Genomic DNA, 137,465 nt, shown 5'->3' on the forward strand with positions numbered 1-137,465 from the left:
TCTGCTTCACCAAGCAGGGGATAAAGTCCTTGGTCGTCGTGGTGCTTTTATAGATGTGCTGTGGGTGGCAGGAAATAGCTATCAGGGGCACAAAAAGGTCGATTGCCATTCAAGGTGTTTTTAAGAAAGGCGTAAAATGACAGGGAGCCTCAGCTAACATTTGGGAGGAGTTTTCGAAGCAATGGAGAGCCGAGAGGTTTAATTATATTTTTGGCGGCAGTGTTTCAGTTCTTCTAGGAGCGTTGTGGGTGGCTCTGAAAAGAGCCTTTGGGTCTGGGTATTTTGTCAGCGGCCCTGGTCCGGGCTATTGGCCTTTTGGCCTCACTACACTGCAACGGGCGCGGTGCTGGCCTTGAGGGCCACTTTGGTGCCTTTGGCGGCCTTGGTCAGGGGTTTGGGAGCAGCCTTAGCGCTGGCCGCGCTATGCAGAGCTTCGGTCTTCTTGGGCAGCAAGACGGCGTGGATGTTGGGCAAGACTCCGCCCTGCGCTATGGTCACTCCGCCCAGCAGTTTGTTCAACTCCTCGTCGTTGCGCACCGCCAGCTGCAAGTGGCGCGGGATGATGCGGCTCTTCTTGTTGTCCCTGGCTGCGTTGCCGGCCAGCTCTAGGATCTCTGCGCTGAGGTACTCGAGCACAGCGGCCAAATAAACGGGAGCTCCGCCGCCGATGCGCTCGGCGTAGTTTCCCTTGCGCAGCAGCCGATGGACTCTGCCCACGGGAAACTGCAGGCCGGCCCTGGAAGAGCGGGACTTGGCCTTGGCCCGCGCCTTGCCACCTGTCTTGCCGCGACCAGACATCTTCAAAACCTCCTGACTTCTATCTCGACCAAAGAACGAAAGGAATGCAGGTGCTTGGAGTGCTTTGAGCCTTTTATACGTTTCTTGAGCTAGCTGCGATTGGTCGAAGACATACAGGCCAATAGAAAAAAGGATTCTATTTCTAAACCAATGGGCGACGAGTGCGCGCGGGTGTGGTTCTGGGAGAGGGGAACGGAATATATTAATTGTAGAAGAAAGGACAAATATTGTCTCTCTCTGCTTTCTGTTCACCCGACCCTTCCCGTACAGTTTTCTAATGGAAATACTGATGCTCGTGGGTTGTTGTGCCCCCCCCCCCATACGATGTTTTGTGAGAGCTGGGGATATTTTGCAAGTTTCTCCCGCCTATACAGTTCCTAGCAGATTCCTTTGCTTCTACATTTCCAGCGCGTCGGCCAAGAAACCTGTTACGCAGTTTACGTTAGACATTCCCTGCGATACTTCGTAAAAGTGCCCTTCTGGACTCCAAGGCTAAATAGGTGCAGGCTGCGGTGGAGAAAGCAGAGGGAAGAGTTTGGATTTGGATTTGATATCCCGCTTTATCACTACCCGAAGGAGTCTCAAAGCAGCTAACAGTCTCCTTTCCCCTCCTCCCCCACAACAGACACCCTGTGAGGGGGGCGGGGCTTGACGTTTCTGTGCACTTGGGAAAAATGGCAACCAAGCGCTTCAACGGGTTGAAAGGATTAGACACATGCGAGTTCTCTCTGTACTAGGAGAGCGGAAATAATGTAAATGCTGCACAAAAGTAAAATAAAAATAAAAACATTAGGAGATCAGGATTCTGTTGAGTAGGGTTGAGAGATGGAGTCTTCAAAGCAGTGTGATGAGTGTGAGGCGTCCCTTTCCTGAAGCTGGAGGGAACAGGGGAGAGGGAAGGATTTGGCCTCTTTCAATGCTGGGCTTTGCCAGTACTTGAAAGCAGCAATAATCCCTCTTCCTGCTTCCTAGTGCCTTCAAAGCATGGGGTGGAGAATCATAGAATCTTAAGAGAATGAAGTGACCCCCATGGGTCATCTAGTCCAACCCCCTGCAATGCAGGAATCTCAGCTAAAGCATCCATGACAGATTGCCATCCAACAGAAGGCTGACCTTTCTGCCTACCTGCAGATCTTTTGCATGTGCCTAAGAAACTAATGGCTGGCTATTGGAGTCACTCAGAGTGTGTGGGCACTTGGACTTGTGTGGAAGGGGTGTATGTCATAGATTAGAAGATGGTTCTGTTACCAGAATCTTTAGAGAGCCCGAAATCCACTAGATGAGATAATTAGCTCTTTTGCTCAGCGTTACTCTGGATTGCTGCCAATATCTTCTCTTGCAGGTTTGCAGAAAAGTCCCACTGGCCATGGCTTGAACAATGAAGATTTCTCAAAAACTATTGAGGGCAAGCAAGCTAAGGAACAAGAGTGCCCTGCAACAGGCTCATAAACATACTTCTAGCCTTCACAAAGCCAGGCTGCGTAATCTGAGATGGGTTGATGAGCTTCTGATCTTGAAGAAAGTGCGGGTGTTTTCCCCCCATGAAGAAGTGACCCACTGTGATAGTCTGAAAAGGAAACATCCCCGTGTTTCGTACTGGAGAGCAACCGTTACCACTCCAGGGTCAAGGCTCATGGGCAGAAAAGTCTTAGTGGAGCTGTGCACCCAGTAATCGCCACCATTAAAGGAGATGGCCCAGATCCCCTCACTGGGCACATGCGATTCGGCCCCTTCTCTATTGTAAACAACCTACGTAGCTTCTTGCAGTTTCTGGAAATCTCACACAGATTAATATACACAAGCTGTTTCTGTAAATGAATGATCTTTATACAACATGTGCCTCATTGCTACAAAAGGGAACACAGGATTTAGGAAGGTGTGGGTGGTTCCCCCGCAGAGGGCACCAAGCCAAGGGGTTGAAAAAAACAATAAGGCATTATTGTGGAAATAAGAAATACTTAGTGGGTGGCATCAAATGTTATTCTTGTTCAGGGTGCCATATTACCAAAGTCCATCCCTGGACAGACCCTGGTTAGCGCGCCTGCAACCCCATGAATTGCACACCACTCACGCAGATTCGGGTGACGTGTAACAATACATTGAAAGTAATATACATAAGATACTTAAAACAATACAAAATAGTGACAGTAGCCTAAAAGATATATAATATTCCACTAGACGTTTCGTAGCACTCTTCCATTTTGCAGCTTGGTCAACTGCCCAATATTCAAAATAATAAAACTTTTCTTTTTTAAGTGGGAGGGACAGGAGATTGGGGCGTCACACAAAATACCTGGGGGTCAGGACGCTGGGCCAGGCCTAGGCAAACTCTGCCCTCCAGTTGTTTTGGGATTACAACTCCCATCATCCCTAGCTAACAGGACCAGTGGTCAGGAATGATGGGAGTTGTAGTCCCAAAACATCTGGAGGCCCGAGTTTGCCTATGCCTGTGGGCCTGGGCTAACCCCAAACAATACTCCACCTTAAACACATGTATCTTAAAACAAAATATTGGCACCAACATTGCACAATGTTAAAGTGTTCCTTTACTCACAGGCATTTCAGGGGACAGGATGGGATGGTTTTAAACATAGCCCTAGTTAATTGGTAAGACTAGTTTTGTTATTTTGCTGGAGTGGTGGTTTTTTTTTAAAAAAAAAATAATTCTTACACTATGAACATTATCTGTATGTATCATTTTTGTTCAGTATGGTACTTAAAAAAAAGCTTTTAGGTTGCCTTCAATCTTTAAAGAAAAGCAACAGAACAAACTAAAATTATCCTAACAGAAGTGCAGCATAAAAATTAGTTGAGTCAAAACGAAGGTTAAAGGATTTTTTTAAAAAAAACTTTATTAAAGTTTAAAAAAACTTTATTAAGATTAATGAAATGATTGAAAGACTGCAATGGCTACATCAAATCACAGGTTTATTAAAAGTAAAATCCTACAGTTCTACGCTAACAAACAGTACAGTTAATATAGGGGAAGACTAAGGGTCAAAAATAGACAATATTTGTTTTAGCATTCAAAATGCAGGTTTGTAAAGCTGCAAAATGCTGAGAGGAGAAGCTAATGATTACTGTATTAGAATCCCAAAAAAGGTGGTGGGGGATTTAACCCTTTCCTCCTTTGCTTTGGTCCTGAGTATAATCCCTCCTCTGAAGCTTCTATTTGCATTGGGAGGAAATCCCCCATTGGCACCACTAAGAGGGTGCAACAGTAAAGGAACATTATTTGCAATATTATAGTGCTTCTTTGCTGTACTGAATTATAAAGCAATCATCTGCAGAGTCAACCCAAAACACCTTGGTCCTTTGTTGAAGGAGAATGTGGGACAGCAGCCTGGGATGGAAACTGCAGCCTATGCAGACTTTCAAAGACAATGTGCACAGAAATGATATCCGCTGCTCTATGGGACTAACATCTGGACTCGTCTGAGCACCCAGGAAAGGCAAAGCAAAGGTCAAGGACCATGTGCTTTAGTAGCACAGCTGGAGGCAAGCTGATGGATCTACAATCCGGAAAAAGGGGAAAACTTCCTCCTCTTCAAAATCAATTGACTCGAAAATAAAGAGGCGGGTCTTATCTTCAGCATCATAAAAAGCCACAGTCCCTGCTTCGTAGTTCAACGAAACTTGGATTTGTGTTGGGCCCTCTTCTGGGTCCAAATAGGTAGGTGGTGAAGTCAGAGCTTTGAACTGATCATTGCGGCGAAAGCCCACTGCCCAGATCCCTTCATCAGGTTCAAAATTAATTTCTCTATCCCTCTCCACAGACTCTCTGGCTACGCCCACAGCCCAATGATTGACACCCTCAACATCCACTGTCCAATAATGTTTCCCTGAGCTGAATCCCCGCATTCCAAGTAGACAGCGGGCGTATTCAAACCTAATTGAACTGTAGGGGTAGTCCTGGCGTACATTTCCCCACCATACTGATTTTCCATCTGAAGACACAATATATCGGGGATGGGCTGTTTCCGGATCAAACACCACGTTTTCTGAAACACAACAGGAAGCAGAGTGGTAAAACACAGCAAACAAGACAAGCGCTTAACAGAATCCGTAACTTCCGTAAGGTAGTGCTCGCAAATTGCACATATTCTTTAGGAGGAGAGGAATGGAGAACCAAAGTAGGCCAATTCATACAATCAAATTTGCATGGCGAGGATACAGGGTGAGAGTTGCAAGCTGGAGACTGTGTGTGCAGAAACAAAGATGAAATTTACATTCGCTGCTTCACCCACTTCTGCCTCTGTCCCCACCATGGCATGTGGCCCTTGGAAGGCTGCTTAGAAGAGAATGTGGCCCTTGAGCTGGAAAATGGTTAATGTAACCCTTTCCACAACACTATTTCCCCCCTTGAGCTATTTACTTGCTGGGGTGGTGGTGGTTTAGACTTGAGTGACAGCGCAGGGACTAACTTGCTTCCTCCGCCCCTCAGCACTGCTGCCAGGGCCTCAGTCCAGTTGGATCTCCCCCTGCAGCAACTTTTATCTCAAGAGAGAAACATCAGGACATCAAATGCGGAAACTCTCCAACACCTGGCCTGTTTTCGCTCTCCGGAAATAGCAGCTTACTTCTTTTCCATTTTGATTTCACCGTGTTGGCATGAACATAGTCTAGGAGTAGAAAAGAGAATAGGGTAAAACGTCCACTGTAAGGCTAACAAAAGAGACCTTGCAGCCTGCTTAATCATGCACCAATAAATTTTGTTGCTAATTAAACTACAGTCATACCTCTAGCTATGTATGCTTCAGGTTGTGTACAACATGGGGTACGTACGCGCCGAACCCGAAAGTAACTGAACGGGTTACTCCCGGGTTCGGCGATTCGCGCATGCGCAGACACGCCAAATGAAGTCACGTGTGTGCGCAGAAGCGCCAAATCGCGTGGGGAGCATGCACAGATTCGGCACTTCAGGGTAAGTACTGCTCTGGATGCATACCGGGCTGTACAAGAATCATTCACAATAATTATTGACTAATGCATGAATCATGTTCTTAAGGCTAACTGTCAGATGAACAACTGTTGTTTCTTTGCCTCCTTTCCAGGGGGCAGGAGAGGCATGGCATGCATTTGTTTAATTCGCCCCATTTGACGACCCAGTGTTGTTAGACCTGCAAACTTATCATCAAAAACTATCATCAACGGTCAGGGAAAGACCCCTAGGCTCTGGCAAAAGAAAAAGAGGAGCCATAAATGAGGACAAGAGTTACGCTCAGGGCAAGAATGTACGTTACTCGTATGTAGGTCATTGGGTTAACTGCCCAAAGGTAGTAGTAAAGCAGGCAGTTTGTCATGGGATGGGCCAAGCGAGGGGACAGTCTCATTTTGTTGAATAGCTTGGAACTCGGGGATGGGACACCTGGAGCCTTCCGGAAGTTGCTAGATTCCCATCACCACTGGCCACCCAAATATTTATCCCCATGCTCTCCCAATTTCCCTCCGTCTGAAAGCAGGCACCTGCGGCTCAGAAGCAGTGCCCAACCATGCCAGCCACTGGGGCCTGGCTTTCATATCCCACGGAAGGTTCTAGACCAGGCACCCCCAAACTGCGGCCCTCCAGATGTTTTGGGACTACAACTCCCATCATCCCTAGCTAACAGGACCAGTGGTCAGGGATGATGGGAATTGTAGTCCCAAAACAGCTGGAGGGGCGAGTTCAGGGATGCCTGATCTAGACCAAATGCTTCTCTCCCATTCCGGGATGGATGCAAACTCACCTGCTCTCAGACTGGCCGGTTTTGGATGTTCTGGGGAGAGAAAGGTGAAAGGGAAACTCAGACAAAGTTTCAGATACCATATATGTTAAAAGAGTTCACTACTGTATATACCGGTGTGTGTGAATGCTCTTCATTTTTGGAGGGAGAAACCAGAAAAGCTGCAATATTTAACCGCGGTCCCAATCATGCAGGTAAGATTTTAGCTAGTCATGCTGGGAGTTAAGGGGATACTTGTTTAATATTTACTGCTTCGTTCCCTATGACGGAAAGCAGTCTCGGAAAGAAAGTTTGAGTCTCCCAATACTGAGTAGTAGCTTTGGTTAAGCTGTCTTGTTATTGTGACTCACTACTCTGAATAACTCTACAGACTTTTTATACGGATCTGCTCTAATTACTTGAGGGTTAACCACAAACACATATCAAGACCTGGCTTTGTGAACTGCCAATGTTGACTCCCATATATATAACTCTGCAGTGTCCCTTTTGAGCCTGAGCCTGACTGTCTCATGTCATTGTTATTATCCTAGGTAAAACATAATCTGTTACCTGAAAGCTGACGCTGCACCAGCTGTAGTTTTTCATTAAGCAACTCAACTTTCTTATTCAGATCAGCTTTGGGTTTCCCAGATATTTCTATGTTGCATCTGGAAAGAACATATGACTTAAAATAAAGCATTGCCCTGTATTGCTCCCCGATTCCTTTCCTGTTGAATGAACTAGCAATTGCTTCACTTTCATGGCATAATCTAGGGGTGCCCAAACTTTTTTCAAAGAGGGCCAGATTTGCTGAAGGCCGACCAAAAATTAAAGTTGTTGAGCTTTTTTTAAAAAAAAATTGCCGCAAGACATATACTACCACGGGGGCCGAATTAGGCCCCCAAAATAGACCTTGGGCAAACCTGGCATAATCAGCTGCCCGAGATGGCGGCCTCGATCTGCCTAATGGCAGGACTGTCCCAATCTTCCAAATAGCTCAGTTGGTTAGAGCATGGTGCTGATAACCTCAAGGTTGTCAGTTCAATCCCCATATGACACAGTTGCATATTCCTGCATTGCAAGGGGTGGATCCTTTCCAACTCTACAATTCTACGATTCTGTAAACAGGGTCTTACCTGCTCAGCAAGGGATCCATATCCTGGGGAAAAAGATAAATCGATCAGATCCACTTTTCAAAGTTCATTACAGTTCATTAAGTACTAACTCTTAATGCATTTTGCACATTTACAGCCCACCTTCCTTTCAAGACGGAACAATGAAAACGGGACAGACCATCAACACTATAGGAAAAAAAGAAGAGCAATATTATGGGTTGTATTCAAATAGTCTACCAAGAGTAGACCCATTGAAATTAACGAACAAGTTGACCATGTTCATGAGCTCCAGTGGGTCTACTCTGAGTAGGATTTAGCACGGACTACCACCCTATGGCTCCTCCAGTGTCAAAAAGGGGGGTGAGGGGAAGAGAACAAGATTCAAAAACATGAAAGTCTCTCTCTCTCTTTTGCATTATCGCTATCAGTTTCTGCTTCTTCGTATTTGCCATCAAATTTATCATGGGCTTCTAAAAAAATGAAGGTTAGACTGGACTGAAACAAATCTGCTGTACCCTTTTCACATATCATAGTCCAACAATTTTTTAAAATTTTTCCCCATTTTTTGTTTGTTTGTTGGGGAGGGGAACAACAACAAAAAAGGCTTCGGGAGAGGAATGTCCACCCACCCCTAATTTCCCTGGGCTTTCACATCTACTAGTACGATCCTACCTGCAGGAGTTCAAAGGCAGACTTCAGGCACTTCTCCTCTACCTCTTTAATCAGTTTGGCGAGATGAGAGCTGCGCTCTGAGAATTCACTGGCTATTTTGTCGATTGACTGCATGAGCTCTGCACAGTTTCCCACAACTTGTAGTTCCCAGTTTCCCGCAACTTGATCCCTGATGCTTCCCAGACGATTCTGCAAAGAGCAGAGGACAAGAGAGACCAAATTGAGTGTGCTGTTGTGATTCCATCCCCGGGGGGCAGTTGTGCTTAATTTCACCAGGGCTTAATTCACTCCACCATAACAAGTAGGAGGTGTAACCTAATGCAAAGGTCCAGAGAAGAACATTACTTCCTCCTGTTTTTCAATCCACATATTTCCAACGTTGTCCCACTATCTTATCTGATACCTTCAGTTAAGCTATACTAGTAATAATAAAGGTAAAGGTAATAAAGGTAAAAAGTGGAAGGGCGTGTGGATCCAGAATTGGCCTCCACAGTCACTTACGGACCCATTGTTAAAACCGTGTTTATGGAAGACAATCTTACTTGGATACGAGTGATCGCCAAAGAAGAAGAAAAAGAAGACTAGTAATAATCCTATATAATAATGTGCAAGTGTCTCTGCGTCCAGATTCCCTGTTTCCCTGTGTCCGCGCTACTGCGCATGTGCCCCACGGACACAGGGATTGGACGCAGAGACAATATCTCGGTCGCCACGCCCAGGACACTCTCATGCGGTGCCGGAGGCTGTGCTAGCGGGCCGCTCCAACGCCGGCCTCCATGGGCGCCTAGAGGATCCCCGCCCCCTGCCGCCACTGTCCCGGCTTTGGCCCCGAGACAGCCATGGGCGCCCCCAGAGCCACCTTCGTCACCAGCCTCCGTTGTTCTGGCGAAGGAAGGAGGCGGAGGCGGTAGCAGCAGCAGCGGGAGCAGCCCGGCCCGAGCGTGCCTCACCTTCCCTCTGCCCGTCCTGAGCTCCTCGCCCTCAGGGGGCCGGCGTCCATGGGCGCCTAGAGGATGTGGAGCAGCGACGGAGGAGCCCGTGAGAGGAGCGGCGAGGCCGCGGCCTTCCCTCCCTCTCTGCGCTCGGCCACGGGGCACAACACGAGAGCGAGCACAGAGAGAGAGGTAAGGCCACATATCTTCTAGCGCCTGAAACACACTAGTAATAATAATAAAAAAAATTATATCCCGCCCATCTGGCTGGGTTTCCCTAGACACTCTGGCCATAGCTGCCAAGTTTTCCCTTTTCTCGCGAGGAAGCCTATTCAGCATATGGGAAAATCCCTTAACAAAAGGGATAACTTAGCAGCTATGACTCTGGCCGGCTCCCAATCGAATATTAAAAACACAATACCTAGGAGGTGTCAACTCCTAGGGGTTTTCACCCCCCAAGAAAGGATTTCAGGGGGCTGCCCCCACCCCAAAGTTGATGGGCATTGCCATTCAAATGTGTGTGTGTGTACTGCGTCATGTGATCAATTATGCAGGGCGAGGCTTACCTGTCCCCCCTCCAATGTTTTGTTCAAGTTGGCACCCCCACCAGTGAAAGGTCTTTAGCTACACATTTTGCTCCAGAAATCTATAATGTAACCATATTCACTACTGAAATCCTGTGTTCATCCATCTCTATATCTTAAATGTTACGAAAGCATTTTGTAGGTGCCTTGATTCACTTCAGCTTATGTTGTACAGACCTATCTGCATTTAGCTGTGATTTGCTGTTAGTCCCATGCATCCATTGCCCATATAACCTTGAACATTTTTTATTTTCCCTTAGCCGCACAATGATTTATCAACTATACGCCTATATGAATATACACAGGTTATTTTAGTCATTTTAGTCCCATGAGAGCACACAGATATCCAGGGCTCCTGAACTTGATGCCCTCCACATGTTTGGGATGGCAACTTCCTGTGAATCTCAGATGAAGATCGGTTTATACATTTAAAAAACAACAACAACAACACCTACTCCTCTAACTGGCCTGAGAGGAGCTGCAGTCCAGAATAATAATACTACCTTTATTGTCAATGTACAACCTGTGTACAATAAAATTAAGTGAGCACAAAAAGGAGGCAGCTACGTTCAGTGGATGGCAAACCAGGAGCCTGCCTACCTTCATTTCCTGAATTTCTCTCTGACTGCACACTTCAATCCCCTTCAAAATTTCATCTCTCTCCTCCTTCAAGGTTGTTAGGCAACTTTGGAGCTGATCCTTAAAGATAAAAATTGGCATTCAGCGCTTATACCATTAATTAAAAGATTTAGAAACCACTCTTTCACTAAAGAGCTCTCACAGTAGTATACAAGTAAAACTGTAAATAAAATCCTGGGGATGGTGGCACCTGAAGACCAGCATTATCTGGAGCAGACATAAGCAAACTCGGCACTCCAGATGTTTTGGGACTACAACTCCCTCCCCCCCCCCATGTTTTTAATTAATTTTATAAACATCTATTAGAAACAAAACACTACATCCACAAATACAAAACAGGAAAAAACAGAAACAAATAAACAACAACAACAAAAATGCAAAATTTCATAAACTTAACCTCTTTTCTAATCATTTTAAGGTGACATCCTCAAGCCACCCTTACTGCGATTCACTGCAAATCCTCTTTAGCAATTTCTATTTCTTAATCTATTATCATATTTTCTATCTATACTTATTTTTAATTCTAAACCATTATCTATCATTTTATCATATTTTCCTTGATCCTAAAAGAAATTCCTAAACTACAGCATTATATGTATTTTGAGATCCCTTTCATACTAATTAATATTACAATACTTCTTCAAATAAACTTTAAAACTCTTCCAATCTTCTTCCACCTACAATTCCCATCATCCCTGACCAATGGTCCTGTTAGCTCGGAATGATGGGAGTTGTAGTCCCAAAAACATCTGGAAGGCCGAGTTTGCCTATGCCTGATCAGGAGGGTCACCCTTTCCCCAACCCCTTCGTGCTCCAAATTCTCCCCAAACGAAGGGCGATATCGCTTACGGTACCTTAGCATCCTGGGAAGCCTCGTTGATGGGGAGGGTGGCGTGCGCTTTGTGCGCCCGGGATTCCCTGCAGACCAGGCAGATGAAGGCGCGGTCCTCTTGGCAGAAGAGCCGGAGGGCTTCGTAGTGCTTCCCGCACAACTTCGGCGCTTTCTTCTTGGACTCCCCTTGGGCTAGGCTTAGGCGCTGCTGGCGGAGGCGCTGTATCGCTTCGGCCATATTCGCCAAGTGCCTGTTGGGCCGGAGGTTGCCCCGGGGAAAAGCTATCCTGCACTGGGGGCAAGAGGAGAGGTCGCGGCCCGGCCCCTCCGGGCACTGGGCGATGCAGGGTCGGCAAAAGCTGTGCCCGCAGTCGATGATCATCACCGGGTCGCGGAAGTAATCCAAGCAGATGGAGCAAGTCGCTTCGTCCTGGAGAGTTATGGAGGGGTCTCCGGCAGCGGCCATGGGTGTGCCTCCTTGCGCGCAAAATGCGCGGTCTGGGCAACGCGGGAGAAAGAGAGTCCCGCCCCGCAGCGGCAGAGGTAAATATGGGGTCCAAAGACGGAGGATCCCTACTGTCTTCGCAGCCTGGATCCCTGCAAACCGAGGAGAAACGGAAAGGAGGACACGGGCGAAAGCGTAGACGCGGCACAACACCGAGACGAGCAAGACGCCAATCGGTCTGAAGGGGGCGTGGCGCTGAAGAGAATTGGGGCGAGGGGACAAAAAAAACAGAATACAGTAATGCACTTTTCAGGAAACGACTCACACCCATGAAGATATGCTAATGGTAGTGCTTAAATGCCCTTTGATTGCACCACTTGTCTTTCTTACATTTGCAAGGTGGCATGTATCCGCCCTTCATCCGAAGATTTTACAATATAAAACCATGGGCGTGGGGGGAAATAGCATAGTAACGACTAAACGCAATGACCCGCCCACCCAAAGTTTGAAAGGTCAAAGGTTGTATTTGTATTTATTGTTTAGCAGAGGACATGCCAGTTATTAAACTGGTAAGAGCAGATCCTACGTTTGATCTTGGCCAAAAAGCAGAAAATCTTCTCCCTTTAACCCTCACAACAATGGCAACACTCTGCCACGTGGGGATGGGAACCCAACCGTGTCCAAATTTTAAGAAGTGGTACCTGTGTTTGCCTTTTTCCTGCTCTCTGCTTCCTCTTTCTTAATCAGTTTGGGATCCAGTTGACTAGAGGACCAGGAGTGATGGGTGTCTGGGATCTTGTTAGGATATGTTTTATTTATATACTGCTTTTCACCCCCAAAACTCCCAAAAGTAGTGAACAACATTAAAACATGCTAATACAAAAGAAATATACTGTTTTGAATTGGGGGAGGGAGGAGCAGACTCCCCATAATTCCTTGATTTAGGAAAAGTTTATCAGGGGTGTCCAAACTTTTTCAAAGAGAGCCAGATTTGATGAAGTGAACGTGTGATGGCTGACCAAAGTTGTTGACCTTTTTTTAGGATTGAAGTTGAGCTCTCTTTTTTAGGATTTTACCCCAGGAAATAAACTGCCACAGGGGCTGGATTAGGCCAGTGAGCTGGATTAGACCCCCGAAACGGACTTGGGACATGTCTGGTTAAAATTATCACGATTTGATTAAACATTGTGAAATACATGGAGGAGACCGTCTGGATTTAATTATGCTAATGAGCTATTAAGTAAAGGTAAAGGGACCCCTGACCATGAGGTCCAGTCATGACCAACTCTGGGGTTGCGGCGCTCATCTCGTGTTATTGGCCGAGGGAGCCGGCGTACAGCTTCCAGGTCATGTGGCCAGCATGACAAAGCTGCTTCTGGCGAACCAGAGCAGCACACGGAAACGCCATTTACCTTCCCGCTGTAGCGGTACCTATTTATCTACTTACACTTTGACGTGCTTTCGAACTGCTAGGTTGGAAGGAGCAGGGACCGAGCAACCTGCAGATTTAAACCTCCGCCCTTCTGATTGGCAAGCCCTAGGCTCTGGCTAATGGGCCATTAGCGCTAATGTGCCATTTGCAGGGGACAAAGGGATGTTTCATCTGATCTTTGCTCTCTTATAGTGTGAAATGCTCTGGCAGCTTTTAGCCTGGAGCAGTTTGAACTGAAGGGATCTGATAGATTATTTTAGTTTTAGTTACAGGTAGGTAGCCGTGTTGGTCTGAGTCGAAACAAAATTAAATTACAAAATTAAAAAATTCCTTCAGTAGCACCTTAAAGACCAACTAAGTTTTTATTTTGGTATGAGCTTTCGTGTGTGTGTGCGTGTGCATGCACACGAAAGCTCATACCAAAATAAAAACTTAGTTGGTCTTTAAGGTGCTACTGAAGGAATTTTTTATTATGATTTTAGTTAGTAACCATTACGCTCAAGAATGACAGTAAAGGACTTCTTTCTGTATTGAATTGTTTCCTGTGATTTATTACTTCTGTCTGTATTGAATTGTCTGTCTGACCAAACTGTGGGAGGCAGTGGAAGACAGGAGTGCCTGGCGTGCTCTGGTCCATGGGGTCACGAAGAGTCAGACATGACTAAACAACAACTGTATTAAATTGTTTCCTGTGATTTATTTTTACACTCCTTCGCCAGACATGGGACTCCTATGCTACCGGTATTGGAAGCTGTGTGATACTCTGGTACAAAGGGGCCTGATACTTGGAAACCTGGTACTGAACCCAAGGGAATAGGAGTTTTGGTTGGCTAGGGAAACAGGTCTTTGGGGCTCTGACAATCCCCAACAGGTTCTGATTGAACCCAACACAGACGATTCAGGTTACAGACTCCGCTAACTCAGAAGTAGTACCTCGGGTTCAGAACTTTGCTTCAGAATGAGAACAGAAATTGCGCGGCGGCAGCGGGAGGCCCCATTAGCTAAAGTGGTACCTCAGGTTAAGAACAGTTTCAGGTTAAGAACGGACCTACAGAACGAATTAAGTTCTTAACCCGAGGTACCACTGTAATTGAGATCTATGGGGGGCACCAAATTTTGGCCCTGCTCAAGGTGCCAGATTACCAAGGTCCTCCCATGATGCTAGTCCTCATTGTCTCAAAAGGGTACCCAGACCACTGCCCAATTTAGGGGGCGCAATATGTTTCCCCACCCAGGGCACCAAGCTGAGGGGGTGCAAAATAGTAATAAATAAATAAGGAATTATTGTGGAAATAAATATTTAGGGGGCTGGTACCAAATTTTGTCCTCACTCAGGGCGCCAAAGCCAACATGAAAAAAATATGGTATTCCACTAGCAGTATCCCAGCACTCCTCCATATCCAGCAGGGGTCGAACTGGGGTTGCACTTAGCAGCATGCTCAACTGCCCAATGTTCAAATAATAAAACATTTCTTAAAAAGAGGGAAGGGCGAGACAATGGACAAGAGGTGGGGCCTCACACAAAATACAATACTCCATCTTGAAAACATGTACCTTAAAACAAAATATTGGCACCAACATTGTCATTTTTCTGGCACAATGGTAAGATGTTCCTGTAGTTGCAAGCATTTCATGGGATGTGAGGTGATGATAGGCCTGGTTAATTGGCTAGCCTGGTTTTGTTATTTTTCTGGGGTGGTGGGTTTCATAGTTAATTCTTACACTATGACTATGAATGTTCAGTGTGGTTCTTTTTTAAAAAAGAAAAAGGGTTAGGATGGGATGGCTTTCAACATAGGCCTGGTTAATTGGTTAGTGTACTTTTGGGGGGGATGGTAGTTTTTTAAAAAAATAATTCTTACGCTATGAACATTATCTGTATAATTTTTGTTCAGTATGGAATTTTTAAAAAGTTTTTAGGATGCCTTTAATCTGTTAAGAAAAGCAATTTAATAAACTAAACATATAACAGAACTGCAGCATAAAAAATTAGTTGAGTCAAAACAAAGGTTAAAAGGAATTTTTTATAACTTTATTGACAGATTAATGAAATTAGTGAAAGACTGCAACGGTGACATCAAATCACAGGTTTATTAAACGTAAAAAGCTAAAGAAAGAAACCTGAGGAGTTACATGCTAATAAATAGTAAAGTTAATATAAACTAAGGATCAAAACCAGACAAAATATGGCCTTGCATTTAGCATGGAGGATTTTAAAACTGCAAAATGCTGAGTGAGGGAAGAAGCTGATGATTATGAGAATCACAAAATTCGGTGGAGGATTTAACCCTTTCCTCCTTTGCTATGGTCCCAAGGAAAATCCCTCTGAAGCTGCTACTTGCATTGGCAAGAAATTCCCCATCGGCACCACCAAGAGGGTGCAAAATTAAAGAAACATTATATGCAATATTATTGTGCTCCTTTGCTGTACTGAATTATAAAGTAATCGTCTGCACAGTCAAACCAAAACACCTTTGTCTTATGCTGAAGGGAGAAGCAGGGACTGGAGCATGGGATGGAAACTGTAGCCTGTACAGCAGAGCTTTCCAGAATTTCCATATTGGTGACATGCTTTTAGACATGCATCATTTCACGACACAATAATTCAGTTTTACTAGCAAAGCACAGGTTAAACCGCTTCCCAGTCCCGGGAGGAGCGCGGGGAGCGTTTGCGCGACACACCTGCACACTGCAGCTGACACACTAATGTGCCACTACACAGTTTGGAAAGCTCTTCTGTACAGACTTCCAAAGACAATGTGCATAGAATGGATATTTTCGGCACTAACATCAAGCACCCAGAAAAGGCAAAGCACAGGCCAAGGACCATGTGCTTTAAGAGTACAGCTGGAGGCAAGTTGATGAATTGACGATCCGGAAAAAAGGAAAAACTACCTCCCCTTCAAAATCAATTGACCGGAAAATAAAGAGGCGGGTCTTATCTTCAGCATCATAAAAAGCCACAGACCCTGCTTCATAGTTCAACTTAACTTGGATCTGTGTTGGGACATCTTCTGTTTCCAAAGGGGTAGGAGGTGAAGTCAGAGCCTTCAACTGATCATTGCTAAACCCCACTGCCCAGATCCCCTCATCAGGTTCAAGATCAATTTTTCTATCCCTCTCCACAGACTCTTTGGCTACGCCCACAGCCCAATGGTCGACATCCTCAACATCCACCGTCCAATAATGTTTCCCAGAGTAGAATCCTCGCATTCCTAGTACACAGCGAGTGTATTCAAACCTATTTGAACTGTAGGGGTAGTCCTGACGGACCTTTCCCCACCATACTGATTTTCTATCTGAAGACACAATATATCGGGGATGGGCTGTTTCCGGATCAAACACCACGTTTTCTGAAACACAACAGGAAGCAGGATGGTAAAGCAAACAAGACAAACACTTAACAGAATCAGTTACTTCCATAAGGTAGCCTACCGAGCTCGCAAATTGCATGCATTCTTTAGAAGGGGAGAAATGCAGAACCAATTAGGCCAATTCATACAGCCAAATTTGCATGGCGAGAATACAAGCCACATGCAGGGTGAGAGTTGCAAGCTGGAGACTGCGTGTGCAGAAACAAAGATGAAATTTACATTCCCTGCTTCACCCACTTTTCCTTCTGGCCCCACACACCATGGCATGTGGCCCTTGGAAGGCTGTTTAGAAGAGAATGTGGCCCTTGAGCTGGAAAATGATTAATTTAACCCTTTCCACACACCATGTCCCCCAATCTAAGTCCCCCCTCAGCTATTTACTTGCTGGGGTGGCGGCGGCCTGTTTTTGCTCTCCAGAAAAGAAGCTTACCCTTTATCCATTTCGCCGTGTTGGAATGAGAACGGTCTAGGAGTGAAAGAGAGAAAAAGGTAAAATATCCGCTGTAAGGCTAACAGAAGAGACCTTGCAGCATGTTTAATCATATACGAATGAAGCTTTGTTGTTAATTAAACTACAAAGAGCGAACACCCTTTCCCCCTCATTCAAGGTGCACGAGTTGCACAAGGAGGACTCCATAGAAATGGATAAGAATGTCCCCACTATTAGAGATTGGCAAGAGAAATTAATTAGCTATATTGATCTGGCCAAATTGACAAATTCGATAAGGGGTGGTTCAAATAAAAAGTTTAATAATAATTGGGAAAAATTCGGAATATATTTGAAAGAACTTGGGTTTAAAACGAATATCTCGTAGAATTCCAAGAGGAAAATAAATGGAAGCAGTAGGAAAGTTAAAAACTTTGAAGCCAGGGAGGAAGTGAAGGGGAAGTCGATCTGGAAAAGAAGATGTGAATATTGATATTGAAATGAAGACGTAGAAGTTAGGCTGACAAATAAGGTAGAAGATAGGGTAAGTTTTATTTGAATGTCTTTGGTTGTTTATTTGTGTATTTCTTTTGTTGTTGTGTATTTTTGTTGGTATTTTAGTTGAATATGTTTTGTTTTATATTTATTTTAAATTCAATAAAGGCTATTTTAAAATTTTTAAAAAGAAGAAGAAAAGAAATGGATAAGAATGAGGAACTGGCCAGATTGACAATCCACTGATGTGATAATGATCTCAGGTGACCCTTCTCACCCCCACTTCATGAGTCTAACAGAAAGCTTTGCAAGGGGAATCACAAGGCTAGACTCACAGCTAATCACCAGGCCTTGCAAGGTGCTCAGTATGTCATATATAATTTGAAAGGTGTCAGTCCTGCACGAAAAATTATCTTACTTCGTTACAATCCAAACTCTGGGGAAGGGTTATATAGTTCAGTGACAGATCATTTGCCCTGCATGCAGGAAAGTCTTGGAATCTGGGAGAGACTCCTCCCTGAAACCCCAGAGCTGCTGCCAGCCAGTGCAGACAATATTGAGCTAGATCAGGCACGTCCAACAGGTAGACAGTGATCTACCAGTAGGTTACTGGTAGATCACTGGCTCCCCCCCCAAGAAGCTCTTTTTTAATGTTTAAAAATAGCTTTATTGAAGTTAAAATGCATATACAAAATAGAACGTTAAACTAAACAACAATAACAAACATTAATGGTAAATAATATCAGTTAACCAAATAGCAAAATAGCAAAATAATGATTACAAAATATAAACAAAAAATTAAAGAGACAAAAATGAAACCCAAATATATATGAATCATAGTAAATCATAATAAATCATAAATAAATTATAAATAAATCATATATAAATGTGTATATATATATATATATATATATATATATATATATATATACACATACATCATATATAAATCATAATTTAACAAAACTTTGGCTCCCCTAAAAAAAGTTCAACATCTTTGCCCCTCACCCCCCAAAATGGGGCTTTCCTCCTTCCTAACAAATTCTGTGAGTAGATCTGTCTCTTGGGAGTTGGCCACCCCTGAGCTAGATGGACTAATGGTCCAAGTCAGTAGAAGGCAGCTTCTGATGTTTTCTACACATCTTCTCAGAAGAATGCCCTGTCTAGTTCATTGGGCCTACTCCGAGGTATTAAGAGTTAGACTACAGTCTAACTCTCTCCTGTTGAAAATCTCCTCTCGGTCAGTCCTAAATATACATTTTCGCTGTTTCTTTGCCTCCTTTCCAGGGGGCAGGAGAGGCATGGCATGCATTCGTTTATTTCACCCCATTTGATGACCCAGTGTTGTTAGACCCGCAAACTTATCGTCAAAAAACAAATGTCAATGGTCAGGAAAAGACCCCTAAGCTCTTTGCCGACTGAGGTGCTGTGGTACACCACCAGCATTCAAAAACACAACAGTCACCCCATTCCTCTTTGATCAGTTAATTTCAGTCTAACACGCACGTCTCAACATGCACATGAGGCCAAACACCTCCCAGTTTCCCTCCATCTGAAAACAGTCTTAGCAGCAGTGCCCAAGCATGCCAGCCACTGGGGCCCAGCTTTCATATCTCATGGAAGGTTCTAGACCAAATGCTTGTTTCCCATTCCAGGATGGATGCAAATTCACCTGGTCAGTTTTGGAGGTGGGGAGAGAAAGGTGGAGAGGAAACTCAGACAAAGTTTCAGATACCATCTATGTTAGAAGAGTTCACATTTGATGTATACTCTATATACCGGTGTGTGTGTGTGTGTGTGTGTGTGTGTGTGTGTGTGTGAATACTTTTCATTTTTGGAGGGAGAAACCAGAAAGGCTGCAATATTTAACTGTGGTCCCAATAGTGCAGGTAAGATTTTAGCTGGTCATGCTGGGAGTTAAGGGGATACTTGTTTAATATTTACTGCTTCGTTCCCTATGAGGGAAAGCAGTCTCGGAAAGAAAGTCTGAGTCTCCCAATACTGAGTAGTAGCTTCGGTTGAGCTCTCCTGTTATTGCAACTCAGTACTCTGAATAATTCTACAGACTTTTTATAAGGTTCTGCTCTAATTACTTCAGGATTAACCACAGACACAGATCAAGACCTGGCTTTGTGAACTGCCAATACTGATATGCACTGTGTGAGGTGGGGAAGGACTCCCATATATATACGGTAACTCTGCTGTGGAAAATTCTGTCTCTTGGGGGGGGGGGCGAGCCTGACTGACTCATATGATTGTTATTATCCTAGTTAAAACATAATCTGTTACCTGAAAGCTGACGCAACTTGGTCTGCACCAGCTGTAGTTTTTCATCACGCAACTTAACTTTCTTATTCAGATCAGCTTTGGGTTCCCCAGATATTTCTATGTCGCATCTGGAAAGAACATATGACTTAAAATAAAGCATTGTCTTATACTTCTCCTTGATTCCTTTCCTGTTGAATACAGTAATTGGTAATTGCTTCACATTCATGCCATAATCAGATGCCTGAGATGGCGGCCTTAATCTGCCTAATGGCAGGACTGTCCCAATCTTGCAAAATAGCTCAGCTGGTCAGAGGATGGGGCTGATAATCCCAAGGTTGCATGTTCATTCCCCATATGACACAGCTAGGGTTGCCAGACTCAATAGAGGACAGGACTTGTGTGCCTTTAATTGCCCTGCTCTCTTTTGAGTCTGGATACCTTAAAGAGAAACCAGCAGACCCTTCGCTTGGAAATTAAACAAAGGGTCTGCTGGGTCCTCTTAAGGTTTCCAGACACAAAAGAGAGCAGGGCAATTAAAGGCACAGAAGTCCTGTCCTCTATTGAGTCTGGCAACCCTAGACACAGCTGCATATTCCTGCATTGCAGCGGGTGGGTCCTTTCCAACTCTACAATTCTACGATTCTGTAAACAGGGGCTTACCTGCTCAGCAAGGGATCCATATCCTGGGGGAAAAGATAAATCGATCAGCCCCACTTTTCAAAGTTGATTACAGTTCATTAAGTACCAACTCTTAATGCATTTTGCACATTTACAGCCCACCTTCCTTTCAAGACGGAACAATGAAAACAGGACAGACCATCAACACCCTAGTAAAAAAGAAGACCATTATTATGGGTTGTATTCAAATAGCGTCTACCAAGAGTAGACCTATTGAAATTAACAAACCTAAGTTGACCATATTCATTAACTCTAGTGGGTCTACTCTGAGTAGGATTAGGACTGACTATGACCCTATGGCTCCTCCAGTGTCAAAAGGGGAGGGGGGGAGAGAACACAAAAGTCTCATTTTTTTGTGTTATCGCTATCAGATTCTGCTTCTTCATATTTGCCATCACACCTGTAAAAAAACACACACAAAGGTTTGTCTGGACTGAAACAAATCTACAGTATGCTTTTCACATGTCGAAGTCCAACATTTTTTTGTTGCGGAGGGGTACACAAAAAAATAATAATGAGAGGAATGTCGATCCACCCAATTTCCCCCGGGCTTTCACATCTAGTAGTACAATCTCACCTGCAGGAGTTCAAAGGCAGACTGCAGACACTTCTCCTCTACCTCTTTAATCAGCTCGGCGAGATGAGAACTGCGGTTTGAGAATTCTCTGGCTATTTTGTCGATTTCTTCAAGTGCTTCTAGCAGTTCCCGCTTTCCCACAATTTGATTCCTGATGTTTTCCACACCTTTCTGCCAAGAACAGAGGACGAAAGACACCGAATTCAGTATGCTGTTGTGATTCCATCCTCAGGGAAACAGAGGCAGTTGTGCTTAGTTTCACCAGGCCTTAGTCATTCCACCATAACAGAAAGTGTCACCTAACAAAACGGTCGGTGAGGTCGGCATTTTTCCAGTGGTTTTTTTTTTAGGGGGGCTTTCCCAAAGGCATCTGTTCGGTCACTGTGAGAATAGAATGCGCACTCCCAGCAGCCAGCTTGGGGTCATCTCTTTCTGATTCATTCCCAACCCCCCCCCCCATTAGTCTCCTGGCGATAACCTTTCACCCACTTCTTTGCTCTTACTTTTTTAAAAATATATATATATTTTTATTGAGAATTTTTTTATAAAGAAAAAGAACAATGACATATCTTCCCATAATCAAACATTCAAATCATCCACACAAGAAAAAAGAAAACAAAAAATATGTACAAATCAAGATGATAATCAATTCTAACTTAATTTCACTCATGGACTTCCTCGTGCCCCCTGTTTAGCGGTTCATTGCATATCCTTTCACGCAGGTTCTATTCATATTTTATATCTATAATTACCATTACCCCATTTTCTTTAATCTTTAACATCCATTATATAATTCTAATCTATATTTTAAAAACCTCTCCCTTAATTCTCAACCTGCAACATACACAATTGCTTATATTTCTCTTCATATATCAATTTTACAATATTTTTTTATAATACACTCAAAATTTCTTCCATTCTTCTTCCGTCTTCTCCTCTCCCCGGTCGCGTAGTCTTCCAGTCAGGTCATCAAGTTCCATATAGTCCAACATTTTCATTTGCCATTCCTCTACTGTAGGTATCTTCGGTGTCTTACAGTATTTTGCTAACAATATTCTAGCTGCAGTTGTGGCATATAGAAACAGATTGGTATCTTTAATAGGCAATTATTTTCCCACCATGCCCAATAGAAAGGATTCTGGTTTCTTTGCTCTTCTTTGCTCTTCCTGACCTGGACAAGAACATTACTTCCTCCTGTTTTGCAAACCACGTATTTCCAACCTTGTCCCACTATCTTATCTGATTCCTTCAGTTAAGCTATACAGTCATACCTTGGTTTTCAAATGCCTTGGGAGTCGAACGAAGCATTTGTTCTGGTTTTCGAATGTTCTTTGGAACCCGAAAGTCCTGCAGCCTATCGGAAGTTGTGCCTTGGTTCCCGAACATTTTGGAAGTCAAACGTTTGACTTCCAAAGTAACACAGTAAAATATTTGAGGGGGCTGGGCATTGCCATTCAAATGGTATGTGTGCACTGCCTCATGTGATCAATTATGTGGGACGGAGCTTAACTGTCCCCCCTCCAATATTTTATTCAAGTTGACACCCCTGCCAGCGAAAGATCTTTAGCTACGCATTTTGCTCCAGAAATCTATAATGTAACCATATTCACTTCTGAAATCCTGTGTTCATCCATTTCTATATCTGAAATGTTAACAAAGCATTTTGTAGGAGCCTTGATACACTTCAGCTTATGTTGTACGGGCCTACCTGTATTTAGCTGTGATTTGTTCTTAGTCTCGTGAATCCATGCCCATATATCCTTGAGCATTCTTGATATCCCCTTAGTCATACAATGATTTATCAACTATACACCTATATGAATATACACGGATTATTTTAGTCCCATAAGAGCCCACACAGGTATTCAGGGCTCCTGAACTTGATGTCCTCCACATGTTTTGGATGACAACTCCCTGTGATCCTCAGATGAATCATAGAATCATAGAGTTGGAAGAGACCACAAGGGCCATCCAGTCCAACCCCCTGCCAAGCAGGAAACACCATCAAAGCATTCTTGACATATGCCTGTCAAGCCTCTGCTTAAAGATCTCCAAAGAAGGAGACTCCACCACACTCCTTGGTAGCAAACTCCACTGCCGAACAGCTCTTACTGTCAGGAAGTTATTCCTAATGTTTAGGTGGAATCTTCTTTCTTATAGTTTGAATCCATTGCTCTGTGTCCGCTTCTCTGGAGCAGCAGAAAACAACCTTTCTCCCTCCTCTATATGACATCCTTTTATATATTTGAACATGGCTATCATATCACCCCTTAACCTTCTCTTCTCCACGCTAAACATACCCAGCTCCCTAAGCCGTTCCTCATAAGGCATCGTTTCCAGGCCTTTGACCATTTTGGTTGCCCTCTTCTGGACACCTTCCAGCTTGTCAGTATCCTTCTTGAACTGTGGTGCCCAGAACTGGACACAGTACTCCAGGTGAGGTCTGACCAGAGCAGAAGGTTGATATATATATTTTAATAACAACAACAACAACTTCTCTACCGAGCTTGAGAGGAGCTGCAGTCCAGAACATCTGGAGAGCACAAAAAGGAGGCAGCTGCATTCAGTGGATGGCAAACTGAGAGCTGCCTACCTTTGATTCCTGATTTTTTTTCTCAGTGTAACTTTTCTGCTTCATAATATCATCTCTCTCCTTCTTCAAGGTTGTTAACCAACTTTGGAGCTGATCCTAAAAGAAAAAGAAAAAATGCACTCAGCGCTCCCAGTACAATTAAAAGTGTTGGTGCTGACCTTTAAGGCCTAAACAGCCTCGGTCCAGTATACCTGAAGGAGTGTCTCCACCCCCATCGTTCAGCCCGGACACTGAGGTCCAGCACCGAGGGCCTTCTGGCAGTTCCCCCACTGAGAGAAGTGAGCTTACAGGGAACCAGGCAGAGGGCCTTCTCAGTAGTGGCACCCGCCCTGTGGAACGCCCTCCCATCAGATGTCAAGGAGATAAACAACTATACGACTTTTAGAATACATCTGAAGGCAACTCTGAACGTGCCAGCCAGTGGGGGAGTTTCATGCTCTGGCACCGGGGGCGGGGCTGACGCCCGTTCTGGGGGTGGACGCAGCTCCCAGAGGGGCAGGACACATGTTCCGGGGGTGGGGCACACGTTCCAGGGCTGTGGCAGGCCTCCCGGAGGGCCGTGGCGCGCCTCCCAGGGGTGGGGTTGCATCTCCCGGAGGGCCGTGGCATGCCTCCGGGGGCGTGACACGCCCCTACCTTCCTACGCCCCTGGTTCCAGCCCCCACACAACCAGACTTGGCCCAGTCCGGGAGCCACACAGGTGTCCAGCGATCCACCTCCTGTGGAGCTGTGGGCACGCTAATGCATCAGCAGAGTAACAGCAAGAAGCAAGGCTGTAGAGGCATTGGCATCACAAAAGTTCTTTATTTACAACAAATAAAAAACAACAACAACATGGCTAGTGTGAGCAGCAGCTTCACACGTCTGCTCTGTCCGAAAGCAGCAAACAAAGAGAAGAACACAAAAGCACACAGGATGGAAGTACAGTGTATGAGTTCTGTTCCCACACTCCTATCAGGAATGTCAACAGTGGATGCAACAGCAATGGAGATGCAACAGCAATGGAGAATGAAAATACTAACAAACCCTGTTTAGGGAAGTTTTTAATGTTTGATCTTTTACCGTATTTTTAATGTTCTTTTGGAAGCCACCGGGAGTGGCTGGGGAAACCCAGCCAGATGGGCGGGGTGTAAATAATAAATTATTATAATAAATTATTACTATTATTATAATATTTTGATTTAATCAAAGGGTTTAGAAACCACTTTTTCACTAAATAAAAGCTTGGAGATGTTGGCACCTGAAGACCAACAGTATCTGGAGGGTCATTTCCCCCTTCCCTTTAGTCCTCAAAATTCTCCAAAAACGAACGGCAATTTCGCTTACCTTAGCATCCTGGGCAGCCTCGTCGATGGGGAGGACGGCGTGCGCTTTGTGCGCCCGGGATTCCCTGCAGACCAGGCAAATGAAGGCGCGGTCCTCTTGGCAGAAGAGCCGGAGGGCTTCGTAGTGCTTCCCGCACAACTTCGGCGCTTCCTTCTTGGGCTCCCCTTCGGCCAGGGAGAGGCGCTGCAGGCGGAGGCGCTGTATCGCTTCGGCCATATTCGCCAAGTGCCTGTTGGGCTGGAGGTTGCCCCGGGGAAAAGCTATCCTGCACTGGGGGCAAGAGGAGAGGTCGCGGCCCGGCCCCTCCGGGCACTGGGCGATGCAGGGTCGGCAAAAGCTGTGCCCGCAGTCGATGATCATCACCGGGTCGCGGAAGTAATCCAAGCAGATGGAGCAAGTCGCTTCGTCCTGGAGAGTTATGGAGGGGTCTCCGGCAGCGGCCATGGGTCTGCCTACTTGCGCGCAAAATGCGCGGTCTGGGCAACGCGGGAGAAAGAGAATCCCGCCCCGCCGGGGTATAGGTAAATTTGGGGTCCAAAGACGGAGGATCCCTACTGTCTTCGCAGCCTGGATCCCTGCAAACCGAGGATCCCTGCAAACCGAGGAGGAACGGAAAGGAGGACACGGGCGAAAGCGAAAGCGAGGACGCAGCGCAACACGGAGACGAGCCAATCGGTCTGAAGGGGGCGTGGCGCTGAAACGAAGTGGGAAAGTGCCGCGAGGGGACAGAAAACAGAATACAGTACTGTACTGTAATGCACTTTTCAGGAAATGACTCACACCCTTGAAGGTATGCCTGATGGTAGTGCTTACTTGCGCTTTGATTGCACCACTTGTCTTTCTTACTTTTGCATCTCGTTTTTCCCTTAAAGGCGGCATTTATTAAAACTCTACTCCACCCTTCATCCGAAGATTTTGCAATATAAAACCTCGAAAAAATAATATAGCATAGTAATGACTAAAAGCAATGACCCGCCCACCCAAAGTTTGACAGGTCAAAGGTTGTATTTATTGTTTAGCAGAGGACATGCCAGTTATTAAACTGGTAAGAACAGATACCAGTTTGATCTTGGCCAAAAGGCAGAAAAGCTTCTCCCCTTAACCCTCACAACAACCCTGTTTGGTAGGTTTAGGCTGAGCAGCCATGGCAACACTCTGGCACGTGGGGATGGGAACCCAACCGTGTCCAAATTTTAAGAAGTGGTACCTGTGTTTGCCTTTTTAAGGTCTTAGTTATATAATAAATGTTCATAAATGTATAAGGCAAACACGTACATAAAAATATAAAACCAGTACATAAAAATATAAACCAATGACTGAAAGAAGGCTGATCGCCAAAGAATTGATGCTTTTGAATTATGGTGTTGGAGGAGACTCTCGAGAGTCCCATCTCCCATGGACTGCAAGAAGATCAAACCTATCCATTCTGAAGGAAATCAGCCTTGAGTGCTCACTGGAAGGACAGATCCTAAAGCTGAGGCTCCAATATTTTGGCCACATCATGAGATGAGAAGACTCCCTGGAAAAGAGTCTCCTCCAGCACCATCATTCAAAAGCATCAATTCTGTCAGTGCCAGATTTAGGGTTGTTTGGTGGTTCCTGAGGAGGCACAAAATTGTGATAAGGAATACGGTGGTACCTCAGGTTACAGATGCTTCAGGTTACAGACTCTGCTAACTCAGCAATAGTACCTCGGGTTCAGAACTTTGCTTCAGGATGAGAACAGAAATCGCGCGACGGCAGCGTGAGGCCCCATTAGCTAAAGTGGTACCTCAGGTCAAGAACAGTTTCAGGTTAAGAACGGACCTCCAGAACGAATTAAGTTCTTAACCCGAGGTACCACTGTAATTGAGATCTATGGGGGGGCACCAATTTTTTGTTAGAGATATCAAAGTGCCTACGTGCAAAAAGGCAGCTCTCCACTTCAGACAATTAACTTTGGGCAGAAAGCCAGTATCTGCTTGCTCTCTCTGTGCATGGTAACAAGAGCCTTAGTAACAACTCTGTGATTGGATAAGGAGTTCCTAAAAGATAAGCTCTTGTGTGGTGTTATGTGAGTGAGTGAGTGAGTACAGTGAGTGAGGAAAGGATTTGTTTTATTTCATTTACTTTATGATGTTTTGTACAAAGCAATTTCTGGATACAGTTTGTTCAATAAATCCTGTATATAGTTATCCTGTGTCCAGACATCTAGTCATTGCACTACAGCCAGAAGCGTCCGGAAAACCTGCGCGAGCTCTGCTGTGTCCAGGTATATGTTATTCCTGGCACTAAAACTCTAATAATTTTGGTCCTGCTCAAGGTACCAGATTGCCAAAGTCCTACCATGCTGCTAGTCTTCATTGTCCCAAAGGGTACACAGACCAGTGCCCAAATTAGGGGGTGCGAGATGTTCCCCCGCACAGGACACCAAGTTGAGGGGGTGCAAAATAGTAATACGGAATTATTGTGGAAATTTAGGGGGCTGGTACCAAATTTTGTCCTCACTCAGGGCGCCAAAGTCCATCCTTGGTGAGAACAGCTACAACTCCTGGAATCTTCTGCTCGTGCAGATTAAGATGGTGTGTAATATAGTACATTGAAAATAAAATACATTAAATATTCAATCAAAACAATAAAAAAGTGACAGGAACTTTGAGTAGCCAACCTGAGAAATATATGGTATTCCACTAGCAGTATCCCATCACCCCTCCATTTCCAGCAGGGGTCTAACTGGGGTTGCACTTAGCAGCATGCTCAACTGCCCAATGTTCAAATAATAAAACATTTATTAAAAGGGGGTGAGGGACAGGAGATTGGAGCCTCACACAAAATACCTGGGGGGTCAGGACCATGTGCTAACCCCTAACCATACCCCACCTTTTACACATATATCTTAAAACAAAATATTGGCACCAACATTGTCATTTTTCTGCCACAATGCCAAGTTCCTTTAGTTGCAGGCATTTCATGGGATGTGAGGGGGTGATTTTAAATATAGGCCTGGTTAATTGGCTAGCCTGGTGTTGTTATTTTTCTGGGGTGGTGGTTTTTTTAAAGTTAATTTTTATGCTATGAATATGAATGTTCAGTATGGTTCCTTTTTAAAAAAAGAAAAAGTTTTTTTGACGCCTTTAACCTTTAAAAAGCAATTGAATAAACCAAAAATATCGTAACAGAACCGCAAAATAAAAATTAAATGAGTCATAACAAAGGTTAATTTTTTAAATAACTTTATTGACGGATTAACGAAATGATTGAAAGACTGCAATGGCAACATCAAATCACAGGTTTATTAAATGTAAAAAGCTAAAGAAAAAAACCTGAGGAGTTACATGCTAATAAACAGTATAGTTAATATAAGCTAAGGGTCAAAACCAGACAAAATATGGCTTTGCCTTTAGCATGCAGGTTTTTAAAACTGCAAAATGCTGTGAGGAAAGAAGCTGATGATTATTAGAATGACAAAAGGTGGTGGGGGATTTAACCCTTTCCTTCTTTGCTTTGGTCCCAAGTATAATCCCTCCTCTGAAGCAGCTATTTGCATTGGGAGGAAATCCCCCATTGGCACCACCAAGAGTTGCAAAATTAAAGGAACATTATTTGTAATATTACAGTGCTTCTTTGCTGTACTGAATTAAAAAGCAATCATCTGCACAGTCAAACCAAAACACCTTGGTCCTTTGTTGAAGGGGAATGTGGGACAGCAGCATGGGATGGAAACAGACAGGCTAACCCCAAACAATACTCCACCTTAAACACATGTATCTTAAAACAAAATATTGGCACCAACATTGCACAATGTTAAAGTGTTCCTTTACTCACAGGCATTTCAGGAGAAAGGTGGGGATGGTTTTAAACATAGCCCTGGTTAATTGGTGAGCCTAGTTTTGTTATTTTGCTGGGGTGGTGGGTTTTTTTTTAAAAAAATTATTCTTACACTATGAACATTATCATCTGTATGTATCGTTTTTGTTCAGCATGGTACTTTAAAAAAAGCTTTTAGGTTGCCTTGAATCTTTTAAGAAAAGCAACAGAATAAACTAAAATTATCCTAACAGAAGTGCAGCATAAAAATTAGTTGGGTCAAAACAAAGGTTAAAGGATTTTTTTTTAAAAAAAAACTTTATTGAAAGATTAATGAAATGATTGAAAGACTGCAATGGCTACATCAAATAACAGGTTTATTAAAAGTAAAATCCTACAGTTCTACGCTAACAAATAGTAGTTAATATAGGGGAAGACTAAGGGTCAAAAATAGAAAATATATTGTTTAGCATTCAAAATGCAGGTTTGTAAAGCTGCAAAATGCTGAGAGGAGAAGCTAATGATTGCTGTATTAGAATCCCAAAAAAGGTGGTGGGGGATTTAACCCTTTCCTCCTTTGCTTTGGTCCTGAGTATAATCCCTCCTCTGAAGCTGCTATTTGCATTGGGAGGAAATCCCCCATTGGCACCACTAAGAGGGTGCAACAGTAAAGGAACATTATTTGCAATATTATAGTGCTTCTTTGCTGTACTGAATTATAAAGCAATCATCTGCAGAGTCAACCCAAAACACCTTGGTCCTTTGTTGAAGGAGAATGTGGGACAGCAGCCTGGGATGGAAACTGCAGCCTGTGCAGACTTCCAAAGACAATGTGCACAGAAATGATATCCGCTGCTCTATGGAACTAACATTTGGACTCGTCTGAGGACCCAGGAAAGGCAAAGCACAGGTCAAGGACCATGTGCTTTAGTAGCACAGCTGGAGGCAAACTGATGGATCTACAATCCGGAAAAAGGGGAAAACTTCCTCCCCTTCAAAATCAATTGACTCGAAAATAAAGAGGCGGGTCTTATCTTCAGCATCATAAAAAGCCACAGTCCCTGCTTCGTAGTTCAACGAAACTTGGATTTGTGTTGGGCCCTCTTCTGGGTCCAAATAGGTAGGTGGTGAAGTCAGAGCTTTGAACTGATCATTGCGGCTAAAGCCCACTGCCCAGATCCCTTCATCAGGTTCAAAATTAATTTCTCTATCCCTCTCCACAGACTCTCTGGCTACGCCCACAGCCCAATGGTTGACACCCTCAACATCCACCGTCCAATAATGTTTCCCTGAGCTGAATCCCCACATTCCAAGTAGACAGCGGGCGTATTCAAACCTAATTGAACTGTAGGGGTAGTCCTGGCGGACCTTTCCCCACCATACTGATTTTCCATCAGAAGACACAATATATCGGGGATGGGCTGTTTCCGGATCAAACACCACGTTTTCTGAAACACAACAGGAAGCAGAGTGGTAAAACACAGCAAACAAGACAAACGCTTAACAGAATCCGTAACTTCCGTAAGGTAGTGCTCGCAAATTGCACATATTCTTTAGGAGGAGAGGAATGCACAACCAAAGTAGGCCAATTCATACAATCAAATTTGCATGGCGAGGATACAGGGTGAGAGTTGCAAGCTGGAGACTGTGTGTGCAGAAACAAAGATGAAATTTACATTCACCCACTTCTGCCTCTGGCCCCCCACACCATGGCACGTGGCCCTTGGAAGGCTGTTTAGAAGAGAATGTGGCCCTTGAGCTAGAAATGTAACCTTTTCCACAACACCATTTTCTCCAATCTAAGTCCCCCTTGAGCTATTTACTTGCTGGGGGGTGGTGGTGGTTTAGACTGGAGTGACAGCACAGGGACTAACTTGCTTCCTCCGCCCCTCAGCACTGCTGCCAGGGCCTCAGTCCAGTTGGATCTCCCCCTGCAGCAGCTTTTATCTCAAGAGAGAAACGTCAGGACATCAAATGCTGGAACTCCCCAACCCCTGGCCTGTTTTTGCTCTCCAGAACTAGAAGCTTACCTCTTTTCCATTTACCTCTTTTCCATTTTGATTTCACCGTGTTGGCATCAACATAGTCTAGGAGGAGAAAAGAGAATAGGGTAAAACGTCCACTGTAAGGCTAACAGAAGAGACCCTGCAGCCTGTTTAATCATGCACCAATGAAATTTTGTTGCTAATTAAACTACAGTCATACCTCTAGTTACGTATGCTTCAGGTTGTGTACGACACGGGGTACGTACGCGCTGAACCCGGAAGTAACTGAATGTGTTACTCCCGGGTTCAGCGATTCGAGCATGTGCAGACACGCCGAATGAAGTCACGTGTGTGTGCAGAAGCGCCAAATCGCGCAGGGAGCATGCGCAGATTCGGCTCTTCAGGGTAAGTACTGCTCTGGATGCATACGGAGCTGTACAAGAATCATTCACAATAATTATTGACTAATGCATGAATCATGTTCTTAAGGCTAACTGTCAGATGAACAACTGTTGTTTCTTTGCCTCCTTTCCAGGGGGCAGGAGAGGCATGGCATGCATTTGTTTAATTCGCCCCATTTGACGACCCAGTGTTGTTAGACCTGCAAACCTATCATCAAAAACTATCATCAACGGTCAGGGAAAGACCCCTAGGCTCTGGCAAAAGAAAAAGAGGAGACATAAATGAGGACAAGAGTTACGCTCAGGGCAAGAGTGTACGTTACTCGTATGCAGGTCATTGGGTTAACTGCCCAAAGGTAGTAGCAAAGCAGGCAGTTTGTCAAGGGATGGGCCAAGCGAGGGGACAGTCTCATTTTGTTGAATAGCTTGGAACTCAGGGATGGGACACCTGGAGCCTTCCGGAAGTTGCTAGATTCCCATTAACCACTGGCCACCCAAATATTTATCCCCATGCTCTCCCATTTTTTACCTGCGTCACATACTGGATAGTGAAAATCAGAAGTATATCTGTGCTGATTGAGCTGCTGTGGCACACCTGCTGGATTCAAAAACACAACAGTCACCCCATTCCTCTCTGATCAGTTAATATCAGTCTAACACGCACGTCTCAACATGCACATGAGGCCAAACAAAAGGCCTGGCAGGCTGCCTCTCCCAATTTCCCTCCGTCTGAAAGCAGGCACCTGCTGCTCAGAAGCAGTGCCCAACCATGCCAGCCACTGGGGCCTGGCTTTCATATCCCACGGAAGGTTCTAGACCAGGCATCCCCAAACTCGGCCCTCCAGATGTTTTGGGACTACAACTCCCATCATCCCTAGCTAACAGGACCAGTGGTTAGGGATGATGGGAATTGTAGTCCCAAAACAGCCTTTCTCTCCCATCGGACTGGCCAGTTTTGGATGTTCTGGGGAGAGAAAGGTGGAAGGTGAAACTCAGACAAAGTTTCAGATACCATATATGTTAAAAGAGTTCACTACTGTATATACCGGTGTGTGTGAATGCTCTTCATTTTTGGAGGGAGAAAACCAGAAAAGCTGCAATATTTAACCGCGGTCCCAATCGTGCAGGTAAGATTTTAGCTGGTCATGCTGGGAGTTAAGGGGATACTTGTTTAATATTTACTGCTTCGTTCCCTATGAGGGAAAGCAGTCTCGGAAAGAAAGTCCGAGTCTCCCAATACTGAGTAGTAGCTTTGGTTAAGCTGTCTTTGTTATTGTGACTCACTACTCCGAATAACTCTACAGACTTTTTATACGGATCTGCTCTAATTACTTGAGGGTTAAACACAGACACAGATCAAGACCTGGCTTTGTGAACTGCCAATATTGATATGCACAATGGGGATTCCCATATATATAACTCTGTAGTGTCCCTTTTGAGCTTGACTGACTTATGTGATTATTATTATCCTAGGTAAAACATAATCTGTTACCTGAAAGCTGACGCAACTTGGTCTGCACCAGCTGTAGTTTTTCATTAAGCAACTCAACTTTCTTATTCAGATCAGCTTTGGGTTTCCCAGATATTTCTATGTTGCATCTGGAAAGAACATATGACTTAAAATAAAGCATTGCCCTGTATTGCTCCCCGATTCCTTTCCTGTTGAATGAACTAGCAATTGCTTCACTTTCATGGCATAATCTAGGGGTGCCCAAACTTTTTTCAAAGAGGGCCAGATTTGCTGAAGGCCGACCAAAGATTAAAGTTGTTGAGCTTTTTTAAACAATTCCCCCCGCCAAGGTACTTGGAAACCTGGTACTGAACCCAAGTATAAGAGCTGCTGGAGGGTTAACAGCTCTGCTATGATGCCTGGGGCTGGGAGGAGGGAGCAAGGGGGAGTTCCTACATCCGGGAATCTGTCTTTGTTCTCTGTATACTGTTGTTGGTTTCGTTTTTCAACCGGGGCAGCCATGGAATGCTGCAGTCCCGGGAAGGTGATTTATGCTTGTAAATAAAGACTTTAGCTTAGAAGAAGAAGCTGTCTTGTTCTGATTTATCAGTGTGCTTGCTCCTGCATGTCTACACACCTTCACACTGCAAAAGAAAGAGGACTGCATTGTTTTGCCAATACAAACAGAGCTGTGCAGATAAGGAAGCGCACTGGACTTTTGTAATGATTCGGCAAAGCCTTAATGAGGCAATTAAACCTCATTAAATCATCATACAAGGGCTTTTTTAGGATTGAGGTTGCTGAGCTTTTTTAAGGATTTTGCCCCAGGACATATACTGCCACGGGGGTCGAATTAGGCCCCCAAAATGGACTTTGGACAAACCTGGCATAATCAGCTGCCCGAGATGGCGGCCTTAATCTGCCTAATGGCAGGACTGCCCCAATCTTGCAAAATAGCTCAGTTGGTTAGAGCAGGGGTAGGCAAGCTAAGGCCCGTGGGCTGGATGCGGCCCAGTCGCCTTCTCAATCTGGCCCGTGGGCAGCCTGGGAATCAGCATGTTTTTACATGAGTAGAATGTGTCCTTTTATTTAAAATGCATCTCTGGGTTATTTGTGGGGTATAGGAATTCGTTCATCCCCCCCCCCCAAAAATATAGTCTGGCCCACCACATGGTTTGAGGGATGGTGGATGGCTGAAAAAGGTTGCTGACCCCTGGGTTAGAGCACGGTGCTGATACTCCCAAGATTGCAGGTTCAATCCCCATATGACACAGCTGCATATTCCTGCATTGCAGGGGGTGGATCCTTACCAACTCTACAATTCTACGATTCTGTAAACGGGCTTACCTGCTCAGCAAGGGATCCATATCCTGGGTGAAAAGATAAACCAATCAGCCCCACTTTTCAAAGTTTATTACAGTTCATTAAGTACTAACTCTTAATGCATTTTGCACATTTCCAGCCCACTTTCCTTTCAAGATGAAAACAGGACAGACCATCAACACTATAGTAAAAAAAGAAGAGCAATATTATAGGTTGTATTCAAATCGTCTACCGAGAGAAGACCCATTGAAATTAACGAACAAGTTGACCATGTTCATGAGCTCCAGTGGGTCTACTCTGAGTTGGATTTAGCACGGACTACCACCCTATGGCTCCTCCAGTGTCAAAAAGGGGGGTGAGGGGAAGAGAACAAGATTCAAAAACACGAAAGTCTCTCTCTCTCTCTCTCTCTCTCTCTCTCTCTCTGTGTTGCATTTTCGCCATCAGTTTCTGCTTCTTCGTATTTGCCATCAAATTTATCATGGACTTCTAAAAAAAATGAAGGTTCAGCTGGACTGAAACAAATCTGTTGTACCATTTTCACATGTCATAGTCCAACAATTTTTTAAAAATTTTTCCCCATTTTTTGTTTGTTTGTTGGGGAGGGGAACAACAACAAAAAAGGCTTCGGGAGAGGAATGTCCGTCCACCCCTAATTTCCCTGGGCTTTCACATCTACTAGTGCAATCTTACCTGCAGGAGTTCAAAGGCAGACTTCAGGCACTTCTCCTCTACCTCTTTAATCAGTTTGGCGAGATGAGAGCTGCGCTCTGAGAATTCACTGGCTATTTTGTCGATTGACTCCATGATCTCTGCACACGCAAGTAGCAGTTCCCAGTTTCCCGCAACTTGATCCCTGATGCTTCCCACACGATTCTGCAAAGAGCAGAGGACAAGAGAGACCAAATTCAGTGTGCTGTTGTGATTCCATCTCCAGGGAAAAAGGCACAAACGGGGGGGAAAGAGCCAGTTGTGCTTAGTTTCACCAGGGCTTATTCACTCCACCATAACAAGTAGGAGGTGTAACCTAGTGCAAAGGTCAGTAGGGTGGACATTTTCCCCCAGTGCTTTTGGGGGGGGGGCGCCTTCCCAAAGGCATCTGCATCCCAAGGCCAGCTTTCTGATTCATTCCCAAACCCCCCATTAGTCTCCTGGCAATAGCCTTTCGCCCACTTGTTTGCTATTACTGACCTGGAGAAGAACATTACTTCCTCCTGTTTTTCAATCCACATTTTTCCAAGGTTGTCCCACTATCTTATCTGATACCTTCAGTTAAGCTATACTAGTAATAATAAAGGTAAAGGTAATAAAGGTAACAAGGGTAAAAATAATAAAGGTAAAAAGTGGAAGGACGTGTGGATCCAGAATTGGCCTCCATATTCACTTACGGACCCATTGTTAAAACCGTGTTTATGGAAGACAATATTACTCGGATATGAGTGATCGCCAAAGAAGAAGAAGAAAAATAAGAAGACTAGTAATAATAATAATAATTTATTTATATCCCACCCATCTGGCTGTGTTTCCCTAGACACTCTGGCCGGCTCCCAATCGAATATTAAAAACACAATACATAGGAGGTGTCAACTCCTAGGGGTTTTCACCCCCCAAGAAAGTACAGTGGTACCTCGGTTTACAACACAATTGCTTCCGGAAGTCTGTACAGGTTACATAGGAAGTCTGTAACCTGAAGCGTACTTAACCTGAAGCGAACTTTCCCACTGAAAGTAATGGAAAGTGGATTAATCCGTTCCAGACGGTCCGTGGAGTACTCAACCTGAAGCATACATAACCCGAGGTATGAGTGTATTTGGTTCCGGCAGTCCGTACTTAACCTGATGCATACTTAACCTGAAGCGAACTTTCCAATTGAAAGTAATGGAAAGTGGATTAATCCGTTCCAGACAGGTCCGTGGAGTACTTAAACTGAAAATACTCAAACCAAGGCATACTTAAACCAAGGTATGACTGTATTTCAGGGGGCTATCCCCACCCCAAAGTTGATGGGCATTGCATTCAAATGGGTGTGTGTGCACTGCGTCATGTGATCAATTATGCAGGGCGAGGCTTACCTGTCCCCCCTCCAATGTTTTATTCAAGTTGGCACCCCCACCAGCGAAAGGTCTTTAGCTATGCATTTTGCTCCAGAAATCTATAATGTAACCATATTCACTTCTGAAATCCTGTGTTCATCCATCTCTATATCTTAAATGTTACGAAAGCGTTTTGTAGGTGCCTTGATACACTTCAGCTTATTTTGTACGGACCTATCTGCATTTAGCTGTGATTTGTTGTTAGTCCCATGCATCCATGCCCATATAACCTTGAACATTCTTGAGTTTCCCTTAGTCGTACAATGTATAGCATTGTATATGAATATACACAGGTTATTTTAGTCATTTTAGTCCGATGAGAGCACACACAGATATTCAGGGCTCCGGAACTTGATGCGCTCCACATGTTTGGGATGACAACTCCCTGTGAGTCTCAGATGAAGATCGATATATACATTTAAATAACAAGAACAACTCCTCTAACCAGCCTGAGAGAGCTGCAGTCCAGAATAATAATACTACCTTTATTGTCAATGTACAACCTGTGTACAATAAAATTAACTGAGCACAAAAAGGAGGCAGCTACGTTCAGTGGATGGCAAACCAGGAGCCTGCCTACCTTCATTTCTCTCTCACTGCACCCTTCAATCCTCTTCAAAATTTCATCTCTCTCCTTCTTCAAGGTTGTTAGGCAACTTTGGAGCTGATCCTAAAAGGAAAAAAAAGGCATTCAGCGCTTATACCATTTATTAAAAGATTTAGAAACCACTCTTTCACTAAGAGCTCTCATAGTAGTATACAAGTAAAACTGTAAATAAAATCCTGGGGATGGTGGCACCTGAAGACCAGCATTATCTGGAGCAGACATAAGCAAACCCGGCCCTCCAGATCCTTTGGGACTACAATTCCCATCATCCCTGACCAATGGTCCTGTTAGCTAGGTATGATGGGAGTTGTAGTCCCAAAACATCTGGAGCGCCGAGTTTGCCTATGCCTGATCAGGAGGGTCACCCTTTCCCCAACCCCTTCGTGCTCCAAATTCTCTCCAAACGAAGGGCGATTTCGCTTACCTTAGCATCCTGGGCAGCCTCGTCGATGGGGAGGGTGGCGTGCGCTTTGTGCGCCCGGGATTCCCTGCAGACCAGGCAGATGAAGGCGCGGTCCTCTTGGCAGAAGAGCCGGAGGGCTTCGTAGTGCTTCCCGCACAACTTCGGCGCTTCCTTCTTGGGCTCCCCTTCGGCTAGGCTTAGGCACTGCAGGCGGAGGCGCTGTATCGCTTCGGCCATATTCGCCAAGTGCCTGTTGGGCCGGAGGTTGCCCCGGGGAAAAGCTATCCTGCACTGGGGGCAAGAGGAGAGGTCGCGGCCCGGCCCCTCCGGGCACTGGGAGATGCAGGCTCGGCAAAAGCTGTGCCCGCAGTCGATGATCATCACCGGGTCGCGGAAGTAATCCAAGCAGATGGAGCAAGTCACTTCGTCCTGGAGAGTTATGGAGGGGTCTCCGGCGGCGGCCATGGGTGTGCCTCCTTGCGCGCAAAATGCGCGGTCTGGTCAACGCGGGAGAAAGAGAGTCCCGCCCCGCAGCGGCAGAGGTAAATTTGGGGTCCAAAGACGGAGGATCCCTACTGTCTTCGCAGCCTGGATCCCTGCAAACCGAGGAGGAACGGAAAGGAGGACACGGGCGAAAGCGAAAGCGTGGACGCAGCACAACACGGAGACGAGCAAGACGCCAATCGGTCTGAAGGGGGCGTGGCGCGTGCCGCGAGGGGACAGAAAACAGAGTAATGAACTTTTCAGGAAATGACTCACACCCATGAAGATATGCCTGATGATAGTGCTTAATCGCGCTTTGATTGCACCACTTGTCTTTCTTACTTTTGCATCTTGCTTTTCCCTTAAAGGCGGCATAAAAATACACTATAAACCAATGACTGAAAGAAGGCTGATCGCCAAAGAATTGATGCTTTTGAATTATGGTGTTGGAGGAGACTCTCTAGAGTCCCATGGACTGCAAGAAGATCAAACTTACTTATCCATTCTGAAGGAAAACAGCCCTGAGTGCTCACTGGAAGGACAGATCCTAAAGCTGAGGCTCCAATATTTTGGCCACATCAGGAGATGAGAAGACTCCCTGGAAAAGAGTCTCCTCCAGCACCATCATTCAAAAGCATCAATTCTGTCAGTGCCAGATTTAGGGTTGCTTGGTGGTTCCTGAGGAGGCACAAAATTGTGATAAGGAATACGGTGGTACCTCAGGTTACAGACTCTGCTAACTCAGAAATAGTACCTCGGGTTAAGAACTTTGCTTCAGGATGAGAACAGAAATCGCATGGCGTCGTCGTAAGGCCCCATTAGCTAAAGTGGTACCTCAGGTTAAGAACAGTTTCAGGTTAAGAACGGACTTCCAGAACGAATTAAGTTCTTAACCCGAGGTACCACTGTAATTGAGACCAATTTTTTGTTAGAGATATCAAAGTGCCTACGTGCAAAAAGGCAGCTCTCCACTTCAGACAATTAACTTTGGGCAGAAAGCCAATATCTGCTCTCTCTCTGTGCATGGTAACAAGAGCCTTAGTAACAACTCTTGTGATTGGATAAGGAGTTCCTAAAAGCTCTGTGTGGTGTTATGTGAGTGAGTGAGTATAGTGTGGAGAAAAACTGTAACAGGTGGTTGTGTGAGAGAGGGACAGAGAAGAAAGGATTTGTTTTATTTCATTTACTTTATGACGTTTTGTACATAGCAATTTCTGGATACAGTTTGTTCAATAAATCCTGTATATAGTTATCCTGCGTCCAGACGTCTACTCATTGCACTACAGCCAGAAGCTTCCGGAAAACTTGCGCGAACTCTGCTGTGTCCAGGTGTATGTTATTCCTGGCACTAAAACTCTTAATAATTTTGGCCCTGCTCAAGGTGCCAGATTACCAAAGTCCTCCCATGCTGCTAGTCTTCATTGTCCCAAACGGGTACACAGACCAGTGCCCAAATTAGGGGGTGCGAGATGTTCCCCCGCACAGGACACTAAGTTGAGGGGGTGCAATATAGTAATATGGAATTATTGTGCAAATTTAGGGGGCTGGTACCAAATTTTGTCCTCACTCAGGGCGCCAAAGTCCATCCTTGGTGAGAACAGCTACAACTGCTGGAATCTTCTGCTCGTGCAGATTAGGATGGTGTGTAATATAGTACATTGAAAATAAAATACATTAAATATTCAATCAAAACAATAAAAAGTGACAGGAACTTTGAGTAGCCAACCTGAAAAATATATGGTATTCCACTAGCAGTATCCCAGCACCCCTCCATTTCCAGCAGGGGTCTAACTGGGGTTGCACTTAGCAGCATGCTCAACTGCCCAATGTTCAAATAATAAAACATTTATTAAAAGGGGGTGAGGGACAGGAGATTGGAGCCTCACACAAAATACCTGGGGGTCAGGACCATGTGCTAACCCCTAACCATACCCCATCTTTTACACATATATCTTAAAACAAAATATTGGCACCAACATTGTCATTTTTCTGCCACAATGCTAAGAAGTTCCTTTAGTTGCAGGCATTTCATGGGATGTGAGGGGATGATTTTAAATATAGGCCTGGTTAATTGGCTAGCCTGCTTTTGTTATTTTTCTGGGGTGGTGGTTTTTTTAAAGTTAATTTTTATGCTATGAATATGAATGTTCAGTATGGTTCCTTTTTAAAAAAGAAAAAAATGTTTTTTGATGCCTTTAACCTTTTAAAAGCAATTGAATACTGTAAACCAAAAATATCGTAACAGAACCGCAAAATAAAAAATGAGTCATAACAAAGGTTAATTTTTTTATAACTTTATTGATGGATTAACGATATGATTGAAAGACTGCAATGGCAACATCAAATCACAGGTTTATTAAATGTAAAAAGCTAAAGAAAAAAACCTGAGGAGTTACATGCTAATAAACAGTATAGTTGAGTTTGACCAAACTGCAGGAGGCAATGGAAGACAGGAGTGCCTGGTGTGCTCTGGTCCATGGGGTCAGGAAGAGTGAAGAGTCGGACAGGACTAAATGACTCAACAACAACAAAAGGGTGATGATTATTAGAATGACAAAAGGTGGCGGGAGATTTAACCCTTTCCTTCTTTGCTTTGGTCCCAAGTATAATCCCTCCTCTGAAGCAGCTATTTGCATTGGGAGGAAATCCCCCATTGGCACCACCAAGAGTTGCAAAATTAAAGGAACATTATTTGCAATATTATAGTGCTTCTTTGCTGTACTGAATTAAAAAGCAATCATCTGCACAGTCAAACCAAAACACCTTGGTCCTTTGGTCCTTTGTTGAAGGGGAATGTGGGACAGCAGCATGGGATGGAAACATACATCCAAAGACAATGTGCACAGAAATGATATCCACTCCTCTTTGGGACTAACATCTGGACTTGTCTGAGCACGCAGACAAGGCAAAGCACAGGCCAAGGACCATGTGCTTTAAGAGCACAGCTGGAGGGGAGTTGATGAATCTACAATCCGGAAAAAGGGGAAAACTTCCTCCCCTTCAAAATCAATTGACTTGAAAATAAAGAGGCGGGTCTTATCTTCAGCATCATAAAAAGCCACAGTCCCTGCTTCATAGTTCAAAGAAACTTGGATCTCTATTGGATCCTCTTCTGGTTCCAAAATGGTAGGAGGTGAAGTCAGAGCTTTGTACTGATCATAACTAAAGCCCAACGCCCAGATCCCTTCATCAGGTTCAAAATCAATTTCTCTATCCCTCTCCACAGACTCTCTGGCTACGCCTACAGCCCAATTGTCAACATCTTCGACATCCACCGTCCAATAATGTTTCCCAGAGCTGAATCCCTGCGTTCCAAGCACACAGCGAGCGTATTGAAATCTCTTTGGATTGTAGGGGTAGTCCTGACGGACATCTCCCCACCATACTGATTTTCCATCAGAAGACACAACATACCGGGGATGGGCTGTTTCCAGATCCAACACCACATTTTCTGAAAGAGAACCAGAAGCAGGGCAAGACAAACGCTTAACAGAATCAGTTACTTCCGTAAGGTAGCGTACCGAGCTCGCAAATTGCATGCATTCTTTAGAAGGGGAGAAATGCAGAACCAATTAGGCCAATTCATACAATCAAATTGGCATGGTGAGGATACAGGGGCACATGCAGGGTGAGAGTTGAAAGCTGGAGACTGCGTGTGCAGAAACAAAAATGAAATTTACATTTGCTGCTTCACCCACTTCTGCCTCTGGCAGGGGCAAAACTTGGATTTATTTCACCAGGGCCAAAGGCTCAGTTTGACTGGGGGACTGGGAGTCTCAATGGTGCCCCTCCGAAGGCTTCATCTCGGGCAAAAACCCTGGCTAGCCCCCCTGTATGGCTCTGCCTCTGGCACCACCCAGCATGGCCTGTGGCCCTAGGAAGGCTGTCTTGAGAGAAAAGAAGGGGGGTTTTGTACGCAACAACAGCAGCAAGGATGCTGCTTGCCAAGGGGTAGAAAGGAGATAAAATCCCATCAAAAGAGGAGTGGCAAGTAAAACTGCTTGAATAAATGGAACTAGCGAAAATGACGGAAAAGATCAGGGATCAACCGACCCAAAAGTTTAAAAAGGAATGGGAGATTTATAGGCTATATTTAAAAGAACATTGTCCCCATATTAAAACTTTAGAATGCTTGTTTGTTTATTATATTCAGTGGATATAAGGAATAGCAGGTAAAAAGGTAAAGGGACCCCTGACCATTAGGTCCAGTCGTGACTGACTCTGGGGTTGCGCGCTCATCTCGCATTATTGGCCGAGGGAGCTGGTGTATAGCTTCTAGGTCATGTGGCCAGCATGACAAAGCTGCTTCTGGCAAACCAAAGCAGCACATGGAAACGCCGTTTACCTTCCCGCTGTTTATCTACTTGCATTTTGACGTGCTTTCGAACTGCTAGGTTGGCAGGAGCAGGGACCGAACAACGGGAGCTCACCCCGTCACAGGGATTCGAACCGCCTACCTTCTGATCAGCAAGCCCTAGGCTCAGTGGTTTAACCACAGCGCCACCTGGGTCCCTTAAGGAATAGCAAGTTAGGTGTAAATATTAAGGGAAACGATATACAAATGGTTGGAAATAAATTTTAAATTTTCTTTCTCATTTTTCTTTTCTTTTTCTTTTCTCCTTCTTTGGTATTTATGGTTTGTATTTGTATAAGGATTATAATATTTGTTTTATATGTTTGTGTTTTTTACAAAACTTAAATTTATAAAACTTAAGTTTTACAAAACTTAAATAAAATAACCGTAAAAAAATCAAAACTTTAGAATGCTTTGAATAACTCTCGGAACTCCGTAAGGGATATAATGCAGGCTATGTTTATTGAAAAATAGAGGAAAGTAACAAGGAAACAAAGAACCCACACCAAGGAAGTCAGAAGTCGATGGCTGAAATATTTTTGTGTTTTCGCATTGCACTGTTTTATTTCATTTTTGTTATTTGTGAGTTATGTGCTGTGTGTTTTTGTGTGTGTGTGTTTTTGTGTGTGCAGTTTATAAACCATTTTTTTATTTTTAAGGAAGGCTGTCTTGAAGAGTATGTGGCCCTTGAGCTGGAAAATGGTTAATGTAACCCTTTCCACAACACCATTTCCCCCAATCTAAGTCCCCCTTGAGCTATTTACTTGCTGGGGGTGGTGGTGGTTTAGACTGGAGTGACAGCACAGGGACTAACTCGCTTCCTCCGCCCCTCAGCACTGCTGCGAGGGCCTCAGTCCAGTTGGATCTCCCCCTGCAGCAACTTTTATCTCAAGAGAGAAACATCAGGACATCAAATGCTGGAACTCTCCAACACCTGGCCTGTTTTCGCTCTCCAGAACTAGAAGCTTACCTCTTTTCCATTTTGAGTTGACCTTGTTGGACTGAGAACAGTTGGGCTCAGAACAGTCTAGGAGGAGAAGAGAGAGCAAGGTAAAACACCCACCATAAGGCTAACAGAAGGGACCTTGCAGCCTGTTTAACCACGCACCAATGAAGCATTGTTGTTAACTACAATAACCATTCACAATAATTATCAACTAACGCATGAATCATGTTCTTAAGGCTAACTGACAGATGAACAACATCTATGATATGACGAATGATTCTGTTAAAGTGAGGGCAGCCGTAGTGGTAAGAATGATAAAACAGGGTGATCAAGTGAATTCTGGGTAGCAAAGAGTGAACACCCTTTCCCCCCCACACTTACGGTAAGGTGCATGAGTTGTATAATGGGGACTTGATAGCAATAGAGAAGAATAGAGATTATTCTCTCCTCCACCCCCGATGTCATAATGATGTCAGGCGACCCTTCCCCCCTCCCCCCACTTCATGGGTCTAACAGAGAGCTTTGCAAGGGGCTTCACTAGGCCAGAATCTCAGCTAATCGCCAGGCCTTGCAAGGTGCTCAGCAAAGCTGCCTTTTTTTTAAGAGTTCTTTGCGCAGGGCTTCTCAGGCACTGCTGATTAGCTTTCAAACCCCTTTTCGACTGAGCCTGGTCATTATCTGCCCTGCTCTTGATGGCGGGTGCAGAGAAGACGCTCACGGCATAGATGGGGAGGCCTGGTGCAGGAGATTGGACGAGATTACCCTCATGGTCCCTGTCTGTACAGGGGGAGAGAAAGGGTTAATAGGTAGACCAATAGAAAAGCCCAGAGGCGGAGCCTACCTGCTTTTAAAAGGCTTAGCCAGAGGTTTAGAGAGTTGGAAATAGACAGTTAGTTCGGTTGGTTTCTTGTGGGTGGGAAGCATAGGAGTCAGAGTGGGTTAGAGACAGAGGGAAGACAGAGAGAGTCAATCTGATTACAGTGGTACCTCTGGATGCAAACGGGATCCATTCTGGAGCCCTGTACGCACCCAGAGCAGTACTTACCCTGAAGCACCGAATCTGCGCATGCTCCCTGTGTGATTCTGCACGACATAATTCGGCACGTTTGCGCATGTGCGAATCGCCGAACCCGGAAGTAACCAAACTTCTGGGTTTGGCGCATATGTAACCCGTGTTGTACGCAACCCACACAATTCGTATCTAGAGATATGACTGTGCAGTAGGGTGATGACTTTTGCATTTTTTTTCTCAAAAATTATTTCCTGTAGCACAAATGGATGAACTTCTGCCTATTAATGACTAAAATGAGGTATAGTCCATTCAAATATTTAAAAAGGTTACGCACAAACAGTTTTTAATTTTTTTGTATGCCGTTTTACCATTTCATAAAATTGTATTAACAATTCTATATATATTTCGTATCAAATTTGGACACAACACCACATTCCACAATGGGGAGTGTTCTTAGCAACATAGGGTATACAAATGTCACACCTGCGCAAGGTAAAAGCCCCTTTTTGGGACCTCAAAACTCAGCCAGCAGACCCTGCTGGGCATGCTGGGAAAAGAACCTACAGGAGAGGTAGCAAAACATCATCCTCTAGCGGCGTCTATACTGTTACTGCAGCTGAAAAAAACGCTTCCTTGTGTGTTTGATGACCCTAGTTGCCCCTGGTCTTAGTCAGACCTTTTATCTAACCCACCAAACCACACAAGCACAAAGTCACTCGCTTTTTCTAGTAATGAGCACCATGGGGAAAAGCGACGCTGCTGGCATCACTCTGCTACGCTTCTCTTAAAGGTACAAAGCTGCTGGCCATAAGGGCCTGTTTCATTCCTGCAATCCGATTTAGGGTTCTCTCATACAAACCTCTGACTCTCCTCAGAGAACTCGTCAAAGATGCACTTTCTTGAGAGAATTGCCTGAGCCTTTCCTTCATGTCTGTAGAAGCAGGTGTAGCTGGAAACTGAAACTTCTCTGTCTCACATCTAGTGGGAGAAAGCGAGATATTCAAAGGACCACCCTCAATCTATTTGTACAGTCCCTTATTTTAACTGCCACCTTTTTTGCTTCACAAAGGCTCGCTAGCAGCCTCATCCGCCACTTGATAGCATAGGGGTGCTATGATGGTAAAAAGTTTAATTTCGGCCTCATAGTTAATGGGATAAAGGTGAATGCTTAAGTGTAGGAGCCTTATAGCTGTGGCCCCTTCAGCAAGCTTTTGAGTTCTCCAGTAATCTTTGGCCATTTCTAGATTACCTGCTTATTGAGCATACATACATGCCGATTTGCTTCAAAGGAGATTGGATGACATTGGCTATTTAATGAGCTTTCATCCCAATTCGTTTACAGGGAAGTGAAGTCAAAGCAAGCATCACTCCACACTTTATAAGTACATCTCCCTGTCCTTATCTCAATAAAAGTCTGATCTTTTGAGGAAGCAGCTACATTGTGCAAAACCTTGCAATCAAATTGCCGGTATGTGACTGAAGTAGCATCAGTCTGGAAAGCACTTTTAATCAAGCAAGAAGTTATGCTAAGCAACAGATTGGGCACCGGGAGAAGACGGGGTAGGCAAGGAAAAACAAAGCACAAAAATTGTGCTAGATCTTGTAGTCACGTCGACTGAGGTCCGGTGGATGGTGAACTAGGCAGAGAATCGATTACTTATTCATCCCAGAATCCTAGGTGTAGCTGTACCTGCTATCTGTAGCACCTGGGAGAGTTCCAAGGTGGAGACTGCAGGCTGAATAAGGTCTCTTCTTGGTGCCACGGGGATCAGGTTACATTCCTAGGAGTCTGGGATGAAGTAATGATAGGACTCAGCAAATACAGTGGTACCTCTAGTTACGAACTTAATTCGTTCCAGAGGTCCGTTCTTAACCTGAAACTGTTCTTAACTAGAGGCGTGCTTTCGCTAATACGGCACGCGATTTCCGTTCTCATCCTGGGGCATTAACTTGAAGTAATTATTCCGGGTTAGCGGAGTTTGTAACCTGAAGCATTTGTAACTCAAGGTACCACTGTAAAACATTTTAGTGTGTTGTAAAGTGCAATATACAAATGTGACACTGGATGGCGACAGTGCGGTGTTTTTTAATTTTTTTTTTTTAAAAAGCATTTTCACAGGATTTTTAAAAAAGAAATATGTGTGTAAATTCCACCATGGCTTCTTTACCTAGTTCAACATCCAAAATTTTAATCCCTGTTTTTGCTTACACAAAGGCACCACTGTTTCTTTTTACTTCTGTGCTCCGCATAAAAAGGAACCCTGAGTTGCATGCCACAAGGGCTGTATATCCTCAGATATGATGAGACGGAGGTCTCAAGAGTGGCATTAGGCTCCCCAAGCCTGGGGATCCCCTAAATCAGAGGTGACAAACCTCTGCCCTGCCATTGCATGTAGCTGTTGAAAACGGAGAGCACTCAGGCCTGCTGGGAGATGGGGATGACGACTCACAGTCATCGCAAAAGAGATAAAGAGCCCTGGAACTCTGGGTCCTCCCTTTGGGCTAGGCTCTATGTGTTTGGTTTTACTAATCAGGACTCCCTTGTCAATCCCAATTTAAGACCTATAGGAATAAAATAAGAGGGTGATGTATTCAAAATTATTGGGGAGTGGGACTGAGGGCAGGAAGGCCCTTAATGAAATCCAAAAGCCCTGCCCCACTGACTTGCCCATTGTGGTCCAATGATGGTTCCCTGCAGCCTCAAAACAGTAGCTAAGATGCCATTAAAAGGGTTGTTGGGGAGGGGAAAGAGGGCCACAAGTAAGCCAAGCATTGTTACAGAGCAAAAGCAGAAGGCAGGTACCTGTCCAGTATGCTTCCGATACCCTAGAAGTGAAAAGAGCAAAGACAATTTAGCTACATTTTGCACACGGTATAATTTCAATTTAATGGGTGACATCCAATGTTAATAATACTCAGCCATTGGTTTCAATGGGTCTGCTCAGAGATTGACTTTGCAGGACGTCAACTATATATACCGTGTTTCCCACATTTTAAGACACCGTCTTATAATTTTTTTACTCAAGAAAATAAGCCTATGGCTTATTTTCGGTGTGTGTGTGTGTGTGTGTCTTAGTATGGTTCTTGCCTCCTCCTGCCGCGACCGGTGTTGCTGCTGCTGGGCTGGCAGCACCCTGCGAAGGCAGGAGAAGCCGGCCAGACCGCTGGGGGGGTGGGGTAGAAAAAAGTTCGGAGTGCGTCCCAATGGCAGCACTCCTCATGCGCCACAAAAGCTACCAAACAACTGGGGGGGGGGAGCTTAGAAAGGCGGCCGCTCCTCATGCACCTGATGGCAGCGCTCCTCATGCACCACAAAAAGGACGCAGAAAGCCGGCAAACAACTGGAGGGGGCTAAAAAGCAGTGAAGCGGCGGCCGCAGCTTTAAATGGCTCACTAGGGCTGCCGAGGCTAGATCGCGCCTTCTGTCCCGCGCCTGCGCTGCGTGCCAGGTTTTGCCCGATCCGTCGGGGAGCAGGGAGCGCTCAGAATCCGGTGAGGGGGTCTTTCTTCCTATTCGGGCGCCCGAGCATCGCCGCTCGAGAGGCCGGAGGCTCTCGGCGGGGTGGTCTGGAGGAGCGATCGCGAGCTCTTGGCTGGCTGGCTGGCTTTCTTTTTGTTGCTCACGGAAGGCGGAAGGGGCCAGCAGGGCTCCCGCCACCGTCAGTCGCCCCGCCGCCCCTCTGCCTCGGGCCATGCAGCCCACAACGTTCCGGCAGCGCGGCTCCCGCTGCCGTCAGTAACCCCGGCGGCGCGGAAGGGCTAGCGGACCTCCGGCCGCCGCTCTGCCTTGGGCCATGCGGCCCACAATGTTCTGGCGGCGCAGAAGGGGCCAGCAGGGCTCCCGCTGCCGTCAGTCGCCCCGGCGGCGTGGAAGGGCCAGCGGACCTCCGGCCGCCGCTCTGCCTTGGGCCATGAGGCCCACAATGTTCTGCCGGCGCGGAGGGGCCAGCAAGGCTCCCGCCGCCGCTCTGCCTCTGGCCATGCGGCCCACAACATTCTGGCGGCGTGAAGGGGGCCAGCAGGGCTCCCGACGCCGAGAGGTTTCCCCGTCCGGGCGCTCGGCCCAAGTGGAAAAAAGTCCTGGGAAGAGCGGGGAGGCTCCCAGCGTGGCTCGCCTGGCGACGGGCTCAATTCATGCACCCCCTCCCATCTGGTCTCAAGCCTCTCTGAGGCTCTAAAAGAAAGCAATATGGTACGTCTTATTTTCGGGGTATGTCTAATATTTCGCGAATGCATAAAGACCCTGCCATGGCTTACTTTCTGACTACGTATTAAAAAAGGGGAAACACGGTATATATACTGTATATATATATATATATATATATATATATATATATATATATATGAACTATTGTTTGTCTCTTTGCTATGTTCCAATGCCCTTTTATTGATTTTACACTGCTTTGTGCGGCTTACACTGCTTTGTGCGGCTTTGTATTAATTTCTGTGCTAGGCTGCTACTGCATTGATTGTTTTATCCAATTATATTTGTTTTTAATTTATTTTAAGTTGTGAACTGTGTAGAGTGCAGTTAATTGGGTGGTATGTAGTTACAAAAAAATGGATGAACAACGCTAGGGTCGGGGAAAAGCCGGGTCAATTTCACCAGCATACTTGGATCTCCAATTGTAAACTTACCCTACATGACTTCACAATGGAGAACTGAGGTCACGAGCACACTATCATTAAAGCACACAGCTTCAACCAAAGAATCCTGGAAACTGTAAGCTAGTTTCCTCCCTATGGCATATATCTAGCTAAACTCGAAGTCCCTAAGCACTGGAGGGCCTTGGGCTGATGTCATGGCCTCCCCTCAGCTGGCAGATGCAGCAGTTGTGCTATCGTATAATAGAAGGGCAAGGAATGTCAGTTATATGACAGTCATCAAAGTCTCTTGTCAGTCATAGAAACCTCTTGTCTTCAGTGCCAAGATTACAACTGCTGAATTTACATGGTTCAGCATTCCATCAATTACCTCATCCATTTCAGTCTGCTTTACATAACTTGGTTTGCATTTTATGTTTGTATATAAAGGGTAGGAATAAAGTGATAATCAATTACAAAATAACTTGACAGTCACATGTCCACTAGCTTCTTTGGCTTCAAAAAACATGGGATTATAGCCAACGCTATAGTCCAGAGGTCGGCAACCTTCGGCCCATGGGCCGTATCCAGCCCACGGAGGCCGTTTATCCGGCCCATGGGCTGCCCGTGAACCGAGCCGCCTGCTTGGCGAGTCCCCCGTACGCTGCGCTAAACCGGTGCAGCATGGCGTGGGGACTCATCAAGTGGCACCGGAAATGGCGCCTGTGCCAAAAATCGCATTTGCGCATGCCCAGACGCCGAAAATCGCTTAGCGCAGGCACCATTTCTGCCATCTGTGCAGCCGCAGAAGCGATTTCCAGTGCTGTGGACATGCGCAGATGCCATTTCTGGCGTCACGCTGTGCCCGTCCGGCCCATGGCCGGATAACCTTGTCAGCGCCTGCTATAGTCATTCTACCCTTTGCTGTTGTTCAAGAGACATGAGACTTTGAAAGTGGTGTCATTTCACACACACACACACACACATACCCCTTTGCAATTCCAACTCATTCTGAGAAGGATGAGGGATGCCTACGCAATGAGAGCAACTTACTTGCAAAAAAATCAACCATCAGTGGCCATTTTTCTTATTAAACCATTACGTATTATCACACATGCAGTGAGTTGCTGGCCAGCCGCCTCTGCCAACCAATTTGTGCTGGCTATGAATCAATATCGGATTGGAATACCAGCTCCTAAAAATTCATTTGCTGCTTGGCCACCCTTATCTGCCATCTCAACAATCAAGTCACCGATGCAGGATATTTCTGTCATGAACACATTCTGGTTCAGAATACTAGACCTACCTCCAAGAATTCATCTGCTGATTGATTGCCCTTCTTTTCTATCTCACCAATCAGATCGCTGATGTAGGATATTTCATCCTCAAATTTGTTTGCATAATCTTTTCTTCTCTTCTCCACCTCTCTTTTTATGTCTTCCAACCTCGCCAGCTGGCGTTGCTCTTGTTCCTCCAAAAACTGTCGCTGGTGTTGGAATTCAGACACAATCTCCTCCCTCTTGGCTTCTGCCTCTTTCTACAAATGACAATGGGATGTTCTAACAGATTGCCCAATCCAGATCCTAATCATATCACATTGGAATACATATCACGTACTCAGTGGGCGGTTTTCCTGGAAAAATAGGTGCGGGTACTCACCATGAAATTGTTATAGCGTCACACTTTTTAACAACAACAAAAAGAGGTGCCGGTACTGCGTACCCCCCTGGGGGGGAAAGCACTGCACGTACTTGGAATTAATCAATTAATCAATTAAAGTCTCTTTCAGGTGTTCACATCAGATGTTAAGAAAACATATGAGGAGGGTGTTAAATGAGCACACCAGCCATTCATTGAACAGAAACTAAAATGGGATATAGGAGAACATTAAAATATTTCAACTCCTGTGACTGTAATTTTTAAACTTACGGAAGACGGAAAGGGAGAAAGAAGGAAGGAAGTAGAGAGGGAAAGAAAGAATAAGAATGAGGGAGAGGAAGAAAGATGAGAAGGACGGAAGGACGGAAGGAAGGAAGGAAGGAAGGAAGGAAGGAAGGAAGGAAGGAAGGAAGGAAGAAAAGAGGGAGCAGGAGGGAGAGAGGAAGGAAAGAGGGGAGAGAAGGAAAGAAAAAGAAAGAGGGAGAGAAGACGGAAAGGGAGAAAGAAGGAAGGAAGTAGAGAGGGAAAGAAAGAATAAGAATGAGGGAGAGGAAGGAAGGAAGGAAGGAAGGAAGGAAGGAAGGAAGGAAGGAAGAAAAGAGGGAGCAGGAGGGAGAGAGGAAGGAAAGAGGGGAGAGAAAGAAGAGTAGGAAAGAAGGAAGGGAATAAAGAAGGAAAGAAAAAGAAAGACGGAGAGAAGACAGAGATAAAGAAGGAAGGAAGGAGAAGGAAAGAAAGAATAAGAACGAGAGAGAGGAAGAAAGAAAGGGAAGGGGGGGGTCGCCACCTTGATTCAGCGCCAGAAAAGAGCGCGAAGGGACCCAGGGGCAAAAAGCATTTCCCGTGCAGCATGAGGCAGCGGGAGTCCGTTTTAGCAGACGTGTGTAAAGCCTCACAGTTGCACGTTCATGAGGCTGAGCCGCTGCTGAGCTCACGTTCATGAGGCTGAGCCGCGGCAGGAGGAGGAGGAGGTGAGGCAAGAGGTGGAGGAGGCGGCTTGTCGGGTCGGTGCCCGGCAGCACCGTACGGAGAGTGCCGAGCCTCTGCGACGCAGCAGTGCTCTGTAGCACTTTGAATCCTCCTCCTCCACGCGATGCTGCTGGGTGCTTTGTCTGTGCTGCAGCAGCAGCAGCAGCCGTTTCCAGGCGCCGAGCCGTGGCAGGAGGAGGAGGATTCAAAGTGCTACAGAGCACTGCTGCGTCGCAGAGGCTCGGGACTCTTCATGCGGCACTGCTGGGCACTGACCCGGCAAGCTGCCTCCTCCTTCTGCTGTGGCTCAGGGCGCTCCACGCAGCGCTGCTCCGGCCGCCTTTCTACCCCCCCCCCAGGCCCCAGCTGTTTGTCGGCGCTTTGTCAGCGCGGCGCTTCAGCAGCAAGGTCCCGCTGGCTGGGGCGCTCGGCGGGCCACATGACGAGGTCTGGCGGGCCGGATTTGGCCCGCGGACCTTGAGTTTGACACCCGTGCCTTATAGGGTTGCCACACTCAATAGAAGACAGGACTTCTGTGCCTTTAATTGCCCTGCTCTCTTTTGAGTCTGGAAACCCTAAAGAGAAACCAGCAGACCCTTTGCTTGGAAATTAAACAAAGGGTCTGCTGGTTTCTCTTGTAAGGTTTCCAGACTCAAAAGAGAGCAGGTCAATTAAAGGCACAGAAGTCCTGTCCTCTATTGAGTCTGGCAACCCTAATGCCTTAAAAGGAGGAGTCGTGCCAATTCTTACCAATAGCTCCTGGCATGGCTTCTCACCATTTGATTTAACCGACAGAATCTTGTTTCTTTCTTTTTTCAGTTCCTTTAGATGTCCAAGTAGTATACCCTAAGGACAGACAATGGATGATACGGTAGATTTAAAGTTTCTGCAGACTGAGAATGTTTTATTTGCAACAAGCAGCAGACTTGAAAATGTTTAGGGTGGGGCAGAGGGAGCCTGCAGCTGACCAGAAGTGGCTGGGCTCTCAACTTCCATCAGCGGCAGTGGCACAGGTCCGAGTAGGGTTGCCAGACTCAATAGAGGACAGGACCTTTGTGCCTTTAATTGCCTTGCTCTCTTTTGAGTCTGGAAACCTTAAAGAGAAACCAGCAGACCCTTTGCTTGGAAATTAAACAAAGGGTCTGCTGGTTTCTCTTTAAGGTTTCCAGACTCAAAAGAGAGCAGGGCAATTAAAGGCACAGAAGTCCTGTCTTCTATTGAGTCTGGCAACCCTAGGTCCGGGAGAAGTGGCCAAAACACACCCAACTCCCACACCCTCCACACAAAAAGCAGGACGGTGCTTAAAACACACACCACACAATACTGGGGATCCATCCAGGCTCTTTTATAAAGTCTGGATTTTTTTTTTTAAAAAAAAGTTGTCCTTTTTTAAAATTAGCACTTCATGTGGCAACCTGCAAAAAAATATATATCCAGAAAACGAAAAGGCAACCATTTCACTATAAATGCTATGTGCAAGGAAGACCCTGAGACAGAAACAGCTGTGGCTGCTTAAGACAGGAATTGCCAGCCTTTGGGGGCCAATGGACACCTTGGAATTTTGAGGAAAAATTACTGTAAACCCCAGTCACAAAATGGCTGCCAGACTTGAAAGAGGATGGCCCACAAAATGGTGGGGGGAGGCTGCCCACTACTGGGGGCGAAGGGTGGGTCTCTCTGGAAGTACCAAAGATCAACCTTGGCAGAGAGCTCCGTGAACCACTATCACGTGACGTTTCAAACAGGATTGGCACAGTGTGGTTTGAAGCTAACCCTGATTGTAGATTTGAAACACCAGCTCTGAAAAGAGGAGAAATATACTAAGTAAGCTATCTGAAGAAGTGTGCATGCACACGAAAGCCCATACCAATGACAAACTTAGTTGGTCTCTAAGGTGCTACTGGAAGGAATTTATTTTTTATTTTGTTTCGACTAAGTGAAGTGTTCACCTTCTTCTGGGGGGGGGCGCTACTCACCTGTGACCCTCAAGGTGCTGCTACGCTACAACTCCCATCACCCCTGGCTGGGTTTAATGGGAGTTGGGCTCAAAACACTTGGAAGTCCACAGGTTCCCTTTCCCTGTTGTATATCATCGTTATATCACAACTGCACCAGCCATACACATCACGCTACTGCATTCTTTGCTAAAATGCACCAAGTCATTTTACCTTGTAATCTGCAGCAGCTGTTTCTGCAGAAATAACACGGTGGTTTCTGTGAGCCTTGGATCTCTCGCAGAACATACAAATAAGGGTATTTTCTGTTTTGCAGAAGAGACTCAGAGGCTTCCTGTGCTCCTTGCACATTTTCTCCCTTCCTGGACTTTGCTCCAGCTGCAGGCGGAGCTGCTTAGCTGCTTCCACCATGTTCGCCAGGCGCCGGTTGGGTTTTAGGCTTTGCCAGGAAGCTTTTCTTCTGCAATCCGGGCAGCAAATGGAAGCTCCCGATCTTTTCCAATACTTAGTGATGCAGGATCGGCAAAAGTCGTGCTGGCACTCCGTGATCATTACTGGATCCTTGAAATAATCCAGACAAATGGAACAAGTGACTTCATCCTGAAGGTGTTTTGCAGGATCCGCGGTAGCCATGATCGCCGAAGCAGCAACAGCAGCAGCTGTTTTCCGGGAGCTGGAGGAGAAAAGGGAAGGTGAGTTTCGCTTTCGTGTTCCTGCAATCGGGCGTCTCTTTTCCCCAGGCAGACTCACAAGCAGGAAGCCTGGGCGAAGAGGAAGGAGTACGTTTATGTATTTTGACCCTAGTTAGCAGATTACTAATTAACTCAAAAGTATGAAGTCGCTTTATTGGGTCACAGCTGCTGGCCAGGTTTCAGTCAATAGTACTCTCTTGCAAGATGCAGCCCAAACACTTTCTCCGTTTGAAATATCTAGCATTGTGATAGTGGTGAAGGAAAAAAACTGCAAAGCTTGCTTCGTTAGCACCGTTATGTATCTTTAAGCGCCAGGCGGTGAAGGGACAGGATCTCGCTCCCGCTCTCCATGGGCTGAGTGTAGCTTTGCAGTTTGGGCCAGCGAGTCTGGCTGTTAACCAGAAGGTTGGTGCACAAGGGACGGCTGTGGGCAGGATTCCTACATTGCAGGGGGTTAGACCAGATGACCCTTGGGGGTCCCCCTTCCAACTCTTCAATTCTGTGACTCAATCAAAATAATATAAAATAGTGGCAAGATTTCAAAGTGGCCAACCTGGGGGGGGGGGGTAGTTCTACTAGCAGACTCCTAGCACTCCTCCATTTACAGCAAGGGTCTTGCAGGGATTGACCTCTGAAGCATGCTCAACCGTCCCATATTCAAAGTAATATATTAAATAAATTTGAAAAGGGAAAGGACAGAAGAGTGTGCCTTCACACAAATACTCCTATCTTGAAAACATGCATCTTAAAACAAAATATTGCCACCCACACTGTTATTTTTCTGGCGCAATTTTAAGATGTTCCTTTACTCGCAGGCATTTCGTAACATGTGAGGGGGGTGATATAGGCCTGGTTAAGTGGTTGTCCTGGTTGCGTTATTTTGCTGGGATGGTGACTTTAAAAAATTATTATTATTACGCTATGAACATTTTCTTTATCATTTTTGATCACAATGGTTCTTTTGATCTACAATTTATCTATAATGTTTAGCATGCATGGAATCTTTTAAAGAATCCTTGTTAAAATTCATCTTGTTTGCTTTCGCCCAGTTGTCTAATCTGTTAAGGTCATTTTGAAGTGTGATCCTGTCCTCTGGGGTATTAGCCACCCCTCCCAATTTGGTGTCATCTGCAAACTTGCTCAGGATGCCCTCAAGCCCATCATCCAAGTCATTGATGAAGATGTTGACTAAGACTGGGCCCAAGACAGAACCCTGTGGCACCCCACTAGTCACTTCTCTCTAGGATGAAGAGGAGCCACTGATGGGCACCCTTTGGGTCGGTCAGTCAGCCAGTTACAAATCCACTGAATGGTAGCATTGTCTAGCCCACATTTTACCAGCTTCTTTACAAGAATATCATGGGGCACCTTGTCAAAGGCCTTGTTACTATTCGTTCCGCACCCTTCCCAAGCTCCTGCGCCTTTAAGTGTTTCCCGGCAGGCAGGAAAAGAATAGTCCAGTAGTATTTGCCAGCATTGTATATCCAGGGTGGGGTAAAGTGCACCTGAACACCCCCCCCCCATGCCTCTTAAACACATTTATTTATTTAAAGTATTTCAGGAAAAGCTTGCAAAGCAGTGGGCATAAAATTGCTGCAAGCAACACCGATATAACGACGACGACGACGATCAGAAAACAGCTGTTTGCTTTCTTCTCCCTTAAGGAAACCACCTGGTGGTTGTGGCAGCAAACCCAGCTCATTTCCTTATTTCCAGTTTTTTTAAACGCCCCGCTCCCTTTTTTTCTGTTGGTTGGTTATAATCCAGATGGGTGCCTTATTGGAGAGCTGACGCAGCCGGCAGAGATCTCCCATTGGGAGCGCTGTGCGGGGCGGAGTTAGGCCGCTGCTGAGCTCTCTCCTTATGCTGGGCCGGGCCGGGCTTTTGCCTTGCAGGTCGGCTGATGATTCCCGGGGGTCGGACGCTGTATTTTAGCAGGCGAGAGCAAGAGGGGAGCAGAGCAAGGTAGGTGGGCGGGCGGGCGGGTGGAGAGAGAGCTGCAGGCGACATGGGCGGAGATGGGGCAGCTGAAAAGCCATGGAAGGAACCCCGGGAGGTCCGAAGCGTGGTCTGCTTAAGAGGTTTTGCTTTTCTAATTTAAACTGGTGGCAGTGTGGCGTAGTGGTTAGAGCGCTGGGGGGGGGGTAGGTTCAGAAAAGAGCAGCCAGAATGATCAAGGGGGTGGAGGAGTGACTCCCCTAACAAGGAAAAGCTGCAACGTTCGGGGCTTTTTAGTGCAGAGAAAAGGTGACGTGAAAGAAGCATTTAAAATTGTTAATGGCACGGAAAAATGTTTTTCTCCCTCTCGCACAGCTCTAGAACTCGTGGGCATCCCGAGAAAGAAGGTTCAGGTCCAGCTTTAGGATTGGTCACTGTTTGGAGCCGTCACAGTGTTTCAGCCTCGCCTACCTCGCAGGGTTGTTGTGAGGTTAAAATGGGGGCATAGCTGCCAAGTTTTCCCTTTTCTCACGAGGAAGCCTATTCAGCATAAGGGAAAATCCCTGTAAAAAAGGGATAACTTGGCAGCTATGAATGGGGGTGGGATGGGAGAGAGGAAGCACGTGTGTCACCTTGTGCCCATTGGAGGAAGGTGGGGTCAAAAAGTACTATAAATTAATAAAACAATTAAGGGGGGGAGGCTTGTCTAAGGGATACACATTGTGTGGGTTTTTCCTCTATTGAAGCATCCCTGTAGAAAAACTATAGACTGCAAATGCGCCATGCATTTAAAGTATATCCCCCCCCAAAAAAATAGAATCATGGGAACTGTAGTTTACCCCTCACAGAACTACAATTTATTAAACTACATTTCCCACCATTCTTTTGGGGAAAAGAAATAGGCAATGTGTGTGCTTTAAATGCAAGGGGTGTACACCTAGAAACAAATTGTATTGGGCCACAAATAAACCAAATGAATAATAATGTTTTCCTATAATAATAACGTTTTGGCATTTTTGTAGTTTTTGCTTGGTGTAAATGCTGCAAGACAGATTCAAAGTAATTAAGACAGGCTCAACCCTTGACAATAACTTCATCAGCCCAGTAGTTTGCAACAAAGAAGGAAAAGGAACCAACTTTGTTCCACTTTATGAAAGCGTTCCTGCCAGGGTATTTAGACTCATCCATCCTCTTCTACTCCCCCAAGCCCAGGAAAATAATTATTTAGTGCTCAAATTTAGTGCTGGGGGGGGGGGGCGTTCCCTGGGAAAGGAGCAGGCCTAGAGGAAAACTGCTCAGTGTGGATGAGGCCTTATTAGAGGCAGTTCTGCCAGTTTATAATCCGCCTTTAACCGTTTGCAGATGGCTTTAGTGTTAATGACTTCGGGTACTTTCGGATGGCGGCTTTGCATTGCAAATGAGAATATTCAGATATTGCACCTAGGTTATTGGCAGCAATGTTTTAAGCAACATCAGATTTCCTCCTTAAAAGTTAAATTTGGATTAAAGGGAAGTGGGCTGGCAATTATATGCTGATGTTGCATAACAATTTGTTGTATGTTTTTATGCCGATGTTGTATGAACTCTGTAGTACCCGCCCCCCCCCCATAAACACCCATCCTTCATCCTTAAACAGCATACAGTATGATAGGGCACATTGGGCTGCAACCCTGTACTGTACACACAATAGGATCAGGTTGCTTGAATAAATCTTTAATAGTGCGTCCTTCATCAGTATGGCCAACCTGCTGAATGCAGCGAGAGTCTGCATTTATTTTACAATTATTGTCATAAAACTTGTAAGCGGCTTACAAAAAGAATAAAGTAATAAGCAGTAAAAAAGTGTAAAAGCAATTAAAGGTAAAGGGACCCCTGACCAGTCGTGGCCGACTCTGAGGTTGCGTGCTCATCTCGCATTATTGGCCAAGGGAGCCAGCGTATAGCTTCCAGGCCATGTGGCCAGCATGACAAAGCCGCTTCTGGCAAACCAGAGCAGCACACGGAAACACCGTTTACCTTCCCGCTGTAGCGGTTCTTATTTATCTACTTGCATTTTGACGTGCTTTTGAACTGCTAGGTTGGCAGGAGCTGGGACCAAGCAACGGGAGCTCACCCCGTCACAGGGATTTGAACCGCCGACCTTCTGATCAGCAAGCCCTAGGCTCAGTGGTTTAACCACAGCGCCACCTGGGTCGGTGCAATTATTACACTTAAAAAAAACAAAAAACTTAAATCAACAGTAAGCTAAAAACCAGATTAAAGCACATGTCAACTTTCTGCATGTCAGGATAGGCTTCCCCAAACAAATATGTTCTGAGCAAGTACCGAAAAGTGAAGGCGCCTGCCTGATGTCAATAATTTGCTCCGTTAAATGTTTCAGGGAAACTATTCAACACATACGTTTGTCCCTCTAAGAGTTAAAACCACCTTCAAACACAGCTGTTGGAACTTCCCATCACTCCCTCCATCGCAATCTAGTTCTCCCATAAGGCAACCACTTCCTGGTTGCAGAAAGGAGACGCCCCTCTCTGTAAGCAAAGGAAAACTAAACTTTGTTCCTCTGCGTTGCAGCTAGAAGACGCCAATGGCTGCGCCGAACCCAGAGAAAAGCCTCCAGGATGAAGCCACCTGTTCCATCTGCCTGGATTATTTCCAGAACCCGATGATGGTCATCGACTGTGGGCACAACTTCTGCCGGGACTGCATTGCCCAGTGCTGTGAAGGGTCCATTGCCAACGTGTTCTCCTGCCCGCAGTGCAGAAAACCCTTCCCTTGGCAGAACCTGCGGCCAAACAGGCACCTGTGGAATATCGTTGAGCTGGCCATGCAGTTCAGCATGCGGCGAGCCAAGGAGTCGGGAGAACAGAAGCTCTGCAAGAAACACCAGGAGCCCCTGAAGCTCTTCTGCGAATACGATCAAACGTCCATCTGCGTGGTTTGTGACCGGTCCAAGCTGCATAAATATCACAATGTGATTCCTATAGAGGAGGCTGCTCAGGTTTACCAGGTAACGTGGGTGGCTGAGAGGGGCTCGTAATTTTGGGGGGGGGAGGGGGGAGATTTTCAATCATGTTTTTCATACAGTGATTGCTAAAAACAATAATGTTTGATTCCCAAGGGAGGGTCAGTTAACAGCCGAGCTTGTTGCCAAGGTGACAAAATGAAGGTTACAAATGCAAAGGATAAGTGAAGGGTTGATATAATTATGTACAAAGTGGAGGCACTGCTTATCTCTTGGCTACTGCAAACTTTTTCAGTTGCTGATTAATGGGAATTTAGATGAAGAAAAAAACTTTAAAACCTGCCTGGTGTTTGAGCACCACAAATACAGAAAAAGGAACGGCATCTATTGTATCTCAGCGAGTGGGTGGCTGGAAGAAAGCCGGTCTTATTTGAAGATTGTGTGTGAAATATGCCAGAGGAGCGGTTTTAGATTAGTTTAATACAGCATGGAATGCAAATTAGCAATCTGATGGTATTTAGATGTTGTTCCAGCACTGAGCTTAAATAATTTTCTCTCGCATGTACTGTAGCTGCTTATTTGAGAAGGACATGGTGAATGGCTCAAAAACTGTGTTATTTGCATCTGTCTTAGGAGAAAATACACCACTGCTTGCAAACTTTGAAAGAAGAGAGAGACAAGATTTTATCATTTAAATTAGATGCAGAGAAGCCAAGCCAGGATCTGCTGGTAAGTGCAAGCACAATCGGAAGTTGGTTTTTAATTTGTATATGGCGTTTCTACATTTCTGTGTTGGGAATTTCAGCTTTGCATGTGTTATCCATGCAGAGTGCCAGTTTTTAAAACCCCAAGACTACCAGTTTATCACCTTTAGCTGTTTGATCCAATTCAGTAAAGTGTACACCTGGAATTGATGTGAGTTCAGTTCAGGTTTTGTATAACAGCAATTAATCAATTTGTATACAGGAGAGAATCTTTTGAGTATCTATTTTTATTAATGTTTAACTGTTTGGCGTTTTATTATGTTTTTGTATGTGCTGGAATCTGCCCAGAGTGGCTGGTAAAACCCAGCCAGATGGGTGGGGTACAAATAATACTATTATTATTATTGCTACTTTTAATAATACATGCATATATACACTCTCACAAGACATATAGATTGCCTAAGGTGAGCAATAATAGTACTTAAACTTTTCTTGTTACAAAGTCTAGATCAGGCATCCCCAAACTTCGGCCCTCCAGATGTTTTGGACTACAATTCCCATCATCCCTGACCACTGGTCCTGTTAGCTAAGGATGATGGGAGTTGTAGGCCAAAACATCTGGAGGGCCACAGTTTGGGGATGCCTGGTTTAGATTCTTAAGATTTCAGGAACGGATTAAATTCGTAAGTCGAGGCACCACTGTACTATGTTATGGTTTCTAAACATCCCCACAACTTTTATCTATGTTAAAGCTTGTTCATGCTCACTAAATAACATTCCCTATACTTTCGTAATATGCTTGCTTGGAGACATACACATTTCATCTGGATAATGCCGATTCTCAATTTGCTTTGATGAACCCATCCTGACATTAGTACATCGGCTTATGATTCTTCTTATCGTGACAGCCATATAACCACCTCATCATGTTTGGAGATTCCATCATCCAAAACTTACAGGCCGCTGAGAAGATGAGCAAAACTTTCAGTACCTTTATCACTCACCTCACATGACAAATTTCAGCTAAATGGGGGTTTCCCAAACTTGGTTCCCCAGCTGTTTTTGGGCTACAACTCCCATCATCCCTAGGCAGCAGGACCAGTGTTCAGGGATGATGGGAATGGTAGTCCAGAAACGGCTAGAGACCCAAGTTTGGGAAACCCTGGGCTAAACTTTAACCTCAGACATTAGAGTTATAAGTTCCAACGTGGTTCTGTGTTTTATAAAAAAAAAAACCTTTCAACCTGGTGCATTAAGTTGATACCTGTTGCCCCCCCCCCAAGTGTTATGAGCATGCTTCATGCACCTGTGAACTAGCCCTTGGCAGCTGGATTCTGAAAGTAGCGACTTTACAAGAGCATCTAATTATAATCTGTTCGATGAGTTTCAGTTTCAGCTGGTGTTTCACAACACCAGCTTCTCTTTCTGCAAAAGAAGACATGGCAACACACATCTACAACTCGGTGCAACACCATTTTGCTTTATATGCAATGGAAGCAGCCTGGGGAACAGCTGGATTTTGACATTGCAAAGCAGGTGAAAGGACCTTTTAGCCCTGCAGGGGTTGCTGAGCTACACTTTCCATCAACCAGCGGGCCAGGGATGTTGGGGGTTATAGTTCAGCGACTTCTGGCAGGCCAAAGGACGCCCGTGCCTCTCGCAGAGACATTTGATAGCGCGCTGGAACACACAAAATGGCGCGTTGTGTGTCAAGGTGCTTTCCAATGGGTGGGTAAGAAATATTATGAATTAAAAAACAGTGTCGCCGTCCCCCTCCCCACTGTTTGCACCTGTCCCAATCAGGCAGAAACCGAAGCCGAGAGGCAGAAGCTTATGTTGGAATTTCAGCAGCTCCACCAGTTTCTAGAGAAAGAAGAACAACTCTTGTTAACCCAGCTGCAGAAGCTGGAGATAGAGATAGAGAAGAAGAAGGAAGAGCATGCAGCTAAATTTTCCGAGGAGATTTCCCATATCAGCACCCTAATTGGCGAGCTGGAGCAGAAGGGTCAGGAGCCGCCAGGTGGGCTGATGCAGGTAACACTGTAAATCAATAAATGCCATTATTTAAGGGCCGTAGCACAGTGATAGCACATGCAGAAGAAAGTCTCGGGTTCAGCTCCCGGCATCTCTGTGCCGGAGGGGAGGCTTTGCCTGAAATCTTGGGAGAGCTGCTGCCAGTCAGAGTAGCCAATACTGAGCTAGATGGACCAATGGCCTGATATGTTCCTTGTTATTTCCCATTTTGTTGCATCCTCCTCATTTGGCCTTCTCGCTCCTCTCGCCGCATTCCTCCAGTGGCGCATCGTTGCGGGGTTAACACCTTTCCTGATCTCTGGAAGCCCAGTATTTTGAACCTGGGGGGAAAGATGACCTGAGTTTCTGCTGGTGTTGTGTGTCCAAAGCAGGGCCTTCTTCCCCCTCAGCAGAGCAAGATCTTAGCCTGTACTGTGTGGTTTGTTGGCATCCATCTGCCTCGAGAGACAATGGAGTGCGTCTCCGGGGGGTGAAGTCAAACGGCTGTATTAGTTACCTCCCTGGGATACAAGCCTGGGCAGGGTGTATGAAGGTCCTGGGCTGCCTAGACGACAAGATCCCCCCACTCTCAGCCTCATGGATGCTGTTGAAAGGAAAGCAGAGCAATACATTTGGCACCTGCTTGGCTGCAGGAGTTGCCAGAAGGAGGTGTACAAGGTGACTTAGGGACTCCACTCCGGATTTGTGTAGGGTTTACTCCAGGGGGTCAGCAACCTAAGGCCCATGGGCCACAAGCAGCCCACAGGGGTCATTTAACCGGCCCATGAGCCGCCTCCAAACCGAGCCACTAGGTGAGCCCCCACGCGCTGTGCTAAACCGGTGCGGCACGGGGACTCGCTTCCGCAGTGCCGGAAATTGCGGGCTCACGTGCGAGCGCAATCTGGCCAACAGAGGGATGGATCTCTGCTGGAGTGAAGCGGCCCGGGCGAGGTAAAGCTTGCCGACCCCTGGTTTACTCCTTAGGCTTCTCTTCTCCCAAAGATATCCCGCAAGGCATTAGCTATTGTGCTATGCATCCACAAAAAGACTTGAATTGGTTTGTTAATGCCGCCAAACTGAAACGAATGCTTTGCGGGTTGAAAGCAAAATGAGCTGGGAAGGTAGCAGGTAGTTGATGCAGCAACCTTTTGTCTAGGCCTGGTCAGTCCCTGGATTAGGGGCCACCAGGGAAACCTATGAATGCCGTTTCGAGTTTTATGATGTAAGCAAAGGATATAAGATGAACCCCTGTAGAAATTAATTGGACAACCTAACCTCTCTGTCTTGTCTCCTCTTTTTCTCGCTAGGATATTGGAAGTATCTTCAACAGGTATGAGGCCGTTCTTCCTGTTGCCATTTCTCCACCCTTCACAGAAGGCCATTCTAGTAATGTTCTGCATGCGTGCCAGGATCAAAAGCAGTATGTCTGAGTGGGAGAGTGTGATTTTCAGTCCTGGTCCTGGTGGCAGGCTTTTCAAAACCATCTGCTAAGGAGGGAATGCTGTACTACGTAGGCCTTTTTTATATATACAACATTTTTTATTAATTTTTTTCCCAGTTTGTACATCTCAAAATAAACATTTTACATCATGCCATGAAACAATGGACTTAACCTCCTTCGCTTTTCATGATTCTTCTTGCTCTCTTATTCTATAAGTTAAACCTACTGCTTCCGCAAATTCTATCATCTTAAAGTTGCCAACCTTCCTTACTAGAGATCTTGCTCACTTTCCATCTTTGGGCTTGGACTACGTCGGCTGTTGGTCTGATCCACCGGGATGCTTCTTGCATCCTTCCCCTTCTACCTAGATTTCTCTGAATTTTCACTAGCATGTGCCCCTACCCCACACCCTACCCCACACCCAAAGTTGCAAATCCATTGGCCAATGTCCTAGTTCACCTTCGTTCAGCTTGGCCAGCTGTTTACAGTATGTAGATACATTCTGCGCCTGATGTTCTGAGAAGCTGCGGGTTTAATAAAGATTTCTTTTCCTGCGGCTTCCTGTTTGTTAAACCTCTAGGTGCAAGAGGGGCAAATTTCAGTTTCCTACTCCACCTGATTCTTCGGAGCTCAGTACAATGGTTCAGGAATTCTCCAAAGAGAGTGCTTCACTGCAGGGCAAACTGAGGAAATTCAGAGGTACTAAATGGGTTTCTGAAGCTGATCGCTGGGGTGGGAATTTTACTATTGTTCTTATTTAGCTCTTTATCTAGGCAATCAGTGAATGCTTGTGCAAATCACATTGCACCTTTGTATAATACCTATCATTAAAATACAGGGGGCTGGATTCAGAATAACTTGGTGATTCTTTAATAATAATAATAATAATTATTATTATTATTATTATTTATACCCTGCCCTCCCCAGTGAGGGCTGGGCTCAGGGGAGCTAACACCAAATATAAATTACAATAAAACGTAATAGAAAACAACGACAACAACAAACAGTTAATTAAAATACGGCTTAAAATGCAGCCACATTTTAGTAATAGCCCATAAATCAAGACCATAAAGGGAGGAAACATCAGATATTCACCTGAGCCAGCTGTCCATGCTGGTCCTACATGGGCCAGCAAAAAAGCCAAGGGAAAATTTATATACCAAATCCCATATATGGGTTCAGAGTGAGTCTAAGCCAAAGGCCAGACAGAAGAGCTCCATCTTGCAGGCCCTGTGGAAAGATGTCCTGCAGGGCCCTGGTCTCTTGTGATGGACCGTTCCACCAAGTCGGGGCCAGTGCTGAAAGGCCCTGGCCCTAGTTGAAACCAATCTAACCTCCTTGAGGCTTGGGACCTCCAAAGTGTTGTTATTTATGGACCTTAAGGTCCTCCGTGGGGCATACCAGGAGAGACGGTCCTGTAGGTACAAGGGTCCTAAGCCGCATAGGGCTTTAAAGGCCAAAACCAGCACTTTAAATCTAATCCTGTACTCCACCAGGAGACAGTGCAGCTGGTAAAGCACTGGATGAATGATCCCGCGGCAAGGACCCCGTAAGGAGCCTCGCCACGGCATTCTGCACCCGCTGGAGTTTTAGTGATTGAAATTGTTGGGATTAGTTTGTGATGACTAACTTGTCCCTTTGATTTCAAGGATCTTAATGTCCTGGATCCATCCCAGTGGTATAAAACTCTGTGCATGGTTGTTAGGGTTACAATATTGTGAGCCTGATGGTTTTATTGCTATCTAATAATAATAATAATAATAATAATAATAATAATAATAATAATAGTTTCATTGCTGTAAATGTGTGCTCCAAGGCTTGATGCTTACAAAGGAGAGAGAAATGTGTAATACTCCTAAGGCTTTAGAATGGTGCATGTAAATTGATGGTGTATTAATATACAAAGTTCATTTGTTGCTAAATATAACACATTAATGAATCACAGAAGTTTGCATATGCTTATCCGCCTTTTCTTCCTCTAGAGACTTTGGATGAACAAAAGTGGATAAATGGTAAGTCCCTACAGATTCTGGATATCTCACGGTAAAGATAGATTCATGCTTTTTTTATTTTAAAAAAGAAAAGAGGCAGCGGGGCCTGGGCAACCTGTGGTTTTCCATATATTGTTGGACCATAACTCTCTTCGTTCCCAGCCATGCTGGCTGAGACTGATGCGAGTCTCATATCAGGAGGAACGCTCAATAAAGAGGCCGCCTTCAGAAATGACCACCCGCAGCAGATGAACAGTTACTTGTTTTTTACATTGGTCTTTGGGAAGGGTTCTTGGAGCTTGGCTCCATGCCTGACCGTTGCATTTGATCTCTTGCAGAGAACGTGAAACTGGACCCCATGACGGCTCACCCTCGATTCATTGTGTTTGATGGCCAGAAAGCTGTTGCATGGGGATCTGTCCGCCAGGAGCTGCCCTACAGCACCGGGCGATTTGACCCCACCCGCTGCGTGCTTGGCTGTCAGGGATTCACGTCCGGGAAGCACCATTGGACAGTAGATGTGAGCAAGGGAACTTTCTGGGCTGTGGGTGTAGCCAAAGAATCTGTGAAGAGGAAAGGACAGCTGAATATGGTCCCTGAGGAGGGAATCATGGCTGTGGGTTTTAACAACGGCCAGTACAAAACCTTAACGTCGCCCCCGACTGTTCTGAACCCAAGTAAACACCCCCAAAAGATTCAAATCCGTTTGGACTATGAAGGAGGAACGGTGGGGTTTTTTGATGCGGAAGAAAAGAAGCGCCTTGTTCTCTTCAGTGTCAAATTTGTGTCCAAAATATTTCCTTTCTTCCGAGTTGGGGACATGAACACTGTGCTCCGCCTGTGTTAAATTATATCTGTTCTCCTGTTGGACTTGGGTCTTTGGCCCTTCCAACAGTGAAGTAGTGTCAACAGAACTCTCTGGCTGTAACACACAATACTGAGCTTCAGCGCGGTTAATACGGCGGCGGCTTTTGACGTGCCTTAATTCTGTGATCAGGTTACTATATATTCTGAATGGAAACTGGAGCCTAGGCTTAAAGAATGTGGGAGGCCCAAATGCATACACCATGCAGCCCCAAACTTCGGCCCTCCAGATGTTTTGAACTACAATTCCCATCATATCTGACCACTGGTCCTGTTAGCTTAGGGATCATGGGAGTTGTAGGCCAAAACATCTGGAGGGCCGCAGTTTGGGGGTGCCTGCCATAAACCATTTAAAACTACTTCGTAGGTATAGCTTCTAGTATGTTTTAGCAACCTCTTTGTCTCTCCCGGCTATATTTGCTCTCATTTGGATACAGATTCCAAAGTACAACATTTGTAGCCCTCATATCAGCTGCGAGTGGTACATCTCTTTTAAACTGCAGCCTCTCAGAAATACACAGAAATGGTGATTAGACAAGAATGGAGATCCAGCTTGTGGACATATTGTGAAAAATGGGAACTGAAAGTGTGTGTCTGTGTAGGTACAAAATCGATATGAGGTGTGTGTGTGTACAGGTATTTTGCATTTGAATATTTGTGCCCAAATGAAAGCAGTATTGCAAGATACAGCCAGTAGTTAACGGTTGAGTGCAGTCAATTTATCCAAGCCAAGCTGAGACCAAGAAAGACGATGAAAATGGATAAGAAAAGTGGTGTTTTGTAATTTTAACATGGTATATACAGGGATACAGGAGATCACCTTGGTTTTCAATTGAGATCTGTTTAGGATGCCTTGTTAATGTACCTTGCAATTTTTTACATTCTGGAAAATATTTTTTTTTAAAATTGCAGACTTTTAAAAAAAAGTAGAGTAAAAGTTTATCCAAATCTGCGCATTTTAATAATTCTTTTTACTTTTACTTTTTTATATAGAATGCTGGAATGAAAAAGCACAGATGACAGGAAATGTTTAGGTACTGGGTTGTCAGAATTATTTGCTCAGCCCTGTACCTGTTTGCCAAAACTTAATAAATGCTGACATCTCCTTAAATACGTTGCCGTCCTTTACTCTATAAATACAATATTGGTCAACTTAAAAAACCATTCTGCAACCTTCTATAATCAGCTCCATTTCATTTGGAGGCTGTTTCAGTTCTTGCCACAGTTAAAACACTTGCCATTTTCTCTTTCCTTGAGTGGTTCAGTCTATAACTCGCAAATGCCAATCCAGAGGAAACTTGATGGATGTTTGCTGCAGTTTGGTGGCAAACAGCGGGTTTTCCCAGGGGAAAGCAGCAGTGTGGGTATGCCCATGGTTAGAGTCTTCCAGTGTAGGTAAAGGTAAAGGGACCCCTAACCATTAGGTCCAGTTGCGGACAACTCGGGTTGCGGCACTCATCTCGCTTTACTGGCCGAGGGAGCCGGCGTACGGCTTCTGGGTCATGTGACCAGCATGACTAAGCTGCTTCTGGTGAGCCAGAGCAGTGCACGGAAAAGCCGTTTACCTTTCTGCCGGAGTGGTACCTATTTATCTACTTGCACTTTGACGTGCTTCCGAACTGCTAGGTTGGCAGGAGCTGGGACCGAGCAATGGGAGCTCACCCCGTTGTGAGGATTCAAACCGCCGACCTTCTGATCAGCAAGCCCTAGGCTCTGTGGTTTAACCCACAGCGCCACCCATGTCCCTATAATGTAGGCTTAAAGGTAAAGGGACCCCTGACCATTAGGTCCAGTCGTGACCGACTCTGGGGTTGCGCGCTCATCTCGCATTATTGGCCGAGGGAGCCGGCGTATAGTTTCCAGATCATGTGGCCAGCATGACAAAGCCACTTCTGGCGAACCAGAGCAGCACACGGAAACGCCGTTTACCTTCCCGCTATAGCGGTTCCTATTTATCTACTTGCATTTTGATGTGCTTTCGAACTGCTAGGTTGGCTTAAGAGTACTTAAATGAATTAGGTAATTAATGGAACACGGAACCATGTATACCGAGTAGATCTCACCTTAGCACTTGAAGAGGCTTTTATTTATGTTCATTTAAACAAATATTCAATAATAACGACACAAAAGCAGCATGAGACCTGCAAGCCAACTTCCACTAAAATCTTGGACATAATTACTTTAGGCAATTCAAGAATGCCACAATATCATTGTCTGCCTTCTCATTTCTCTGGTCCCCGTATGACTCTCAGTAGGTCTTGTTGTGTTTGGTCAAACAAATTGCTTCAAAGTCAAAACTACCCCCACACAGTGAATCCAGTCAGTGAAGGAGATTTGAACTGGTAAACACCAAGGGTGCTCTTGAATGCTTTTACCCGCATGCAATCCAGGGGGAGGCCAACCCACAAATATTCTTCCTTGGCTATCGCATTTGAAGGCAGTGGCGCATAATCAGAGCAACGCTTCCTTCCGTGGTTAACACTTGCTCCGATATTGCTGCTGGTGACATCACAGAGCGAAGGTTGTCCCCTGGTTTTGATTGCCTGGTTTATTCATGCTCAAGGACACCTTGCATTTCAGAGAGTGCCAGCTTCATCCTGTCCATTTGCTCCTCTGCGAAGGGATAGCAGTTCGCTAGCTGCCCATGCTTTTCCTGCTGAATTTTGATGATGGCGGTGATTTTATTTGTATGACTCCCACCCAGCTTGCTTGCCCCAGACACTCTAGGCCAGGCATCCCCAAACTTCGGCCCTCCAGATGTTTTGGACTACAATTCCCATCTTCCCCGACCACTGGTCCTGTTAGCTAGGGATCATGGGAGTTGTAGGCCAAAACATCTGGAGGGCCACAGTTTGGGGATGCCGGCTCTAGGCGGCTCCCCACAAAATATTAAAAAGCACAGTAAAACATAAAATGATAGATGCACACACACCACCCCCGGTGCATAAGCAGCGGCTGGATGCCCACCTCTCAGGGATGCTGTAGTAACAGATACCCGTGCAGATACCAGCAGGGGGTTCAACTAGATGACTTCTGAGGTGCCTTCCAAGTCCGCTGTGTCATGGGGGCCTTGCTTGCGCATTAACCCTCACACAAAGAAGGTCTCAGGGGCACACTCGAAGCCAGCATCCCACCCCGACTTGCAGGAAAGGGAAGACCTCCTCCCCGTTGAAAGCAGCGGAGGGGAAAGTGAAGATGGGTGTCTTGTGGTTGACGTCATGAAACGCCACTTGCCCCATCTCGTAGTCCAAGTAAACTCCAAGTTTCCTGGGTCTCTTCCTCAAAGACAGGGGGGTCTCGGGGACGGTGAGAGCTTGGTACTGGATCCGGCACTTCTCCATGGCCCAGATCCCTTCGCTGGGGTCAAGGCTGAGGCACTCCTTCCTCCTCACGGAACCCCTTGCCAACCCCACGGCCCAGTACCCCTCCTCGCCCACCTCGACTTCCCAGTAGTGCCTTCCTGAGGAAAAGCCCTCGCTTCCCAAAATGCAGCGCTCAACGCTGAATCTCAGGGGGCTGTCAGGCAGGGTGTGCCACGTGAAGCCTTGTATGACGTTCTTCTGGTCCGCAGACAGGATGATCTCGTCGTGCGCTGTGTCCGGATCCAGGGTTACATTTGCTGCAGGATGGAGAAGATGAGAAGGAGGGAGATCACGGAAGGAAGGAGGGCAATATCAGTGTTAACCAGACAGTGTTGCGGCTGAGGGCCAGCATAACCAGTTGCACTGGAACATGCTATCTGCCTGCCACCTCCTTGACTTATTGGAATATTCTAGAAAGAACTTGAGAATTGGTCTTGAACAGGTTGCTAGGCAACAGAAAAATCTCGGCAGCAACAGGTGCCTTTATTAAGGGCATGTGGTCAATAAAGGTCAGAGTCAGTGTGTAAATGAACAAAGTTGTGAATGAGCAATTGAATCTCAGAACTGGATGGCTAGAGGAGAAGGAATTATGTTGTTTTATTTGACCAGTGTAAATTTGTGTAAATAATAAATATTTTCTTTAAGAAAAAACTCTGCTGCAAGTTTGAATTAAAAGAATACACCCAAGAGGAGATGCTCATGTGTCAACATTATGCACAAGTAATACTATCTGGAAGGGATACGGGTGGCACTGTGGTTTAAACCACTGAGCCTCTTGGGCTTGCCAATCAGAAGGTCAGCAGTTCGAATCCCTGTGACGGGGTGAGCTCCCGTTGCTCTGTCCCAGTTTCTGCCAAGAAGTGCAAGTAGATAAATGGGCACCGCTCTGGCGGGAACTTAACTGTCAGGGGTCTTTTACCTTTACCTATACCTTTTAATACTATCTGGCAGTAAAGTGGAGGAATTGCTTTCCCCCCTAGAGATTTGAAATTTATCCACAGCAGCAGTGTTTCCTTACATTGATTCATTCATTTCATAAGGTTGATACACTGCTTGATTGTAAAATAATATCAATAATAAATAAATAAATAAATAAATAAATAATCCCTCAGGGGTTTATGAAAAGAAGGAAACAATAAAATCTTTAATCAAAACTTATCTGAGCATTAAAACAATTGAAACCAGCAGCAAACTAAAAACACACCAGCATTCCAATATCTGAGTGGGCTTGTCTAAACAAAATTGTTTTTGCCAGGGATATCAACAGGCAGGGAGTTTCAAAGTCCAGGTGCCGCCACACTAATATATAATTTATTTCAGATGCAAAACAGGTATTCTGTGGCACCAATAACAATTAATGGAGGACAAGGTTTGTAAAACGCGTAGAGGTTTTCTTGTTTTTTTTATTAAAAAAAACCAAATCAAGTGTATATAAATCTTGATAAACAAACAAACAAAGATTCTGGCAACCGTTGAGAATCCTTCTGAAGTCACTATTAAAAAATGTGACCCGAATGGATAACCAGACTCCCATCACATGGTGAGTCCTAAATCTCACCACGGGAAAGATATTCACCTCACAGGTGCCCCTTCCCTGCCCCCACTCTCTATGGAGTAAAAACCGCACCATGGTAATTTTATTGCACCCTAAATTAGTGTCAAAAATTCAGCATCAGGGAGTGGCGACAGATTTCATGCCTGAAATAATGCATTGTGACACGCATACGAAAACAGGAGAGCCGTTTACCTTTTTTGATTGGCATCACCAAGTTCCTCCAACCTAAAAGCAACCACACAACGACAAATCAACATTGGCATGGAAAATCTTGATCTTGGGTGCTTTGCACATAAAAAGAACACCAATACTATTTCAGTGCTGACAGCTATGTAGGCCTGGCACAAGACAAGGGGCCACCTCAGAGAGATGTACTGACTTCAGCCTTCTCTTCTGGTGTGCTGACCCTCCTCTGAGGCCTGTTCTGAATAGTTTTTGGTGCCATTAAATGGTATGGGCCCTTCTACGCTCTCCTGGGTTATTTTGCCTCAGAATAGGTCACTGGACATTGTACAGGGAGTGCCTGTGCTTTGTGGCAGTTATGGGAACTGTAGTTTACTCCTCAAGAGCTTCAATTCCCAGCACCATTAAACAAACCACAGTTCGCAGGATTCTATGGGGAAAACAATGTTGAATATGTTTTAAATCTATGGTGTGGATGTAAAATCTTGTGCATTGGGAGAGTCCCCTCCTATAATTCAAACTTTTTTTTTTTTAAGGAACTGAGGCTAAATGCCTCAATTTTATGAATTTCACCTGTTCTTGGAAACATGGAGAAAAAACACCCAGTGTCCTGTTAGTGTAGAGTTGGCAGTTTTGCTACCTAACAAGCCTTATTCTAAACTGGGGGAAGTTTTTTGAAATATTTTTTACGGTGGAAATTCTGAATCAATTATTTTTACCCACTCAAGTTGTTTGCGTTGTTTCAGCCATCAGTTTTTGCTATTGGCTTTAACTGAACCAAATATTTACGTCTACAGTACTTAAAAAAAAACACCCTAATTTTAATAAAATATTCTTCCCTCCGTTTTTAAGGCCACAATCCATTACAGAGTCAGTGCAATTCTATGCACAATTACTAGGGAGTAAAGCCAAGTGAAACCAGTGGGATTTCTATCTGATTAAGCAACAAGAAATGTACTCTTAGGCATGGTTAAGTTGATTGAAATTAATGGACTTAAGACCGCCTCCCTCTGCACAGGACTGCGGCCTAAATGTGTTTTTCTTCTCAAAAGAGGGAGAATGACTTACTCAGTTCTGCATAAAGCTTTCCTAGAAGAGAAAGGAAAGAAGAAATAATTATAACTGCTGTAAACATTTGAGTGTACAATATTGCCATCCGTTTTTTCTGGTCCGAGTAAGGTGTGCTGATTTTCCTCTGGTATTATGATTAATTAAGAGCAAGACTGAAGCAGATGGGACCTTTTCTTTTTGGCGATGCAAATTATGTCTGGAGGCAACAATGTGGATTAGGCCCACACTGGGGGCCAGGAGTTAAAGCCATGGCTTCTCATTCTGGGGACCCTGCATAGGCTGCTTTTCAACAAACAAAACCAGCACTTAGGGCCAGAGCTACTGTATGTAGGCTGGGCCTGAGACCACCTACAGTCAAAGAAGACAATCCTGGCCTAGATCAGGGGTGGGAAGTATTATTGGCCCAACGGGCCTGATCTTTATCTCCCGCCACTGCCACCCACCTGTAAAAGTTGGTCTGTGGGGATGGGGGGGGAGAGAAAGAGTATAAGTAGGACTGAATACCCCATTGAATCCTTCTATCTACTGGGTTTGGGTCAGCGAGGGAGTTCCCAATGGGGAACCCTTGTGCGCTCCAACCAATCCAGCCACATGTCCACCTGTCTCACACTTTATACCTGAAGGAGCGTCTCCACCCCCATCGTTCTGCCCGGACACTGAGGTCCAGCACCGAGGGCCTTCTGGCGGTTCCCTCGTTGTGAGAAGCCAAGTTGCAGGGAACTAGACAGAGGGCCTTCTCGGTAGTGGCGCCCGCCCTGTGGAACGCCCTCCCATCTGATGTCAAAGAGAAAAACAACTACCAGACGTTTAGAAGACATCTGAAGGCAGCCCTGTTTAGGGAGGCTTTTAATGTTTAAAAGATTACTGTATTTTATTTTTCTGTTGTAAGCCGCCCAGAGTGGCTGGGGAAACCGAGCCAGATGGGCAGGGTATAAATAAATAAATTATTATTATTATTATTATTATTATTATTATTATTATTATTACTTTATATCACATATGATGTCAGTTGTGGGGAGGTGAGCATTGTTTGGAGGAGAAATGGGGAGGCCTGGTGGGGCAAATCTGGCCTGTGGGTCAGACATTTCCCCATCCCTGGTCCAGATGCCCTGACTGGAAACAAAGCAGAATGTCTGCTCTGAAACATTTGCAGATGCCAACAGTCCTAAAGTGGGGTCTCGTGTAACTGCCCCAATAGCATCGCGAGCACAAATCACAAATGAACAAACAATTAGATGGATACTCGCTTCCTCCCAAATCTAACCTCTGTGCAAGCAAATCAGGACGAATGCTGAATAAACAGGTTGTCTGGAGGAGAGCTGTGAAGACACACCCGTCCGGAGGCTAGAAAAGAATTTTGTAAGCCTCTCCCTGGGGTGCAGGTGGCGCTGTGGGTTAAACCACAGAGCCTAGGGCTTGCCGATCAGAAGGTCGGTGGTTCGAATCCCTGCGACGGGTGAGCTCCCATTGCTCGGTCCTTGCTCTTGCCAACCTAGCAGTTCTAAAGCACGTCAAAGTGCAAGTAGACAAATAGGCACCGCTCTGGCGGGAAGGTAAACGGCATTTCCGTGCGCTGCTCTGGTTCGCCAGAAACGGCTTGTGATGCTGGCCACATGACCTGGAAGCTGTATGTCGGCTCCCTCGGCCAGTAAAGCAAGATGAGCGCCGCAACCCCAGAGTCGTCCATGACTGGACCTAACAGTCAGAGGTCCCTTAAAGCCTCTCCCTAACAAGAACAGAACTGTAACCCACATGTTTAGAATCACAGTATTGTGGAGTAGGAAGGTATCCCAAGGATCATCTAGTCTAGTCCAATGTTTCCCAAACTTGGGTCTCCAGCTGTTTTTGAACTACAAATCCCCCTGACCACTGGACCACTGGACCTGCTGGCTAGGACCATTAGTCCAGTGGTCAGGGGAAACTGTAGTTCAAAAACAGCTGGAGACCCAAATTTGGGAAACACTGATATAGTCCAAACCCCTGCAATGCAGGAATCTTTTGTCGAACATGGGGCTTGAACCCACAACCCTGAGCTTGAGAGTCTGATGATCTACAGACTGAGCTAGAAGATGCTACACAGTGCACCTGGTATCAAAAGCACATAATGACACCATTTACACACTGGGCATGAGGCAGCTTCCTATCTACTCACTGTTTATATTAAACAGGTAAAGGAGGAGGAGAATGAAGCCGAGCAGAGCCATGAGGGAGACACACAAGCCAGCTATCCACTGAGAGATCTTTGGGAAAAAGTCATCTGTGAAAACAAAGCAAATTACCAATAATGTTATAAACCGGGTTTCTGAATCAAATAAAAGGAAAACAGACGCCGAAGATTTGGCAGTGCCTCCCCCTCCCCACCGCTGTTGCGTTCTCCATGTTTAATTCCCCTTCTGACCATGCTGCAGGAATTTTTATAGGCTTCTGAGCTGCATGCTGGTTCTGCACACTTGAGTCACTGAATATTGCCCTCCCTATCCTCCAAGCACTGAACTTTTAATAAGCCTCCTGTTCTGCAGGAAATTCCTGATCCTGAGAGGAGCTTAAAATGCGCCCCTGCTGTTGCAGTAAGAGCTCGCCATTGCCTAGATCCTGAATTGATAGTGATTTTAATTTAACGTATTATAATATAGCACTTCTTCCTATCCTCTAAATAAATAAAATTGGGTCCCTGTGTCTTCCCCACTCCCTTCATGGATCAATGCCTTGTCGTGGCGAAGGGGCTTGAATAACTCAGAGAAGCTATGAGCTATGCCATGCTGGGCCACCCAAGATGGACAGGTCATAGTGGAGAGTTTTGACTAAACGTGATCCACCTGGAGAAGGAACTGGCAAGCCACTCCAGTATCCCTGCCAAGAAAACTCCATGGACAAAGACAACAGGCATATGAATTATGGTGCTGGAGGAGACTCTTGAGAGTCCCATGGACTGCAAGAAGATCAAACCTATCCATTCTTAAGGAAATCAGCCCTGTGTGCTCACTGGAAGGACAGATCGTGAAGTTGAGGCTCCAAGTTGAGGCTTCTCATGAGAAGAGAAGACTCCCTGGAAAAGACCCTGATGCTGGGAAAGATTGAGGGCACTAGGAGAAGGGGACGACAGAGGACGAGATGGTTGGACAGTGTTCTCGAAGCTACGAACATGAGTTTGACCAAACTGCGGGAGGCAGTGGAAGACAGGAGTGCCTGGCGTGCTATGGTCCATGGGGTCACGAAGAGTCAGACACGACTAAACGACTAAACAACAACAGACTTCCCCATCTCTCTCCCTCTCTTCCTGTTGATCAGGCTTCCTTAAACTTGGCCCTCCAGATGTTTTGGGACCACAATTCCCATCATCCCTGACCACTGGTCCTGCTAGCTAGGGATCATGGGAGTTGTAGGCCAAAAACATCTGGAGGGACGAGTTTGAGGAAGTCAGCTGTTGATGAAAAGTAACATGGAGCTGAGAAAGTGGTGCAGCAATAAAATTGCTAGCACATTTGCAAAGCTCAGCAGCTTCCAGTATGGTTTCAAACTGGATGGGAGACTAGATCAGATGACCATCAAGGTCCTTTCCAGCTCTACAATTCTACGGTCTTGTGAAATCATCTTGGTGTACATTTCAACAGCGAATTTAATCTGCCACTGTCCCTAGTGACCTAGTTGGGAAGAGAGCCTGCTAGAAGTTCTCACTGGTTCTCTTCTCGAGTTCCTTCTCTTTAGAATACGTTGGTGTCAACGCTGGTTGACTTGAGACGTCTCCCCTCACTCGTTCACTACACATCACTTGAGAATCTAAGGCTGTGTATACCTTCGAAGCACATTCAAAGCGCATCCTTTCCCTCAAAGGATTCTGGGCACTGTAGTTTAGCCCTGACCCTTAACCAACTACATTTCCCAGAATTATTTGAAGGAAAGTATGTATTTTGAAGGCATACTTTGTACAAAGCCACAGCCCCAAAATACAGAACCGTTATCAAGAATTCTGGACAGCTTACCTGCTATATGAATAGTTGATTCCTTTTCCTGGTTGAGGAAGCTGTTCCGGACCACACAGGTTAGGCTATGATTTGAACTTCCTGTTAGGATGATGTCGTTCTGCGCCTCAAACAACCCATTGCCCTCCATGGAAATTTTTTGTCCCAGTGAAGGCAAATGCCTTCCATTGGGATCTCTCCATAGGATCTCAGGCTTTGGGTACCAACCACTGGATCGGCAAACTATTCGGATCCCTTGGTCCTGATAGCCTTTGATGGAAATAAGGGGAGCAGGGCCTGTTGCTGAATTGGGAACAAACAGAAATAGTGGAATAATTCGAAGTCTTTCCGGAATCTATTCAAAAGAAGCTTTAAAAACCCAGCAATAACAACTGTTTCTTTAAACCACTTTGAGGTTTTCTTTTCTTATAATCAGTCAGTATAGTTTATGAAATAAATAAAGTGGTATCAGAGTGCTCTAAATGTATGGCATGGTTGTGACTTAATAATCTTCCCCAAGACCTGGGTTTGACCACAGCTGGATCCTGAGTTAGATGGACCTAAATATGCCACAACAACTTACAATTTCATGGTACTTTTGGTACGTATGAGAAGCCTGTATCTAGGCTGCTGGTAGATTTTTTATTTATTTATTTATTATTATTATTATTATTATTATTATTATTATTATTATTATTTGCTCCCTTCAGAGAAAAATAAGACACTTTAGCCACGAACAATTACATTTCTGTGAGAGATACTACGTAGTGAGAGACTTACCAGGGTCCACATTATTTACAGTTGGAATAACAAAGAAAATGGTGAGAATGAACAGAAAGAAACACATTTCTGGGTCACAAGAGAAGATGGGAGCTTCCCTTTTCTTTCTTTTCTGGCCTCCGGGGATAAATCAAATGGTTCAAACCCTGGAGAGAGAGAGAGAGAGAGAGAGAGAGAGAGAGAGAGAGAGAGAGAGAGAGAGAGGAGAGGGAGGGAGATTTACAAACTGGTTCTCTCTGTTTTCATAAAGTTTTGTAACTTAAGGTGCAAGCTTGCGGAATGGTCCATGATGACCACAAGAAGATGCTGGGAAGATGTTACTTTGGGATTAGCTCAAGGATGGGGAGCCTCAGGTCCCCCAGGAGCTGAATATGGCCCTCCATGCCTCTCTATCTGGCCCTTGGTGCTCTTCCAATAGATCAGCCTTTACTAATTTACTTTACAGCAGTCACGAAATTAAAAGACGCCTGCTTCTTGGGAGAAAAGCAATGACAAACCTAGACAGCATCTTAAAAAGCAGAGACATCACCTTGCCAACAAAGGTCCGTATAGTTAAAGCTATGGTTTTCCCAGTAGTGATGTATGGAAGTGAGAGCTGGACCATAAAGAAGGCTGATCGCCGAAGAATTGATGCTTTTGAATTATGGTGCTGGAGGAGACTCTTGAGAGTCCCATGGACTGCTAGAAGATCAAACCTATCCATTCTGAAGGAAATCAGCCCTGAGTGCTCACTGGAAGGACAGATCCTGAAGCTGAGGCTCCAATACTTTGGCCACCTCATGAGAAGAGAAGAATCATTGGAAAAGACCCTGATGTTGGGAAAGATTGAGGGCACTAGGAGAAGGGGGACGACAGAGGACGAGATGGTTGGACACTGTTCTCGAAGCTACGAACATGAGTTTGACCAAACTGCGGGAGGCAGTGCAAGACAGGAGTGCCTGGCGTGCTATGGTCCATGGGGTCACGAAGAGTCGGACACGACTAAACGACTAAACAACAACAACAACAACAACAACAATTTGGTTCCCTCCAGATGTTTTGAGCAACTACTGCCATCAGTCCCATCCAGCTCACATGCTGGGGCTGATGGCAGTTGCAGTCCAAAGCACCCAGGGGGCACCAGGTCGGCGACTGCTGTGATAGGCTTTTGTGATGGTTTGCAAGAGGACTCTCTTCCCATTTGCTTTGCCTCCCTGACACCTGCAGTCAAACAGGATTTTGAAATTAGAAATACCTTTGGCTGTGTTTACTCTGCATTAGGGCTGCCATACATCCAGGATTCAGGCAGCAGAAAGGTGGAAAACCTGGATGTTTAGCAAGAAAGGTTTTTTTAAAAAAATAAAATAAAAATGCTTTACAAATCAAAGAAAAGCCCCAAAACAGTCAACATCTCCCCAAGAAAGCTGAACCATTTTGTCCTGATTGTCACTTTTAGGAATATGGCACCCTTGCTCTGCATCCAAGGCACTGGTCTGAGAAGTGGCATAAAGCACATTAGCCGCAATCCTCATCTATCCTGTCATAGAATCATAGAATCATAGAGTTGGAAGAGACCACAAGGGCCATCCAGTCCCACCCCCTGCCAAGCAGGAAACACCATCAAAGCTTTCTTGACATATGCCTGTCAAGCCTCTGCTTAAAGACCTCCAAAGAAGGAGACTCCACCACACTCCTTGGTAGCAAATTCCACTGCCGAACAGCTCTTACTGTCAGGAAGTTCTTCCTAATGTTTAGGTGGAATCTTCTTTCTTGTAGCTTGAATCCATTGCTCTGTGTCCGCTTCTCTGGAGCAGCAGAAAACAACCTTTCTCCCTCCTCTATATGACATCCTTTCATATATTTGAACATGGCTATCATATCACCCCTTAACCTTCTCTTCTCCAGGCTAAACATACCCAGCTCCCTAAGCCGTTCCTCATAAGGCATCGTTTCCAGGCTTTTGACCATTTTGGTTGCCCTCCTCTGGACACGTTCCAGTTCGTCAGTATCCTTCTTGAACTGTGGTGCCCGGAACTGGACACAGTACTCGAGGTGAGGTCTGACCAGAGCAGAATACAGTGGTACTATTACTTCCCTAGATCTAGATGCTATACTCCTATTGATGCAGCCCAGAATTGCATTGGCTTTTTTAGCTGCTGCATCACACTGCTGACTCATGTCAAGTTTGTGGTCTACCAAGACTCCTAGATCCTTTTCACATGTACTGCTCTCAAGCCAGGTGTCACCCATCCTGTATTTGTGCCTTTCATTTTTTCTGCCCCAGTGTAGTACCTTACATTTCTCCTTGTTAAAATTCATCTTGTTTGCTTTGGCCCAGTTGTCTAATCTGTTAAGGTTATTTTGAAGTGTGATCCTGTCCTCTGGGGTATTAGCCACCGCTCCCAATTTGGTGTCGTCTGCAAACTTGCTCAGGATGCCCTCAAGCCCATCATCCAAGTCATTGATAAAGATGTTGAATAAGACTGGGCCCAAGACAGAACCCTGTGGCACCCCAGTAGTCACTACTCTCCAGGATGAGAGTCCTTTGGAACGAATCACTGTTACTCCACAGGATGCAACCTTGGCATTATCAGCACCATGCTCTAACCAACTGAGCTCTTACTTTCCCTTCTATCTTCCATCAAGCTATTATTTATTTTTAAAGATGTGTTTTCAAGCCATCCAAAGTCAAAAGCCCTTTTAAAGTTGAAATCCTTTAACCACAGAGCAAGCCTTGCTCCCGTGCTGGATTCGACAGGACTTTGAACACACACCTCTCTGTCGTGGAGCTGTTAGTTCCACTTAGTTCCACTGTAATCATTGAGATTTAAGAGTGTTTAACTTAGGCTGTTTACTATCTAATGTATTAGTTTTATATAAAGCTCTCCCGTCAATAATTGAAGTGCTACAGTAATAACATGAGTTTGACCGAACATGAGTTTGACCAAACTGCGGGAGGCAGTGGAAGACAGGAGTGCCTGGCGTGCTATGGTCCAAGGGGTCACGAAGAGTCGGACATGACTAAACGACTAAACAACAACACAGTAATAAAATATTTACATATCTATCATCCATCCATCCATCTAATCATGTCATTAAAGGGTCTAACAAAACAGATATATTAAAGGTTTAAAACAAAACATTTCAGTTCCCCTCTTTCTTTAGCTGCTCTGGTGTGAAAACGGTTCACATCAATGTAGCCAGGAATGCAGAAACCGAAACATTTCACCTCAAAACTTTTAAATAACTCTTTAATGTTAGTCACTGCAATAGATATATGGTTTTAGGGATTAACTACATATTTTTCGGTCCATAGCAAATTTGCCTGAATGTTCTTTTGTTGCTTTAAAGCTGACCTGCTGCAAAATCATGCTATAGCACTTTCTTTTACCTTACATGTGAATAATATTTGTCACCGATGTCCCAGGTTGCCTTCAGCTTCCATCTCCTGAAAACCAAAGAATTCTGAGTGATTCTTTTCCTCTCGAATCTCCCCTAAGTTAGAAGGCCCTTTTTTTCTTACAACATCACAGCTGGACTTCAGCAATCAATGGAAAGATGAAAGAGGTTCCAACCGTTCTTATCAGTCAGCTGGTACCTGTCAGTCATTTCCACGTTGGATGGTCCTCAAGCCAAGCTAATGTGAGGTGGAGAAAGAGAGGGGGATCTCTTTTTGTAAGGAACGCAGCCCCAAATCTCCTTGTCTGACCGATGTTACGTTATTCTTCTAAGGTTCCCCATCTGTCTCCGTCTTATCAGCTGCCAGCAGATGACAGACGAAACGGGAAGAAGGCCAAGTTTCGAGCCCACGTCATCCGCAGCTAATCACCAGCAGTCAACAGTCTACTCCCAAAATGTTTACAGAAACCACAGCATACGTACTTTGTTTGTATGCCTATGGAATCATGGAATCCTAGAGTTGGAAGGGACCACAGGGGTCATCCAGTCCAACCCCCTGCAATGCAGGATTTTTTTGCCCAAGGTGAGGCTGTAACTGATTGTCCAGAAGCATTGCCTTACTTTGCATAATGATTACTCTAGGTTGGAAATGGACAGCAGTTTTAAGAGCTGAAGATGGAATGAGAGAGAGGCATTGTCCTTTTTGTCTCAAGGGTTAAACAGGTTTGGCAGGTATCTGAAGCAATACACAAAGAAACCCTCTGCAAACCTGTTTATGAGAGATGACTTATGGCAGTGGTGAGGAATCTTTGGTCTTGGCCTGCTGAAGGGTCCAATGTGGCCTGTGAGGCTCTTTCCCTAAAACCACACCTAACTGTCAATCAGCTAATATCATTGTGTGATGTCAGCTGATGGATGGGACTTGGTCCTGCATTGGCTGCGCCCGCCAGCTCCCTATAGGGAACTGACACACACAGAGAAAGCAGAAGACTTTAATCCTGCACTCATCAGCTGATGAGCAAAACGTTGAATCCATTCACCTGTCAAAGCTCGTCAGCAGTGATGGTGGTGGTGGAAGATCAGGATCTGGCCCACTGCGCCAAGAAAATTCCCTGTTCCTGGTGAACAGGGTATCAAAAACGATGCCTGTTTCTCACACCACCTTCAACTCTACAACATTTGAATCTGAAAGGTTGGAGTTGAGGAATTTCAGCCATACCGTTCCCCATAAAGCCAGAGACTCTTTTTTTTTAATTAAGAAACTTTATTATTATATTTTGGTAATACAGAAAAAAACAGGAGGAGGAGGAGGAGGAGGAGGAGGAGGAGGAGGAGGAGGAGGAGGAGGAGGAGGAGGAGGAGGAGGAGGAGGAGGAGGAGATACAATCCCCAAACCCTTGAAAACAAACATTACATACTTATTATCTAGAATACCCACCTACCCACCCGCAGCTTACCTCCGCCACAATTTGACTTCTTTAAATCTCTATCTCCACGTTTATCTTTGCATTCTCCAAATATATCATTCTTTGTGCATCTAATATTGCTTTTCTTTTCCAATTCATACATATACTTTACATTTTTATTCTAGGCATATTAGCACATCTTTCTTATAACAATATTTTAACATGTAGTCTTCGAAACATTTGCATTCCTTTTTTAATTTTTGATTTGCTTGATATCTTATAACTGATGTTAGCTTTTCCAGTTCTAAATATTCATTTAATTTGCAAATCCACTCCTCTTTTGAGGGCAAGATTTGAGATTTCCATTTACAGTAGAAGCAATCACTACCCTAACTGCTGTAATTGCATTTGGAAAAATATTTTTTTCACTTGCGGTATATCTTTCCCAATCAGACCTAGGAGATATGACTCTGGTTTTTTTTTTTAACAATTGGGATTTTCAACATTTTCTTTAATTCCTCATGTATTACTCCCCAAAATTTCTTCATCTCCTCACAACCCCACCACATGTGTATTGTTGTTCCTGCATCTTTACCACATAAAGCCAGAGACTCTTAAATCCTTAAAAATGCATGGTGTGGCTCTGGCGGGCAATTCTCCGCTCACTCTCTCAAGTCGTGCAGGCGGAGTGAAACACCTCCACCCAGATAGAAGAAAGCATAAACTACCTCTCCATTGCGGGGAACATTTTTCTTAATGACTTTACCAGCCATGTAAAAAGTCACGGTGTCTTTATCGCAGTCCAGAAGAACCCCAATGGTTCCAGAGCCTTGGGGAGGTGGGTGGGGGTCGCTTTCCCGACGCCGAAGCCAAAATAAACCTTCCTGCACAATCCCCTCCTCTGGGGTAAGGGAGAGGTAGACATCCCTTTTCACACCCTGCCGCGCTACCCCGACCGCCCATTCCCTCTGGTTTTCGTACACCACTTCCCAGCAATGCTTCCCAGATTTAAACCCTGGAGAGCCCAGCACGGCAGGGCTTTTAGTGAACCTCCTGGGGTTGGGAGGCACGGCGTGGTCCACACCTTCCGATGTCACTGTCTTCCGGTCGTTAGACACAACAAGTGCCGGGTGGGCAGTGTCCGGGTGTTATGTACTGAGCTGAATCCTAGAACAATAGGATTCAGAATCAGCGGGAGCTACCCAATCCAACTCCAGGTGGAAGTGAATCCGCAACCTGATTGGCCTGCTGGAGCAGCCAATCAGGCGGCTGGCAGAAGTGAATCTGCTACCTGATTGGCCTGTAGGAGCAGCCAATCAGGCTGCAGGCAGAAGTCAATCCACAATATAATTGGCCCACAGGTGTAGCCCTGAAGTAGCCAATCACGCAAGGCCCATTGTGTAAATAATGTATATAAGCAGATGGTTTTGGGAAAAGAGCCATTCGTCTTCTCTTCTCCTCCTTGATGACTATGAGCTGAATAAAGAGCATGAAATTCACTCTCGACTCCGAGTATATTTCACTGGCGACGAGGATGGGATCCTGCTGAGCTGACCGCCACCACGCACTGCACCGCAGCACCGCCACCTGCTGCACCGCTGCATCGCACCGTGCATCCAGGCTTCAGCTCCAGGACCCAAGGAACCCAGAATGGCAACCGACAGCAGCTTCTCGCCATTCAAACCAGCATCAGGAGACTGGGAAGGGTACGCCGCCCGTTTCAACTTCCTCCTGCAAGCGAAAGAAGTCACCAACGATGCCATGAAGAGGGCGACATTCTTCAGCGTCTGTGGAGAGGAGACGTTTGAAATCGCCCGGGCTCTCCTTGCACCTAGAGATGTCGCTACCGTCTCTTACAAAACAATAATGGAACGGCTGAAGGAGCACTTCTCACCACAGCCCTCGGTGGTAGCTTGCCGAAATGCCTTCTACGCAAAGCGGCAAGCCCCGGGGGAAACCATAACTGGGTTTGTGACCTCCCTCCGCCAAGCCGCCCGGTTATGCAACTTCTCAGAATTGGAGAACATGCTTCGTGACCGCCTCGTCGGTGGCCTGAGGGACGAGATGTTGCAACGACGCCTCTACGCCAAAAAAGACCTCACGTTCCAGATTGCTCTGGAGGAAGCCCTGGCAACCGAAGCCGCCGAGAGGTCAACGCAAGAGGCACGACCGGCCCCGCCATCCCAACCGAGGGTCTACCACGAAGACCTCACCGACGAATCCGAATCTGACAGGGAGGAAGTACACCGAGTACAGCGGCGCACTCAAGCAGCACACACACCACAGCAGCCTCGACGAGAAGGAGGGAACTGTGCAAGCTGCGGGGAGAACCACGAGAGGAGGACCTGTCGTTTCCGCAACGCAGAGTGCAGGCAGTGCAGAAAATTGGGACACATCGCCCGGGTGTGTCGGGCTCGACTCACCCGTCGACAAGCATCAGATGACCGACCCAGGAGCCCCAGGTCACACGGCACCATGCACCAAGGCAACTCAACGGAGATCACGGACTACCAGGTATTCCAGTTGCCCCATCCCAGCACAGAGAAAATTTATATAGAGGTACAGATAGAGGGAGCCCCATGCCGCATGGAGCTGGACACGGGTTCAACTCTATCCATAATCTCGGCCCGAACATTAAGGGAACTGTGCCCTAATGGGGGTCCCAAACTAAGGCCGGCCCCATTCACCCTCCGGGACTTCCAGAAACGTAAGGTCCCTACTATGGGGGTGGGGACCTTCAGGGTGCAATATCGAGGGCGAAAGCAACAATTGGACTTGCTGGTAGTTAAGGGCCCCTACGTTAGCTTACTGGGACTGGCATGGTTTGGACCTCTGGGGCTAGCCGTTACCGGGGTGAACCGCACTAGCTTACAAGTGGACGTGGACGCCATATGCAAAGAGTTTCCAGGGGTTTTCGATGGGGCATTGGGACGATATACAGGACCCCCCATTGCCCTACAGCTAGACCCCGCTGTACGACCCATCAGGCACAAGGCCCGCCGGGTCCCGTTCGCCCTGAAACCCCGCATAGACGAGGAATTGGACCGGCTCGTGGAGCAAGGAGTGCTGGAGCCGGTGCCCAACGCCCCCTGGGAAACTCCAATTGTCACACCCGTCAAGCCTAACGGTTCGGTCCGCATCTGTGCAGACTACAAATGCACCATAAACAAGGCTCTCACGGCCCATGCATACCCAGTGCCAGTGGTCAGCCATGTCCTCGCCACCCTGGCTGGGTCAAAAATCTTTGGCAAACTGGACTTGGCCCAAGCGTATCAACAGTTGCCTGTGGACGAAGCCACAGCAGAGGCTCAGACGATTGTGACGCACAGAGGGGCATTCAGAGTAAAGCGGCTGCAATTTGGCGTTAGCGTGGCACCAGGCATATTCCAGAATCTAATGGACTCTCTCCTTAAAGGGATTCCTGGCGTCACCCCCTTCTTCGATGATGTACTGATCGCCGGGCCCACACCAGAGGAATTTGAGGACCGCCTCCGCTCCGTCCTGCACCGTTTCCAGACGGCGGGCCTCAAGGTGAAACGGGAAAAGTGTTTACTGGGAGTGCCGCAGGTGGACTTTCTGGGATTTAAGGTGGACGCAGAAGGGGTCCATCCAACCGGTGACAAGGTACGGGCCATTTGTGAGGCCCCAGCGCCCAAGAGCAAGTCCGAACTTCAGTCATTCTTGGGACTATTGAACTTTTACCATGCCTTCCTTCCCCATAAGGCAGCGGTAGCGGAGCCCCTACACAGACTCCTAGATAAAAGGGCCCCTTGGGTGTGGGGCCAGCGACAAAGGGCCGCATTCCAGGCAGTCAAGGACTTGCTCGTCTCGAACTCGGTCTTAGCACACTTCGACGAGAGGCTGCCAGTGGTGCTGGCATGCGACGCCTCTCCCTATGGCATCGGCGCTGTCCTGGGACACCAACTCCCGGATGGAAGAGAGGTGCCGGTGGCATACTTCTCCCAGACGCTTGCTGCAGCCGAACGAAACTACTCACAGATTGACAAGGAGGGTCTGGCAATCGTGAAGGGCGTAAAAAAATTCCATGATTTCTTGTACGGGCGGCCCTTTACCATAGTGACTGACCACAAGCCGTTGCTTGGCCTGTTTGCCCCTGAGAAGCAGACCCCCCAAGTGTTGTCTCCACGTGTCCTCAGGTGGTCAATTTTCCTTGCCGGCTACCAGTATGCACTAATCCACCGCCCTGGGAAGGCGATGGGCCACGCAGACGCCCTCAGCAGGCTACCACTACCAGAAACAGGCCCCGACCCAGCGCCTGCGCAAGAGGTTATGACCCTGGAGCTGCTTCCCGACCGACCCATTCAGGCACAAGAAGTTGCGCACCATTCCACAAAAGATAGGGTCATCTCCCGGGTCCTGGACTGGGTGTGGCGAGGATGGCCCAGCAGCAGCCCCGGGCCAGAATTCGCTGGCTACACAAACCGCAAACATGAACTGTCGGCCCACAAGGGGTGCCTGTTATGGGGAAGCAGGGTTGTTGTTCCCCAGCCCCTCCGCAAAAGGGTCCTCACAGCCCTACACGAGACACACCCAGGGGTAGTGAGGATGAAGGCCCTTGCCAGGAGTTATGTGTGGTGGCCGGGGATTGACAGAGAGATAGAGGCCTGGGTCCAACACTGCCAGACCTGCCAAGAATCCCGCCCGGATCCCCCAAGGGCCCCAGTCCAGCCCTGGGAGTCCGCCCGACATCCATGGTCACGCTTGCACGTGGACTTCGCTGGCCCCTTCCAGGGAAAAACATTCTTCATAGTGGTGGATTCCTACACCAAATGGCTGGAGGTCGCACTGGTACCATCCACTTCTACGGCGGCAGCCATCCGGGTACTACGTAAGCTGTTTGCGACCCACGGGCTCCCTGACACTCTCGTCTCGGACAATGGAACCGCATTCACGTCAGAGGAGTTCCAGACCTTCACAGCGCAGAACGCCATCCGCCACATCCGCTCAGCACCATTCCACCCTGCCACCAATGGCCAAGCGGAGCGCATGGTGCGGACCACCAAGGACAGCCTCCGCCGCATGACACAAGGGGACTGGGAATACCGCCTTGCCGCATTTCTTCTAGCACAGCACAGCACCCCAAGCACAACGACGGGCCGGAGCCCAGCTGAATTACTAATGGGCCGGCGCCTTGCAACTAGACTGGACCGACTTCACCCCGACAGAGCTCAGGATGAGGTAGTGGTGGGGAAAGGCAGGAACCCCCGGACATTTGTGGCCCAGGACCCAGTGTATGCAAAGAATTTTGGGGCAGGCCCAGCATGGGTACCCGCCACAGTCACCAAGGTGACCGGTCCCGTGTCGTACGAGGTACTAACGGAAGGGGGGCAATGTTGGCGCCGCCACTGTGACCAGCTACGGCGACGATTCCCAGGAGGAACCCGGGAGGAGAGCGGGACAGAGGGGTCCCAAGGGGACAGCAGGGCAGTGAGGCCTGTAGAGCGAGAGGGGTGGGCAGGGGAAGCAGAAGCAGTAGGCACAGAGGGGCGCCCCGAGGCTGGAAGGACACCGGAACCAGAGCTACAACCTAGTGGTTCAGTGGCGCCAGACCAGACAGCCCCGGCACAGCCAGCAGCCTCGGAACACGAGCCAGAACCAGAACCCCTGACCAAGGAACACCCCAGGCCACAACGCACACGGAGGCGGCCAGCAGACCTTGGGGACTACGAATGCAACTTCCCGGGCAGGACTGGAACTTAGAGGGGAGGGGTGTTATGTACTGAGCTGAATCCTAGAACAATAGGATTCAGAATCAGCGGGAGCTACCCAATCCAACTCCAGGTGGAAGTGAATCCGCAACCTGATTGGCCTGCTGGAGCAGCCAATCAGGCGGCTGGCAGAAGTGAATCTGCTACCTGATTGGCCTGTAGGAGCAGCCAATCAGGCTGCAGGCAGAAGTCAATCCACAATATAATTGGCCCACAGGTGTAGCCCTGAAGTAGCCAATCACGCAAGGCCCATTGTGTAAATAATGTATATAAGCAGATGGTTTTGGGAAAAGAGCCATTCGTCTTCTCTTCTCCTCCTTGATGACTATGAGCTGAATAAAGAGCATGAAATTCACTCTCGACTCCGAGTATATTTCACCGGGTCAAAGGTCACTTTAGCTGCAACTGGGGGGGGGGAGAGAGAACATCAAAGCATCATGGGCCCAACCAAGTCCTTGCAGAGGAGGGGTTGGGCCAAGCCTAATCCCCCCACCGGCTGTGTACACACCATCTATTTAAAGTAAATAATACTAATAATAATAATAATAATAATAATAATAATAATAATAATGTATTATTTATGCCCCGCCCATCTGGCTTGGTTTCCCCAGCCACTCTGGGCGGCTTCCAACGAAAGATTAAAAATACATTAAAACATCAGTCATAAAAAACTTCTCTACACAGGTGTCTTCTAAACGTCAGATAGTTGTTTATTTCTTTGACATCTGATGGGAGGGTGTTCCACAGGGTGGGTGCCACCACTGAGAAGGCCCTCTGCCTGGTTCCCTGTAACCTCGCTTCTCGCAGTGAGGGAACCGCCAGAAGGCCCTTGCGCTGGACCTCAGCATCTTGGGTGAACGAATTCTGGGAATGGTAGTTTGCCCCATCACAGCTCTGTAATTTCCCGCACTCTCAGCAAATTACAATTTTTTATTTTACTTCGACCCAGACCAACACGGCTACCTACCTTTAACCAGACTTAATTTGTGTGTGAGAGTTTTGGCTAGAAGCTTCTCTTGTTCTGCACTGGACCCAGAGTTATGGCTTGGGGATCTCCCTGGGAACCAAATACGCAGGCAAGACCAGTAGAGTGCTGATGCTTTGAGCCCCTCCATCTTATGATCAGGTTGTGTATATACAGGGCAGCTGTCTATCAGCTCCATCTGGTACGCAGGCTGAGACCCTACCTGCCCGCAGAGTGGTGCATGCTCTAGTTATCTCTTGCTTGGACTACTGCAATGCGCTCTACGTGGGGCTACCTCTGAAGGTGACCCGGAAACTACAACTCATCCAGAATGTGGCAGCTAGACTGGTGACTGGGAGCAGCCGCCGAGACCACAGAACACCGGTCCTGAAAGACCTACATTTGCTCCCAGTACGTTTCTGAGCACAATTCAAAGTGTTGGTGGTGACCTTTAAAGCCCTAAACGGCCTCGGTCCAGCATACCTGAAGGAGCGTCTCCACCCCCATCGTTCTGCCCGGACACTGAGGTCCAGTGCCGAGGGCCTTCTGGCGGTTCCCTCACTGTGAGAAGCCAAGTTACAGGGAACCAGGCAGAGGGCCTTCTCGGTAGTGGCACCCGCCCTGAGGAACGTCCTCCCACCAGATGTCAAAGAGAAAAACAACTACCAGACTTTTAGAGGACATCTGAAGGCAGCCCTGTTTAGGGAAGCTAAATTAATACTTCTGTTGGAAGCCGCCCAGAGTGGCTGGGAAAACCCAGCCAGATGGGCAGGGTATGTATGTATGTATGTATGTATGTATGTATGTATGTATGTATGTATGTATGAATAAATAAATAATAAAACCATAAATCTTAAAGACACCACATTCTTTGTTGACCTTCATTCCAAGAAAACGGAACCCTGCCTGGCTAAGCATAGGCACCCCTGGAGTCTTTTGCCGCTTGGAGGTTGGGGTACTCACAAGAGCACATTTCTGTGATGGTCCCTTCAGCAGAGGTGCTGCATCTGACACCCTTGAGTGCTGCTGGACTACATGCTGGCTGGGTTTGATGGGGCTTGTAGTCCAACTTTTGGAGGGTAGCTGTATCCCAACCTCTGAATTTAACACAGCTAGGGGCTAGGGCTCTCATATGTCTGGAATTTCCTGGACATAGCAGTCAGAACAGTGCCCAGGTAGAAATCGCTGAAATGTCCGGGAAAATCCGGACATATCGCAACTGATGTCAAAAGCCTAGATTTTGGTGAATTTCCTTTAAAATAGTTCGAAAACTTCACTTTTCTTATTTTTGATATTCCCCCCCCCCCCACAAAAGCTCAACTTTGTCAAAACTTTTGTGTCCAGAGCCTCACTTTTTGAAATGTGTCAACCCTAACAAAGCCCCAAAGTGCCTTGCAACATCGCCAGCTTTCAATGCCCAGGGCTTTTCTAGCATTATTTCCCAATTCAGCCAGAATGACTTTTAGAAAGTTGCATCATCATCATCATAATCATCATTCCAACCCTCGTCCCACAGTCTTATTTTACTCATCATTTACCTCGGTAGCATCCCTTTGGTAGTGAAGCCAGGACTTTCCCACCACCTCTCTGCTCCGCGAGAAAGCACAGCATTAGCCACAGGATACAATAGAATCCTAGGGAGGCACAAAGGGGGAAAGATAAGGAAACAAAAAACAAGATGCTTCCATAAATAGAGCCAACACGGAGTAGTGGTTAGGGTCTTGGACTAGAACCTGGGAGGCCAGGGTTCAAATCCCCACTCGGCCATAAAGCACACTGGGTGAACTTGGGTCTGTCTCTATTGCTCAGCCTACCGCACCTCACAGAGTTGCTGTGAGGAGAAGGTGGGATATAAATGTAATAATAATAATAATAAACTAGGATGCAATGGGGAGTTTATTGTGGTACTTCTGTGTCCTTTATACAGGATGTTCGGTATTTTGCAGAGAGCTTTATGGTCTTTGCTGTGTTTGACCTCAGAGCATCCTTGCAAGGTAATTTTCCTCTATATTACCAGACCTGCCAAGGAACACATTGGGTTTAAGCCAACCCTGACTGACTTGGATGATGGCCCGAATCTACAAATGTAGGTCCAGCCTTGCCTTATGATATCCAACGGGTTCTGAGAGAAAACGAATACAGTAGCAGCAGTTGTAGCCATTACCTTTGAGCGTCGGCTGAACACTGCTTCTCGTTGGAAAGTTCCGGAAGCTCATCCGAGAGACCAGAGAAAACGACATGGCTGCCAGGGCCTCTTCCTTCTCACTGAGGGTGGCCACAAAGTAATAAAAACAAATGAAATATAATAAATATTTGTTTTTGTTTTTGTTTTAAAAAAATACAATCAATAGAGACTTTTAGGGGGGAAGTTGTTACTGGTTTGTTACATTGGAATCAACACAAAAACACAAAGCAGTAACCATGGAGCTATTAGATATGATGCATTTAACTGTATATCTCTATAGGTTTGTACGGCAATTATATATTTCATACTCATGGAATTCGGGGGGGTGGACAGTATTAAAAACCAAAAGAAATACTCTTTGTCCAGCTGTTAATCCCACTGTGAGTGGGAGATTGCGATCAGGACTACACTGATAATAGGATCCATGGAGCGGAAGGTGGGAAGTCTAGAGATTCGGAGAAATCTCTCAATATGGATATTTTATTTTGTACATTCATACCTCAGAAGTCAAATGTAATCTGTTCCGGAAGTCCATTCGACTTCCAAAACATTCAGAAACCAAGGTACGGCTTCCGATTGGCTGCAGGAAGCTCCTGCAGCCAATCGGAAGCCGTGTAAGCCGCGTCGGACGTTCGGGTTCCAAAAGAACGTTCGCAAACCGGAACACTCATTTCCAGGCTTGCGGCTGGAACGTTTGACTCTCAAGGCATTCGGCTTCTGAGGTACGACTGTTTTATTATAATTCTACACTTGTAAAAACAAATAAAAATATTTTGAAAGGCATCAGGACTACACTGCAATGGGAGAGGAGCATAAACCAGTGCTATTTTCATAGAAAAAGAGGTGCTAGAACTCACCGTGAATGCCTCCCTTGTTCTGTTAAAACGGCGCCCACCTGAGAGGTGCTGGAACTGAGCTCTGGCTGAGAAAAAGCCCTATGTAAACCCTTTCCATTGCTGTTCTTTTAATTAAACCACCTCCACAAAAGCTATTATTTACCTCATGGAGCAAAGCCTACAAAAACCTGTATTATACTTCCCTCCCCAGTTTCTCTATCTCGGTAGTGGTGCCCGCCCTTCAGATGTCAAGGAAATAAGCAGCTATCCTATTTTTAAAAGACATCTGAAGGCAGCCCTGTTTAGGGAAGTTTGTAATATTTAATGCTGTATTGTTTTAACACTTGATTGGGAGCCGCCCAGAGTGCCTGGGAAGACTCAGCCAGATGGGCAGGGTACAAATAAATTATTATTATTATTATTATTATTATTATTATTATTATTATTATTATCTCCAGCATGCAGGAGGACCTCTTTCAAGGCCATGCAAGACCCTTGAGCAAAACAAGAGAACTGAAATCCAGAAAGGTGTCCTTTCCTCTGGCCGGCCAACGACACAATCTCTTGCACAAGGTCTTGAGGTGCACAAGCCAACACACAGCCTCTTTTTTTCTGTTTTCTTTTTAAGGCCTTCCATAATGAAGCTTGCTAGCAGAAGACATGCACTAGGTCATACCACTTGTCTTCCACTAGCCCTTGCACCACAACTCACAGAATTGCAGCACTTCCACAATTTATTCAGTTTATGTATCACAGTTTCATGGAGATCAAGGGGGGGAGCTGAAAACTAGGGTGGGTGTAGGATTTCCAGCTGTGAACCCTTTTAATTTGGGGTCAATAAAAAGTCCAAAAGAACCAAGTTAGGCAAGTCAAGACTTGTTTTAATCATCAGGGATCACGATTTACGGTGAAGAAGCAGTCTCACATTTTCAATCAGCATAGCATTCAGGTGGCAGATCATCACATCCTGACATATGTTTGAAAAGGCATACCGCTTAATTTTTATTTTCGACAAAATTTCGACATGTTTCTGCACAAAGTAAAGGTAATTGTGCTGGGCCGCGAGATTTGTGAATGAGAAATGTTCAAAATGTTCAAAAAGCCAAATTCTGGTAAGCTGTTAGTTTTTGGATTTCAGCCATCATCATTGACAGATTTTTTAAGCCATGTAACCCATTCCGCAATGAAATGAAACACATGAAATATTCCTCTTGGCATCATATGATCCTGTACAAGATGCTCAATAGATGTTGCATTGCATTTCACAAGCAATTGTTCCAGCAATCAACACTTATACCCACATCGTAATGGCTTACCTTGTTTTCCAGAAAGAAATGTATTTTTATTTGCGCTGACAGTGCCCAGAGTATTCCAGGGAGCTGGCAGGACTTCTCTGTGGTTAATGACTGGAGCTCACTTCGCTGAGGGCTTTTAAATGATCCAGCAAGGATATGGCAAATCTTCCAACAAGGATGTGGGGACTCATCTTACCCTTTCCTAAATTGCAAAACAACCTGTGGAGCCTGTTCTATAGCCCTCTCCAAGTGGCTTATAGGGGAGCTAGTAAGTAGAAGTTTATTCTTTCTTTTTGAATTCTATAAGTTTTAGCTGATGCAAGTTCAGGAAACGTTGCAAGCCACCAGGAAAGACTTCATTTAGGAAGAGAACGTCTTTTTTTAAGCCGTTGTACCACATATTGAGAAATGATATTGTTGCACACTCAGGTGGTAAGAAGTTCTTGCAGGGGTCAGCAAACTTTTTCAGCAGGGGGCCGGTCCACTGTCCCTCAGACCTTGTGGGGGGCCAGACTATATTTTGGAAAAAAAAAAAAGAACGAATTCCTATGCCCCACAAATAATCCGGAGATGCATTTTAAATAAAAGGACACATTCTACTCATGTAAAAACATGCTGATTCCCGGACCGTCTGCGGGCCAGATTTAGAAGGCGATTGGGCCGCATCTGGCCCCCGGACCTTAGTTTGGGGCCCCTGTTCTAGAAAGTGTGCTGCCTGGAATTGGGGTTCCTTTAGAAGAAAAAGCACCGGACACTTGAGGCACTTAATATACAAATGTACAGGGAGAGGATAAGTGTTCCTACCTTGTAGATGATCTGCTGTCTCCCGCCAGACTCCCAGAGACAGAGAGAGCTGTTCACAAGCTGTCTTTAGGTCTGTCTAACTCACTGTCTGTTCCCAGAAGTGCCCCAAATGCCATTTCTGCACAGCCCAGGGTTGGACGCCTCCCTCATCATTACCACTCCCAACCTCTGAAGGCTTTCATATTTAAAACACAAGAGAGAACTTCAGTTTCGGTCCCATTGATGGAGCCATCCTGGCAATGAACCAGCAAGCTGCTCAACAAAGGCAATTGTTTGTGCCAGTATCACTTACGCTTCCATGGGGCCCAGGAAGTGACGCACAACAATCAAAAAGGACAATGAGACGTACAACTGGTTCCAACACACGTTGTACCTATTGAAGCTTTTCTTTTTTTCTTTTTACAAATAGGAGAGAGAGAAACGTCATCAGCTGACTTTTTAGCAAGAATAGCATGCCATCGAGCCTGACGTCAACATTAATTGCTTTGCGTTACATTGATCAATGATGTAAGCCAGGGGTCCCCAGACTTACCGGCGTTTGGGCCGGTTCCCACCGCGCCGATAGCGCGGCGGGCCGGAGGGCGGGGGAGCGCGCGCCTGTGCGGGCTGGCGGGCGGGGGAGTGCGCGCCCGTGCACATGCTCACGGGCGCTTACTGGCGTGGCGGCGCGCTTCCAGGGTGGGGAAAGCGCCGAAAATCCGTTGTGCGCATGCGCATGGGCCTCCCCCGACCCGGAAGTGCACCAGAAATGACTTCTTCCGGGTCGGGAGAGGCCCATACGCATGCGCACAAAGGATTTTCGGCGCTTTTTTCCCAACCCGGAAGAGCGCTGCCGCGCTGCGCGCCGTAAGAGCGGGCGGCGGGCGGCGGCGGGGGTTGTCGCGGGCCGGATTGGCAGGCTAATTGGGCCGCATCCGGCCCCTGGGCCGTAGTCTGGGGACCCCTGATGTAAGCCTTACAAAAATTATATGGGCAGTCCATACATCCAAGTAGGTATTAGAGTGATGATTATACACTATGCAGTCAAACATATAAAGGGCAGGGAGACCTTCAGAACACCAAGAAGTACTTGGGCTTGCCCTTGAAGATTATTATTATTATTATTATTTCTGACTTTTAGAAGACATCTGAAGGCAGCCCTGTACAGGGAGGTTTTTAATGTTTGAGGTTCTTAGTTTTTTAACATTTTGTTGGAAGCCACCTAGAGCAGGCATCCCCAAACTGCGGCCCTCCAGATGTTTTGGCCTACAACTCCCATGATCCCTAGCTAACAGGACCAGTGGTCGGGCATGATGGGAATTGTAGTCCAAAACATCTGGAGGGCCGAAGTTTGGGGATGCCTGACCCAGAGTGTCTGGGGCAGGCCAGTCAGATGGACTGTTTAAGAGCTGTTCGGCAGTGGAATTTGCTACCAAGGAGTGTGGTGGAGTCTCCTTCTTTGGAGGTCTTTAAGCAGAGGCTTGACAGGCATATGTCAAGAATGCTTTGATGGTGTTTCCTGCTTGGCAGGGTGTTGGACTGGATGGCCCTTGTGGTCTCTTCCAACTCTATGATTCTATGTTGTTGTTGTTGAAACATCAATTGGTCAAAAACGCTGTGGTCAGATTCCTGGCTGATATTCCGTCGGGGGTTTTTATTATTATAAAAACTATTAATTGTTGAATATTGAAAATAACGAACGGAACACCCCCCCTCCCCCCTTCTTTACACAACCTGAAGGCATAGTTCAGATCTAAATAATAAGAGTAAAGATCCTATAAGCACTGAGGTGGAGAGAGTCTGAAAGTTCCTGGAGTCAATATAAAGGAAGATGTTGATGCAGCCCAATATTACAGAAAGCAGCAGGTACTGTTTCTCTGCAGAGTTTTCGCTTGTGTGCTGGATGAATGGCCACCAGTCCACCATGAAAGTCTCTCAGGTTTTTTGCCCTCCATTTCTTGCCTTTGTCTGGTGGTTTCTAGGCCTGGGTCCCAGAGGTTTTTCTTTCGTCCTGCTGCTTTTGCTGGGAAAACCCCTGGTTTGCTCATGACTCGAAATTGATGTCAACACGCAGAAAACTAGATTGATACCCACCCACCCCGATTCAGCAGTAAACGGCAGGTTCTCTCAGGGAAAGAGGCGGGGAAAACGTCTCAGATCCATACCTAGAAATCCACAAGTATGGATGAGCCCTGAGACAAAGATTAACAGAAAGAAAGCAGAAAAAACATAAGTAAAAGGATTGCAGGGATGGAGTATCTCCTGTGAGGAAAAGTTACAATGCTTGGGTCTTCTTACTTTAGGGGCAAAGGTGAAGAAGCGGGGACATGACAGAGGTATATCAAATCATACATGATGTGGAGAAAAGGGACAGATATTTTTTTTCCCTTTCTCCCTGATCATACTAGGACCTAAGGTGATCTTTCTTACATAATTCTAGAATGCAAAGTATTTGATTAAGCTCATTATTGTGAGATTCAAGACAGACGAAAGGAAGTACACACTAAAGGAAGTGCAGCACACAGCTAAACTCTAGATTTCGCTTCCGCAAGATGCAGCAATGGCCGCCAACTTGGACAGCTCATACCCTCCTACATTTCTCTGATGAAAACCCATTCCATAATGATAAGTTTGCTATTTATACCCCACACATCTTACTGGGTTGCCCCGGCCACTCTGGGCAGCTTCCAACATATATAAAAACATAACAAAACATTAAACTTATATATATATATATATATATATATATATATATATATATATGCAGGATTGTCTTCAGACGGCTTGGGGGTAGGATATCCCCATACCCTCCAACATTTCTCCAATGAAAATAAGGACAGCCTAAGGGAAAGTGAGACATTCCGGGATCAAATCAGAAACCGGGACGTTTTCTCTAAATCAGGGGCATCCCTGGAAAATAGGGGGGTCTGGATTTGGAGGGTCTGATAGCTTTCAAAAGGGAATAGACACATGCATGCAGGGTAAAGCTATGAGTGGCTACTAGCTGCAATGGCTGTGCTACATTACAAGAACACAAGCTTCTGAATATTCATTTCTGTGATTCACAAATGGGGAGTGGACTGTTGCTTGTGGGCTTCCCATAGGGATCCAAAGGGCCACAGTGAAAACAGGATACTTGACTAGGATACTCCGGGAGTTTCTTTTTATGTTCTTCTGACATTAGAAGCCTTCTACTGTGTCAGACTTTTTAACCATCTAGTTCAATATATTCTGCAAGGCAGCTCTCCAGTGGTCTTCTGGCCATGATTCTTTAAGGGGGAGTTGCCAGAGACTGAACTCCACCCAGATCCAATAGGTTTTTTTTTGTTTTCCTCCAAGGAAGAAATCCCTCTCCCGTTTTATAACCCTTATCTAGTCCTGAACACACCAAAAGCCTAACTAAAGTAAGCGAGGCTTCTGCAGAGCTCAGTTACTGAACCATGTGATAGTTCTGTAGGAAGCCTGGTCACATGGTTGCATCACAGAACAACATTGTGATGACACAACTCACAGAAATAAGGCAGGGTACATCCCATAGATGTACTCCTTTTTAAATACGATCATCAACCTCCCCCTTTTTATTTTGATTATCATCGTCTTGTCACCCTGATCAATGGACCAAGCGGAATAGTAAATGTGGGTTAGGGGTTGTGGGGTTGTACCTGCTAGTCCCATCCCTGACCTCCATTAGTTGATTCTGCTCTTCTGTGCTGAGTCAATGTGTCTACCACATGCATATGCAAAGACCCCGTGAAGAAGAGATGGACCCACTCACGCAGATCAGCATCAGGACCAGCGGTCAAAATGTTGTATCTCACACATGCCTGCCCCTTGTCTTGGCCAACTTAACAGGGCTTATAATTCCTTTACAGCACCTTGAGGGGCCCTGTGTGGCGCTCCAGATACTGTTGGCCAAAAGCTCCCATCACTCCGATCATTGTCTCTGCCGGCTTGGACTGGTGGAGTTCCATCAACATTTGGGGGTGCTACTGGTTCCCTAGCCCTGTTTCAGAAGGCAACAATGGGATGGAACATTTGTAAAAAGCCTGCTCTGGAGAATGTGAGCTGCTGGGAAATGGAGGCTCTTTAGCTTCCCTTCCCATTCACACCATGCCTCCTTTGAGCAGCAGGCAGGAGAGGCCATTGTTAAGGGAAAAGGCCAGTGGGGCTGTTTCTTGCAGCTCTGGTGGCCTCTCTGGTGTGTAGTGCCTTCCATCAGCTCCGACTGTTAGTCCAAATTAATAATAAAGTAGGTGCTCTTGCTTTTTGCGGTTTTACGAAGTAGCAATCTAGTATTGAAAAGAAAAGGAAAAAAAGCTTTTCCTGACATGGAGATGTCTAGTGGGGGAAAGTATAACCTGCTAAATTTCCATGCCAGGTCTACTTTTTTTTTAATAGGACAAGGGGGATGAGGTAGTGAGGCAAGTTTATGAAAGGTGAGTTCTCAAGAACAGAATGGAGGAAGGTGATTGGCTGTTGGGAACAGAAGCAGGCTGGGATTGATTCCGTTCCATCTATAAATACTTCGGACAGGAGTCATGCGAGTCAGTCTCATCAGAGGCTCCATGCAGTGAGTAACAGAGTACCAAAGAAGGGCAGCAACCCCACAAGAAGTGACAATGACTGAGGTTATGATGCCTGTAGGAACACAGGCCCCAGTTCCTAGGAGAAGGAGGCCAGGTCAGGGCAAGAGAGGAGCGACTCGTTTTCTCGAAAGGTCGTCGATAATTACGAGGTCAATGCAAAGGAAGAGAAGCTTGATTCCTCGTAAGACCATCAAGTCCCTCCCTAATATCTCAGGGCTCATTGTCCAAGCGATTGCCGCAAGTGTGTCGGACAACGGCCTCACCTTCAAAGAGCTGAAGGAAGTGCTCAGCGCCAAGGGCTACAATGTGAGGAGGCAAAGCCCCAGAATTCAGAGGAAAATGCACGCCTTGGTGTTGAAAGGCGCCGTGGTGCGTATGACTCACGGCGATGGCTCCAAGTTTTTCGTCATCAGGAAGCACCAGAGCAAGGCCAGCAAAATGTTTGAAAGCCCCAAAAGGACTGCAGGGGCGAGGAAAGTCCGAGTTGGGCGAAGGTACGGCACCAGCACTGGCACAAAAACAAAAGGAGCAGCGGAGCACGCCAAGAGCTGTGCTGGTAAGACGGGAGAGGCTCGCCAGAAACTCCGAATTCCCAACAGGAGGAAACGATGCCCCAGGAAAAATGCCCGGAGGTCGCAGAGGCTTGCCCAAAAAGCTGCTTCTAGCACATCTGATAACTTGGGTAGAAAAGCTGAAGGTCGGCACTATTCCGGCAGGAGACCTACATCTGCTTTGAAGACCACCATGAACCTCAGGAGCAGGGCTGCATCTGCGGAGAAATCAAAAAGGGCTAGCAGCAAAAGCGCTTCGGAAAGGTCAAGGTCTTCTAAGAACAACAGCACAGCCTGCCCGAAAGGTGTGGGAAAGCTCCACAGCAAGGAAACAGCCAGTGCAAAGAAAACAAGATTCTGCAAGAGCAGAGATGTTTCCTCTGCTAAAGAACAAAACCCCAAGGGGAAAGCTGCGTTTCCCCCGCGAAGGCCCAAGCGCAGAGCTAGGCGAGGGAGATAGTGGTACCAAAGCCCAAGGCAGGAAGGGCCTTAGAAAGGTTGCATTTTGCTAATATAGATGTGTGTCTTTTTTCAGAACTACGTAAAATTCAATAAAGATGACTAGTAAGCCTGCAATATTGATTTTACTGTCTTATGAGCCAGAGTATTTTATCTATTCATAGGTTTCGATTCAAAGCCATGGCCACTTCTTAAGAGCTCCCCGGATCAGGCCAAAGGTCCATAGAGTCCAGTTCCCTGTTCTCACTGCAGCCCCACAGATGCCTGCAGACCTTCCAAGTGTCCGTTTCTCCCAGGGACAGTCCCGGATTTACAGAAGCCGTCCCGGTTTCTGATTTGATCCCAGAATGTCCCTCTTTTCCTTAGGACGTCCCTATTTTCGCCTGATAAATATTGGAGGGCATGGAAGGACGTCTCTATTTTCATCGGAGAAATGTTGGATGGTATGGAGTCAAGTGACCTCCGAGCCAAGGAGATAAGTAACTATACAACCTTTAGAAGACATCTGAAGTAAGCACTGTATAAGGAAGGGTTTTTTTTTTTAAAAAAAGAAGTTTAATGTTTTATTCTATTTTTATATACCATACGTTAGAAGCTGCCCAGAGTGGCTGGAGCAACATAGTCAGATGTGCAGGAAGAAAATAATAATAATAATAATAATAATAATAATAATAATAATTCAATAGGATGCCCCTATTTTCACCAGAGAAATGTTGGAGGGTATGAAAATCTCTCTCTCTCTCCCTCTCCCTCTCTCTCTCCCTTGCCCTCACTTTCTACTGGACAGACCAGTCCCATGCAAACCCCTTCCTCTCACACTTCTGTCTCAAATGCCCCCCCCCCCGACAACCATGTTTGTCTAGGGGCAGGTGGCAGCCCTACGGTTAGCCCACACCATTTTGCGGTCCTGTCTCCCCTCCTCCTCCTCTTTCAGAAGTGGCAGCCATTTTGTGCTATGCCACACGCTCCACAGCAGCCATTTTGTGGCTGCCGCCCATTGCGCTCTCTTGACATTCCAAATGGGCACACTGGCCCTAAAAGCTTGGGGCTTACCATCTATCAGTACTGAGTTTCCGTGCTTTTATTATTGCAAGGAATGCCCCTCTGCCCCCACTGTTAAACATGCCACAGGTTTAACAATGGCAGCTGTTTGCGGGAAGGAAACGGAGGGAACACATCCACTCAGATTGCTTGTTTGAAAGCAATGAGCTATAACGGTGTTTAAGGGTTCCTGAGTTTCAGGGATTTGCTGCGAATCCTTCCAACACATCCTTCTTGCCCTGTGTATTGGAGGTGCCGGCAACTTCCTTGGCTGGTTGCAATAGCACAGGTACCTTCTAAGTGAGTTCGGTGAAATGAGAGAGGTGAATATTTTCCCCGATACTGAGGAATACTCCCTGTTGCTATCAGTGTGTGCACATTTCTGCCATTGTAGCAAAATGGTTAGAGCAATGGTCAGCAAACTTTTTCAGCAGTGGGCCGTTCCACTGTCCCTCAGACTTTGTGGGGGGCTGGGCTATAATGGGGGGGGAATGAACAAATTCCTATGCCCCACAAATAACCCAGAGATGCATTTTAAATAAAAGGACACATTCTACTCATGTAAAAACACGCTGATTCCCGGACCGTCCGCAGGCCGCATTTAGAAGGCGATTGGGCCAGATCCAGCCCCTGGGCCTTAGTTTGCCTACCCATGGGTTCGAGTGTCAAAGACCTGGGAGACCATGGTTTGGATCAACAGCCATGATGCTCGCTGGGCCATTCCACAAGTTAGCAAGGCTAACCTCATAGTTACACGAAACTGAGTGACTTGAAACATTGGCCCATTCCTGTGGAATATTCTTCCAACAGAGATTCAGCAAGCGCCTTCTGATTTAACCTTTAAACATACGCTGAAAACTTTTCTATCCCACCAAGCTTCTGCAGACAATTAAGAAAATATATTCCTGCAATAGCTGAAGATCTCTGGTTTTAAATTTCTAGGGTTTTTTTTTAAAAAAAATCGTATATGTGCATGGTTATTGTAATCTGCTTTGGGTTTTTTTAAAAAAATGAAAAGCAGTACACTGTGTAAATGACTTTACAGTATAAATAAATATATGAACACAGATTTGATAGTTCTCACTGGGAATAATATGCCCTTTTTTCCTTACTGGATAAATCAGAATCTCGTTCCTTATTGGTTTACAGGCCTTGACCAATCAGATTTAGGCAGGCTTATTCCCTCCCTGCCCCACTTCAGTCTATGAATGAGATCACAAGGTGCTTTTGCTGTAGAGCAGGATGGAAAGCAGAATTGTGTCTGCTCGTGGCAAGACTAGTGGGGAAATGAGAGTCAAGACAAGGACTCAGTCCACAAGGGCAAGGTTGCAGTTTCCAGTGGTTAGAGTACACAGGCTGCTTCAGAAAGGGAAGTATGCAAAGCAAATTGGAGCAGGAGCCCCTGTCTCTGGCTGCAGTCCTGGAATACCTCCGTGCTGAAATCCTGGAGCTGGCTGGCTAGTAAATTATCCTACACCACATCCAGCTTGTTGTGCAGAATGATGAGGAGCTGCAGAAACTGGTAGAAGGAGTTGCCATTGTGCTGGGTGGTGTTCAAGCTTTGCTACCATCAACAAAACTGAAAACAAGCAGTGGCGAAGCTGCTGGATCTTCCAGTGCGACAGTAAAATCCGGTTGTGTCCCTGTCAAAGGACAATGAAGACATTTCTCTGCATGATGTCAGAAAAACTAGAGGCTCTTTTCAAAGCCAATCCAAAACTTTCTACGAGCTGGAACAGAAGTAGTGTTGAAGACTCATTTTTCATAACTGATGAGTGAAAAGTCCATTTAGCTGCAATTGTCCACTCACTTGCTTGGAAGTTCCATTGAAATATTTGCTTGTATGTACTGTATAGGATTCTGCTGCTGCACGTGTTTCATATTTTATGGATATTGTAGAGTTGGAAGGGATCACAAGGGCCATCCATTCCAACCCCCTGTGATACAGAAATTTTCGCCCAACATGGGGCTCAAACCCATGACCCTAAGATCAAGAGTCTCATGCTCTACCAGCTGAGCTAAACCTTGTAGTTAATTATAAAATATTTGGAACAAAAGCACAGCACTAATAACTTAGTCTCCTCCCCACTTCTCTAATTGTATTTTTTTACTTTTCTCTACAGCTATAGGGAATGACCATTTTCAAAAGGTTGTGGCTTGGAGTGGATTTTTTGGTTGTCAGAAATAAAGACAGTGGGTCTTAATTTCATGGGTGTAGCCACGGAGGGCAGGGGGGACATCCCTCCCCAAGCCAAGTAAATAAAAAAATACTTAAAAGTAGATATTCTAGCAAGATTTTCAGATTTTTCTGAGCACTTGGGGGGGGGGGGTCAAAAGACCATAATTTAAAACAGTTGTTCAGACATTTCATTCCAAATCTGCTAGAGGATGACTGGTGGGTGTCCTGCCTCCCATCCCCCAACATAAATCCTGGCTGTGCCCATGCTTCATATTACAATGTTGTGCTGAGATTTTGATTTATATTTAAATGTACAAATCACTATTTTGTTAAAACTGAATTGAGCTGAAGCATCTCTGTAACCCAGACCTTAGTTTAACAGGCATAAATTGAAATAAAAAAATTCCTTCAGTAGCACCTTAAAGACCAACTAAGTTTTTATTTTGGTATGAGCTTTTGTGTGCATGCACTGTCAGATACACTGAAACAGAATCAACCAGACCCTTATGTATATTCAGAGGGTGGGGGGGTGGGCTGATAGGAGTGGTGAACCTGTTGATGGCTAGGTTCACCACTCCTATTAGCCCATCACCCATGCCCACCCTCTGAATATACATAAGGGTCTGGTTGATTCTGTTTCAGTGTATCTGAAAGTGTGCATGCACACGAAAGCTCATACCAAAATAAAAACTTAGTTGGTCCTTAAGGTGCTACTGAAGGAATTTTTTTATTTTGCTTTGACTCAGACCAACACGGCTACCTACGGTACCTGTAACTACGGTAGGCATAAATTGGATAGTGGCTCTCTGTTTTTTTTTTTTTCATTTGGTAGAATGTGTAAAAGTAATGCAATAGACAAGGTATTTTTATGGATTAATACTAGATTAGCCAAACTTTCAGTGTTTTAGGTCCCGAGTTTCCACACCACAGCACTCTCGGTTTTTATTACCTGTACCATCATCCTATTTAACCTTTCGATTACACCTAATCTAAAACTACCGAAGCGATAAATCCAGATGTCAGGAGACAAGCAGCACTAATAGGCAAAGCACTTCAGAGGTCTTTAAGCAGCGCGCTTTTAATCTGGAAATGCAGCAGCTCTTTCAGCGAGTCTTGAGTGGCTCTTAAAAGAGCCTTTTTAAAGATATTAAAGTAAACTGCTGGGCTTTCTTTGTACAGTATTTAAGAACCTTTCACCGTTGAATGCTTGTTGAGCTGCCGTCTCCTGACAGGGACGGCTGTCTTTCTACTACTTCGGACACCTTTTGGTTTAGAAACTGCCGGCTGTTTCTTCGCCTTCTTTCTCGGATCCCTGCTAGCCGACGCTGGCCTTTTGTTGGCAGCCGCCGTTTTCTTCACTTTCCTCGTTTCAGGCTTGGCAGATTTCTTCGGCAGGGCTTTCCCGCCATGCTTGAAGGATCCCGAAGCGCCGCTGCCGGTTAAGCGGATCAAGACCCCATTCGATACCAGTTTATGCAGCTCCCGTTTGAGGTGGCTATTTTTGTTCCTGTTCAGGTTGTACCCTCCTTCCCTGAGGAATTTCTTCAAGGCTGCCAGCGACACGCCTTTCCGCGAGCTGGAGCCCTCGAAAGCCTTCAGGATAAGCTGAGATAAAGGGCCGGAAAGGCGCTTCTTTCCTCTCCCAGAGGATTCGGAAGTGGACGGTTCAGGAATAGTTGCAGACGGAGGGGCGCTCGAACCTTCTGCCTCGGAGTGAAGCACGGAGCTTCCCTGCCGGCTTCCTTGACGCCTTCCCTGCCGGCTTCCTTGACGCCTTCCCTGCCGGGATCCCTGCCGGCTTCCGCGAACCATCCTTCCACCCTCCCGCGAGGGCAGCGCGCTGCCAGCTGTCCGGAGCGCCACTGAGAAATAAACCGGGCATCAGGGTATATATAGTGTGGTGAGGCTGACGTAAAAGAACAAATTTGCATATGTCCGTCTCTTCTCCCCCACCCCCCCGCCTTCCTTCTGTCACACCGTTGGAGACGATCTTAATAGTTACAGTTTTCACTCAGGTCCGATATGGAACTCGCCGACTATGCCTAGCTTCAATATTACCACCGCGGTGCGGGCGGGGGGAGGGAGAAGAGAGGGGGAGTGTTTTTATTGTTATTTTTACTATCTCGTATCTAATCATTTAAATGTGCTGGTTGGTTGGGGTCTTTTTGGGGGGGTACCCCCCGCACTTCCCAGGTGCGAGGAAGCACAGGAGGCGTCTAAGGGGGAATGGACGAAGGTAACATTCAGCTAACGCTTAGAACAGGTAGTCGCCGAGCTGTATGAGAGCTCCTGAAATTTGATTCCGCGATGATGGAGCTGCATGCATACTTAATTGGTAGCCCCTTTGTATTAGGCATTCCGTCCCCACACGTTAATTATTGGGCAAATGCTGCATGAAAACTACCTACAGTGCTATCCTGCACATATTCGAAGAAGGTCCCACCGAGTGCAACGGATTTATTGTTTATTTAAAACGTTATAATGCAAGAGGGGCAAGTCTCTCAAGGTGGCTTCCAGAAAACACTCATCTGCAATAGCCAGAAATCAAAAATATTAATACGCATGTGAACCATAAAGCATCCAGCCTGGTGGCAGGACTTTAGAAGGGGCATCATTTCCAGGGCAACAAGGTAAACTGCCTTATACTTAGTTGGGCCACTGGTCTTTATTGCTCCAAATTATGAACACTGGCTGGCAGCAGCTCTGCAGGTTACTGCGATGTGGACTTGGAGGCTTAAACCACATATAATTTGTACCTTCATGTCCTGGAAATAAAATGGGGTGGGGGGGGGAGGAGAGAGAAGCCACCTTTTTTTAGCTTGAAAATTACTGATGGGGTACTTGTTGTCCACCATATGTTGTTGGACTCCGAGTCTCCAACATTTACTTGTTTATCCTATATTTTATTCCGTGAAATGCCCTGAAAACTTATGATTAAGGGTGGCATATAAATCTAATAAAATAAAATCCCTATCAGCCCCAACCATCATGGCCAATGTTGAGGGATTGAAGAGAGTTGTAGTCTGGGGTTTCATCCAGACCCATCTTTATTGCAAGAGGCGCAGGTGGCCAAGGGTATATTTTATCAGTTTGGGTTGGTAAGATAGCTATGGCTATTTCTGGAACAGGGATAGTCTGACTACTGTTGTCAATGCACTGGAAATCTCCAGACTGGGTTACTGCAATGTGCTGCATGCAGGACTGCCCTTCAGGGTGACCCAGAAGCTGAAACTGGGGGGGGGGGGGATTGTCTAGCAACATCTGGAGAATCCCATATTCCCCATCCCCATTCTAGACCAGAGTTTAATGAATAACGTAGCCTTTCAGCACAGTCCTCTACAACTACTCTAAAGTAAATCCTATTGATTTCAATGAAGTTTTATCTTCATTGAGTAAATGGGACTTACAAAATATGAATACAGTAGTACTGTTAGAATACGGTTGTCTGAACAATGAGTGATCACCTGAATGAATGGGCATACCTGCCAGATTGGATATAATATTCAAACTTGATTGTGAACAAGCAATAAACCTACAGGTGAAAGTTTGTATGATTTTATGTGTCTTTTTAACAAAAATAAAAAAAATCAAGTCACACACTTTATTTAGTTTTCTCTGAACTTCTCCAAAATTTAATGGGCTTGCAAGATGCAAGCATTTCATTTCTCAGTATCAGCACAAAATCCTACAGTACTTTGAAACAAAACAGACTTATTTTGTTGGTTAATGAATTTACAAATAAATACCAATGGGAGGTGGGAGATAAAACAGACTATTTTTAACTTATCAATTCAATTGGAGTTTTGATCTGCAGTCTCCATTAATGTAGAAGGAAGGTAAAAATGTAAGGCTGTTTCTGCCCGGTTTCGAACCGGGGACCTTTCGCGTGTGAGGCGGACGTGATAACCACTACACTACAGAAACTCAGCTGTATGCCTTCTCTGAGCTACTGTGGCTGATTGGGAAAGCATGACTGGTATGAAAGCCATGGCAGTCAAAAGGAATCTGCTGACACATCATTCTTGGGTCTGAGTCACTCTAGTCTCAGTGGGGGTTATTGCCTGTCATTACTGCCACTGCTAAGACCTTCAGGCTATAAATTGAACTTAGTGAGTGTATAGGATTGCAGGCAGAGTTTACCGGTATTCTCCCAGCAGCTCAACAGCATCTGCAACCTCTGAATCCACAGCAGCAACATGCATAGATTTGTGTGCAAAAATGTACAGCATTTAGGTTCTCAAGAAGAGGGACTGTATATTGGTTCAGGTCATAACCTCCAGCCAGTTGCCAAAGGGAAAACACCATGGAGTGATCCTTTGGGGAATCTGAGCCAGATCCCCATAAACTCTGCTGTGCTGGAGGGTAGCAAGAGACTTAGCAACAGGAAAATATTACAGTACTGTATTGCTGTTCTTGATATTATATTGAATATGTGATTTCAGCATTTTTACATTGCATTTCTGTTGCTTTTCACTATAGGCCACTATGAGGGTTGTTTTAATAGAAAAACAGGGAATAACTATTAAATCCCCATCATCAATATTTCATGGAAAAATCAGCAAATGCAAGTTAGCAATTGGGGAAGGGGTGGAAAAGAAGGGGGAGATGGACGTCAACCGGTTGTTGTATCTAGCTTTGAAAGAAGGAGCTATGATTCTATCAATAAAGGATATTAAGTGGGTCCAATGGTCACACCCTGTACAGAGAAGTGAGGAGCAGATGGGGCTCATCAACCTGGGAAGGCTTGTGGGATATTTTCAGGAGACGAAAAGGCGAAAGAGTAAACCCGACACAAATCTGGAGTGGAGTCCTTAAGATGGTTGGATGGCATCTTGTACCCCTCCTTCCAGCAACTCCTGCAGCCAAGCTGGTGCCAAACGTATTGCTGTGGTTTCCTTTCAACCACATCAGCAAGGGGAGGGGGGTGGTCTTGTCATCTGGGCAGCCCAGGACCTCCATACACACTGTTCAGGCTTGTGCCCTGGAAAGGTCACATTGCTGCTGCTTGTGCAGCCGTTTGACTTCACCCCTGGAGGCACAACTTAATCGTTTCTCAAGATATATGGATGCCAACAACATCAGCTTTCACAACCTGGTGCTCCAACTGGATAGCTCAGTCGGTTGAGGACAAGACACTTAATCCCAGGGTTGTGGGTTTTGAGCCCCATGTTGGGCGAGATTCCTAGGTGAAAAATTTCTGCATTGCAGGGGGCTGGACTAGATGATCCTCATGGACAATTCCAACTCTACTATGATTCCAGGTGTTTTGGACTACAGCTCTCAATAGTTAAGGGTCCAAAAACATCTGGAGAGTACAAAGTTGGTGACGGATGTAGTACATCAAGGCATTTATAATGGAAATGAATGCCATCTGCCTAAGACTTCTGTGGAATTTTGATTATGATTTTAATGGATCTCCTGGGAATACTAAACTAGACTTGTATTTAACAACGGGCCTGGTTGCCATATGCAACATGGATTTTCACGCGGGAGAATGAAGTAGCTTGCAAGGGACAAACAGATTGATTTTTCCCTCAAGTCTACAGCCAGCAGGGAAACATGGACGGAGAAGTTTCGTCGCAAGATATCGCGAGATGTAAAGCGCCAGGGCGCCGCCATATTGGCTGCTGGTGGGGAAGCGGCTGCGGCAAACAATATTTTGTAAGAAGCGTGCCGCCGCGTCTTGTACTTATGGATTCGCAGCATTGCGCGTCGCAATTTGCCTCCGCGAGGCTGAGGGAGCGGGGCCCAGCGCAAGGCGCTCTGTCGGGTCGTTCGTACGGTTGACGTGAGGGCCGCCATGTTGCTGTACGTCGGCGCCGCCGCCGCGAGAGGGCGCCGGGAGAGGTTATTTCCGCTTCCGGAAGAGGCCGCCGCTTCCTTTCTCTCCCTGGGCCTCAGCGAGCTGGCAGGTCCGGGCTAAGGGCCGCCGGTGAATCCGCCTCCATCCTCCGCCTGCCGCGGGAGCTCGAGCCTTCTCAGCCGCCGCCATGACGGAGCAGATGACCCTGCGTGGCACCCTGAAGGGCCACAACGGCTGGGTGACCCAGATCGCCACCACCCCTCAGTTCCCGGACATGATCCTCTCCGCTTCACGCGGTAACGGAGGGCCGGGCCGGGAAACGCCAACTTGCGAGGCGGCGCGGGGGACGCGGGGAGGAAAGCGTGGAACGGGATGGGAGAGACCACCGTGTAATGCGGGTGGGAAGGAGAAGCGCTCAGTTGTTGCGTGTGAGGTGAAGGATGGGACCATGCAGCCCCATCTACATGTAATTGGGAATGGGGCATAAGGAAAGAGACAATCACGTGTTAGGCAGTGTGAGGGTCTGGGGAGGCTCCTAGGCCCATAGGGTTTTTTATGGGGGGCGATTAAAGTAAGAGGATAGGGGAAACCAAATGAATAGCAAGGGGTCAGCCACAGAATCATATGAGTGGGAAGGAACCACGAGGGTCATCTAGTCCAACCCCCTGCAATGCAAGAATATTTTGTCCAATGTGGGGCTCGAACCCACAACCCTGAGATATAAGCGTCGCATGCTGTACTGACTAGGCCGTCTGAGCAGATTCAGGCAGAAAATGAGGTGTACAGTATGTAGCAAGGCCCACCTGCTTCTCTTTCTTCCTAGCCCTGATGATTAAATTTGACACTAGTCTGCTGATCTTCATGAGGTCTGAAGACATGTCCTGCAATTATGATGGGGCAGGAGAGGATCTGTTCTCGAAAGGGAGCTTTCGGCCTTCGAAGCCAATCAAAAGTGGCCAGGAGCAAGCCTGCAATTCAGGAATGAGGCTCTACAGCTGATCATTCATACTTGTGGGTTAGAGGGGAAGGGCAGTGAATTTCCACCCATTAATTAACAGCTCTTGCTTAGGAAGGCTGATTTCGGACTTTAATTTCTGTACTGTTAGTTTATACCCCACCTTTACTCCAACACACTCAAGTTGGTGTGTGTGGCAGCCTGTTTAGTGTCACACTTTGTAGGGCAGGTGAGGCTAAACAATTCTGTCGCTGGCCCTGTGAGCTATGTTGCTTAGTGGGGATTTGAACCCTGGGGTCTCTCTGGTCCCAGTCTGACATGCTAACCCAGGGGGGGGGGTAGCCAAAGTGGTACTCTCCAGATGTTGTTGGACTACAGTTCCCATGATCCCTAGTGGTTGGTCCTGCTGTTGGTTGGCACCTCATGGGTGTTCTCTGCTCTTAACTGCTATACCAGGCATTACATCCTTAGCACATTGTTCGAAGGGTGGTTGCTTTCTGAGCCTAGATTATGCCAGAGAAGGAGCAAGCAACCTATTTGGTGATGTGAGCCAATACTAACCGAGGATAGCTTTCTCTGTGATATTAGTGCACAGGTGGATGTCTAAAAGGGGTTAGTACTGGGGTATTACAAAGGATACCTCGTATTTGGATCTAGATGCTGAGACCTACAGTTAATTCCTGGTAAAGCTGTAAAAGCTGGGTCATAATTGTGTGTATTTGAAGGCAATCTCTGGTTTGAGAGGACTTTTCTCTCCAAGGGAATTGTGGTTAGGAACTGCATCTTTATCATGTGGTTTCAAGTGAGGGCATGTTAAGAGTTTGCAGGAAGCCTTGGCTAGTCCGGTCTTCACTGAGATGGTAAAGCAGAGTCTGGATTGTAACACTTCAGAATGCAAGTGGGGGCTGGTATAACTTGAGTGCTCCTCCAGCCACACACTTCCCTTCACATGGAAAGCTAGATGTTGGGGAGAAGTATTATAACCTAGCCATCTCCCTGAAATGCTAGCTTTCTGTGTGCAGAAAAGTGTTTGGCAAGGTGGCGCATTCAGCTAGGCAAGTGCCCACCTCCAGTCTGAAGTGGTACAGTCCAGGCATGACTTTACTCCCTCACTAGGAACTTGGTCACAGTGGAGTATGGGATTTTAGGTGCAGCAGCCTGATTCAGGGAATGAGTAGTAAAGGAATGGGATGCCTCTTCCCCCCCCCCCCCGGGTAATATCTATCTCAGTTTTGAGAAAATCTGTGGAAGAACCATTTGCTATTTTTCCCCTTTTACAGACAAGACGATCATTATGTGGAAGCTGACTCGAGATGAAACCAACTACGGGATCCCCCAGAGAGCCCTTCGGGGCCACTCCCACTTTGTCAGCGATGTGGTTATCTCCTCAGATGGGCAGTTTGCCCTCTCTGGCTCATGGGACGGCACGCTGCGCCTCTGGGATCTTACCACGTGAGTGTAGATTGGGGAAACAGGGTCTGTGTTCATTGAAAAGGATTGTCCTCAGCAGATTGATTATATGTTTCACTCTGCCAAGTTATCCCGTGGCTTCCCATTTTCTTCTAGGTTTTTATTCCAAGTACGGTTTCCTGTTTTTATCACTGGTTGCTTTGGGATCAGGGTTTTTTGAGCTTGCTTCCTCCTGTCCCGATGATTAGATCTGACACATAATCTACAGACTCCACTGGGGTTTGATGATACGTCCTGCAATTATGATGGGACACTACAGGAGAGACTGAGAAAATGGAAGCTTTTTTATTGGGGAAGGGAAGGGGAAATCAGTTGGAAGGGGACATCTGTTTCTGGCGGGTTTTTGGAATTCCACATTTCCCCATACAGGACATTTCAGGTTGCCCTTGTCATGGTTCCGCAGTGAGGGTGCTGAGAAATTCTCAGATCCTTCATGCCCCTTTCATTTCCCAAAGTTTGGGGAATGGACTCGGTTCAGTGTAGATCAAAGGGGAAACCTTGTTGCTGGTTGGTTAGTTGCTCACCCTATGAGAGCTACACAAGGTGGTAGGAGAAGCTCTGCTTCCCTCTATTTAGCACTCATTGGCTACTGAAATTGGAGTCAGGGACGTGGTCCTGTCCCATCTCCCGGAAAAGTTCCATTGAAGCAGGAGATCCTCTTTGAAAATTAACCTTAAGGGCCCTAGGAGGAGATCAAAACCAGAAGGGGAGGGTCTTTGCAAGGGAAGGGGGTTACAGGAGATAGCATGGCAAGGCAGGGGGAAAAGATTTGGTCTGAGGGGCTTTTCCTTTCCTGTGTTGCACTGGGTTTGTAATGAAATGACATCTCCCTTTCAGAGGCACCACCACCCGGCGTTTTGTGGGCCACACCAAGGATGTGCTGAGTGTGGCTTTCTCTTCTGACAACCGCCAGATTGTCTCAGGGTCCAGGGACAAAACCATCAAACTCTGGAATACCCTGGGAGTCTGCAAGTACACTGTGCAGGTGAGCCTCCCCTCCCTCTCAGATCTGGGCACTGAATACCACTAAAGTTCACCTCCCTTTGTTTTAGATTTTTAAAATATATATCACCCAATCAACTGTGTCTTGTGTGTGGGTCACAAATATAAAATAAATCAAATACAATAAACAGTCTTTTAAAAGCAACACCATGATATAATTTAAATGAAGCACCAAATGTATAAAAGCCTTGGTGTGCCTTTAGCAGCTGTTTGTCCAGACAGTTGTTGCAGGTGCTCAGAAAAGGGAAAACTTCCACTGCTCGATTTACGCTTGTGGAGAAAAGACGGGTTGGATCCTGCTTCGGTCTGTGATTTACATAGAAGTAACATTTTTATCCCACCCTTTCAGTGTCCATCTCATCCTTCTAGAGGGCTGGAGCTGCAACGCTAAAAGCCTGATTTCTAGTACAAACTAAGCACGCTAGTAAGTCGGTGCCCCATGCAGCTTACAAGCAGGAGGTGGAGGTGGAGATAACAGAAGGCAGGGAAGAATGGAGCCAAAGAGAATGGGGAAGACATGTGGAAATGTAGTTAGATGTGCTCAGGCTTCCTTACCCGGTATTGCTAAGGAGTTAGAACTAGGCGGTGAAGCATGTGCTTAAATGTTAATTTTCAGAATGGTGGTTTCTCTGTAACAACCTGTTACCAGCTTGTACTGAGAGCTGTCATACCTTCTTTTTTCCCTACTCAGGACGAGAGCCATTCGGAGTGGGTGTCCTGTGTGCGCTTCTCCCCCAACAGCAGCAACCCCATCATTGTCTCCTGTGGCTGGGACAAGCTCGTGAAGGTGAGTCGAATATCAGCCTTAATCCTCAAATCTCTGTCTAGGGCCTCCCCCTGGAAGTGTCTAAATGATGCACAAGCATTCTCTTTCCTGTCCTCTCTTGATCATCTGGAACCAGCCCTTCAGATCTTCTGGTAAGGAGGGGCAGGACTTTGGGGTGCACTGGAATATCGTCACCTCTCTATTCATCTAGTGAAGCAAAAGTCCTAAAGCCAAGGTGTGGGAGGGGTGTTGGAGGGAGAATTGGGGCCACAGGGGTCCATCAGATTTGCAGCAGCTTGTAAACAGTAGGGTGTTCTCTTGTCCTCTTAGCATAGGCGACTCAATGTGTAATACAGTCTCTTCGTCGGTGCCCCGATTGGAGCAGGAGTAGAATTCTGCTTAGGCAGTCTTGCAAAGAGAGGAGATATGTTGGAGGACTGCTCTTCACTAAATAGGCCTGCATCAAACAGCCATGTTTTATTATGTATCAGACGTTCAGTTATACTTCTATTACACAGGCACCGGTTTTGTTAGGCAGGCTGTAAATTACCCGAAGGGGTGGGATGCTTTTCAACAATCTCTGGATCAGGAATTTGATCACACAGCTAGAGCATCAGCGAATCAGTTTTGAGTTTCTACTCTCCCCATCTTGCAGGTGTGGAACTTGGCTAACTGCAAGCTGAAGACCAACCACATTGGGCACACTGGCTACTTGAACACAGTGACAGTCTCGCCCGACGGCTCCCTGTGTGCTTCAGGTGGCAAGGTAAGTCTCTGTGGCAAGCCTCCCCTCAAGAGGTTGAACCCGTGCAAACGTACTGTATAGCCGTGTGCCTAAAGCTTACTTGCTCAGACAAGCTTTTCCCAGTAAGTCATATTACCTCCACACACAAACTTCAAATTGGATTGTGTATGAATTCATTATTATTATTATTATTATTCACTCATTCATTCATTTTATTTATACATACCCCGCCCATCTGACTGGGTTTCCCCAGCCACTCTGGGCGGCTTCCAATAGAATATTAAAATACAATAATCTATTAAACATTAAAAGCTTCCCTAAACAGGGCTGCCTTCAGATGTTTTCTAAAAATCTGGTAGTTGTTTTTCTCTTTGACATCTGGTGGGAGGACGTTCCACAGGGCGGGTGCCACTACCGAGAAGGCCCTCTGCAGTATGGTTTTGCATTGATTTATTTTCTTTGTTGCGTTTTATAAATTCTGCGTTATACATTGCTTTAGATACTTTCAATACAAAGCAGTGTAACTATTTATTTGTTAATAATAAACCAGACTGGGTGGAGAGGAACTACTTTTCTTCTTTCCCTACACTTCTGCTTATCTGGTAAATCAGGAAGCCTTCCACTATAAACTGGCCAGGTGTATGGTTTATTAGGGGGAGAGAGAGAGAGAGACACCAAAAGAAACCTGGGCAGTCGTGAACGACTTAGCTCAAGGTACTTGGGAGTTAGCTCACGTGTGTCGTGTTCTCGCTAGAAGCATCTAACCTAGACTTGTAAATAAGTTATTAGTCCGCTAGGGTGGCTAGTATCATGCATTTCCATGCTTGTCATGGAGGGAGGGGGAAGCCCTCTTCCATTTCCAGTAAGGAAATCCAGGATTCTAGCTCCAAAATGAAATGCATTCTTCCTTTTCACCAGCCTTCTAATTGCTGACAGAGGGGAGTTGGAGCTGAGGGTCTGTCTTTCTTACCTGCACACCTCCTACAACAGGAACACAGGGAGCTGCCTTATACAGAGTCAGACCATTGGTCTATCTCGCTCAGTGTCATGTATGCTGAGTGGCAGCAGCTCTTCAGGCAATGGTTCTTTTTCGGCCCTAACTGGAAGATACTGGGGACTGAGCCTAGGAGCTTCTGCATGAGAGCAGGTGCTGTACCACTGGGCTATGCCGTTTCCCTGAATCGATGGAGAGCCTCAGGCTTGGGGGCCAAATATGGTCCTCTGGATCCTCCCCAGGCCCCACTTGCCACTGCCATTTATCTGCTAAGCGTGGTCCTCTCTGTGGTGAGGAAATGGGTGTCTCTGCGTAGCAGGTAGCGGTTACAGAAACAAGGCACAGCTTTTTCAGCTCTTCTAAGTATCGATCAGGGGGGGGGCTTTTTCCAGCCCAAGGAACACTGTCCCTTCTTCTGGTACATACCCTGTTTTCCCCAAAATAAGACCTACCAATAAAATAAGCCATAGCAGGATTTCTAAGCATTTGCGCAATATAAGTCATACCCCAAAAATAAGACATAGTGATAGGCGCAGTTCTGGAGGGTGCCAAGGAAGAGGCGAGGCTGGACGCGTAATAAAAATAAGACATCCCCTGAAAATAAGCCATAGTGTGTCTTCTTGAGGAAAAATAAATATAAGACAGTGTCTTATTTTCGGGAAAACATAGTAGAGAGTATGGCATCAAAACTGTTAAAAACAGTTCTGGAGTTTGTATTGTGGACATATCCTCAGAATAGACTGCAGAAATAACTTTCTGATTAAAAGCAATCTAGGAGCAGAGGAAGCTTCTCCAGCTAATTCAGAATTGTAGAGTTGGAAGGGATCCCAGGGGTCATCTAGTCCAACCCCCCACCATGCCAGAAGCATCAGTTAAAGCATCCATGACAGATGGCTATCCAACCTCTGCTTTAAAACCTTCAGGGAAGGAGGAAATCTCATTTGGGGGAGGTTTTCTGGGATGCTTGATCTACATGAAATTATGCTTTTAGAATGGAGCATGTGAGCAAGATGGCTTGAAAGCTGCTGCCCCCTTTTCTTCTGCCTAGCTCAGCGCTCTTGCCTGCTTAGTGACATTTAGCACTTTACCATCCTGTCGAGATCTAGTCAGAAAATCCTGACTGCTGTGATGAAACATACATGCCATCTGACTTACTACCATGCTGATACTCAGAGGCTGTTTCTGAGCTGTCAAACATTGGGTGGGGGGGAGATCTGTTGCTTTGGAGAAAGGTTCCTCCCCCCCCCCCCCCGGACAATTTCTGTTGGAGGGACAGGGTGTGCATGAATTAATAAGTTCAATGCCACAGCTTTTTAGCGGCCTTGAGTAAGTGCTGGGAGGAATGGGGAGGCTTGGACGCATTACGATTCACAGCCTATTGCCCTTTTCCATTGCAAAATCATTCTGGACTTGGGGGCTTTAAATCCAATGTCTGCTTTCTTCCACCGCAGGACGGCCAGGCTATGCTGTGGGACTTGAACGAAGGCAAGCACCTGTACACCCTGGATGGTGGAGACATCATCAACGCCTTATGCTTCAGCCCCAACCGCTACTGGCTGTGTGCAGCCACTGGACCCAGCATCAAGATATGGGTAAGTTAAGAGCTTGGTGTTGGCTGTTGAAGGTTTGGGAAGAATGCACGAGGTTAGCTCTTCTCCCAGCTTGGGTCTTGTTTTCCTTATCAGAATTAAATTGGTGTTCCCTTCCTTGACATTTCTTCCTTGGCAGTCCTGGGAGAGCTGTGTTAGGCTCCTGCAGCTGAAGTTCCTTGAATTTATACTTTGAGCTTCTGAGATCTCAGCAGGCCAGAGCAGGATGTTCAGGGGTCAGGCTGGCATAGCTCCTTATATGGTAAAAAGTAACTTAAGTTATGCAAAGCATTGTACACAAATTAATTTGTATGGGCTGTGGAATGTGCCTTTCTTTGGCAGGTAATGACCATTTCAAGGCTAAATGTGGTTTACCCATTCTGCCATCTAAAGAGCAAAGGGCCTTTCTCAATATCTAATATCTTAATCTCTATCTTAATATCTAAAATCAGATTCAGTTGCCTGGATGTCTGCTGCTCCCTGCAACTCCCTTCTCATTTTTGAACAGAAGATGCAAATCTAATTGTGGTTGAATGTGTTTGCATACTTCTATTCCAAGTTGAAATCTGAACTGCCATGGTGGTAGAGGATACAGAGATTCTTGCTTATGAAGACATAGCCTCTCTGGTAAGAGATCTGGTACTTGGCAAGCAGGCAGATAGTAGCAGTGACGATATTCAGGCGGTTGGACTAGATGACTGTTAGGGCCCTCCCAACTCTACAATTCTGTGAAGCCGAGAAGCAGCAACAGCTACCAATGGCAATGGAAGGGAGCGCATTGTGAGTAGTGATTTCAGGCTTGAGAGCGAGGGGTCTGACGTGCTGTGATGAAACACACTATGCCGTCTGATTTTGCTTCCGTGCGGAAAACCAGAGGCTGTTTCTGAGCCTGTTGCCCAAACTACATACAGCATGCAAATGGCAGGTGGAAATTGAACAAACTGTTTGGCGTAGAAGTCGGCAACTGACCATCTAACCCAGGGGTGTCTAAACTTTTTTCAAAGAGGGCCATATTGGATGAAGTGAAGATGTGTGAGGGCCGACCAAGGTTGTTGACCTTTTTTTAGGATTGGGGTTGTTGAGTTTTTAGGATTTTACCCCAGGAAATAAACTGACTGACCCCGAAGCAGACTTTGGACATGCCTGATCTAACCCATGGGTAGGTAAATTAAAGCCCGGGGGCCACATCCTGCCCAATCGTCTTCTAAATCCAGCCTGCGGACAGTCTGGGAATCAATGTGTTTTTACACGAGTAGAATGTGTCCTTTTATTTAAAATGCATCTCTGGGTTATTTGTGGGGCATAGGAATTCGTTCATTCCCCCCCCCCCCAAAAAATATAGTCTGCCCCCCCCCACAAGGTCTGAGGGACAGTGGACCAGCCCCCTGCTGAAAAAGTTTGCTGACCCCTGATCTAACCCCTGCTTTCTTAACATCAGGACCTGGAAGGCAAGATCATTGTGGATGAGCTCAAGCAGGAAGTGATCAGCACCAGCAGCAAGGCGGAGCCACCCCAGTGCACCTCATTGGCCTGGTCTGCTGACGGACAGGTAAGAACTGGGCTATGCAATCAATCAGTCAATCAATCAATCTTTATTGCAGTCAAAGTCCAGACAGCAAAGTTAACAACAGCAACATATGCCACAACCACAAGAATCGGATGTACGGTAATTAAACATCCCCTATAAACTTATTTACATTAAAAATTATACTCCTTCAGCTAAAATCTGTATTCTGGAGGTTAAAATCAGTACTCATTCGCCGGCCATCACTGTCACCACAGCCTGTCTTGTCCTCATTGCTCTTAAACAGCATTTTGGAGCAGGCTGTGCAAGATGCCCAGAGGGCCATGCAGGAAGTTAAAAAGAGCTGCTGCTTCCTCCAGCCAAGGAAGAACTGGGATTTGTCCAAGTCTGCATTTTTGAGCTTCCACCTTTGCCATACAGGGCTTGTGACATGTTTGGGTTTTCTTAAGGAACCAGAACCTTTCACCCCAACTGCAGCTGACAGTGTCTCCTGATCAGCACTTGAAGGACACCCAAGGGAAGAGGTGTTAGCAGGGCTGTGGCTAATCCTGGTTTCCTGGGCTCCTAAAAATTTGACACCGACACTCGTCTTGAGTTTTTTAAAAAGTTTTTTTTCCAGTCAAATTTGTTACATATAAAATACATAGATACACTGCCCAAGAAGACTGCCAATAATTTGAACTGACAGATAAATGGTGTATTAAAGTATGCAAGTTGTGGAGTTTGAAGGAATGACAACTGACCTTTCAAGGTGGGAATATTCAGGAGTGAGTTTCCCCCTGGTAAATTTTTCATTTCTCATTTACAACTCCAGTTACAAAGCAGGAAGTGATCGAATTTTATCCCTTCTGGTCTTCCTGTGGACTGGATGCTTCTCATCTCCCAATACAATAAAAAGTGAACACCTTGGGTTTGTCACAATCTGCTGTTCATTCATTCAAGCCATTTTTACCCTACTATTCAGCCATAAGCAACTGTCAGAGCAGCTTGCAGATCACTAAGGAAGACTTTGTAAGCCTGAGGGCAGGAGGTACCTAAAAAGATAAGACACTAAAGGAGAATGTGATTGGTAATGATCTTGGTTACATGTGCATCTAATGAACAGCTGTCTAGAGAAACTCAGGCAGAGGAGGTTCCAGAAATTGCTGTGCCAATGTGGGGTAGCCCTGCCTCTTCTCTCTCCCCCATCCCTTTCTGCTGCATCCTGGCTTCTCAGCAAAGTCTCCCGTTGACTTTCTATCCAACAGTTGGTTTATGCAAAGTGCTTGTTGCTCCCATGTCAAAAAGCTGTCACCCAATCACTTCCTAACACTGTTTCTCCCTCTCTGTTCTATCAGACTCTGTTTGCCGGCTACACCGATAACCTTGTTCGCGTCTGGCAGGTCACCATTGGGACCAGATGAGAGAGTGCAGCTGACCACAAGGCACAGACTTCTAATTATGTACAAAACAGAAACAATAAACTTTTTGTGCTGAACGTTATCTCTGGGTCCTGCTTCTCCCCCCTCCCCCCAGATATACCTGGAAAATGAGAATTGCTATTCACTTACCTGTTTTTTACAGGCTTCTCTCCCAACCCACTGCTGTATTAACACTCAGCTGTTGGAAGCTCCCATAGCTTCAACCAGGAATAAATAAAACGCCTTGTCCCCTTCGATCAGGAATGACAAACCTGTGTGCCAGGGGCAACCCAGAAACTGCAGGAATAGGTCAAAGACCCCTGCAAGCCTCAGCCTGATCTCAGCCTGATGGGGTGATGAAATCCTCTACAGAACTCTTTAGAGATTAAGAGTAAAAAGCAGCATATTCCCCACCAGGGTGGATTTGATTTAAATCACTAGTCAGTAAGACTTGCTTTAAATCTTTTTTTTTTTTTACAGAAAGACTTCATTTTTGGAGTAGTAAATTTTCAGAGTAGTTTTTACAGTTATATCAAACCTTACTGATTTGGTTAAACTTATTAGAAATACATAGATAATTATGAAATTATTTTCAGGTTTAATAAGTTAACTGTATTTGGATAACTTCTTCTGTACTTTAATGGAAGGAGAGAGAAAAATCATTTCCTTAATAACAATTTAAACAATTTAACTAAAACAAAAACATTATAGCATGTTTGCGGCGCTCACCTCGTGTTATTGGCCGAGGGAGCCGGCGTACAGCTTCCAGGTCATGTGGCCAGCATGACAAAGCCGCTTCTGGCGAACCAGAGCAGCGCACGGAAATTTTATTTATCTACTTGCACTTTGACATGCTTTTGAACTGCTAGGTTGGCAGGAGCTGGGACCGAGCAACGGGAGCTCGCCCCCGTCGCGGGGATTGGAACCGTCGACTTTCTGATCAACAAGCCCTAGGCTCTGTGGTTTAACCCACAGCGCCACCCGCGTCCCTCTGTAGTCATTACTGGGACTTTTAAAAAAAGAATCTGGTCTGTTATGTATTAATTTCTGCAGTTTCAGCTGCCTTTGAGGGTTCTTGTCAGGCAGAATGTGAACATTTTGATTGGCAATTGTCGATATTTTCTGAAATCTCCCTCATTAACATGAGTAGTCACTCTGGCATCAGAGTGATTTAAAACTTTAGAAAGGTGTTTTGTTGTTTTTTTGAGAGGTGGGGGAGACATGTAAAAATGCACTCTGGCTATTGGCATACGTGTCAGGGGATTGTTGCGGCTACTCTCGAGTAAAGACACTCCAGTCCGCTCTGTCTTTCATAGTTTTACAGTGCAGAGATATCAGAAAACATGACTGCCTGGTCTGATTCAGAACCTGGCAATGGCTGCTTCCGGCTCTTCAGCCAGCATAAAAGCCTGGGCACCCCAAAGCACCTCCCCCCCCCAGCCGTGTGTGGGCGTGCGCCTCAGTTCGGGTGCCAGAAGGGGCCGCGTTCCTTCCGCTGCGCTGTCTTTCCTCCTCTGGCCAGCTGGGTTGGTGCCTAGGCTCCGAGACCTCTCCATCCCGCTCCATTCCTCATTCCCTCCTCCTGACCCGCTGCTCGTGCTGTCACTGGGCGAAGTTCTGGTCAGGATGACTCGGGGAGGGTCCCTGTTAAGGAGTCCCCCTGACAATACTGTTTGGGGATTTCCTAGTCCAATCCAGCAGTCAGGTCTATGCTCACACAGTGCCTGTCAGATCACTAGCTTGGAAGAAGAAACAGAGGGACGTCTTCCCCAGATCCTTCCCGCATCCATGGTGACAATGCCAATGATGTGGTTAGGGCTAAAAGCACATGGCTCAGGTATCTACTGACAGCTAGAAAGATACGTTTTCCAAGAAAGCAGGTCCCAGTTCCAGATAAGGCTGGGAGACAATATAGTGCAGCAGTCTGACTTACCGATGGCCTCGGTCCAGTATACCTGAAGGAGCGTCTCCACCTCCATCGTTCTGCCCGGACACTGAGGTCCAGCGCAGAGGGCCTTCTGGTGGTTCCCTCACTGCGAGAAGCAAAGCTACAGGGAACCAGGCAGAGGGCCTTCTCGGTAGTGGCACCCGCCCTGTGGAACGCCCACCCAGCTGCCCAGAGTGGCTGGGGAAACCCGGCCAGATGGGCGGGGTATAAATAAATTATTATTATTATTATTACCCATCAAGAGGTCAGAGAGATAAACAACTACCTGACATATAGAAAATACCTAAAGGCAGCCTTGTTTAGGGAAGTTTTTAATCTGTGATATTTGATGTATTTTAATGTTTGTTGAAAAATAATATTTATTATTTTTATTACCATATAGAATACATTCTCTCTCTCTCTCTCTCTGTGTGTGTGTGTGTGTGTGTGTGTGAGAGAGAGAGAGAGAGAGAGAGAGAGAGAGAGAGAGAGGGAGGTGTTGCCATATTTCAAAAAGTAAAAACCAGCATACCCCGAGCTTTTCTTAGGAAGTTATGGCAACTCTTAAGAGAGAAAGAACACACTACTACACCATGCCATTTCTCCCCATCCATTTTCAATATTTGAACAGACCAAAACAACAAGACTTCACTTTTAGAATTGTATTTATTTACTCAACTTTTCCCAAAAAACTAGATCTCCAAGTCTTTTTTTACATATATAGCGAAAAATAGTTCAAAAGGAGCTCTGTAATGCCAAAAAGAATTGAGGGGGCGGGGGAACCAACACATAACAGCTGGCACAGCTAAGGCCTCCAGTGTCTTGCAGTCAGGAGAGAAGAGAGTCCACACTGCAGATCCTGGGGCGTGACAGGAAAAAGCAATTAAAAATAAGTTAATTAAGTCCTACAAGGGTGAGGGTGTGTGTGTGAGGCAGCAGTGATGAAGTTTGATCACCAAAGCTCCTAGTGGGATTACATTCACCCCAAGAGCCACAGAACTCCAATGGTGCCCCGGAAAACAACAACAGCCCTCGGATCTGTCATTTCTCCACCCCCACCTCCAAAATGGCCTTTATATCTATATTTCTATCACACTAGTAGTATTGATGAATCCCTCCCTCCAGGTAAAAGAGATGGAGATAACGTAAAGGAAAGAGGGACAAACTGGGGCATCCAAACCACACCTGGAGCAGAGGAGCAAAACTGGCTCCTATGCATTCCTTAAAAATAAAATGAAATCTGATGTGTGTGTAAACACAGAGAAAAGATGCAAAACAGGAGATCATCAGGAGAGAAGACACTGAGGAAGTTGAACCAGGAGGGACAATTATGTGTAGAGTTTAATTTAGATGTACTCACCACCATTAAGTGGTTTCAGGAGGTCACTGGTGCCTTGGGACGGCAAGGCAGGGCGGCGGGGGGGGGGGGGAGGGAGAGAGAATGAACTGATTGGCAGCATGGATTGGATACAGCTCCAATCTTGTCTTGTCTGGGCACCAGAAGTTAACACAATCCACAAGACCCGAGTGCCTGGCGTAAGACAGTTCAAGTGTCTTTGGAATGTCAAAGATGAGCCTCCGACTACTCAGCTACCACTGTGCCATTTTGGATTCCACCAAGCACGCAGTCAGAGAACCATGCTGAATGAGATCCAGGGCACAGAGATCTTGGAGGACAGGAGGAAAGAGAACCCTACATATGAAGGGGGAAGAGAAAGAGATTCTTGCTAGGGTGGAAGTGAGCTACAGGAGGGAATTAAAAATTCATCTGGCCGAGCACCAAAAAAAGGTTTATCTGTGCAATAATCATGTATAGAAGTGGGGGTGGGAATCCCTGCTCAGAGCGAACCCACAAAAAGACAGCAAGGTAAGGAATCCTCCAAGGTCCAACACTGAAACAGACCAGGGATCTTATCAGGGACAATCAGCTGTGACAGGAGGATTTATCGCTAGGGAGGGGGTTGCATTCAGCTACGTGCAAGAGAAACAGCAGCAACCGTATCAATTGCAGATTTTGATGCGGGTCCCCTTAGAAAGAATGCGGAAGAAGGGGAAGATGCGCTCGCGGAACGAGGCGTTGAAGGTATAGATATGGCCCATGCTCTCGGCATTGTAGAAGCTTAGCTGGCCCCGTTCATAGTCCAGGTAGACACAGAAGCGGCGGAGCTTCTCGGATGGGGAGAGGGAGGTCTGCTCAGTGGTTGTCAGAGCCTGGTACTTCTTGCCGTTGGTCCCCACACACCAGATCTCGCGCTTCTGGTGGGAGCCACTGCTGCTGGGCTTCTCTTTGCGCCGGGCCGATTCGCGGGCCACCCCCACGGCCCAACCCCGCCGGCCCCCCACCTCCACTTCCCAGTAGTGGCGGCCATAGGTGAAACCCTGCATAGCCAGAACGCAGTAGTCGGAGTCGAAGCGCTTGGGGCTGTCAGGCAGGTCCCGCCAGCGCTCTCCGAGCCGGACGCAGAGGCAATCCGAGGAAAGGGTGAGGCGCGGGTGGGCCGTCTCGGGGTCCAGAATCAAATCAGCTGCAGGCAAGAGAGGGAGGGGGGAAAGCAGATTTAAAAAAAAATTGGTTCCTTATACATTTAGTAGGGCCCAAGCACGGAATTCCTTCAATTCGCAGCCTGCCCTATCCAAATGGCTCAGGGCAGGTTAATAGCAAAGTTACTCTCAAGAGTTGAATGGAATCATGTCCTTAAGAAGGGCTCTGGCATGGCACTGACCACATCTCACAGAACAGGACAGTTGGTTGGCCTCTGCTCATTCCCATACAACATAGTGGATGTCTTATGAGAGCAGAATCACAGCATAAAAAGTGGTTTTCCAGAATTTCACCAGTTCATACAGAATGTGGAGGGGAAATAAATAAAGACATAGCCCTAGCACACCAGCCTATTGGTCAGCTGCCTACTCAGGCCAACTCTGATATGTCAGTGTATGAAATTCTGATGATGAGTGGAAACAAACTCCTATCTATATTGGTGTTCCCAGAACTTTCCCCTCTCTTCAGTGCATCTGAATGAATGAATGTTTATCGCTACAGCCAAACAGTCAGCACAGCAAAACCAGAATTTCAGTACAAACACCAAAACGGTCAAAGTGGAATTCACCAGCCAACATGCCAATTAAAAAGATCTAAAATATGTACTTCAGTACATCTTTCCCAGAACCTCCTTGTTCCGAGTCTCCCACGTACACCACAAACAGTTCTTCCCCCACTCACAGCTCGCTGGCAATTCCCAACCTCCCTCTTCTCCCTGCTCAACAGTTTATAAGCCCCTCTAAGCAAGGGCATCTCTGCAGAATCAGCTGCTTCCTGCAATTTGTTAAGGCAACTGCACAAAAGCCAATTCCTAACCTCCATGAAGCATGGGATAGACAGCAGCCCTACACGAGGCAAAAGAAAGCCCATCCACATCCCTTAAGCAGCTGCTTCAATTGACTACAGGAGCAGGGAACACAGCAGCAAGGAGGAGCCAGGCACCTTTTACCTTGAGGGACTTGGCAGAAGATCTTCTCCATCTTCTTCATTAAGACGTCTATAAGGAAGTAGTTTCGATATTTCTTTCCTGCATCCACTGGCACCATCTCTGGATCCTGGAACTTAATGTTCTCACACCTGGCAAGTTGATAATTTAGAGCACAAATACGTTAAAGGTGGGCTTGGCAACCAGGGGATAAAGCACTGGGTCAGAAGAAGGGAACACGGCCGCCCACAGCACAATGGGACATGGGGCTATTCCTAGCTCAGCTCTTCCAACCTCCTCCATATTGCTGCAGTAGCACCTAACAGTCCACTTCAATCCTCTGCTTTTAACACAAGAACACTGCACACTGAGAGGGAACAGAAGCGAGGAGATTAAGTTAACAAAGAGGTGAGACGACAAGGTGGCATTTCACACTTTTTGGTCCTCACCTTCAAGAACAAGGTTCAATGAATTCTGCCAAGATTCCAAGCTTACTTCTCATACACTATGCTCTCCGTAACAAGCTCAGATATTGATCCATAGATTTGTGAACTTGTTAACAGTTTTGCAGCAAAAAAAATGAGAACATAAGAAGAGCCCTTCTGGATCAGACCAAAGGCCCATCTAGTCCAGCATCTGGACATCACAGTGGACCATCACAATGCCCCAGGAAGGTCCACAAGCAGAACCTGAATGCAACAGCCCCCTCCCCACTTGCTGTGTCTGCAGCTCCTGGCAACTGGTATTCAAAGACTTGGAGGTTAGGGGAGGGGAACCTCAAGTCTAGGGGAGCCAGACTGTTAGGCAAAGTACCAGGGTGGATTTGATTTAAATCACTAGTCAGCAAGACTTGTTTTAAATCATATATTTTTTTACAGAAAGGCATTCCTGCCAGTATAATCTTAATATTTACAATGAGATGAAGGTTTCGTTTTTGGAATAATAAATTTTCAGAGTAGTTTTTTACAGTTATATCAAAAATTTCTGATTTGGTTATACTATTAGAAATACATAAACAGATACAGTATATTCCTGCGTATAAGACTACTTTTTAACCCAGGAAAATCTTCTCAAAAGTCACGGGTCGTCTTACACGCCGGGTCGTATTTCTTATATGGCGAGTATATCCCAAACACTATATTTTAACTGGAAAAGTTGGGGGTCGTCTTATACGCCCAGTCGTCTTACACGCCGGAATATATGGTAATTATGAAATTATTGTCAGGTTTAATAAGTTAACTGTTTATATTTGGACAACATTTCTGCTGTACTTTATTGGAAGGAGAAAAATAACCATTTATTTAACTAAATTTATTTAATAAATCCTTATTTCCTGATGGCCTTTGGATTATAATGTAACTTAAATAGAAAACTATCTTTAGAAAGATTTTTTCCTCCAAAAGCATTTTATTTTAAAAATCCAATTTAAATTTAAAAAAATTGATTCAAATAAAAAAATCTGATTTAAATTTTAAAAAATCTGACATTTTTTTAAATCATTTATTTTTATCCACCCTGCAAAGTACTGAGTGACTTTGAAAACATACACCAGTTCATGGGGCCTTATTTCCAGCAGTTTGATAGCAAGCAGGCACCTCCACTTTTTTTCAGCTCCTTCTAGAAACATTTTTGTTTAGACAAGCCTACCACTGATGTATTTTTCCCGTGTTTTTAGTTTAGCACATATTTAAATAGCTGTTGTTTTTTTACTGATAATCTTACTGTTTTATTCTTTTTGTAAACTCCTTTGAGGGTTTTTATAAAAACAAAAAAACACAAGCAGTAAATAAATTCTGCGAAATGAATAAATAAAACAAAATGTTAGTGGTGCCAGGAAATGTCTCGGGATGGCTTACACAAACACCTGTCTGTTGACTCAAAGGGGAAATTATTGGGTAAGATGTTACTATGTGTTTTAACAAAGCTTCTGAATAGCCACACTGTAGACATTTAGCCTTTCAAGTTACTCTGCCTTCCCTTGATTTAGGAGAGTCAAACACAATTATAGACTTCAATTCAGTGTTAGAAACTGAGATATGAAAGCTAGGAGCTATGGTAAATGGCACATTAAACCTCGGTTATGGGCGCAATTGAATGTCTAGGCACGCTTTTTTATAACAATACAAAGCTGAAAATGAATGAACTGCAGCTAAAATATTTTGTTCATTTTTTACATGGTCTAGTCCTTCCCCTGCCCACCCCCCTAATATTATTAAGACGGTCTCTTATAGAGACTTCAGAGAGTACCTGGAAGTGGGGAGGCAGTATAAGGCCCTCCTTTCCTTCCACTCTGCAGTTTTAATCTGAAATCTTAGGTGCAGTACTGCACCCGCAGCTCAGAAACTGCTCGCGCTAATGAAATTCCCTGTTGCAAAATGCGCTTAGAACAATGGGAGTTTCAAACACTGCTTCAATTAGACTAAGTCAGTGAAAAACATTTTATGTAGATCTGGATTTTATGATGCAGTAGCAGCTATGCCACACTTCACCAAAATACTGCAGCAGTTCCATGGGCTAACCAGCCCCAAACCTGCTTTGCTTCAAGGTTGGTGCATGATGTGCCTTTAGATTATTTCCTTAAACGTGTTTTTCCCTGGGGATGGGCAGTTGATGACAAAAATTGGAGAACCTCGGCTCAAAAAGCAGAGGCTACCTTAAGATGGCCTTGAGACACCAGTGCCAGAGTTTTATGGACTATGGGAGCAGCAGATCTCTTATCATTCATGCAATTATCAAATGAGCATATGGAAAACTACCAAATATCTCAAGGCCTTTCAGATACACACAGGATAACCATCAAGGAGAAATGGAAAGCAAAAACCAAGTTCAACCAACCTGACTAAAGTGCCTTTGAAGTCCTAGAAAAAGAGAAAAGAAAAAGGTCAGAAAGACAGGCAAATGTGGGGGAAACAAAATGTAAGAGTCTGTAGCCACTTAAGATGAAGATTTGATCTCTTCCAGTCCTACTGAGAGGGCACATGCAGCAGTGACTTCCTAGTACAAGGAAGAGCTGAATGTTCATACATAACCCCTAGGAGGACTGAATATAATGATTATTTGCCCAGGGAATTTATGAAGTCAACACCCTTAGAATCTCCAAATCTTCAACATTATTGTTTCTTGCACAGGGTGGTCTTATTCATGGTGGTGGTCTTACATAGACTTTATAAGCAGAGAAAGAATAGTGTTATCTTCCAGACATCACTGGACTCCATCAGTCTGCCAGCATGGCCAACAGTCAGAAATGATGGGAGTTGTAGTCAAGCAACATATGAAAGGCCACAGATTCCCCACCCCTGCATTGGAATCATCAAAGACAAGTCTGTCTCATGGAATTAGAGCTACTCGAATTCCATATAGCAAACTCACACTTAAAAAAACACAATCCTACACTAAACTCTTTGTGTCCAGGATTTGTACGACTGTACGACTTGTAAACCACTGTGGCCCCACAGCTGGGCAGATTCTTGGCCACTGGTCACCCAGGCAACTAGAAAAGGGAATCATTCACCTTGATCATCTGCAAGCCATTCTGCTTGCTCTTGTCCTCCGCTTCTGCAATGAGGCGGCTGAGGGCGGCACCTTGCTCCTCCAGGTGGGAGACGTTGTTACTCTGGCTGGCAAGCAGCACCTCATAGCGGTCCTCCAGCTGGTGCAGCATCAGCGCCTGCTCCCCAATGAGGAACTGGTGCAGCCGCTCAAAGTCTGCCTCAAAGTCTTTCATATCGAGCTTCATCTTGTTCTACAGGAGGATAGAAAAGGGTGAGGAAAGCAAGCGTGAAGGTGGCGAAGCACAGTGGAATTATGCACCTCTTTTCTTAGCAGGAAAGGCCCCTTATAAGCTACAGAATTCACATAGGCATGGAGTCTCAGTACTATCCATGGGAACAAAGCAACCAGTCCACAAACATTAATCAATGGGAAGCATTTTTAAAAAAATATGAAATAGTAACTTTAATGTAACTTAGAAAAAATGTGGATGAGAGGTACTATCTTAGACATTTCCCCCCTTTCTCTCATGGGTAAGAAAAATGCCTCTTCCAATATTCCACCTGCTGCAACATGTGCATCCATCATCTGAAAAAAAACCAAGCTCTTTCTTCTTTTCAGGTGGTTTGCGGGAGGATAAAATAAGCTTGTCACTTACCCTGAGGTCTGCTATTTTCTCCTGTTCGACCGACTTCTGCTTCATAACGGTCTCCAGTTTCTTCTTCAGTGGCTCCAAGTGACCTTGAAGTTTGGCCTGAAAAATAAAATACTAGAACCTTGGAGAAACAGCCATTCAAGTTGCTTCAGTGTCTAAATTCTAAAGACACTGCAAATAGAATAAATGGTGCAATTACATTTTACAAAGCTTCCTATTCATACATAAGGAGTAGGAGCTTGGGAATAAACCTATCTTGTTACTCAAACACATTTTCACTTTTTAAAAAAGAGTGTATATCATGCCTCCACTTTTCATATCATTGCTTTCTGGCCACCTATTTGTCACACTTAGATGCAACTGGTATAAACAGTTGTAGCCTCCACACAGCAGCTTCCACAAATCCTGAAAATCTCAGCTATTGTTTAGAAAAGGGAGCACAAATTTCTAGCCCCTATAGTTTAAGGATTTTTTTTGGGGGGGGGGGGGTTAAACTGGAAAAGTTTATTGCCTGTTTTTAAGTAAAGGAGTTGAAATCAGATAGTGTCCAATAGAAAATTTTTGCTTAATGTATCTCTCATTCCTCTGTTCTGCCCCTCAGGGTCTTACTGACCTAGCTGCATGAAGAAATACATACAAATGCATCATGTTGAAGGAGATTGAGCTTTCTGTACTCCACATCAATGTTTACAGATGGAAAGCAAAGTGCAAAATTTAGTTTCTAGAAGTAGTGATAAAACTACAAAAAAAGCTACATGCAGCATTAAAAAAAAAAGTTTAACACACATCTGCATGCCACTCGCAAGTGGCACACCGAAGTTTGTGCCACTGGGGTGCATAAAGTGAAACATAAAATTCATGCATTCTTCATACAGGTTTCCTAGATATATAACTAGATGTTAGGCGCAAAATACAAATGAAATGCTTTGAAGAGTAATAGAAGTTAAACAATAGAACATTTATCCCTTGCTATTGTTTCTTGCTGCATGTCAGCAATTATCATACTAATCAACTGACTGCAATTGTTACGGAAGAAAACCCCTAAAGTGCCAATCCAAAAATAAAAAAGATTTTATGAATATAAGGCTGCCTTAAATGGACACACCCTAGGTCCATCTAGTCCAATATTGTCAACTCTGACAAGAAGCAACTCAGTCAGCGGACTATCCGAGCCTTGCTACATAAAATGCTTTCACTAGAAATGTTAGGATTTGAACCTGGGATGTTTTGCATAAGTTCTAGCACAGGCCTATACCCCTTGCCTCTTTGCCAGTAGCACGACACACACAACAAATGTTCCCCTAAGCAAGAGGGCACATACTAGAGGTTCAGACTGTAATCTTTTGTTCAGTCCTAACATTCACATTGCCCCCAGCCTCCTGCATACCTTGTATTCTTGCACAACCTCTTCCAGCGGCATGACGCTGTGGTGCTTATGGGCTCGTGATTCTCTGCACACAACACAGATGGGCTCCTCATCTGCCTCACAGAAAAGCTTGAGGGGCTCCTGGTGCTTCTCGCACAGGGTTCGCTCAGCACTCAGAGCTCGTCCCGCTACTGACACAGAAGGTGATCCAGATGAATCCCCTGCTGCCGCCAGCTCCACGGCCTCCGTGGATGCCACCACCGAGTTGAACGGCTGCGGGTGCATCTGGCGGATGATCTGCACCATATTGGCTAGCTGAAGGTTGGGGCGGAAGCTGCGGCGAGGGAACACCTTGCGGCACTGGGGGCAGCTAAAAGCCGGGCGCATCTGGGGGGTCGGTGGGGTTGCTGGCACAGTATACTCATCCTCCGGCTCCTCTTCCTCATCCATAACCTCCTCATCGTCATAATTGTCGAACAGCAAATCGTTCCCCATGTCATCGTCCCACATCTCGTCCGACCCGGGGCCCTGGGTCCAGTATGCTCTCTCATCTTCATCATCCCACACGTCATCCTCTTCGTCGTCGAACTCCTCCTCTCTGGACACGGCATCCTCCTCCTCCTCTTCCATGTCCCCGCCATCATCCAAGTAGTCGTTGTCCTCGAGGTCGTCTTCGTCGTCGTCGGCGTCCTCCTCCGGCCCCAGGTCGTCGACCCCTCCGTCATCCGCGCCCGCGTCGGAGCCGGGCCCGTACCCTCCGTCCGAGCCGGAGGCGCCCGCGTCGTCCCCTTCCTCCGAGCCCGAGCCCCACAGCTGAGTGATGCACACGCGGCAGAAGTTGTGGCCGCAGCCGATGGACACCGGGTCGATGAAGTAGTCCAGGCAGATGGCGCACACGGCCTCCTCGTGGAGGGTCGCCACCGGGTTGGGGGCGGCCCGGGAGCTGCTACTTGCGGGCGCTGCTGCCGCCGCCGCCGCCATGGGGACCCCGAATTTCTCCCAGTCGCCCCACACACTTCCCTCACCGCCCCTTTTGAAGGGAGGCACCTTCCTCCCGCTCACAAGGCCGCTCCCCTCTGCACTGCTGAGCAACCCCCACGCCCGGCCCTTCTCCTCACGGGGCCTCAGAAATGGGGGCGCCGCCCGAGGAGCACCCCCCTCCCCCACCCCACCTGGTCGCAGGCCCAACCGCCCGAGGCCCTTCCGGGCTCCACCGCCCCGCCGTGAAACAAGAAGCCGCCTCGGCACGCGCAGAGAACGCCCGAGCGCGCGCTCCACTCTCGCCGCCGAACTGGCAACACCGAGGCGCCACCGCCGCCTGTGTCTCTATGGCGGTTAAATGTTCCTCGGCGCCGGAAGAGAGGGGTGGGGCTACGGCGCCGTTCTAGCAACCCCGGGGGGTTTCTATGATGCGGCGTGGGAGGGGGCGTGGAGGCCTTTCTACCCGCAGCCGAATCCTCTGAGCTCAACCGAGTGCCCGGCTGGCTTCGCGGCGCTTGTTTTACTTATCGAGTTCCAGGTTCAGAGAGACGCGAAGCCACCGCTCTAGCGTTACTGCGGCCGCTAAACAGGAAGGCCCTTTTATCCTTCGAAGAAATGCGCCGGAAACCGAAAGCCGCTCTACGTTGTTTGCGTCTCCATGGTCGCCGAGGGTGCCGCTTGCGAGATTGGCGGTTGAGGCGGGGTTGCTGCCGTTCTTGAAAGGGAAGTGGGTGTAGATTGGGTGAAAGAGCCACTGGGCAGGTTTCTGGTCCCAGGAAAGGCTTAGGCTGCTTGCGCCCAGAAGGACCCATATACAGTATTGGGACTGGGCACCAGCTGGGCTCCTGGGAGGGTCGCCACAGAGATGGACTTGAATGCAGATTTCCAGAAGGAATTTTCTGAGTAGGGATAAAAAGTGCACCAGCCTTGCGATTATGGCCGCAACAGTTGCAAGGAAGGAAGGAAAAGACGAGTGATAAATCGAGTATTTCAGGGTAGCTGAGCGGTATCACGCAGCAGATGCAAAATGCCAAAGATGTACCAGAAAGGAGAGGAGTCGCATACCAGAAAGAGCAAGATCTTGTTTCATGTGAAATAGTTAATTTTTGCTGAGTTTTCAAATTTACAAGAACAACGCTGTCAAGATGCAGGATGCAGCCGAGGAGAGGCTTTTAAGTGGACAGCTTGAGTAGAGTAGGCCTTTGTTGCATGCAACCAGATGAGTGCTTTGTGTAGGGGGAGTTGTGGCTGCAGATTTAAGACAGCCCCTGATTTGTAATATTTAAGCTGTTCTGCATCAGTTCAGCCTGCAATAGGGACAGAATATGACAGAACTACACTGCACTATAAACCACTGTCATCTAGTGACTTCACTAGGGCTCCAGCAGACAAATAGGATCACTTCCAGCATCAGCTTTTCTCCCTCCTTCCTCTACCTGCCCCCCCAAAAAAAACCCTGTCACCAATGGTCATGATTCACCATGCAATCCCACAATGGCTTTTTCAAACCATTGATGTCCAGTGAATTCAGGCAGGCAATTAATTCTCTAGGACGGCTTCTGATTTTGTGCTGAGCTTTTCCTTTTCCATCCCTAAAATAACTGTGTTCTTAGGGTGTTCCTAAGGACAAAATAACAAAGAGGCTTGTGTTACCTTAAACATTTGCAACATACCATTTCATTTGATTAAATATTATCCCAGTATGCAAATTCACAATGTGTTTTTATTTCGCTACATGTTTTAACTGACTTACAAACGCCAGGATGTCTGTGTTATCAACACTTTTTCTGTGTGCGAATTACCACTGCTAATGTGTAAAATTGCAATGCAATGTAAGATCTCAGGCGCTGATGCTTTTCACTTATGTTTTTGTTCAGAACATTATGAATCCCTTCTACTGATCAGCTTTGTTCCCATGGAAAGATGCAACAGCAAAATTTCCAAAACCTTTTTTGTTAAGCCTTTCTTTCTAATTTCAGAGTATTGTAGCGTATATGAAAAGTTGGTAGCCAGCTGGTTTCTGTAGTGTAGTGGTTATCACGTTCGCCTCACACGCGAAAGGTCCCCGGTTCGAAACCGGGCAGAAACAGCAATTGAATTTTTTCCCCCTCCTCTTCCGCAGACTTTCCAAAAAACTTCTCTTCTTTGTCTTTTTTGTTTTTTTGCAGTTGTTAACACTGCCCACTTTATAAATAGCTTTTTCCACAAAAATATCCATCCGGATACACACAATGGGAGTCACATCCCATTAAACGTAAGTCACATCCTTAAACGTGCAAATCTTCAGAATAAGGTGACGTTTGTAGTGGCAGTGAGAAATCTAATAGTAAGTGCTTTTTTGTGAATCTTTGTACTTTTGTCTATTTACTGTATTCATTTTCCCCAATTTGAACTGTAAAATGATGATTTTCTTGAGTCAAAATGAGAGTACCCCTAAAGATTTTTTTTAAAGAAAAAAACACTTCTAATAGTTAATAATAAATTGTGAGTACATGATAAAAACAACGGAAAATAATTTGGGATGTTTGAGAAATGGGACTTTACTATTTTCTATGAGAGGCAACTCGTTTAATTCTTATTTTTAAACCACCAAACAATGTGTCATATGCATATTTGAGGCATTGCTTAATTCCTGCACACTAGAGTAATATGCTAAGCTAGTATTGTCTGTATGATTCGCAGTGAGCGACATATTTAATTCTATGTTGAAAAAGTTCCGAGAGGGCAGAAATTGCATATTAACTAGACTAGTTGCAGCCAAAAGCAGCAGCCGCCCGGCTAGCTCAGTCGGTAGAGCATGAGACTCTTAATCTCAGGGTCGTGGGTTCGAGCCCCACGTTGGGCGCAGATTTTTGCTTTTTAAGATTCTTGCTGGGAACAAATCCCCAAAATGACCAGTGGCCTCGGCAATTGTGACAGCTGCAAGCTTTTGGGGCCCCAAAAAAACGTGTTTCTTAAATCTATACAGTACTGTACATTCAAGTGGAGCTTACAGTTGGAAGGAAACGCAAAACACCCAGTCACCCGCTTTTCACTCCTAAATTGCTATTATTATTTTTCACTATGGAGCTCATACAAGAAAGTTCACGTGCCTATGTTTTCCCATCTGCGAATCATATGTACGGGGTTTTATTGTGTCTTTTGCTAAGTGAAGAGGAGGTGATAAAGAGGGGCGCTGTCCCTGGTCCCCATTTTTGCATTTTTCTTTTGCAAACCACCCCCGTTTTTCCAGCTCATTTCAGTCGGTTTCCACCAGGTTTTAGCATTATTTGCCCGAGCCCAGGATGGGAGCATATGCGTAACCAGTACCAGCACGCAGGCTTGGAGCATGCGAACAATAGAGAAGAGTACCCTTTAAGCATGTGCAGAGTGGATCTCGAACACCGAGCAGCACTCACATTCAGGGCACACGGGAAAGTGAGTTCACCTGCAGGTCTGCTCCCTACAAAAGTGTTGGACCTTCTTCCCACATTTCCCCCACCCGTTTCAATTAAGCACCACTTTCCAACGAGTCTCCAAAGCAACGAGCCGGGGGAGGGGAGGAAAGTGTCCAGTCCACGCCGAACTACAATTCCCAGAATGCCTCGAGAGCGATGCTCTCCTCTTTGCCCACCAGGACTGCATTTCCCATGGTGCTTAGCGGGGGCAGTACAAAAGGCCACAGGAATGCGGTCGAAGTCTGGCTCCGGGTTGGGTGTTTGCTCCTCTGCGCTGGACCCCTGCTTCTCCCCAGGATAAAACCCAAACAGACGCATATGTATATATTTAGGAATGGACACCGGTAAGTGCCTGAGGCAAGTTTGTGGGTGCCCCCCCCCGGCAAAAAAGAAAAAAAGAAAACTGATGGTAATCCGGTTATTGCTGGAGTATTTTTGCAGGCGACTCTTGAGGCAGCAGGGCCGGCCAAGGGTTGCAGATTTCATATCAACGGCAAACACAGAACCCCGCGTCTTAAAACGTCTACCAGGAGACTTAAAATGCACGTCATTTCGCTACTATTTGCCAACTTTCCTTGTCCAGCCTTTGCTGGCCTTTTGATGCCCCAGAAACGCCTCCTGTGACCACGCTGTTGAGATGTTTTTACTTTAATTTTGAGTTTATCTTTGCCTAATCTCAAGACCCATGCTTGTAATTAATTTGGACTAAGGATCCTTCCATGGCTGTGCCTTTGGTGATGTGTACCCGGGTTAGAATCCTTGGTTCACCTATAGATGTGTTATACTGTAGTAACAAATACCCAGCCTTATTATTCATCACATTAGAAAAAATACGCTGATCCCAGTACTGTAGTGATTTTCAAGGGACAAGGCAGTTTGAAGGATGTGCCTCTGACAGTGCAGCCTTAGACGTGTCTGCTCATAAGTAAGTTCAACTTAGTTCAGTGGGGCTTGTTCCCAGGTGGGTATAGCCCACCCAGTCCCAGGTGGACTGTAGCCTAAAAGCAGAAAATAGGTAAGGAGGCTATTGGACTAATCAAAAGCGGGCAAGCTTTCTGAGTAACGTAAAGCTCCTAATCGGGCAGAACAAAAAAAGTAGCACAGTGAGCGTCTGAACTAAATGTGTCGGCAGGTAAGAAGTTTCTAAAATGGGGGTTTATAAGTAAACTGTGTTTAAGATTCCCATTTTCATCCAAAAGGGCACATTGGGGAGAGTCTGTTTTGGGTCCTTAAGTGGCAAGATTTCATACGCATTCAGTTGCACCAGCCTTTCAGCTAAATACTTAAGGGGGCAGTTAGGAAAATGACCTAGTAGCCAAGGAGGGCTGCGCTTGCAGCTGGTTATCCAAGGATGCCTGCTGGAGACAGGCCTTTTGAGTGCCTCGAGAGCAGAGGACAGTTCATTGGGAATTCACACTTTAGCAAACACTAGAGCATCAGCACAGGGCACTTGTCGGGCTTCTCATTAGTACTGGAGAGTCCACTTTCAACGCACTTGGAAAAAAATATTATCTCGGCCTCTTAAAAATAAAAAGCAAATCACAATATGCATCACACTAGTGATGCTGAGTGTACATCTGGAAAGTGTAGTTAGGTCAAAGTATAATTAACCGAGGCAGAGCCCTCTGCTTCCGCTCATCCCTTTCCCCTTTCCCCCCCTTTCTCAACTGGCCCTCTTGTTGTTTCCCTACAGTTGACTCCCTTAACTCACTTCAGGGGGTGCAGGGAGATAGTGACTTCAAATCACTGCAAAAAGCTTGCAGAGAGCTCTGTGCCCATCAGCTGATAGGTGGGAAGTCCATGTCCGGCTTCTGCAGGGGTGGCATGTGCGCATGAGTTCCCTGCGAGGAGCACATGTGTACAGCCAAACCGAGCAGGCTTGCATTGGCTGCCCATCAGCTGGCAGGCGGGCAGTTCAAGCCTGGGCTTTGCAGGGATTGGCAGACTTTTTATGGGAAGGCCTGGCGGGCCAAATTTGGCCTGCAAACCAGTGGTTTCCCACCCCACTTGTGGATTATGATTTGCTATGGTGGGGGGAAGGCAAGATGGGAGATTTAATAGTGTATCTAGAAACTGAGGTGCAAGGAGTAAAAAAAAAAAATCTCTGCAAGAGAGGATTTTTTTTATACAGGTCAAATCTGACTATTTCCTAATGGCCATAGAGTTGAGCACCTCAGCACAATCTCGACTTCTCAAGTCCTCCTTGAAAGTTCATTATCTTTTTCTGGTTTGTAACACCCGCTCCTGCTCTTCAGCTACACTCCCAGTAGCTTGTGGCCTCATTGCGGAGAGGGAATGACTGATGGCAATCTTTCTTCCAGCCGGTGAAGATTGGATCAAGAGAGAAAATGAGGAGGAACCTCCCCGGCAAGCGGATGCTGAACAATTACACGAGACGTTATCGGAAGGGAGCGAGGATTTTCTCGATTCCGAGCAGCCCGAAGCCCGCAAAAGAGGCCTGGAAACCTGCCGGGACACATTTGCGGGGGACCTCTGCTTTGACTACAAGAACGGCCCTCCGAGAATGCACGCGAACGACCGGCCGTTCAAATGTGATGTGTGCGAGAAAAGCTTCCGCCACAGCTCCAGCCTGCTGACCCACCGGAGGCTCCACACGGGGGAGAAGCCGTACAAATGCACCGACTGCGGGAAGAGCTTCAACACGAGCTCGGCGCTCATTGTGCACCGCAGAACGCACACCGGGGAGAAGTCCTACGTCTGCTCGGACTGCGGCAGGTGCTTCAGCGAAGGCTCGGTGCTCATCAAGCACTGGCGCATCCACACGGGTGAGAAGCCCTACAAGTGCGCCATCTGCGGGAGGGGTTTCCGGCAGAGCTCACAGCTGCGCGCCCACGAGAGGACACACACGGGCGAGAAGCCCTACGAGTGCCGGGACTGCGGCAAGTGCTTCAGCACCAGCTCGAACCTCTCGGCCCACCAGAGGACGCACACGGGCGAGAAGCCCTACATCTGCGCCGAGTGCGACCGGCGCTTCGGCCACAAGTCACATCTCATCTCCCACCAGAAGACACACACTGAGAAGCTGCACGTTTGCCCCGACTGCCCTGCCAGCTTCCGCATGACCCACCAGCTGCTGGTCCACCGCAAGTCCCACCAGGAAGACCGGCGCTACAAGTGCCTGCTCTGTGGGAAGACCTTCAGCTACAGCTCGGCTCTGCTGGCGCACCAGCGGATGCACACGGGGGACAGGCCCTTCAAGTGCCTCGAGTGCGGCAGGAGCTTCATCCGCAACTCAGACTTGAACAAGCACCAGAGGATCCACACGGGGGAGAAGCCCTATGAGTGTCCAGAGTGCGGGAAGAGGTTCAACCAGAGCTCGCACCTGGTCAGCCACCGGAGGGTCCACTTCAAAAGCGCCACCAAAAACCCGGGCGTGAACGGCGGCGCTCTGGCTGAGCAAGAAGTCGAGTCTTCCTGAAGGCCGCTTTCTGCAAGGAACTGCTTCTGTAAATTATGGAGGCTGTAATCTGGCTTTCTTCTGAAAGAGGTTTGCACGGTGGGACTCTCAAGCAAGACTGTGTGTGTAGAGTACCGTGCGCTGGAAAAACGAAAGTTTTTGCACCAAGGCAGTTAGGAAAGGAGAGTTCTGCGGCATTGGGTACCTTATGTTGACATGCATTTCTGTTTTGCAGGTCCTAGAAAAGGGCAGAGAGAGATGCAGGATGCAGAGGCTTATGCCCTCTGCCTCTTGGAAATCTTGCTCAGCCCTTCTGCCTTCTGGAAACGTGTGGGCAGTGTCTGTCTTTGCTGTCATAAGAACTAGAAACTTGGGCATGCAGTGCTTTTAAAAAATGGATTGCTGAAATCAGTGCGCTGGCCTGTGTCCTTGTGCGAGTGCAGAATATACTCTAGATTACACCATAACATGTCAAACAGAGGTGGGGAATCATATTTTTTTCAGCCCAAGGGTTATGTTCCCTCTTGTGCAGTCTGTCAGGAACCCCATGCTGGTGGTGGGAGGAGCCAGAGGAAAGAGTGGGCGGAGCGACAGATGTGCTTTTCACAGTTCAGGGACCCATTGAACCCTCGACACTCAAGAAATGCATGGTGCAGGATTGGTGTGGAGG

At 46.1% G+C, this 137,465-nt stretch overlaps 12 protein-coding genes, 4 non-coding genes and 2 pseudogenes across 30 annotated transcripts in view; 7 read left to right on the top strand and 11 right to left on the bottom strand.

Moving 5' to 3' along the window:
• Positions 1-324: 324 nt before the first annotated feature.
• On the bottom strand, positions 325-810 carry LOC118080945 (histone H2A-like). The gene has a single exon (XM_035106998.1). It carries the CDS (start codon positions 796-798, stop codon positions 325-327), a length of 474 nt encoding a protein of 157 aa, XP_034962889.1. The 5' UTR covers positions 799-810.
• A 2,874-nt stretch (positions 811-3,684) lies between these two features.
• LOC118080939 (E3 ubiquitin-protein ligase TRIM39-like) lies at positions 3,685-13,417 on the bottom strand. The gene is made up of 8 exons (XM_035106987.2): positions 11,297-13,417; positions 10,404-10,502; positions 8,288-8,476; positions 7,637-7,659; positions 7,071-7,168; positions 6,525-6,554; positions 5,379-5,420; positions 3,685-4,799 (listed from the first exon to the last, which is right to left on the bottom strand). Exons 1-8 carry the CDS (start codon positions 11,738-11,740, stop codon positions 4,279-4,281), a joined length of 1,446 nt encoding a protein of 481 aa, XP_034962878.2. The 5' UTR covers positions 11,741-13,417; the 3' UTR covers positions 3,685-4,278.
• On the bottom strand, positions 12,227-12,337 carry LOC118081619 (U2 spliceosomal RNA; annotated as a pseudogene).
• A 1,770-nt stretch (positions 13,418-15,187) lies between the features above and the next one.
• On the bottom strand, positions 15,188-25,535 carry LOC132591600 (zinc finger protein RFP-like). Of its 2 annotated transcripts, XM_060270855.1 has the most exons (7): positions 24,890-25,535; positions 23,564-23,659; positions 20,971-21,141; positions 20,376-20,398; positions 19,737-19,843; positions 16,956-16,991; positions 15,188-16,504 (listed from the first exon to the last, which is right to left on the bottom strand). In XM_060270855.1, the coding sequence occupies exons 1-7, from the start codon at positions 25,331-25,333 to the stop codon at positions 15,987-15,989; spliced, it is 1,395 nt and encodes a 464-aa protein (XP_060126838.1). In that variant the 5' UTR covers positions 25,334-25,535; the 3' UTR covers positions 15,188-15,986. The 2 variants fall into 2 exon arrangements, with proteins under 2 accessions (XP_060126838.1, XP_060126839.1); XM_060270856.1 differs by lacking the exon at positions 23,564-23,659.
• Positions 25,536-25,871: 336 nt separating this feature from the next.
• On the bottom strand, positions 25,872-25,982 carry LOC118081617 (U2 spliceosomal RNA; annotated as a pseudogene).
• A 2,102-nt stretch (positions 25,983-28,084) lies between these two features.
• Positions 28,085-38,008, bottom strand: LOC132591599 (E3 ubiquitin-protein ligase TRIM39-like). Of its 3 annotated transcripts, none has more exons than XM_060270853.1 (8): positions 36,959-38,008; positions 36,508-36,597; positions 34,528-34,710; positions 33,859-33,881; positions 32,554-32,660; positions 31,591-31,659; positions 30,721-30,762; positions 28,085-30,123 (listed from the first exon to the last, which is right to left on the bottom strand). In XM_060270853.1, exons 1-8 carry the CDS (start codon positions 37,400-37,402, stop codon positions 29,603-29,605), a joined length of 1,479 nt encoding a protein of 492 aa, XP_060126836.1. In that variant the 5' UTR covers positions 37,403-38,008; the 3' UTR covers positions 28,085-29,602. The 3 variants fall into 3 exon arrangements, with proteins under 3 accessions (XP_060126836.1, XP_060126834.1, XP_060126835.1); XM_060270851.1 differs by having other exon boundaries at positions 30,706-30,762; positions 36,959-38,006; XM_060270852.1 differs by having other exon boundaries at positions 30,706-30,762; positions 31,591-31,656; positions 36,959-38,005.
• Positions 38,009-39,694: 1,686 nt separating this feature from the next.
• On the bottom strand, positions 39,695-53,532 carry LOC118080098 (E3 ubiquitin-protein ligase TRIM39-like). Its single transcript, XM_035105027.2, has 7 exons — positions 53,113-53,532; positions 51,695-51,790; positions 49,623-49,853; positions 46,536-46,558; positions 44,592-44,710; positions 42,745-42,801; positions 39,695-40,871 (listed from the first exon to the last, which is right to left on the bottom strand). The coding sequence occupies exons 1-7, from the start codon at positions 53,530-53,532 to the stop codon at positions 40,354-40,356; spliced, it is 1,464 nt and encodes a 487-aa protein (XP_034960918.2). The 3' UTR covers positions 39,695-40,353.
• Positions 53,489-66,726, top strand: LOC118080936 (zinc finger protein RFP). Of its 4 annotated transcripts, none has more exons than XM_035106983.2 (8): positions 53,489-53,591; positions 58,101-58,536; positions 59,125-59,220; positions 60,999-61,229; positions 62,516-62,538; positions 63,230-63,348; positions 64,632-64,661; positions 64,979-65,843. In XM_035106983.2, exons 2-8 carry the CDS (start codon positions 58,114-58,116, stop codon positions 65,485-65,487), a joined length of 1,431 nt encoding a protein of 476 aa, XP_034962874.1. In that variant the 5' UTR covers positions 53,489-53,591; positions 58,101-58,113; the 3' UTR covers positions 65,488-65,843. The 4 variants fall into 4 exon arrangements, with proteins under 4 accessions (XP_034962874.1, XP_034962873.1, XP_060126837.1 ...); XM_035106982.2 differs by lacking the exon at positions 53,489-53,591 and adding an exon at positions 55,444-55,556 and having other exon boundaries at positions 64,979-66,726; XM_035106984.2 differs by lacking the exon at positions 53,489-53,591 and adding an exon at positions 55,541-55,672.
• Positions 66,727-68,608: 1,882 nt separating this feature from the next.
• On the bottom strand, positions 68,609-93,258 carry LOC118080940 (butyrophilin subfamily 2 member A2-like). 8 transcript variants are annotated; one of them, XM_060270865.1, is made up of 10 exons: positions 90,056-90,074; positions 89,430-89,525; positions 79,790-79,841; positions 77,649-77,718; positions 76,415-76,560; positions 75,656-75,937; positions 73,828-73,932; positions 71,673-71,693; positions 70,614-70,646; positions 68,609-69,123 (listed from the first exon to the last, which is right to left on the bottom strand). In XM_060270865.1, the coding sequence occupies exons 5-10, from the start codon at positions 76,479-76,481 to the stop codon at positions 68,609-68,611; spliced, it is 1,023 nt and encodes a 340-aa protein (XP_060126848.1). In that variant the 5' UTR covers positions 76,482-76,560; positions 77,649-77,718; positions 79,790-79,841; positions 89,430-89,525; positions 90,056-90,074. The 8 variants fall into 8 exon arrangements, with proteins under 8 accessions (XP_060126848.1, XP_060126846.1, XP_060126849.1 ...); XM_060270863.1 differs by having other exon boundaries at positions 79,785-79,841; XM_060270866.1 differs by lacking the exon at positions 77,649-77,718.
• LOC132591595 (uncharacterized protein K02A2.6-like) lies at positions 82,361-87,282 on the top strand. Its single transcript, XM_060270834.1, has one exon. The coding sequence runs from the start codon at positions 82,849-82,851 to the stop codon at positions 86,917-86,919; it is 4,071 nt and encodes a 1,356-aa protein (XP_060126817.1). The 5' UTR covers positions 82,361-82,848; the 3' UTR covers positions 86,920-87,282.
• Positions 93,259-102,431: 9,173 nt separating the features above from the next.
• Positions 102,432-103,655, bottom strand: LOC118080944 (histone H1.2-like). Its single transcript, XM_035106997.2, has one exon. The coding sequence runs from the start codon at positions 103,616-103,618 to the stop codon at positions 102,989-102,991; it is 630 nt and encodes a 209-aa protein (XP_034962888.1). The 5' UTR covers positions 103,619-103,655; the 3' UTR covers positions 102,432-102,988.
• A 2,002-nt stretch (positions 103,656-105,657) lies between these two features.
• TRNAV-CAC (transfer RNA valine (anticodon CAC)) lies at positions 105,658-105,730 on the bottom strand. Its single transcript has one exon. It is a non-coding gene; the product is annotated as a tRNA-Val (tRNA).
• Positions 105,731-107,683: 1,953 nt separating this feature from the next.
• RACK1 (receptor for activated C kinase 1) lies at positions 107,684-118,132 on the top strand. Its single transcript, XM_035106995.2, has 8 exons — positions 107,684-107,905; positions 109,845-110,016; positions 110,872-111,019; positions 111,728-111,823; positions 112,458-112,568; positions 114,993-115,133; positions 116,569-116,679; positions 117,993-118,132. The coding sequence occupies exons 1-8, from the start codon at positions 107,797-107,799 to the stop codon at positions 118,056-118,058; spliced, it is 954 nt and encodes a 317-aa protein (XP_034962886.1). The 5' UTR covers positions 107,684-107,796; the 3' UTR covers positions 118,059-118,132.
• Positions 114,661-114,731, top strand: LOC118081632 (small nucleolar RNA SNORD95). The gene has a single exon (XR_004692099.1). It is a non-coding gene; the product is annotated as a small nucleolar RNA SNORD95 (small nucleolar RNA).
• A 2,355-nt stretch (positions 118,133-120,487) lies between the features above and the next one.
• On the bottom strand, positions 120,488-130,575 carry LOC132591597 (E3 ubiquitin-protein ligase TRIM41-like). Its single transcript, XM_060270846.1, has 6 exons — positions 128,981-130,575; positions 127,597-127,692; positions 126,961-127,191; positions 126,285-126,307; positions 123,474-123,601; positions 120,488-122,507 (listed from the first exon to the last, which is right to left on the bottom strand). The coding sequence occupies exons 1-6, from the start codon at positions 129,938-129,940 to the stop codon at positions 121,984-121,986; spliced, it is 1,962 nt and encodes a 653-aa protein (XP_060126829.1). The 5' UTR covers positions 129,941-130,575; the 3' UTR covers positions 120,488-121,983.
• A 1,381-nt stretch (positions 130,576-131,956) lies between these two features.
• On the top strand, positions 131,957-132,029 carry TRNAV-CAC (transfer RNA valine (anticodon CAC)). The gene has a single exon. It is a non-coding gene; the product is annotated as a tRNA-Val (tRNA).
• Positions 132,030-132,712: 683 nt separating this feature from the next.
• TRNAK-CUU (transfer RNA lysine (anticodon CUU)) lies at positions 132,713-132,785 on the top strand. Its single transcript has one exon. It is a non-coding gene; the product is annotated as a tRNA-Lys (tRNA).
• An 803-nt stretch (positions 132,786-133,588) lies between these two features.
• LOC118080937 (zinc finger protein 239) overlaps positions 133,589-137,465 on the top strand; it is a 6,585-nt gene continuing 2,708 nt past the window's right edge. Inside the window, exons 1-2 of one of the 2 annotated variants that reach the window (XM_060270868.1) lie at positions 133,589-133,721; positions 135,699-136,844. In XM_060270868.1, the coding sequence (XP_060126851.1) occupies positions 133,712-133,721; positions 135,699-136,816 (1,128 nt within the window). In that variant the 5' untranslated portion in view covers positions 133,589-133,711 and the 3' untranslated portion in view covers positions 136,817-136,844. Of the gene's footprint in view, positions 133,722-135,698; positions 137,204-137,465 lie in introns of those variants that run through there. The other variant, XM_035106986.1, reaches the window with a different exon arrangement.

The sequence above is a fragment of the Zootoca vivipara genome, chromosome 2, assembly GCF_963506605.1.
Source record: "Zootoca vivipara chromosome 2, rZooViv1.1, whole genome shotgun sequence".
Taxonomy (NCBI): Eukaryota; Metazoa; Chordata; class Lepidosauria; order Squamata; family Lacertidae; genus Zootoca; species Zootoca vivipara.

Excerpts from the sequence above, each read along its gene's own strand:
- LOC118080940 (XM_060270861.1), bottom strand. The coding sequence starts at position 90,131 with ATGTCGTTTTCTCTGGTCTCTCGGATGAGCTTCCGGAACTTTCCAACG. Across the intron at positions 71,694-73,827 it reads TTACCTGTTTAATATAAACA|GAAAGCTTTATGCAGAACTG; the intron begins GTGAGTAGATAG and ends TTTCTCTTCTAG. Across the intron at positions 69,124-70,613 it reads GGTGATGCCAATCAAAAAAG|CAAATGTAACCCTGGATCCG; the intron begins GTAAACGGCTCT and ends TCCATCCTGCAG.
- LOC118080939 (XM_035106987.2), bottom strand. The coding sequence starts at position 11,740 with ATGGCCGCTGCCGGAGACCCCTCCATAACTCTCCAGGACGAAGCGACT. Across the intron at positions 7,169-7,636 it reads ATGGATCCCTTGCTGAGCAG|ATGCAACATAGAAATATCTG; the intron begins GTAAGACCCTGT and ends TGTTCTTTCCAG. Across the intron at positions 4,800-5,378 it reads GAAATCAAAATGGAAAAGAA|AAAACGTGGTGTTTGATCCG; the intron begins GTAAGCTGCTAT and ends GTTGTGTTTCAG.
- LOC118080944 (XM_035106997.2), bottom strand. The coding sequence starts at position 103,618 with ATGGTTCGCGGAAGCCGGCAGGGATCCCGGCAGGGAAGGCGTCAAGGA.
- LOC132591595 (XM_060270834.1), top strand. The coding sequence starts at position 82,849 with ATGGCAACCGACAGCAGCTTCTCGCCATTCAAACCAGCATCAGGAGAC.
- LOC118080098 (XM_035105027.2), bottom strand. The coding sequence starts at position 53,532 with ATGGCTACCGCGGATCCTGCAAAACACCTTCAGGATGAAGTCACTTGT. Across the intron at positions 46,559-49,622 it reads CAGCAGATGAATTCTTGGAG|GGTATCGGAAGCATACTGGA; the intron begins GTAGGTCTAGTA and ends TTTCACTTCTAG. Across the intron at positions 42,802-44,591 it reads TTCTCTGAGGAGAGTCAGAG|ACTGTTCTGAGCCCAACTGT; the intron begins GTTTGTATGAGA and ends TTCTCCTCCTAG.
- LOC118080936 (XM_035106983.2), top strand. The coding sequence starts at position 58,114 with ATGGCTGCGCCGAACCCAGAGAAAAGCCTCCAGGATGAAGCCACCTGT. Across the intron at positions 63,349-64,631 it reads CAAACTGAGGAAATTCAGAG|AGACTTTGGATGAACAAAAG; the intron begins GTACTAAATGGG and ends TTCTTCCTCTAG. Across the intron at positions 64,662-64,978 it reads TGAACAAAAGTGGATAAATG|AGAACGTGAAACTGGACCCC; the intron begins GTAAGTCCCTAC and ends GATCTCTTGCAG.
- LOC132591597 (XM_060270846.1), bottom strand. The coding sequence starts at position 129,940 with ATGGCGGCGGCGGCGGCAGCAGCGCCCGCAAGTAGCAGCTCCCGGGCC. Across the intron at positions 127,192-127,596 it reads AGAAAATAGCAGACCTCAGG|AACAAGATGAAGCTCGATAT; the intron begins GTAAGTGACAAG and ends ATCCTCCTGTAG. Across the intron at positions 126,308-126,960 it reads ATGGCTTGCAGATGATCAAG|GACTTCAAAGGCACTTTAGT; the intron begins GTGAATGATTCC and ends CTCTTTTTCTAG.
- RACK1 (XM_035106995.2), top strand. The coding sequence starts at position 107,797 with ATGACGGAGCAGATGACCCTGCGTGGCACCCTGAAGGGCCACAACGGC. Across the intron at positions 107,906-109,844 it reads GATCCTCTCCGCTTCACGCG|ACAAGACGATCATTATGTGG; the intron begins GTAACGGAGGGC and ends CCCCTTTTACAG. Across the intron at positions 111,020-111,727 it reads TCTGCAAGTACACTGTGCAG|GACGAGAGCCATTCGGAGTG; the intron begins GTGAGCCTCCCC and ends TTCCCTACTCAG.
- LOC132591599 (XM_060270851.1), bottom strand. The coding sequence starts at position 37,402 with ATGGCCGCCGCCGGAGACCCCTCCATAACTCTCCAGGACGAAGTGACT. Across the intron at positions 32,661-33,858 it reads ATGGATCCCTTGCTGAGCAG|ATGCAACATAGAAATATCTG; the intron begins GTAAGCCCGTTT and ends TGTTCTTTCCAG. Across the intron at positions 30,124-30,705 it reads AAGAGGTAAATGGAAAAGAG|AAAACGTGGTGTTTGATCCG; the intron begins GTAAGCTTCTAG and ends GTTGTGTTTCAG.
- LOC118080945 (XM_035106998.1), bottom strand. The coding sequence starts at position 798 with ATGTCTGGTCGCGGCAAGACAGGTGGCAAGGCGCGGGCCAAGGCCAAG.
- LOC132591600 (XM_060270855.1), bottom strand. The coding sequence starts at position 25,333 with ATGGCCGCTGCCGGAGACCCCTCCATAACTCTCCAGGACGAAGCGACT. Across the intron at positions 21,142-23,563 it reads AAAAAAATCAGGAATCAAAG|AAAGGTGTGGAAAACATCAG; the intron begins GTAGGCAGCTCT and ends TGTTCTTGGCAG. Across the intron at positions 19,844-20,375 it reads ATGGATCCCTTGCTGAGCAG|ATGCGACATAGAAATATCTG; the intron begins GTAAGCCCCTGT and ends TGTTCTTTCCAG.